General features: G+C 43.0%; 1 protein-coding gene across 1 annotated transcript; it reads right to left on the bottom strand.

Moving 5' to 3' along the window:
* Nucleotides 1-25,130: 25,130 nt before the first annotated feature.
* Ift57 (intraflagellar transport 57) lies at nt 25,131-98,878 on the bottom strand. Its single transcript, XM_004663978.2, has 11 exons — nt 98,676-98,878; nt 95,705-95,867; nt 94,319-94,437; nt 89,719-89,809; nt 83,366-83,434; nt 70,344-70,466; nt 31,408-31,479; nt 30,337-30,468; nt 28,999-29,061; nt 27,270-27,336; nt 25,131-25,805 (listed from the first exon to the last, which is right to left on the bottom strand). The coding sequence occupies exons 1-11, from the start codon at nt 98,876-98,878 to the stop codon at nt 25,627-25,629; spliced, it is 1,281 nt and encodes a 426-aa protein (XP_004664035.1). The 3' UTR covers nt 25,131-25,626.
* Between the last annotated feature and the right edge of the window lie 45,301 nt (nt 98,879-144,179).

Consider the following 144,179-nt stretch of genomic DNA (forward strand, 5'->3'; position numbering starts at 1 on the left):
CTGGATATCTGAATTCAGCTACTGCTGTTTGGGTAGCAAGCACTTTATCCGGCCAGCTTCCCTGTCTACTTCTGCAACGTCCCATTCCATGCACCTCAAATACTCCCGAAAGGCTCTGATCATTGTCTCAAACTTCTGGTTACCTTGGATTCCAGAAACAGAAGAGCGCTCAAGATCTTGCCCCAAGCAGGAGCAATCATCTCATGGAAGCCAATTTGACCTTCAAGCAATAAGAGCTTCTTTGGCGCTAGCCTGCTGAACCAAGACTGATGTAACAATTGAGCGGACTGCACTTTAACTGAGACTGTTTCGTTATCACACCTCTTGTGCCCTGCCATGATGCTTCCCGTAGTTAAACCTGAAGCTCATGTCAGTATCGTAAAGATGGAGCTGGGCATCACTGGACTACTTGATTAATGTGGCGACATTGGTTGGATCTCCTTCACGCTACCCATTTCTTTAATCGTGTAACTAACATGGGGCTTAGCCTAGTCTGTAAGGATTCCTGGTATGGGTTTATGCACTTAAGTTTCACAACACTAAATTTTAAGGTAGCTATTTTTTTTTTTTTCTGGCCCAAAACCTCACGGTGAAACATACTCTGGAGATGCCCTGGAACTTTTTCCAGTTGCACAGTGAGCCAGGAGAAAAGGGCATGACCCGCTCTCTGTCATGGCTGGGTCTTGGTTGTGTCTACTCCAGCACGTGGCCATGACAGCCAGCTGCTTCGCATTGCCTCCCTATTCACGCTGCTGCCCTGTGCGTCCACTTTCTGAGATTGCAGCCTCCTGCTTTGACATCAGCATTCAGCATTCTTTGCTTTGCTCTTGGGTTGTGTATGCTGGCACCGTTGGAAGGACCGGGGCATGGTGCTGCTATGGAGGTAAGGAGGTGGTGGTGGTTTTATTGATGGACGGGTATGTGAACATCTAACCTGAAATCCAAACTGCATTGAAGAAAGAACAGACCAGGGCAGGAGGGATGGCTTAGCAGTTCAGGTGTTTGCCTGTAAAGCCAAAGGACCCAGGTTTGATTCGCCAGGACCCATGTTAGCCAGATGCACAAGGGGGCACATGTGTCTGGAGTTCATTTGCAGTGGCTGGGGGCCCTGGTATACCCATTCTCTCTGTCTCCCTTTCTATCTCTCTTCCTTTATCTCCCTCTCTCTTTCTCTGTCAAATAAATAAATAATATAAAAAAAGAAAGAATGGATTGATTGGTTTCACATGGCAGCATGAGCTCTAGTAAAAATTATTTTCTGTATATGTTGGAATCTAGTTCCAAGCCTAGTAGTTGTCATTCTTTGAGGCTAGCCTAGAAATCTACATTTGAATGCAGCCTTAGTAATTTTGATGCACGTGGTCTCTCTATCGCAGTTAGAGAAAAACACTGGCACAGAAATAGCTTTTACTCAAAACAATGTTAACACTTATTCTCAAAACAAAACAAAATGGAAAGCCATCAAAAACAAAGCACGCTCTTCTACTCCTCTATATCCCGCTCTCGACTTCCTTGCTTGGCACCGAGTGCGCATATGTCCTCACACTGGCTGGTCCCTGTGCGTCTTCCACGAAGGTTTATTAATGGCTATCATTAGTTTTTGTTCTAGGAGGCAGTTACCTATCTTTCTTCTTGAATCCCACAAACATCTGTTGACGAACACCTGGTGTGCTCTATAACAGGTGTATGCTAGAGATAGCAATGATTAAAAAATAATCATATGATGTCAACTTGAATCACAACTTTGCAGCCTGTCACTCTTGCCAAATGGGTCAGCTGAGATGGGCACCATAAACTGGGCAGATGTCTATGAATAAGTAGGGAGGTGGCGTAATTTAAGACTGCTGGCTTTGAACTGGGCGCACTGCTACTTGCAAGCTGCAGACTTACAAGTACTGAGATTGTAAGCATGAACTTCCACTTCTGCCTTTCCAAAACCTTTACGAAGTCCATAAAAACTAGAACATGGTTTGAGCAAGGCAAGGTAGTTGTGCCAACGGTAGACACATCAAGAGGCAGAAGGACTCCAGATTGCCTGGTTCAAACCCTCCATTGTGCAGCTGAGTACATGGAAGTGGGGGCATGTTGGCACCAGGAGCTGGGCATGTGATCTCTTGTTCCATCTGGAACCCAAAGTAGACTAGAACCCAGGTGTCCCATGTAGTTCATTATTCTTTCCACTGTGACCCGAGGACATTGCCTCTAGCTCAGCGGATGCTGTGTAGCAAGAGGCAAGTAGCCTGCCTTGTTCTCTACAGTAACCTCCGCATGCAGAAGCATTAGACACACTTTGAAGCAACCAAGACTTCAGAGGTCGATCAGCTTCCACTTTCGTACTTCAGGAAACTTTCAACAATCTGTGAATGTTCTCGTTTGTCACGAATCCACGTAAAAAGACCATATCAAGAGATGTTCTAGGTTGAATATGATCCTCCCCAAATCCCTGGCCATCCAGAACTTATGATTGTGATGTTATTAGGACTGAGAACCTTTAATGGTTCAGCCAAGTTAAAATGAAGTCAGACTGGAGTGGATGGACCCAAATTCAAAGCCTGGTATCCTTTTCAGAAGGCAATATGGAGAAGAAATCCCATGGGGAGAATGCTATATGATGTAAGGACAGAGATTGATGTAATGCAATAAAAAGAATCAGCAAAGATGGCTGACAGCCAACAGCAGCTAGGATGAGGCAGGAGGATTTTTATCTGGAACCTTAATGAGCATCACCCTTCTGATGTCTTGATTTTGCACTTCTAGCTTTCAGAATCTGAAAGAATACACAATACTGTTTTCAGACTTGTGGTTCCTTGATACAGGCATCCCTAAGCAAATAATGTGAGAGGCTTGAAGCCGCATGGAAAATGGTAGAGAATTGTCATTTCAGCATCCTGAGTAACCTTTAGGTTGCCCCACCCTCAGCTGCTCAGACGGCTAAATGAGAGACTCCAAGTAAGACAAACAGGGCTGTGAGGGGGCCTTGGACACATGAGCACCCCAGCATGAGATGTCTTCCAGCCCAGGCGTCCCCAGATGACTGCAGATTCAATTGTCATCCATCATTTGGCACAGAAGGCCACCAACTGAGCCTGGGTCATCATACTGATTCTGAGAAATAACAGTTTTTGGAATGTGTGTGTGTGTGTTTGCACGTGAGCATCCCGTGGGCACGTATGTGAAGGCCAGAGCTAGTGGCCCCTCTGTCACTACTTTATTTCCTTGGAATGGAGTCTCTCACCAACCCTGCAGTTGCTGTTTTCAGTCAGAACAGGCTGACCAGTGAGGCCTAGCCACTCCCCCACCTCCACTCCCCACGGGACTGGGGTTACAGGTAGGTTGGCCGCAGCCTGGTTTTTGTATGTGCTAGGGGTTCACGCAGGCCCTTCCAGGAACCTCGTACTTGGAGAGCAAGTGCTGTTGCAGCTGAGCTATCTGCCCAGCCCCTAATAATTGTTTTTTAATGACCACATTTTCAGTTATGCCAAGCTAGACTCTGAAGTAAGGAATTCTTAAGAGATATTCTCAGGGAAAAAAAAAAACAAACAAACAATGAAGAAATGGGACGAAAGGGTGAGGAAAAGCAAGCAAGAATGTGGTGTCAAGAAACATCCAGGGGGCATCCGTTTGCCAGAGTCCTGCGGGAGCTTGGAGGCAGTATCAGTTACACGCAGCCTTACCTCCTCCAAGGTCAGGCACACTGGAGGACTCACTCACACTCTTTCGTCCTTCAGCCATTGGTTAAAGGCAACATGTCTATGACCTGAGAATATTCACGGTTAACTCTGAATGTCCTTCATCCCAGAAACACACAGCATCCTGGGCAGAGAGAAACAGCTGGTCACTCTAGGGAAAGATCCCAGGCGACATAGGCAGAGCCTAATGGTATCCTCTAAATGGATGCAGGGGTGCCTCCAACTGCAGTGACACCCACAGGAAGTGTCAGAGGTGGGTCCCTATGAGACCAGGATGCTGAAGGTCAAAAAGGAGCCTCCCTTCACAGTAACAGCTTGCCAACTATCACAGATAAAAATGGTTCCACACGATTGTGACCACTGTAGAGGGGATAAGAGTGATGGGGGAGGGGAAAAGCCTTTTGTGGCCAAGAGAGGTGTGGGTGAGGGAAAGGCGGCAGACAATACCGCCCGACACCGAGAGTCCGGGCTGGGACAGGAGATTTCACAATGGGTGTAGAGATACAGCCTCATCCTCAAAGAGGATATATAGGGAATCAGAAATCAGCAGTTAGAGGAAGGGTTGCGAACAGAAAAAGATTCACTTACTGCTAGGGTTTAATGAAAGAATTTCTGGGTTTTTAAAAAAAGTTATTTATTTATTTATGAGAGAGAAAGAGAGAGAAAGGCAGGGGAGAGAGAATGGGCATGCCAGGGCCTCCATCCACTGTAAACAAACCCCAGACACATGAACCACCTTCTGCATCTTGCTTCACGTGGGTACTGGGGAAATCAAACCTGGGACCTTAAGCTTTAAGCACCTTAACTGCTGAACCATCTCTCTAGCCCAAGTTCTAGGTGCTGAAAGATCATTTTATGAAACTTTTCTGAGAGAAAAGAATTTATGGCTAAAAGTGGAGGTGATAGATAGTTGGGGAGGTGAGACTGGCTGTTGTTTTAGAAGAGGAAGGACTAGAGCCCCAGTCATATTAATTATGAGCATAGAAATTTATTTAAACTAATTTGTGTGATTAGCATGTTGGAAATAAGGCATTTGTCCACAGGAATCTGAACTGCCAGTGAAAGGAGGCAGAGGCCATGGGGAAATTCCACTGAGGGCTGTAGGATAATGCGTGGATTCAGAACACAAATAAAAATTTGGTTTTTTAATCTCAGAACGTTAGAGGACAGAGAATTTTTAAACTAACAAGGAGATTCTTGTATGGTAAACAAACTGAAAGCTATTTTGTTTAAATTCCACAAGTAAACATATGGCAAAAGCTGTGCTTTGGGGACATAATGATAAAAATCGATAAAGATGTTTGGATAAACCAGAGAAAATAAATCTGTATAAAATTCATAAGGAAAAGCACTTGATATTTACCTCTATGTTTCAGATGTATTTTCCTTGCTTTTAATATTTAAAAAATGCAAAGTTCCAACAACGCAGGCTGCTCTCGTGTACCCGTCCACCCTTGGCCTTTCCTAGGAGAATCGCTGCTGCTGCCTCTTGTGGGTATTTCAAAGACCTTGACAAGTACGCAGGCCAAGAGTGCTTTGTGAGGACTGTGTCTGGTCTCATCGTCATGCTGGTGAACCCAGCGGAACAGCTCAGGATGTGGAGAATGTACAGTAAATGCGTATGAAGTGACTGAAATTATTCACCCGTAACAAATAATAGCATCCTATATACACACGACTGTGTGCATGCTCCTTTATATAATTACCAATATGCCCTGGGGATTATTTTGACTGCTATGCCAAGATCTTCTTTTAACTTTTTAAAAGAGCTGACTTATATTGCATTGTATGGGCATGCGACAATCTATCTGACCAATTTCTTATTAAAGAATACTAAGTTTTTGCCATTATAAACATTACTGAAATAAATCCACATGCGTGATTTTTTTGTATCTATGGGGTGAAGTCCTTAGACACGCAACACCAATTTTTAAGAAGCCACACCCTCCTACAACTATTTCAAACACCCGTGGCAGGAGTCTATCGAATGACCACTATTTAGCCAGCATGGTACATCTTATACTCTTCTTAGTGGTCAGCGGGGTTGTTGTCAGTTAACTTTGGCCCACTTTTTAAAACCTCAGAGAGATTTTGCAGAATGAGAGGCAGTGAAGTTGACACATGGGCTCTCTGGATCATGATCAGCGATGATAGTGGAATCCGATGTGAACGTGTAGCCCTTGGGTGGCCGCTGTGTGGATTTCTAAGCTGGCTGCTTGCACTGGGAGCCTTGTGTTTTAATGCCACTGTGCAATAATGCACAGCTCTGTTTTTAATATTTTTAAAGGATATTTGAGTGTGCAGGCCGCCACACAATGACTTCTTTGCCAATCACGCTTCATCTTAGCCTTTCATTTCCATCACGGCCCTAGGGCTTTGATCTTATTATTTTGGTCAGACTGACTGTAGGGATTCAGGCTAAAATGACAGCCTGCTCCTTAGTCACTTCAGTGCATCTTACAGGGAGGGCAGAGCTGAACCAGACAAGGGTGATGGTGCTATAAAAAGAAACAGGCTCAGGGTCAGCAGCCTGACGCTCCTGCTACGCTGCTGTTCATGCAGGGTTCACTTGAAATGGGAAAAGAGAGACACGCGACCACACCCCTGGATGGTGTGGTGGTGGTTAATGACAGGTGCTTCAAACAGAGGTTCAGATTTTCAGGCCTGAAGTCCTCAATAAAATTGAGGAGATAAATGTGCCAATTCAACTCATGCCCATTTCTATTATGCACTGCCTTGAAGACTGAAGCCTCTCAATCCCATACAGTACCCAGGAACTCTTGCTAGAGTACACACACATGAGCAACATTCTGCTCTATCGTCCTGTGTACCAACTCCTGGGACTATGAGAGGATTATTCATTTACTAGATGTATCTCCAATATTCCCTTGATTCTGGTGGATGTACCAGTCTCAGAAAGAGCCTGGGACTGCCAGCTAGGGGCTTGCTTCTCTCAGACTTCACCCCACCAACTGAGTGACTTGTGCAGGTCTCTTCACTGAATAATGTTTCATGCATCTCAGTGGCTCGATGAGAAAATTCATGAGAATGGATACACAGACATGCTTGGTGGAATGAGACCCATAAGAGGGTATTATTACTATTATTATTATTATTGATATATACATGGGCTATTTTTCTTCTCACTAATATTTTATTTTTGTTTGTTTATTTGAGGGAGAGAAACAGGCAGAGGGACAGAGAGAGAGAGAGAGAGAGAGAGAGAGAGAGAGAGACAGAGGGAATGAGAGAGAATAGGCATGCCAGACCCTTCAGCCACTGCAAACAAGCTCCAGATGCATAAGCCACCTTGCGCATCCTGTGGACTCAAACCTGGGTCCTTTGGCGTTGCAGGTACCTTAACTGCTAAGCTGTCTCACCAGGCCTACCTGGGATACTTTCTTAAATAGTAAAGAAAGCCATGACATAGGAAGCAAAGCCAGGCCTTCCTGTCTCCAAAGAACCATAATGTATCTCCATTTCTACTGTGTTCTATCACAACCTATCCATATGTGCTTATGGAAGATATGTATAAGATAGGCATATATAGATATAAAATTTAAGGCTATTCATATCTGAACAATAGCAGCAATAAATTCCACTGACTCACATGAAACTGATGAATGAGGGAGAGGTTTTCTTTCTTGTGAACACATGCGTAAGGATCTAACCAGCGCAAAACTCGGAGTCCTCCCAACGTGTCACACTTCCTTGACCTTTGGATGACCTTAGGAACCTGGTGCAATTTACTCCAAGAGCTCCAGAGATGTAAAGATAAAATACCCTGCTGATCTATGTTTGAAAGTGGATGGCTAAATGTGGTGTTGTGGTTACTTTTTCTGTACTGGAATAAAGCACCTTGTCCAAAGTCTATTTGGGAGGAAAGTTTTATTTTGGCATACAGTCTCGAGAGGAAGCTTCCTGATGTCAGGGGACAACAAACACATGAGCAGAGGGTGGACATCCCCTCTGCCAGAGCAGGTGGAAAACAGCAGCAAGAGAGTGAACCAATCTCTAGCAAGGGGGAGCTGGCTATAAGACTCCACAGCCCTCCCCCACCAACCCACCTCCTTTAGCAAGGGTCCCTCTCACAAAGTACCATTAGCTGGAGATGACGCATTCAGATCACAGGAGTTTATGGGGGACACTGGATTCAACCCACTCCATGGGGATTGGGATTGCTGGTGGCTATGGTAGAACTGACAGTCGAGCAGGCAATGCAGATTTTCTAGATGCTGCTTAAACACCAACTGTTCTAAGCAGGGGATTAAGAAGACGAAAGCAGGCATGGAGGTCTGAATGTAAATGTGTTTCCCTCACAGTGTGCAGCATGTTTAATTAAGCTTCCTACTTTTCCGCAGTAGGCAGAGCCCTGGTGGAGGATGAATGTCACCGGGGGCAGGTCTTGAGTCCAGCTCTACTAGGCGCACACAGGGGCAGCTCGAGCTGTAGCCACTCACACTGTGGGTTCTGGCGTTTGTCTCTCTGCTGTGAATGTATGGAAGTGAGCCAGCTCCTTCGGCCATCAGGATGGTTCCCCTGGAATCTGCAGTCCTGAAGTATACCCCTTTCTCTCATAAACTGCTTCTGTTCAGGTGTTTTTTGCAGCAATGTGAAGGTAATTGCAACAGAAAATCAGTCTGCAAAGAGGAGTTATTGCTGTGATGGATCTAACCATACGGGTTTTGGTCTTTGGAATGTGTTTGTGGGAGGAATGTGGGAGTATTTGGGACTTTGTACTGGAGAAGCTTGGCAGTGTTGAAAGCAGAGTTTTACAGGCTACTCTGGCGAGAATTTGAAATGCAGAGAGAATTGTATAATGCGAAGGTTTGATTTAGGAACTCTCAACGGGGAAGGAGAGAATGTTTTTGGAACTGCACTACTGGTGGAAAGGCTGGTTGCGTTCCCCTGCCCATCTAAGAATCTGAACCAGGTGATTTAAAAAGTAGTGGAATGATGTGCTTTGTAGAGGGTACAGAACAGAAAGAAATTAAAGTTGGAGTTTACCAGAGAAAAAATTATAGGAAGTTTGAAGCTATAGGTACCCAGATTAGTTTTAGGTTACTTTAGCTGCAATTTTTAAAAGATTACCATGATCAAGGGTGAGCCAACTGTTTTGCACTGGGACAATGAAAAAGATATATCCTGAGGGTAAAACCTACCTATTGAAGGCTCATGTTGTAGGAATGCAAATTATTTTTCAATGAGGAGGGTTTAAGGAAAAATTGTGAAGGAGTTCCCTGCTTTTCCAGGTCAAGCTTTACTCCTCCCTGGATTTATAAATGTGGTACTGGTTTTGGAATCATGAGAATGTAGACAAGAGGTAAGGAAGTGTGCATGGTACCAGAAGCTGCCAAAATGTAGCAGTGTGAAGCCCTGTATGGTGACTCAGTAAAGCCATTATTTGGTGTTAAGAAGATGAACCAATTCGAGAAGACTCTGGATGTGACAATGAGAAGCAATGTCAAAATCCCTGTGTGGAGACCCAGCAAGGCCATTGCATGGAGCTATAAAGATCACCCTTAATTGTAGTGTAGACCTCAGGATACTTTGGATACACTGAGACTATGGAATAGCTGCCAAAGGGTAGCTTCTGGCTTAGGGTAGAATTTTCCCCGGCTGTGAGCCACCCAGTTGGAAGGGCAGAATTAGAACCCCATAGACTTAATCTCTGGTTATAGATATTAGATTTGGGACTTCAGGTGTTTAATGTTTACCTGCTAGTTACTGATTTTGCATTGGTCTAGTCTCTCTTTTATGCTTTATGTTTTGCAATGGGAGTGTGTTCTTTGTGCTATTGTATGTTGGAAGTATGTAACTTGTGTTTTGATTTTACAGCACTCACAGTAAAGAGACAGTCTTGAATTGCATTAGAGTTGATAAAGACTATGTGGACCTTTAAGTTAGATTAAGTGCAATTTGCATTGTGAGGTGATCATGAGTCAATGGGGGCCAGAGGAAGAATGTTGTGATTTGGATGCAAATGGATGATCCCCATGGCCTGAGCTATGTTTGATGAAGGGTAAGCTTCCTGCTCAGTCTTCACTGGTGGAGCGCTGCTGGAGGAGGTGCATCAGGGGGGGTAGATCTTGAGTCAGCCTACCAGGTATACAGAGAGCAAGCTTGAGCTCTGGCCATTCGTGTTTGCTGGCTTTTGCATCTCTGCAATGGAAATATGGAAGTGAGCCAGTTATTCTGCCATGACGAAGCTTCCTTTGGTTGTTGTAAGCATGAAATAAACATCTTCCTTCCACAGGCTGCTTAAGATGTGCGTTTGTCCCCACAGTGAGAACGTGACCGCCATACCAGGTCAGGAAAGCTTTTGTATGTTCCAGTCTTGTTACGTTGAGTGTTCAGAATTTCAAGTTTTTCGTTTCATGAAGAGTGTAGGAGGAAGTGGAAGGATAGGGTACATTGGAGAGTGCTTTTCTGCTTGCTCTGATTGTCAAGGGCAGTAACACAGGTTTTATTTGGATACCTTCTGACTGAAGTCTGTGGCATGCATTTTAATGGGAAATTCTCCCTTTTTGAATATTGGTGTATATATAAATGCCTACACAACCACAGTCAGTCATATATGTTGAGCCAGAGTGGTCTCCTTGGAGCTCTCTGGGACCTTCCATGGTGGAGAGAGGAAGGGGCTGTGGAGCTGTGATGACATCCAAGTACTGGAGAACTGCTAATTGTAACTGCTTCTTCCTCTCCTGGAGCTCCGGGTGGTCGCTACGGAGGAGGAAGAATGGCTTCGGAGCCAGGCAGAACACTGTCCTTTACCTAGGGACTACCACTTAGGGAAAGTTGCTTTGGAACTGTTTCTGGTGCTCCATTTGATTTGTTAAATATCTTGGGTGTCCTTGCCTTATGGGAGTTAATATGTGATCTCTGAGGGCCGTGTGAGCTTCTAAGATAAACTGTGTGTGCCATATTATAGGAAAGGTGGCTCCACGAAGTGGAACTAATGGCCATCCCTATCATCATGCACGCCAGCTACTTCTAGTAAGGTGGAAAGGTAACAGGCCCATGATTACCACCTTTGCACTTGTAGAACAGCAGAGCTGAACCGTAATAGCTAAACAACAGATCTCTTACAAGGTGCCTCTGAGGAACCGGTTTGTTCCGGAATTGGAAGGATAAGTAGTACTAAATGATTCATTGTCTTGATTCTTCCACTCCCTGAAATTTCCCAAATGCTAAGCGACGGGAAGGAAAGTGTGTCCAGTGTACAGACTACAAGCATGAATTTAGAGAAGGCGACTGATTACCTCAATTTTCTCACCCACAATGGGACAGAGTCAAAGAATGCCTTTCCAACACACTGCAAAGATGGATTTGGAGAGCAAAGGCTTGATTCTTTTCTTTTCTCTCACTGTCTGTAGAAATCACTCACACACAGGTCAATCAAACCTGATTGTTTTGATGATAAGATCAAAGGACTAATAAGCCCAGGTGTGCAACCCCAGGGAAGGAGAGGGTACGCTGCAGAGAGGAGGTAAATGTGAACATAGGTGCAGCCCCTAACAGATGCAGCCTACGCACAGGACTCCCCTGACTCCTTGCAGCTTCCCTTTAAGGGAGGTGGTGCATCCTTAAGTTTACAGTAAAGGGAAGGGTTTTATTTTGGAAGCCTTGTACCAGTTAGAAATCAAAACTGAAAATCATGTGATACACAGGAAAGGAGGGAAGGAGGGAATGAAGATAGTGGAAGCTACATTCTCTTCACGTGCCTTTAACTTCTCACTTTTCTTCCTCTGGTCAGTCTTTTAGGTTAGGAAATTGTAGCCCTTGGCCCTTTACTCTACCTATGTTTGAACAAATTTTCTCCAGACTTGAGTTTAGCATCAGGGTCGATGAGTGCTGTCATCAGCCTCAAGTTATAGAATCTGGTCAAAATGGCTGCCACCCTCAGCTGGGCACCCGTGCATGTGACTGGGCTTAACTGCTTATGGTCAACTAGCGCGATTGACCAGTAACTCCGAGCACATCAAGAACCTCAGCGCTATGAGAACAAAACAACATCTGCTTAAACCAAGAGCCCAGGAGGCACTTCGGGACCAGCCTCATCATCAAGAAATCTTGTGGGCACTGCACACTGTATCACAGATTTTCCGGATGCCCTTCAAAACGGAGGGATGCTAACTAATGTCCCTACTTAATTCCAGTTTTCCTGCCAGTGCCATGACTGGGAAGGTCATAAATTTCTTTCATTATTTACCATCTGACATTATCTTAAGTTCAGTAGTTAGCCAATACTGTTCTGAACCTTGGTTTGCCCCCTGGCTGAAACTCTAGAACTTCAGCTTCCTGGTTCTGAAACGGTCAGGACATCCTGGGACAGATTTCTACTTTGCTTTGTTGTTCTCATGGAAGTTTGGTCTATCTATTTTTTCACATTCCATTTTAATTTCTGGCCAAGTTACCTCACCATCTCTCAGGCTGACTGGCCTCCTGTATTCTCCCATTCACCTTTCCCTGAGCTCTTACTGTTCCTCTCACTAAGTGATTTTGGTCAAACATTTTTTTACACTGTTGTGATAAATTAATACATTTATAAAGGTCCTCAAAAATAGCAGCTACTTATTAAAATGTAATTATAACAAATACATTTTTACATTAGAACCCAGTTGACTTCTGATTGCCCTCATATACCATGCATCAGACATGATGGATTAATATCCATGAATCTCTGAATTAGTTTCTATGGGTCTCTGTGTTAATTGGAAATAATAGTTCCCTTAATCACAATAAAATAAGATACTGTAGATGTGTTAGTCAGCTTTTAATGTTGGTAACAAAGTATCTGAGAAAAGCAACTTAGAAAGAAGGAAGATTAATTTTGGCTCAGTTTTAGAGGTTCAGTGCACGGTTGTCTGTGCCCATTCCTTTGGATCTGAAATGAGGCTGAATGTTATAGCAGAGAGGGAGTTAAAGACAAAAGCTACCTGATGGCACCAGACAGAAAGGAGGGGTGTAGAGGGAAGAACAAGGAGGGGAAGGGAGAGAGAAAAGGAGAGGAGAGGATTTGAATTCCAAAAGTGAGTGGTGAACATAGCCTTCAGAGGTGCGCCTCCTGCTGGGGTCCAGCCCTGGCTTGAAGGAGGGTCCCCGAAGAGAGGTGTGAAAGGGAGTGGTGAAATAATGACTCAAGTCAAGTTCTGGTGCAAGCTGACAGGCTGATGCCGAAGGCAGCTGAGTATCTCCATCTCTCTTCTTTTGTTTCTCTTTTCTTTCTTTTTCTATTTTTTGTCTTTTTCTCTGTTCTCTGTTTTTCCCTGCTTCTCTGCTGCCACAGCTCTTAGCCTCAGTCTTTTATTTTCTGATCATGTCCTGCAACAACAAACTTCAAGAAGGGTAGTTTCACAGAATTCATAGAAACTTTTTGCTATTTCTTTACATCAAACAACCCCATAATTATTCACCTCAAGTAAAGTCGTCAGGCCCCTATAATGCTTAACTGTTTTCACACTTTCCCCATGTATGTGCGCTCAAGCACTTGTGATTTCCTGAACTTCTACTTTCAATTACTATATTAAAGGTGAGAGGCAAAGCATCCACAAATGGGGCTTCCCATCATTAATCACTGATCCAGTAGATCCATTTATCCTTCAATCATTTATTTTGAATTTTCCTTTTCATGTCCCTCCAACACTTAGACTTTGGTCACCCCAATTGAACTCTTTCTGACTTCAGTTGTTTTTCAGTAAGGATTCTTGGTAAAGAGTCAATTGCAATTGCCACCATTTAGAAAAATTACTCATAGAACAATTTTTGCATTGTTCCAGGAGGTTCATTGTTTCCTCCTAAGTGTACTGTACTCCATGCCTGACTTTCTTTAAGGCTTTAAGGAAAACAATGGTCTCTGACCCATTTTCTTGTTTTTCCGATTCTATGCCAGAGCTTCTCTCAGATACATTGACCAACACTTCACTAACAACAATTTTTACTGGAAAAGTAAACTTACAGATTGAGACACCAAGTGAAAGACAGAGAAAGACAAACATTATACAGAAAACCACATATTTCTGTAGCGTAGAGAGCCAAAGATGTTTTTATAGAGGGGCCACACTGGACGTCAAGGAAGAGACAGCTGGGCTGGAGCCGTGTCATGCAGCTCTTCAGCGCTCGATTCCTCGTGATCCTGAAGTGGCATGCTTGCCCTCCAACTAGGCCCCACTCCGGGAGGTTTTACTGCCCCCCAGGAAAGCCAAAGCTGGGACCAAGCTTTTAGCATACGACATCTGCTGGGTCACTTTGGATGCGATTCACAATAGTCACATACGCAGCACGGTGACTGGTACACGTGGTGACAGTGTCCGTCGTTATTCTCCAAGGACCTTTTCCCTTGTCGCCTCCTTTTCCTGCGTCTTCCCTTCTTTTCCAATTGGAGAAGTTGTAGAAGATTGGGTTCAACATGTTTCCTCAGCTATGCGTCACTGCATATAGCTGTGTTTTATCATCTCATGTGACAAGCCAGCCTGCCTTGCTCTCCTCACCGAGAAGGACTGTGTCCCCACCAAACTATAAGCCCAAATAAAACTGTTCCTTTCCTTTGTTGTTTCTGGTCAGGCAGTTATTCACAGAAATGAGAAAGTCATTGGCACACTCATCTTTCAATGGCAAACTATGCATTCTCCTGTTTTCTTAATGTTAGAATTATTTTTCTTATCTCACTTTATCTACTATGAAACGGTTTTCTAAACATTTTAATTATGCCTATGTACCTTTCCCATTGGACTGCGAGCTGTTTGAGGGGAGGGTTATGTGTTATTCATATCTGGTTCCCTTAGCATCCGAGGCTGTGCTCAAAACATACTCACTTAACTAGTGTCAGTACTAAACAGCACCGGTGTAAGCCAAGAGACTAGAAATATGGCTGCAAGTAGAACTTCCAGGTCATCACCACCTCTGCCATGCCCATGGACTGCAGAACGGTTCCCAAGGGCAGAATGAATAGATGGTTTAAATATACCCCAGTCTCTGTTGGAAAAAAAAATACCCAGTAAAGAACATAAGCAGAAGCTGACACTGAATGGCTAATGACGGCCACAAAGTACAAGAGAAACCAGATCATGTGCAAGGCAAGTAGGTCAGTAAGACTAAGAAAAATTGAATAAGCCCTTCATGGCTAGGAGTTTTAGTCAGCATGTATAAAGTGGAATACTTACTGAAATTTATGATTATGGAAAACTGGCCATTTTCACTTTCAGCATAGTTGGGTCAGGGACATTTCCTGTTATCAATAGGAAACTGCTATACAATTAAATGGATCAATGATGCAGTGAGCTAATTTTTTTGTGTGTGTGGTCAAATAATTGGACTAGCTGTTCGTTCTATGCTTTTTTTTTTTCAGTTGTACAAACATGATCTTTGACTCTATCTTGTATGAAGATGGCCAGCCTGTTTTCAGCTTATTGATTTGAGAAGCAGTAAAGGAACCTCAATAAAATGGTGCATGGCAGACACATTTGACACGCTGAGTGGCTTTATGTAGACTGTGAGTTTTAGAACAATTTATAAAACTAGCCAAGTCAATGACTTCTATAATAATCTGCCTTAAAATATGGTGGGACATGGTGTGTATTTCCTGCATTTTGTTTTGGTTTGCGAAACATTCTGTTATCAGTGGTAGGCTAATAAACTGCTCTGTTTTTTTTTAATTTTTTTTTATTTTCACAGCTCTGATTCATAGTGTTTTCCTATTTCCATAGGGTAAATACTCTCACAATGGGCTGCAAGACACACAGGATCTGAGCCCAATTCAGCATTCAGAAGTAGAGCTCTCCTGCGATACAGGCATTCGTCCCACCAAGGCAGAGACCCTGTGATCTAAGCTGCTCTTAAAGCGCCCACATCTTCTCTTAATATTAAAATGGCAATTCAGGGGCTGCAGAGATGGCTTGGCAGTTAAGATGTTTGCCTGCAAAGCCAAAGGACCCCGTTTCGATTCCCTAGGACCCATGTAAGCTAGATGCACAAGGGGGTGCATGCATCTGGAGTTCATTTGCAGTGGCTGGAACCTTGGCATGCCCATTCTCTCAAATAAATAAATAAATAAAATCTTAAAGTAGCAATTCAAATGTGATGCAGGTATTGGAAGGAACATTCAACCCATGACATTCCCTGTCCAGATGCTCACTGAATCCCTAATGCATCCTCTGTAGTAAAGCAGCAAAGCAGAAGCATTTCTGAGTGCTGTGAGTTGCGGGAAATGACTGTACTGGAGAAGATCTTAGGAACCCCACATTTTTTCTGTCAGAAGTGCAGAAGATTTGGACATGAAGTGGCATTTGATGTGGGACAGACACTCTGGTAGGTCTGAGTCCTGGGGGCCTGTCCTAATTCCAGGCAGTTAGTATCTGACTGAGTTCCTGGATATCCAGTTGATATTTGGAGAATTGGAAAATTGGTTGTTGGTGTGGAAAAATTCCATACCTTTGGCATCAGAAGTACTTTCTGATAATTTTGAGTTTTTATATTGGTGCATCTCATAATTGTATAGTGAGTTAACTATGACACTTATTAATAATCTCCCAATGTAGGGCTAGTATGAAGTTGGTCCACAGGCTACATTTTAAGAAAAAAAAATACCTTAGATTCCCCTTAAAGATCACTTCACATTTAAATCCTTTGCTTACTGTTAGCTGTGGACTTTTCTTTTAATATGGTAACTCAATAAAGTAGTTCATAGATTAGCTGTTTCAAGGTTACCTGAGTACCTTCTTATTTCTGATAGCCTACCCCATCCAAAAAATTACTAAGATGTAAAAATTGAGGAGACTTAACGCCTAGGCAATTTTACAAAATTTCCCACTTGATTTAGGTGCACAAGCAAAACTTTCCTGTAACATTGGCGCAGAGACCGCTTTGCTGGCAAGATGGCAGTGGTCAGGCATTGACTGCTACTGAGTCATAAAAAAAGGACTTATGCCCAGGGTCTTTAAGAAACTCAAGCACATCCTAAAGAGATGAGGGGGCAGGTGATGGCTGTGCATGCCGGAGACGGCAAGCATACCATTTCAGGATCACGAGGAATCGAGCGCTGAAGAGCTGCATGACACGGCTCCAGCCCAGCTGTCTCTTCCTTGACGTCCAGTGTGGCCCCTCTATAGAAACATCTTTAGCTCTCTATGCTATGGAAATCTGTGGTTTTCTGTGTAATGGTTGCCTTTTTCTGTCTTTCACTTGGTGCACCAATCTCTAAGTTTACTTTTCTAGCAAAAATTGATGTTAGTGAAGTGTTGGTCAATGTATCTGAAAGAAGCTCTGACACAGAATTGGGAAAAATAAGAAAATGGGTCAGAGACCACTGTTTTCCTTAAAGCCTTAAAGAAAGTCAGGCATGTAGTACAGCATACTTAGGAGGAAACAATGAACCTCCTGAAACAATGCAAAAATTGTTCTATGAGTACTTTTTCTAAATGGTGGCAATTGCAGCAAACTATGACTCTTTACCAAGAATCCTTACTGAAAAACAACTGAAGTCAGAAAGAGTTCAATTGGGGTGACCAAAGTCTAAGTATTGGAGAGACATTAAAAGGAAAATTCAAAATAAATGATTGAGAGATAAATGGATCTACTGGATCAATGATTAATCATGGGAACCCCCATTTGTGGTTGTTTTGTCTCTCACCTTTAATATAGTAATTGAAAATAGAAGTCCAGGAAATCACAGGTGCTTGACTGCACATACATGGGGAAAGTGTGAAAACAGTTAATCATTATAGGGGCCTGACAACTTTACTTGAGGTGAATAATTATGGGATTGTTTGATGAAAAGAAATAACAAAATGTTTCTATGAATTCTGTGAAAGTGTGCCTTTCTTGAAGTTTGTTATTACATGACATGCTCAGAAAATAAAAAACTGAGGCTAAGAGCTGTGGCAGCAGAGAAGCAGAAAAGCAGGGAGAAACAGAACAGAGAAAAAGACAAAAAAAAAGAGGAAAAAAATAAAAACAGAAAAGCAGACAGGGAGAGAGAGAGAGAGAGAGAGAGAGAGAGAGAGAGGGAGAGAGAGAGAGAGAGGGAGAGAGAGATAGAGAAACTCAGCTGCCTTCAGCATCAGCCTGTCAGCTTGCACCAGAACTTGACTTTGAGTCGTTACTGCGCCACTCCCTTTCACACCACTCTTCGGGGACCCTCCTTCAAGCCAGCGCTGGACCCCAGCATGTGGAATGCAATCTGAGGTCTGCTGAAGGGAGTCTATAGGACTTGGCATTGCCGGGACAGCCTGCAGCAAGGTGCTGGTGACCGGTCAGCAAACCCCAAGTTTGAACTTGGTAAGTCTGCATTAAAAGCACACAATTATGGAGATCTAATGGATATTATTTGGATATTTTGCTGCGAGTGTAATCTTTGCCCTTCTCTCTCCTATATCTTAATTCTAAAAGAAATCCTTATCAAGAAAAAGTGAAACTCAAACCAGTTTTACTATTTTTAACATGCCATTTTTCCTTTTTTGTTTTAGATGTACCAAACAGTTTAGGGTTTGAGATTTGGTTGTTAGATACATTAAGTTTAAGATAAGCCAACAAAGTTAACATAATCACTCTATTTGATCACAAACAGGAGCATGTGCTAGAATTGTGCTGTTTTAAATTTTAAAATAAAGCAAAAGGGTTGGAGAGATGGCTTGGTGTTTAAGGCGCTTGCCTGCAAAGCCAAAAGACCCAGGTTCAATTCCCCAGGACCCGTGTAAGCCGGATGGGCGAGGGGTCGCGTTTGCCTGGCGTTCGTCCGCAGCGGCTGGAGGCCCTGGTATGCTCATGCTCCACCTGCCTCTTTCTCTAGCCCTCCCTCCCGCTCTCTCTCTTAAGTAACCAAGTAAAATATTTTTCTTTCAGAGAAAGAAACTACTTTTCTGACGGTGCTGGGGATTCACCCTAGGGCTTTCTGTATGCTGGCCATGTGCCGCACTGCTGAACTACAGCCCGGCCTCCCGAGCCATTTTGTTTGTATAAAGCTTTAAGATTGTTTGGCCTTGCACCCTCCTTCACTACAGAATGCCCCCAGATCCTCCGAGATCATGGCATGCTTGCCAGCCTCGCACACAGGGAGTGGGAGTTGGGCTGTCAGCTGCCACCTCATCTTCTTGACAGGCCCCTGACTACAATGACGGATGGACAATGATCCCACACCACGTAGGGAGTTCATATGCTCACTGACCCAAGCTTGTATTCTCCGTATTCTGATTAAGCATTTGTGAGCGAAATTACACTCACTCTTTGGAAATTTACAATATAAACATGAAATTTATAAGGAACTAAAACAACATTTATTAATAAAATCTAATATTTCTATGACTAACTTTTGGAGGGTGGGGGAGGTGCTGACCTTGGCAAGGTAGAGAGCAATACAAAGTAAAGACAACTTACCTTAGGTGATCAAAAATTGTTCTATTTTGTCAGAGAACAAAATTATAATTTTAAGTTTTGTTTCATCTAGCCACAGAATTTCATTGTGGACGTCATACTGTTTCACAGACTAGTTAGCAGTTTGATTTCAGGAGATGAGGCAGAATGTGAGGAAGGGCACATGATCTGATCTTGAGGAATTACCAGTTAAAAAATTACAAGTTTGACCCTATTGCTGAAGACACCATATGCGGCTGACATGTAAAATGGAACGGCATGGCTACAAGCTGGAAGACAGCCAGTCCCCAGACAGTCAGTGCGTCTAGTGCCAGAAGGTGCTACATGGGCGACTGGGGGAAAATGATCAATATCTGTCCAAGCAACTCATGGTCTAACCTACTTAGCAGCAAATAACCTGTTGTGATACTCACACAAGTGCAATGGTGGTGCACAGCAATGGTGGGAAACCAACTGTTCTTTATTTGGCTAACTAATCCCTCAGTGGAATGGGACCCATAGCTGGAGCTGGGAAACAAGTCAGAACCATATCCAAACATGAGCCCACTGTCCATTATCAAGCTACCATCAATCATGGGCTACAAGAGGGCCTACACCTATTAAATTCTCTGTTAAAAAATAAGGGTTATCTCATTTGTTGGGTCCTAACGTTACTCTGCGTTGGAGAATCTGCTTCTCTTTTTCAGATAGATGTAGATCCTAAGGCGAGAGCCACCCCATCATACCTCAAAAGGGCCCTGGCTGAAACTAAGAACAATTGGTGAAACAAGAAAAGGTGCTGTTTTCCTGAAGAACCAGATACCAGCACAAGGGGGAAGAAAATCAACTCCTACCAAATCTGATTTCCAGAGACCCAGAGGCCCCCAACACCTCCTCACTGAAGCAAACCAAAAATGAACCCAACATGGCTCCGGGAAACTTTGCGGAAGAGGGGGCGGAAAGAATGTCAGAGCCACACATCGGGTCATGAAATGCAGAGACATGTATCCTACCCATGACTATGGGCTTACTCCAGAATGTATGACCCATATGCCTCAACAAGGAGGGGCCAGGGGGAGAGGGTAGGGCATGGATGATGGTACCAATGGTACCAAATTGACTGTATTTGCTGAGCACAAAACTATTTAATAAAATAATAATAATAATAATAATAATAATAATAATAATAATAATAAAAACACAAGTTTGAGATAATCACAGATTTATGTAAAAGCTGAAACAAATATCGATTTATATTTACCTTATCTCAGATTCCCCAAGATGTTAACAATTCATCATATTTTCCTTTTTTAAATAACTATTCAGCAATATTATGTCACAGTGATTGTTAAAGTTTATTAGAATCCTAGGTACTTGCAGGTATAATTGAGAAATAGCATACCAAATCATTCAAAAAAATGAGGATTTTTTTTATTATTATGTCTCAGTAACATGTTAACAGGGCACTTTATTTATTTAGTTACTGAGAGAGAGAGGGAGAGAGATAAAAAGAGAAATGTATGGGCATGTCAGGGCTTCTTGCCACTGTACATGAACTCAAGAGCTTGCAACACTTTGTGTATCTGGCTTTACATGGGTACTAGGGAACTGAACCCAGGACTTCAGACTTTTCAAGCAGGTGATTTTAATGGCTGAGCCATTTCTCAAGCCCAGGACACTGATGTTTCAACACATGCATTAGCATACACTGAAATCAAACCAGGGTAATCAGTGAACTATTCTGCTTTATCGCTCCTCCCTCTCTCTGCACATCTGAATAGACACACACACATACCTGTGGTCTTGTGTATTCCCTGAACCATTTTGCCACTGTTTAAACCCAGATTCTTATGTATGTTATTATGCACACAGATACTCTTTAACATAACCACTGCACAAATAACCCATCAAGAAATTTACAGACCTTCCTCAAATGTTTTCCTATTCTGTCAAAATATCCTTTAGAACAAAAATACCTATATTTTTCCTGCCCCGGCTCCAATCTAGGATCACTGTTGCATTGAGTTGTCACTTTTACTCACAAGCAGCTCTCGTCTCTCTCATATCTTCCTGCCCTGTGCTCAGTCTGGCTTGGCCTGGTGCCTGTGCTTACATTCAGGCTATGCATTTTCAGCAGGAACCACACCAGGGGTGCTTGTCAAAGGGTTATCTGTCAGGGTGAGTATGTTAACATTGCTCACCTAGTGAAGTGGTGTCTGCCACGTTTTTCTAAAGCCCCACACCGTGTGTGTGTGTATGTGTGTGTGTGCCACACCCATTGTGCACATGTGGAAACCAGAGGACAACCTGAGGTGTGTCCTTACCTTCTACCTTGCTTGAGGCACAGCCTGGGGATCTCGCTGGGATTACGGAAGCCAAGCACAGCCTTCTCCTTTCACCTGGGTTCTGTGGAATCAAACTCAGGCGCTGAGCTTAGTAGCGAGCGCTTTATCCACTGGGCAGTCTACCGACGCTCCGCTCGTGTTGTGCGCCGTGCGGCTCATGCTGGGTCACGTACGTGCACCGCCTCCCCTCGCCCGTCCACCTGGAGTAGTCTCAGCACTCAGTGACACTCTCCCTCCACTTAGATCCCAGGGTAACTGCCCGCGGGTGATGTGCTACACGGAGCATTTGTTTGACCTAATGGTCTCTCTGTTGTGAGGAGGGCGCTCTCACGTCTTCGCTCATCTGCTCAATCTGCATGGACTCACGGCTGCTCTGTGGGCCACACTTCATGACTACAGCAGTCAAGGGACCCCAGCCTCTGTCTGTCTGTGAGACATGCCCACCACTCTTTGAGCACTTCTTTACTTTTGGCAATGCTTTGCTTGCCACATGTAGGAATACTTGTTTGTTTGTTTGCTTTTTCTAGAACTACTGGCTGTTTTGCTTGTTTGTAAGTAAGTAGAGAGCTTAGACACAAAGATCTGAGCACTAATGGTTTACACACACTTGTGGTGTGTGTCAGTACTTCTAGGCCCTGGAACAGCCCAGACTAGGAAACGTATATGCATTGTGCATATCTATATCTGTAAATATTCCCATTTATCAAGTACACTTGTTGAACTGAAATAGGCATGAAAAAAATGAGACTATACTCCTGCTTCCAATCCCATAGGGAGAAAATAATAATTAAATAATTAAAATGTTATCCAGCAGAATGGGAGCAGGAATGAGACAAAAGAGGGCACCAACACATGATGTAGTCATGCAAAATACGTTAATAATAATGGTAACAATAATAAAAGTGTGATTAAAAATATTGTCTTGGGGTTGCAGAGATAGCTCAGCAGTTAAGGCGCTTGCCTGCAGAGACCTATGTAAAGCCAGATGCACAAAGAGGCCGCCCATGCATCTTGAGTTCATTTGCAGTGGCTGAAGGCCCTGGTATGGTCTTTCTATCTGACTCTCTTCTCTATCTCTTTCTGCTTGCAAATAAAGAAATAAAAATATTTAAAAAATATTATTTTTAAACTATGTCAGCTATACAATATAAAGCCACTGCATTTTTAAATTTTTTGGAATATTTTTATTTATTTACCTGTAAGCAGAGTGAGGAGACAGAGAGATGTCCTTCAACTGATAAACTATAAAGAAAAATGAAATTACTAAATTTGCAGGGAAATGGATCTGGAAACGATTACACTAAGTGAGGTAACCCAGGTCCAGAAAGTCAAACACCACATGTTCTCTTTCACATGTGAATCCTGGACTCAAATGTTTAGACTTATGAGTGGAGTCAGTCTTGAAAGGGGCCACAAGGGAGGGAAGGGAGGGAGGGCTTAGGAGGAGAGTCCAGCAGACATATCAGTGAGGGAGCAGAATCCTGGGGGTGGTCTAAGGGGAGAAGATGGGGGAGTATGTGTGGGGAATTAATAAAAATTTAAGACAACATGAATAGGCTATATGGAAATGTACTTCTTTATTAGCTGGCGAGATGTTTGCAAAAAGAGAGTTTGGGCAGAAGTGTCTTGTAAAGGTGGACAATGTGCCCAGAAGCCATAGATTGTCATTAGAAAAATTCCAATGCCACGGGTGGACACTTTTCTGCAAGTTGTTGGCCAGGGAGACCTCTGAAGCTCCCCAAACATGACAGGTTTTTACCAAAGCTCTTGGTTGCCAATCAGTACTAGATGGCAAGATTCTGCTGCTGAAGACTCCACATGCTCGGGCTGCAGGTCACCAAGAGATCAAGTCTGCGCCGAGCTGCAAGCCCTCTCCCCACTAACTAGTTCTCGGGGGGCTGGCAGCAGGCGTGGAACACGCGGCTTTGAGGGAGCGAAGTCACCAGCGGTTTTAATCAGCACTGGACCCAGCAAGCTTTAGGGCTAGCCAGCCAGGCAAAATGATTATCAGCTGGCACAACAGTGGACGTCTGTTTGGGGAGGAACCAATTGGTCTCTGATTGGATTTGAAGCTCACTCCATGGGAGGGAATTCATGCCTAGTACTGAAAACCTAGTCAAAAGTACGACTGAGGTGGTTATAAGCCTTAAGGGGGAAACTTCTACTGTTATGTGGCTAAAAGGGTATATTATGCCCACCAAACTCATCTGTATACACTTACATATGCTAATGCTACTCTTTTGATTAGAGAAGCTTCACTTTTCAGATGACAGCAACCTTTGGGGTGACTCAAAAATGGCTAACACGCTGAGAAGTGACAGTGGAGTGCTCAGCACTGAACTGTCTTTATCATACCCTCCAGCTGGGGCTCAGGGACCACTGCAAAGAGGCGATGGCAGGCGCAGTTTTAGGCCGGGGAGGGAGGCTGCCTGTGAGGCTGTCGACAGGTGGCTTTAATATTCAGGACCGGAGAGCGGCTGGCACTACCTACACAGGCCTGCGCAACGGGAGGGGAAACGCCGGCATCAAAATAGGAGACTAGCAGGAAAGACGTTCAAAAATGAAAAAGAAAAGTGTGGCTCAGCCAAGACAATGCCTGTACAAAGGCATTCCCAGGACCAAAGACTGTGTTTCACATTTTCCACTAGATTTCTCCTACTGGCCGTAATGGAAGACAACTTCAGTCCTTCATTCTGTTCTCCCACTGTGGACTCCCCAGCACTGACACAAATTAATTAGTACCTTACCTAGTGTTGTATTGTCTAATTCTTGGGCAGTAGTTATAAATGAGCACAGACTTTCTCCCCTCTAACCTTTAAAGTTTGAAGAAAAGAAAAAGACTGTGGCATCTGTGTTGAGATATAATGAAAGTAAATGCAAGAAAAGCTTGAAGTATTAGGAGTAAATGAGATTTTATTTTTATCTTAAACTTTTTAATCAAAATTATCATCTATGCTTATTTTTTACAAATAACATAGGCTATTTCTTGCTTATTGTGAATGTTGCTTATTTTTGCCTAGATATAAGGTTTTATTTTTTTTGAGCTAGGGTCTCTCATATCCCAACTTGGCAATAAACTCACTATGCTGCTGAGGAAGACACTGAACTTCTGATTGTGCCTCCCCTTTTAAAGTGCTGGGTTTATAGATGTGCACAACTGTACCAAGTTTATGCGTTTATGCAGGGCTGGACTAGAACCCAAGGCTTCATGTATGCTAGACAAGCATTCTACCAGCTAAGCCATACCCCCAGCCCTCTAGGCTGGTCATTAATATTGCTTACTTTGCCAATTTAGAAATCCTAGCGTAGAAAGCTTCTGAGAGTAAGTTGGCTCTGTGAAGATCACCAAGAGCAGAGCTCGGTCTTCATGTGAAGCCACAGAACAAAGAGGGGTGGCGATGCTTAGCAGTTCCTCCCTGCAGGAGCACACTCAAGATGTGGCTGAGCTAATTCATTGACAATCTTATCAAGAAAATAATAGATTTCAAATGTCAACAGGGATACTGAACTTTTTTCACTTAAAAAAGTGGTAACTGAGTTGAAGACATGGCTCAGCAGTTAAGGTGCTTGCCTGCAAAGCCGAAGGACCTGGGTTCGAGTTCCCAGTACCCATGTAAAGTGGGATGTACTAGGTGGCTCATGTGTCCGGAGTTCATTTGCAGTGGCTGGCGGCCCTGGCGACCCATTCTTTCTGTATGCCTCTTTCTCTCTCTCTATTAAGTAAATAAATAAAAATTTAAAAACACAGGGGAAAGTGGTAACTTCATGTCCTTTACTGCTGAGACAAGAGGAGTTGGGTTCCAGTGAGGAATTCTTCCAGCTACCCTTAACCCGCTGGGTACAGACGCACTTGTGGTCATGGCAGAAAGGTGAAAGGTAACAGCTCTGAGGACCGGCAAAGGGGCAGCCCTGGGTCAACCGTCAGGACTTGACAGCCGCACTGTGCACAGGAAACATGGCTCGTGCTCAGCGACACCCCAAGGATACTCAGAAGATGGAGTCACAAGGCAGGAGCCCAACAGAGGTCGTGATGAGTGAGAGCATCTCTGAGCATGGGGACTTTTATGGCTTAATTAAACATTATATCCATGGTAAAGGCTTCCTGCCATCACAATCACCGTGATACAGTGTGTGTACACAAGCAGCCCACTGAACATGCTTTACGAGGTGCATTGTGATTGGAAATCTAGCAACGTAAGTAATTTAATATGATAACACATGATCAGAAGCTTGAAAAACAGTGTGTTTTAATAAAAGCCTACTGCGGACTCGGGGGTGACGGCGGCGTGCATGTCTCTAGTCATGTTGGACTTCTCCTTCAGCTTGGACTGGAGTAGGGTGTGCTCCACAACGCCGATTCTAATATCCATCTGAATAGTTTCTTGCTTCAGTTTTGTTAAACTCTGTTTAATCTTCACCAGAGGAGCTGTAGAATAAAAATCACAAGGGATAAAATGTTCATTTGGAATATCATTTTCTTATAGAATTGCATGATATTTTCCATATTTTGTCTGATGCCAGAAATAGGGTTAAAAACAGCCAACAATTCTTTGACATTCACACTATTTTGCTATGGCATTTTGAACACCTGATATGTTTTGGATGGGAAATGAGGCAATATTTGATGTACTGAGGATGAACTTTGTAATTTTTCTAGGAAAAAAATGTTAAATAGGTATTTAAGAATGTGTTCAACATGACTTTATGGGCTAGTGTATTTTTCTGAAGGAAAAGAGTATTGAACAAGGAAAGAGGAAGGAAAGCATTACCTTTGAGAATCAAATAATAAACCCATTTACAACATACTTCTTCAGGGCTGGGGTATGAGGGGGGCAGCTATGAGTAAAGTGCTTGCCTTCTAAGCCTGAGGACCCGAGTTCAATCCCCAGTACCCATATACAGATGTCAGGCAGGAGGTGCCCATCTGGAGTCCCAGTACAGGGGAAGCAGAGGAAGGAGAGTCATGGGGCTTGCTGGTCAGCCTGTCTAGCTGGTTTGGTGAGTTCCAGGCTAATGAAAAGCTCTGTCTCAAAGAAAGGGGGATGGAATTCCTGAGGAAAATTAGAGGTTGTCATCGGCGTCCATACATGTATGAACACGTACAGTCCACATGTGCACACACATGACCATGCACTAACACATTATAAAAGGACGTGGGCTGGGGAGATGGCTCAGCAGCTAAAGATGCTTCCTGGCAAAGCCTAATGCCCCGGTTTAATGCCCACCTACAGTCAGATGCACAAAGAAGCACATGTGTCAGGAGTCTGTTTGCAGTGGCAAGAGGCCCTGGCACACCATTTCCTCTCCCTCCTTGCAGATAAATAAATTTTAAAAACCTAGCTTTTGCTCAGAGCCTCTGCATACCCCACCACGAACAGTCAGCAGCAGTCACTCCATGACCACTCCTGACAGTCCTTTGGCATGGGTGGCCACCGGCAGACTCGAGGCCTGTCCGTACGGCCCCGCCCAGTCATCTTCCAGGAAGGAGGGAAGCAAGCCCAGGCCTTTCCTTCACTGCTTGCTGCTATTGGGGATAACTGCTTCTTACACATAAATGGACAAGTGCAGTACTTTTGTAAACAGAACAAAGTACATACTTATTTCCCACTGTACCTTTGGATTAATTCAGTATAAATTTAATAAACAATCTTCTCAGTTTTTAAGAAATTTCTTTTTCAGCTGATTTATAGTGCACACAGTTTTCTTATTACCAGACATCATTTTGTACTATGTATCTCTCTTGAAACAAGTTACAAATAGCTCATTTTAAAGAGCAGACTCCATGCTGATTAATACTACGTGGCAGGGGTTTCTGGAAGAGCTGGTTCTCTTATTCCTTTTCCTTCTCGGGATGAGTGCGTACTTAGCACCACAGTCACAGGTTACTCACCACCATCGGTCATGCTGCTACCCTTCTCTTCCATTTCCTGTTTTACCTTTTCTAATTCTTCTGTGACCTTTCATTTAAAAAAAAAGTTTCCATGAGAACTGAATCTTATTAAACATTCAAAATTTTTGAGTGATGTGTTGAGAAAAATCTATGTATCTATCTATCTATCTATCTATCTATCTATCTATCCATCCATCCATCCATCCATCCATCCATCCATCCATCCATCCACCCACCCACCCACCCACCCACATAGATAGATAGATAGATATAGAGATAGAGATAGATAGATAGACCAGAAATATTCCGGACATAATACAAGTAATAAGACAGAGTATGTACATATACAATGCTTTTCATCTTCTGAAAAATACTTAAATAAATAACTTTCACATTAGCTTTCTCATGCTGTGATAGTATAGAATGAAAATCAAGTTGTTTTCAGCATGAAGCCTTCACACTGTGCAATTATCTCATAGCATTTACCATACCATTCTCTGACAGTTACTAGTTAAGATATTATTAACACCTTAAGGAATTTTGGCTTTCTAAAGGTTTTCTAGGTATTTTTCTTAATATTTTAGTTCTTAAGCTACTACACCGCCTGTTCCTCTCTAGGGCAATATGACAATGTTTATATTATATCACTATATATAAAATAATCTATTGATTACTGCAGTCTCTAAGAGGCATACAATACTCTCAGAATGTTTCCAGACCTGACTGTACTTGATGTTAAGATGCTACTACAACTGTTTTTAGTTGGCCAAATTCCAGGCTAGCAGCATAGCATAGGTAGAAAATGTAATCTTTAAAATTTTTCCTATCATCTAGTACTAAGCCATAATTACTGCTAGATACTAGGCTTTATTTTTATCATACCAGTGAGTAAAATCTTCCCAGGGAATAAAGTGCTCATCCAACTTAAGCAAATTAATTTCTTTCAGGCACCTGAAACATTACAACTGGGGATAACTACCTACTCCAAAAGAACTAATGGATCCCTGGACACCCTTCAAGTGTTAATTCACACAACATTAGTGCGCACTTCTATTGAACACTTTATTTTGCCAAGAAACACCACAGGACTAGAGTCTAAATATTTCTAATGTTGTATTTTGAGTATTCAAAAATAATTATTCCTGAAATAAACTTCTAAGAGAAGCTTAATTCTTTCCTATCTAAACAGTAAAGTTTGTGAATCTTATATTTGTTTGTAATCAAAGATGATCTTAGATTTTAGTCCCAAACTGGCTTTTGACCTTGTTACAAGCCCCACCATCAGTTATTCTGTGAAAAATGAGAATATATAGCAGCTCTTACCTTTCTTGAAAGATCATGAAAATAAATGCAATGATGTTTAAACTTCTCAGAGAGCATAGGTCATAACTTATCCCAAAGGGTAAGTTATCAATAATAATCACTAATCTTGAGGAGTAGCATTAAAATTTTCCATAGAGCTCTCAGATAGTGCTTTACTCTGGTTTATCTTAATTATTATGTCAAAGCTTAAGGAAGGTAATCAGGGTGCTAATGACATAAGCCAGTTTTGTGTTGAACTCAATATAGCACCTTAGGCATCTTATGGAAACAAGGCATGGAAAAACAAGTGATTCGCTCATTAGGGAATTTTTCCTCAAGATGGTGATTTGCAGCTGGGGAAGCAGTTATTGAAGCGGCGGCTCGGCGGGCCGCGCTGAGCGCCGCTGTGAAGAGAAGACAGGCGCACCTCGGACAGGACCCTGGTCCTCTCAGTTACTCCGCCATTTCCCCGCTGGTACCGCTCCCGTGCCTGGGGGAAAATCCGTGGCTTAGTCACACACCCCAAACATAGGGAGGTTGCTTAAACATAAGCCCTGTGTGCTAACAATTTCTGTGTATCATTTCATGACAGCCCCGCCCCCAGTTTCTGGATGCATTTATGACAGCGACATTTACTGCAGTTATTTCATGTCCCTATGAGTAGGACCACGTACACCACTACAGCATTATAACATGATGAACAGTCTTAACCCTCACGAAGCACTGCGTAACTAGCGCAGGCCGGCAGGCGGGGCTCCGTCAAAACGGTTCTCAGCCATTTCCCAACTCTTGAAGAAAGTGACTCTTGGTCAGTCTCATTTGAAAGCTATGTACATATGCAGAGAAAACTGGTTCTAAAAATATGTAAAAAATCATTCAAAGTAGAGCATTAAGCTCAGTAACTAATAAGGACTAATAAAGAATGTGACAGTGCAGTCAACTACAATGCGTTCTTGGAAACTAATCTAATAATCAATTATTCAATATTAATGTTAGAAACAGCATCTTTAATCAGAATTTTACAATAAACTATTAATGAATATATGTATGTATGAAGGAATTAATGAATACAACAGATGATATAATAAAAGGTGAAATTACTCTTTTTGGTCTTTCTGGACTTCTGAAAGTATGCAAGTTATCTCAGAATTATTTCCATTTTTCTCTTTAAGTATTCTTACTAGTCTTCTCTAACACAGGGAATAGAGAGCAAAACTCACCAAGAAAGCTGGAAGAGCCCTTCTGCTCTTTTCAAAAGTGAGTAGTGTTTTTTTTTTTCTGATTAAAATTATAAAACCTTAAAAGAATGAAAACTTTGTCTCATTTCATTAATGAAACTGTTCCTGAAACCACTTTGCTTTCATGTTCCTTGTTTTGGGGACATGAGCCATAACTGCAAGGACTATCCTTCCCTGTGATATACTACGCCTTCCCCTGGTCCTTCAGTGCGTCAACGACACCCACAGCCAAAACCGTGACGTGGCGCGAGGCTGTTGCTGACCGGAGTCACGGTCCTGGACAGCACCACACCTGTACTTAAATCACACGAACAAGTGTGTCTGACGACTTCTAAGGCATGATCACTTCTGTTATGTAAAATGGAGAAAAGTGTTGTTGCCTTCCTTGGCTTCCTGAAGTGAGCAGAGAACCAGCACACTGCTGTTTGGGTAAAACACCTCAAAATTCTTAAATGAAAAATGTCTGTCAAGCTTAGGGATTAGGGCTCTGAATTGGAATAAATCCCTAGAAGTCATTCTTAACTTACCTCACTCAACTGTGCTTGAGCTGCACGATATTCCTGAACCAAGTGCTCAAGTTGGTTGTTGATGTACTTTTCTCGACTGGCAATCTTTTCCAAAGTCCTACTAATTTCATTATGGAGCTTGTCCAAAAATCCCTGAAATCCCATAGAATTTAGTAGATTATTCACATATATTCTTCAAAAATACTAAAATGAGCTAAATATCCTTTAATACACTCCACAAATGATTGATCATGTGAAAAAGAAGATAATCTGAAATTTGAACAGCAGGCAAAATTTATGATGAAAAATATCTGTCACATCATAAAATGTTAAAAAGAAAATCCAGATGTGATTAGGCAGCACTGTGATCTAAGCACTCTGGAAGTGAAGCGAGAGAACTGCAAATGAGGCAAGCGTGTGAAAGAATGAATCCTATCTTCAAAAAAGAAGACCTAGAAGGGTTAGTAGACTTTCTTCTTCTTTCCTATATCTAGACATCAAAATTGATGTCTGTGTACTTAGTTTGATATAAACTTTAAGATAAAAGGCAGGTAAGTAAAGTATGGCATTACTCTATCACAATTCAAAATCAATTAGAACACTACAGTTAGACGGAGATCTCTACACCCAGGGCTCTGCCTAGCCGGAGACTACAAAGTCACACTCCAGAATGCTTCTTTGTGGAGGTCTCCAGAAGACCCGGTTGCTGCCCTGGTGACAAGCCGGGAGAGCAACAGTGTAGGCACTGCTAGGGAGCCGCACTTCTCATGTCTCTTGGACTTTCAAGGAAACTGCTGGAATGTTTCTAAAGTATCTATTAGATATGTGCACATTATATATGCAAAATGCATGTAGTAATTAAAGTACAAATAGACATGAGTGTACCACCATGCATGGATATGAACAGCTTTCACATGAGATAGCTTTCTTTCATTGATTTACGTATGAGGGCTGTGAAAATGTAATACAGTATGTTCATTACTAAGCTCCTGAAACACAAGGGTTATGCACTTTTTTCTTCTGTGCTTTCCCACACTAAGTATCCCAAAGAAGAGTGAATCCACATTGATTTATCCAAGGTCATTCACATACCTTTGTTTCCTTTAAAGCAGATTCAATTCCACTTTTGTGCTGGTGCATTTGGTCAACATGTATTCTCCAATCCTATTGGCATAAGAGCATAGGAACAGAGTAAAAAATACTGCATTCCCTTCTTGCTGAGTTTGTTGTAAAGTTGTATTCTTTATTTTTATTACTCCAGTTGCTACCATGCTTCAGGTGGCAGAGTGAGTCCTATGCATAACTTATCATCAAAATATACTGAAATATGTGTATGGCACTTTAGGACAAAAGATTCTAAATGAAGGTAAATTAATTTTTTGTTCACAGAGTGATATCTGATCATTTCAATACAAATTATCCCCCACATTGTTGGTGGCTAATATTCATGATTAACCATCAAATAAAAATTCTAATTATTAGAAAAGAATTTTTTGCTTAAGCAGTAAAAATTATGTTTTCCAGAAGCAACTCTCATCTTTTGACTCAAATGCCAAATATCAGAGATTAGTTTGTCTCTTGGAAATTAAAATGGAGCTTTCTTCTCCAGTAAGATGTTTGAATCTGTTACTGAAGGAAGTCTATAATGATTACTAGAACTCAGATTATTTTTATTTTTGACAATTTCATACATATATAATGCATTTTGACTATATTCATTCACACTACTCTCATTGATCCCCCTAGAGTTCATATATTTTTAAATACTGTCTACTGATACTAGATTGATTTGAAATCAGCAACAACAGTGCAATTCCCTATAAGATATCTTCAATATATTTCAGTTTGCAGTATTGAAAAAATAAAAAATCTAAACAGACTTGAGGAAGTAGAGAAATACCAAACATAAGAGAAAATATCACGGCAAATTGACGTAAATGGTGGAACCAGGATCTGTCTGCATACTTTGATGGTATCTTGCCATATTTACACTATTTTCTGGAGAATAAAACATTTTGTGAATAGTCCACCCTACCTATTTCTTAATGTTGGAACAGGCCAGTGGCTTAAGGGTATGTCACACATACCAAGTATGATATTATAACGTTTAAGCTGCAGAGGACCTCAAGAAGCACCTGGTATGACCCTAAGCATTTTTTAAAAATTTATTTATTTATTTATTTGAGAGCGACAGGCACAGAGAGAAAGACAGATAGAGGGAGAGAGAGAGAATGGGCGCGCCAGGGCTTCCAGCCTCTGCAAACGAACTCCAGACACGTACGCCCCTTGTGCATCTGGCTAACATGGGACCTGGGGAACCGAGCCTCGAACCAGGGTCCTTAGGCTTTATAGGCAAGCGCTTAACCGCTAAGCCATCTGTCCAGCCCGACCCTCAGCATTTGGTACAGAAGTCCGTCTGCAGCAGAAGTAGCACAACCAAGGTCATACATGTAGTGGTGTATTTGGGTCAGAATCCACAGAACACATAATTTGACACTAGCAATACTGATAAAGGAAAAAAACAACTTTGCAATTTTCTGTGGTTTTCTGTGTCACAAATTGAACTTATCTCTGACTATAAGGACTGGAAAGAACAAGAGAGATCATCTCCCTATCCATTTCACAATGAGCTGCTTCTACATTTCTGTTTTACAGTTGAAGGAACTGCTCGGTGCCCATGGCTCTGACCAGGCAAATCTGGCGAAGGAACAAGGCCCTCCCCACCCAGCCAGGCAAAGTTGGAAAACTGGGAGGAACAACTGGCTGGCCTTTCACAGCCGGACTCTACACAGCTATGCTTCAAATGCTTCAAAATGGAATTCCAAATTGTTTAAGCCCAAGTATCATGTTTATGATATAAAATGAACCTAACAAGAATCATTCATTTTAATTTTTTTGTTTAGTTTTTATTTACATATTTGAGATCTACAAACAGAGATAGAAAGAGGCAGAGAGAGAGAGAGAGAGAGAGAGAGAGAGAGAGAGAGAGAGAGGGAGAGAAGAGAGAGAGAGAGAGAGAGAGAGAGAGAGAGAGAGAGAGAGAGAGAAAGAGAGAGAGAATGGGCACACCAGGGCCTCCAGCTACTGCAAACGAACTCCAGACGCGTGCGCCCCCTTGTGCATCAGACTAACGTGGGTCCTTGGGAATTGAGCCTCGAACCGGGGACCTTAGGTTTCATAGGCAAGTGCTTAACTGCTAAGCCATCTCTCCAGCCCGAATCATTCACTTTTTTTTTTTTTTAAAGTACTCATCTGTCTTGGTTCCAAAATAATTTAGAGGGCTAAGTAAGCACTTATGAAAGTAAACATTTATATGCTTTTCTCTCTACCCATCAATCTGTTTGTCTTTACCTGTTTTGCTCCACGTGTATGCACTTAGAAACTCACAGACGTACACACAAATATACATGCATATCACATATATATATATTTATTACAATGGATATATTTATAATATGCTGTGGCTTCCTTTTATATCTGGTATTATATACAAATGCATACAAGTGTATGTGCAAACACTGAAAACATTTTTGAGAGAAGCAATTATGCCTGATTCATCTATGTGTAACTAGGATAATTTACACTAATAGAAAACTCCATAGAGGAGCTAGAATTTCTGTAGAATCTTGAAACATGAGTAATATCTCAAGGACACTAAAGGAGAGAGAAGGAATTGTAGCTGAAATAGTGACACAAAGAAGGAAAACACACAGGGGACATTTTGGTCTGGGCTGGCTCGAGCAGAAAACACAAAGTTCCTGGGCAGGGCTGAGTGGATGATCTTACGGAAATAAAGCTGAAGTGGCGGATTCAGGGTGAGGGTCTCAACGTGTGGATAAAAGTACCCTCTCAAATGCTTTTGGTTTTTACTTTATTTTTATTTTTTTGAAAGACAGAGAGAAAGAGAGAGAATGGGCACTCCAGGGCTTCCAGCTGCTGCAAAGGAAATCCAGATGCATGTGCCACTTATTGCATCTGGCTTTATGTGGGTACTGGGGAACTGAACTCAGGCCATCAGGTTTTGCAAGCAAGCACTTAACCACTGAGAAATCTCTCCAGCCCTGTTTTGAAACTTTAATACAGAATTTTACCTCTAGAAATTATCTTCCCTCCCATCAATTGGAAATACAGATTAATGCACAATTTTTGTTCTTATTATTAAACACCAGAAAACAAATATCTAGTAACAAAGGACAGTTTAAACTATTTTTGAATATTCATTTATTACTAAAAATAATGCCTTACTATGTCACTCTTTTTTTTTTTGTTCATATATTTAAAGAATGACTTTAATATGTTCTCAATAATTGGTACGTCCAAAGGACACTTTCCAAAGAATATAATTGCTAGGACCAAAGGTATTTACATTTTCAAAAGCTTGTTACATATGTCCATGTTTTTGTTAGCTAAATTATGTTCATTTACACTTCATCCAGCAATATTTCCTGTTAGGTCAAGACAGGCTCCCAAAAATGGATTTACGAGGATAGTAGGAAGGGGTCAGAGACAAAAGGAAGTGTGTCTTCCACATCCTCAAGGAACCACCCAGCCATTATCCCTTCCTTGCCTGACAGTGCCCCAGGTCTAGGTTTCCTGCCCCTTATCTCTCCGGAATGTCACTCTTATTTAAAGCTCAAAACTACCTTGGAGACATACAGTTATGTAAAAATACTTTTTAAAAAGGACAGAAAGTTAATGACAGTACACAGACTTGATGGTGGTGACTGTCAGAGCAGGGTGTCACAGGTAACTAACTTCAAACGTGCTGAAATGATAAAAATTCTCAAGTCGGGTAGTTGGTTTGGGATTTGAAACCATGTATGCATTGCATTTTACGTATTATATACTAATATTACCTACTGAATACAATTCATGCCTCTATAATATATACTTAACAACATATAGGTATGTAGCAAAAAAGTCTCAAAAGACTGTTTAATAACTCAGGAGGCAGAGGTAGGAGGATCACCACGAGTTCAAGGGCACCCTGAGGCTACATAGTGAATTCCAGGTCAGCCTGAGCTAGAGTGAGACCCTACCTCGAAAAACCAAAAGGGGGGGGGGGACTTCTCTCTGAAACTACAGGGGGAAAAGATTAAGTCATCAGTTAGGGATATGTAACATAAAGGGCAAACTCTCCTTTATTTTTCTTGTGTAAAATCAAATTTGAATTTCTGTATATGTGAAAAGGCATAGTGCTCAAGAAATCTTGATAGAAAAATACCAAGAGGACTTTCGCATGTGCTAAGATTTTATTTATTTATTTATTTTTAAATCTAGACATAGGAAAAGACCCATGGCAGAATGCAGGTGATTCCAGCTGCTAACAAGGTCCACTGAAACCTTCTGGTTCTCAAAATGGGCACAGGGCTCAGGGTTCCAAGGCTCTGATGTGTCTTGGGTCATTTTCTACTTTCCAAGTACAAGATCGTCACTTCTGCCCGGCCATGCGCCTGCCTTTCTCTTGCACTCTGCCTCTTACCCAGTGCTGCTGTGAGTGATTTCTAATGGAATCTTATTAAATGCTCTGTTTTGCAGTTGTATGTTAGTAAATTCAGAAGTAGAAGTACTGATCAGGACTTTTACAGGCTCTGTTTTAGACAGTGAAACCCATTTTTCCTCATTAGGCCTTTGTTTCCACTCAGAATTCACTTTTGCTGGGAATTTTCAAGGTCATTTTAATGCATAAAGAAAGAAATCCTATATCTCCATTTTACAATTTGGATAACAAATTGAGGTTGTTTGATTTTTGATTTTCACAGTCATTTATTAAATGAATAGGAAACCAAATGTCCTTTCTCTCACAGATTTTCCATCATGTCAAGCAGCCTCTTTCATTTTTGTACCCTGTCTTCCAATTCCAGTACGAAATGCAAGAGATTCTGAGAGCTCGCAATTCACTTTATACATGGAATAAAATCACTTTCTTGGTTGTTTTGCTAAAGTATAAACACTAAGAAATCTTGTTGTTTCTAATCTGCTACAGACAAACAACCTAGATAACCTTACTAGAAAAACAAAATAAATAAGTTCCAAACGAGGGTGTATAGGACTTTCCTACAAATGAAATGCATGGACTTCAGTTCTTATTTCAATACACACACACACACACACACACACACACACACACACACACACACACAGTCTAGCCAGAAGCTTTTTTTACTCCCTTGCTTTAGTGTAGCATAATTTCCATCCTGACATCATTTTAACTGTTTAGTATGTTTTAGGTGTTATGTACTAAGTACCATAATTTTCCTGATGAAATGCAGTACATTATGACTAATTTTGGTGCATGTACGTTTGTGGCTTGCACATGTTATGTGCGTATGTTTATTATATGCATGTGGGCTGATACTGGCATCTTCCCCAGTTACTACTCTTCATCTTATTTGTTGAGAAAGGACTTGCTAGCTCCAGGGCTCACAAATCTGGCTAGATGAGCTAACAGGAGGCCGCAGGGGTTCTTGAGTCTGGAGCTCCCGGCACTGGGATGAGAGGCGAGCACGCAGCACGCTCAGCACTTCGTGGTCTAGAGCCGCGGTCGGGACCCCGTGCTCGCAGGTAAGCGTGGAGCCATCCCTGCAACCCTCAAATGTCACTTTTTTAGGTAGGACCATGGTTACTGATGACCTTCATTTCCTGTGTGCTATCATCTGGATCTTAATGCTTTCTAAAGGCCCATATGCTGGGAGCTTGATTCCCAGAAGGCAGAAGTAGGAGGTGGTAGAAACTTCAAGAAGTGGAACATAGTAGACGCTCCTTGGGTCACTGGAGACAGAATCCTAAAGAGACAATGGGACCTCAGTCTCTTTTCTTCTCCCATGTACCTGCTGTGATGACGAACGTAACAGATGAGCACGCAGACACTCCTGCTAGAATTGTGTCTAAAGCAAGAACAAAGTGCGACGCGCTGCCTTGCTGCGGCTCTAAAAGCAAAGGGGCCACTGAGTCGCCCACACTGACACCGACAACCGGCCCTTCCTCTTTGTCAGTTGATTATCTCACGGTTATGTAACTAAATGAGTAAGCTAATATGATTCTTAATATTTGAAATATTTAAAAACTTAAATCATAGGGTAATTTATGGAATGTATTTAAAATGTTATTTTTGATGTATTTTTATTTATTAGAAAGAGAAAGAGAGAGAATGGCCATGCCAGGGCCTCTTATGGCTGCAAACGAACTCCAGATGCATATGCCACTTTGTGCATCTGGCTTTACTTGGGTACTAGGGAATTGAACCCAGGAGTTAGGTTTTGCAAAAAACTGCCTTTAATCACCAAAGCATCGCCAAGCCCTAAAATGTTCTTACGATCAACAACAAATATAACTAAACATAAAATATTGTCCCACATGGATCCACGATGAAATTTTAAACTTGTGAGAAGTAAATAGCAATTTTAGGAACTCTTTCAGAAACAGAAAGGAGAGAGAGAGAGCGCGCATTTGTCTATTTGATGACACACAGGTAAGATTTACCAAAACCTAGCAAAGATATCTAAAAACAAAACAGACAAATCACAGTTCAATACTTCTTGTCAAATAGGTATAAAATAGGCTAAGGACATGGCTCAGTGGTTAAGAGAGCTTGTTGCTTAAGCAAGAGGGCCTCTTGGATCAGAGTCAAGTTCAACCTCCCAGAACCCATGTAAACAAAGGTTCGGTGTGCTCACATTAAGTCTCTAAACCTAGTCTGTTTGGGGCCAGGATCAAAGAATTGCTGGGGCAAACTAACAGATGCGGCTGTAGGTTGAAGGAGACCCCCAACTCAAGGGAGTGAGTGGATGAGTGACAGGACCATGAAACCTCTTCCCCACATGTGCATGCACAATACTTCACACATACTAAACCACACACACAAAACAACCCATGGAAATCTAAACAAAACATTAGTCAATCAACAGCAGTGATAAAGAAAGAATAATTTGTCATCCAGTTCCAGTTTGCTTTTATTTCTAAATGTAAAGTTGGGTTAGCATTCAGTTTTTAAAAAGTGGTATCACACAGTGAATGCATTTCCCTTTGCACAAAAGGACAGAAACCTAAGAAGGAAAGGCTGCTCTTCGGCTCACAGGTCTGAGGAAGACTGCTGCAGTGCGGGGCATGGCTGAGACGCCGAGCTGTGCAGACCAACAGTATTAGAAAGAAAGGAGCAAAACGCACAGCATCTGCCGTCCCTTTCCCAGTCCACTTAAACCCTGGACCAAGACAGATCTTACACAGCACATTCGATAAATACGAAGTCCCAAGAGTTCTTCATTAATGCCATGGACACCTCAAATATTTGCCAGTGGAGAAACTTGTATCCTGAGAGACCCTGAGTCCAGCTGGGGCATTTCTGGGGAGCACACACTACTGTAACAACTCAGAACATGTTAGACAGTGTTGTGCCTCCTGGCACTCCTACCTGGACCCATCTTAAGCCCTTGGCACCCTTGGCTAAGTACCAGGAAGTTGCGGGACAGCTTATCTTATGCAAGCCAAATCAAAGAGGTCTTGGGAAGTACTTTGAGGTACTTAAAAGTACCTCACCCTTGGTTAAGGTGCCTTGGAAAAATGCCGCATGCTCTCTCTCTGGCTCAAACAATGCCACTAGTGTGGCCTAGAGGCCATGTGGGTCAATGATACTGATGGCTTCCAAAAACACTGCATCTCCCAGGACCAGAAGAGGGGCCACACCTTCCTTTAGCTCCTAAACACTAGCAGGAATTCCATCTTTGCTACTGAACCTATCATACCATACTGTCTGTGCTTCTTCTTCTTCTTTTTTTTTTTTTTTTTTTTTGAGGTAGGGTTTCACTCTAGCTCAGACTGAACTGAAACTAACTACAGGGTGGCCTCAAACTCACAGCAATCCTCCTACCTCTACCTCCTGAGTACTGGGATTAAAGGTGTACACCATCACACTTGGCAGGAAGAGGCCCATCCCACTGTCCTCTGGGTGGTATATGGGAAGACGGATATCCCACTGTCCCCTGGGTGGTATACAGGAGGACGGACATCCCACTGTCCCCTGGGAGGTATACAGGAGGACGGACATCCCACTGTCCCCTGAGTGGTATACAGGTATACGATACAAATGAAAATGGAAACCAAACATACCAAGAATACATAGGAAACACTGAAGAAATTAATAAGAAAAAATTGTAAAAATAAATGTGTACTACCTCTTTCTGCCTCTCTCTCTCATATAAATAAATCGAAAGAAATGCCTAGGATGGGAGAGATGGCTTAAGTGGTTAAGGCACTTGCCAGCAAAGCCACAGGGCCCAGGTTTGATTTTCCAATACCCATGTAAAGAAAGATACACAAGGTGGTGCATGCATCTTGAGTCTGTCTGCGGTGACTAGAGACCATGGCATGCCTGTCTCTGTCTTTCTCTCTCTAATAAAAAATAAAATAAAATATTGAAAATATGTCTATATGAAAAAAGAAACTTCAAGTAAGAGACTTCTAACCATGCAGCTCCAGCACCATGAAAGGCAGAAGGAGCTAAACCCAAATTTGTAGATGGAAAGAAATAATAAAGATCAAAGCAGAAACAAACTCAATAGTGATAAAAATATACACGTGACCACTTAAAGAGGTGGTTTTTGAAAAACATCAAAATTAACAAATCTCTAGGTACTGTAACAAAAAATGAGAAAAAGTACAAGGATAAAATTGGAGATAAAAATTGGGAAATTTCCCTTGATGCCACAGAAATAAAAATAATTACTAAAGAGAAGCATGAATAAGTGCTCACCAACACACAGAAGCTTCAGCACAAAATAGAGTTCTGTACACGTATAACCACCAAGCCTCAGCTATGAAGACACAGAAAATCGGAGTAGAGCGGCAGTGATTAACATTATTGAATCAATTATTTAAAGTCACCCAATGCTGGAAGGCTAAGGACTGAATGGCTTCATGGCTTAATTTTATCCAACTTCTAAAGAAGGAAAAAATGCCAATATTTTTAAAACTACCTGCTCCAAAAAGGGTCAGCAATGTCCTGATACCCAAATCAGAAAAAGACAAATCATCATCAACAACATTAATGACCAATATCCCTGATGGACATGGATTTAAAATTTCTCAAAGTTGGTAGAGCTAGGAAGATGGCTCAGAGGATAAAGTATTTGCTATCAAGGCAGAGGACCCAAGGCTGACTCCCAGGCCCCATGGAAAAAGCCAGATGCCGTGGTGGGCCTCTATAATCCCAGCATGTTGAAAGTGAGACAGGTGCCAGAGAAAGGGGCATTTCTGGAAAGTGCATATTCAGCCAGCACAGAATAGTAGAGTGAGATCCAGAGAGAAAATCTGCCTTCAATGATGTGGAAAGGCAAAAACCACACGCACACAAATGGAAAGACATGATTAAAAGGTCAAAACTACCCAAAATGATGTGTAGACTAAATGCAATATCCATCAAAATACCCAGTGGTATTTTTCACAGAAATTAAAACGAAATACTCCTAAAATTCACATGGAGGCACAGAATATTTCAAAAATAGCCAAAACAATCTTGAGCAGAAAAAGCAAAGCTGGGGGTATCACAATATTTGACCTCAAACATACCACAAAGCTAAAGTAACCAAAACAGCATGGTAAATGAAACAGAATCATGAGCCCAGAAAAAAGGACACATAGCTTCATCCAGTTGGTCTTTGACAAAAGTGCAAAATACACATACACTGGGAGAAAACAAATTCTCTTTAATAAACAGTGCTTGGAAACAGGGTATCTATATTGCAGAAGAATGAAATTTGACCCTGACTCTCAATATGTATGTGAAACACATGGCAACATGGCAATCCTTTTTTCTTTTTTAAAAATAATACCCTAGAAGTAAAAGTTAACACCAGCAAAAAATAAGCAACTGTGTAATGGTTAAATGCTTGCCTGTGAAGCCTAAGGACCCCGGTTCAAGGCTCAATTCCCCAGGACCCATGTTAGCCAGATGCGCAAGAGGACATATGCATCTGGAGCTCGTTTGCAGTGGGTGGATGCCCTGGCCTTTCTCTCTCTCTTTGCCTCTTTCTGTGTCATTCTTAATAAATATAAAAAATAAAAAATAAATTAAAAAACAAGCAACTGGGATTTACCCAAACTAGAAATTTATACAAAAAAGGAAGCAAGAGTGAATAACCTAAAGAACCAGGAAAAAAAGAAAAAAAATATGACATTATTCAACTAAATCACTTTTTATGATAATGAATTACTTTCTTAATGAAAAATACCCACAGGGTTGAAGAGTAATTATGGAATGCATCTTTCCTGAATTAAAATTAATTAATTAATTTTGAAATGGGGTGTCACTCTGTAGCTCAAGCTGGCATGGGACTTGCAGCAATCCTCCAGTCTCAACTTGAATGCAGAGATAAGAGCTGTGTCTCCATGCCCAACTGTGAACTGTTAAATGTAACATTTATTTAATTTTAATTTTTATTCATTTACTTTTTGGAAAGAGGGAGAGAAAAAGAGATAGAGAGAAAGAATGAATATGAGAATGGAGATGCCAGGGTCTTTGCCTGTTGCAAATGAACTCCGGATACATGCGCCACCTGGTGCATCTGGCTTATATGGGTCCTGGGGAATTGAATCTGGGTCCTTTGGGTTTGCTTAACCACTAAGCCATCTCTCCAGGCCAAATTTAACATTTTTGCTTCTACTGCCAGTAGTTTACTGTTTTGTAGAGTGGGCTTTGTGGTATGAAAACATGACTTTAATCTTGTTTTTAAGAGCTCAAAATGCACCTCAGGGCAGGCTGAGAGCGGGGACCGCCCCATCTGTGTGCCCCCTCCAGGGAGCCTTCGCTGGTGGCGCTCGGCGAACGTCAAAACTCTTCAATGACAATGCATCAGCAAGAAAACCTAGAGTTTAACTTCTGTGTGTTCTGAAGTGTCATGGGCTCTGTACTTTCATCCTGCAGTGTTGACACACTTTGTTGCTGGCCACTTGTTAGGTGGATCAGTCCTCAGACTGTCAGCTACGACAGGGCTCCAACACCCCCGTGGCCTCCATTCACCTCACTTTATGTCAATCACATGCTCATCACGCCACATCACACCATGTCACTCTCCTGTCACATCATCGTAAGGGTGACAAGTGTATAATGGAACTTTAAGAAAGCCCACAATTATCTTTTATCACAGTTTGCAGTCCAAATTATTTTAGTTTATTGTAGATATTACCAATATCCTACTGTGTCTACTTTTTAAATTAAACTTTGTCACAGTTGCATCGCTGTAAGAAGAAACAGTATAGGAAGGCTCAGTTCTAGCTGCAGATTGTTTTTGTCTATTGGTTACGGGGGTGTGGGAATAATTTCCACCACTGGAAGTATGTGTTTTCTCAAGGAAGGTCTTGCTTTCTAGTTACTTCTCTCGCTGTAGAGAAAAATTAAAATGTGTGTAGTGGGTTAGCAAGTTTTTATAACCACCACAGGTATCTCAAACCTGCCTATAATTGAACTGAAACTGGAGAACCATAATCTCTAAACACAATATCTTGTTAGTTATACAATTATATTTCCAACGTGTGCCCAGAAATTATTAGCTTTACTGACGACCGTTTGTTGCTAAAGAGCTTTCACTCTTGTTCTCTGTATACTCCGTTTATATGACGCATGGACTTCATCCAGGGTTTTCCGACTTCAGCAGGAGTCACAAGTCCAAAGGGGAGATGTGGCAGGACAGACATTCACAGGGCAAGTAAGGAATCAAAATGTGATCATTTGACGGGAGGCCGAGGAAGCACGGAGGAAAAGGTGGAACAGCTTCCAGAAACAACTGATCAACACTGAGATCTCAGGGCTGCAGGGATGGCTCAGCTAGAGGAATTTGTTTGCAAAATCTGAAGGCCTAGGTCTAATTTCCCAGTACCCACGTAAAGCCAGATACACAAAGTGGTGCATGCCTCTGGGGGGCCCTGGCACACCCATTCTCTTTCTCTCTCCCCTTCTCCTTCTCTCTTGCTTTCTATTAATTAATTAATTTCTATTAATTAATATTAAAAACAAAAACATTTAGATTTCATACTAATATTCAACATCCATCCTCAAATTAAAAACAAACAGACAAAAAATAGTCAAGTACATATTTAAAGACCAAGAAGCATAACTTCACGGAACCAAACAGAACAGTAGAAAAACCAGGGGAGGGTTGGGGACACTGCTCAGTGAGTGAAGTGCTGGCCGTGCAACTCTGGGTGCCCGTGCTGGGATCCCCAGAAGCTTTAGCGGGCGTCCACGTCCAGTGAGCCTGTGGAGAGAAGGAGGTGGAGACAGGAGAACTCCTGGATGTTCAGAGTTTGCCTCAAAGGACATGTGAGTGGCGGCGCACGCACCAGACTCACGTGTGAACACACACACACACACACACACACACACACACACACACACAGCTAACTAATAAACTAGTTAATTAAAACATGAGAATAAAATCTGTCCAAACACCAAGACCTTTTAAATAAAACACAGTAACAGTGAGAAATACACTAATATGGCTGATTTGAAAAATGAGCTGAGCCAATCAAAAGTACATTTTGTAGGAAGGACCATGTGACAAATGATTTCTGCTTCAATTCATCTTTTATATTAAGCAATTTAAAGGAAACATTAAATCATACTTTACAATAATGAAATATTTAGGCAGTCTAGACATTTTAATTATAATCAATATATATTAATTCACTGCTCTCAATCACAGATGTCTATTTCAGGCACATCGGCAGTGAGGCATTGGTTTCTTGCCTTTGCAGTATTAACAAAACATGCAGACTTTTATTGCCCTTAAAAATCTGACAGCACTGATACTGCTGTTTAGTTACAGCCGATGGTAATCTCCAAAGCAAAAACACCGCTTCTTCTATGTTAACACGTGATGAACAGGACCTCCACTGGGTCCAGCTGAACCACCCATCACGCGCAGGTGAGCGGGAGGCTGGCCGGGACCTGGAGTGAAGACCACGCGTGCTCACAGCTCCACGTGGAGGGTTCTTTCCGACAGCACTGATGGCTCTGCACGGGCCATATTCAGTACAGCAACATGAAGCCCAAAACACATGCAGCTGCCTTGCAAACATAACTGCAGTCCACACCTCTTTAAAATAACACAAAAGCCCCAAAGAATATCTGCTTTGTGTAGTGTCCTTTAAAGTAAGTTGCTGGAAAAGTCCAAGAGTGAGTATTCCCCTCATTCTGAGATGACACAGCAGTTAAGTAATCATGCAGGCTGTTCTAAAAATGTATGTGTGTCTAGTTAATTTAGGCAGTTTATTTTGATAGCATTCACCTCTTTTTGATTATAGCAGGTGTTTCAAGGATAAATTTGCTGAAAAAAAATTGTATTTTGTTTAAACAACAGCAGCATGTACATTTATGGCCTTGCTATATTAAAAGACATTTATTGTCTGCCAGCAATAGATACAATTGTGAACATTTGTGACAGTAATTGGAGCTATTACTCCTCAATGAGGCAACTTTCTGCCACCTGTATTTACATTTGTTAGTTATTGTAAAACCTGACTTTTTTTTGATGCCTTATTTTTCTTTAAATTATATGAATATTTTTAACTAAAGGTCTACCAGAAAAATCTCTAAAAATGTAGTTTTTCCATTATCCAAGTAACAGGCAAAATCCCATTTTAATAACTATTATATACAGGAAATGTACTCCTGCATTACAGCTCACAGAATATATTATAGCTCTTGGCTCATGGGTGCAAGAATCCTATTATATTTACAACCACAGAAAAAGTCTTAAAATGTTCTTTATTTTCAAACTATAACAATTTATAAATCCCCAGGTGAGAAATATTTAGAAAAATTAAGTTTTATTAACATCTTATACTGCATCCAAGCACAGCAATAGGAGATGGGGAAAGCAGCTTGGTCTCTCCACTGCTGTGGAAAGAGAAAACACCCTCTATTGCTTCTAGACGCCAAAGCGGCCGCCACTGCCGCTCTCTGCAGCACTTGGCTCTCAATTCAGAGAGACTCAGATCTAACACAGCAATTCCGAGGACCCTCAGGTTCATTTAAATGGAATTCCACCTCCTGATGCACGAAGCCTCCCTCCTTCCTCTAGGCTCTGGCTGTCTCAAACTGGAGAGCCCAAGGGCCCAAGACCATGGATGGCAGTGAGTCCTTAGCACAGTGACTCTTCCCAAAAGGTTTCCTGCTGTAAGTCATCAAAGGCAACACTTGCATGGTTGCTTTACATTAAAAGTAAATTCAATTGTTTTGAGTTGAAATTAAAGTTTAAGGTTCTTCTTGCAACCATACTCTGAGAAAGTCAGACACAAAAGACATAGAGGAAGATGTTAGCAAGCACGTCAGTGAGTTAAAGGTTTGGAATAATTAGAAAGACATGCTCTAACACGTTCAGAACCTTAAAAACAACCTCCAATCTCCTTATCTAAGTTCCTAGTAAGGAACCTGAGATTTACACAATTCCTAGAGAGACACTTGGAGGAAATGAAGGGCACCTACCTACCCAGCTCTCTCTTAAAACAACAAAGCAGAGGACATCTAATTATAATTTGGGAAAATCTATTTAAGTCACTAATCAAAATTCTAATTACAATACCCATAGGGCATTAAAGCATGTTAGAACATTTGTTCACTGCATTAAATGCCTAATATTAAACCATGATAATGTATAATCACTTAGAAGTACTGCACAAGTGAAGAGAAAGCCTGTGCAACTGATTTCATACCTTTTGCTATCTTATTTCTGAGGAATAAGAATAAATAGTATCGTTTACTTGGTTTCAATTGTGCTTCAAAGCTTTTAACTTGGAAAAAAAAAAACAATTCCCTTGATAAAAACTATTAGGACATTAGGACTGATGGTCTTAAGTAGCCACTTTCCTTTGAGTTGATGAAGTTGAGAGACTCAACATATAGAAAATAGACCGCACGGGGCCATTCACGAAACCGGAATTCTACCCGCACTTTGCAATTCCACTCTTCACCGCAAACCCGTCAGACCTTGTCCAGTTCAGGACTGACCTTTACGCAAAGTCCAGCAGCACCTGTCTCACCCGACCATCCATGTGGGGGCAGCTTCTGGTTCACCTGCCTGGAGACTTGAAGCCCTACCTGAGCTTGCCTGAAGCCTTCTGTTTGTTCTGCTGCAAGATCTTTTTAATCTCGCTATCTGCCTTCATGTGGGCTAACTGCAGATGCGCAATGGTGGTGCCCTGTGTGGGCTAACTGCAGATGCGCAATGGTGGTGCCCTTGTGTGGGCTAACGGCAGATGCGCAATGGTGGTGCCCTTGTGTGGGCTAACTGCAGATGCGCAATGGTGCTGCCCTTGTGTGGGCTAACTGCAGATGCACGATGGTGCTGCCCTTGTGTGGGCTAACTGCAGATGCACAATGGTGCTGCCCTTGTGTGGGCTAACTGCAGATGCACGATGGTGCTGCCCTTGTGTGGGCTAACTGCAGATGCACGATGGTGCTGCCCTTGTGTGGGCTAACTGCAGATGCACAATGGTGGTGCCCTGTGTGGGCTAACTGCAGATGCACAATGGTGCTGCCCTTGTGTGGGCTAACTGCAGATGCACAATGGTGGTGCCCTTGTGTGGGCTAACTGCAGATGCGCAATGGTGGTGCCCTTGTGTGGGCTAACTGCAGATGCGCAATGGTGCTGCCCTTGTGTGGGCTAACTGCAGATGCGCAATGGTGCTGCCCTTGTGTGGGCTAACTGCAGATGCGCAATGGTGGTGTCCTTGTGTGGGCTAACTGCAGATGCACAATGGTGGTGCCCCTGTGTGGGCTAACTGCAGATGCACAATGGTGGTGCCCTTGTGTGGGCTAACTGCAGATGCGCGATGGTGGTGCCCTTGTGTGGGCTAACTGCAGATGCGCGATGGTGCTGCCCTTGTGTGGGCTAACTGCAGATGCGCAATGGTGGTGCCCTTGTGTGGGCTAACTGCAGATGCGCGATGGTGGTGCCCTTGTGTGGGCTAACTGCAGATGCGCAATGGTGCTGCCCTTGTGTGGGCTAACTGCAGATGCGCAATGGTGGTGCCCTTGTGTGGGCTAACTGCAGATGCACAATGGTGCTGCCCTGTGTGGGCTAACTGCAGATGCACAATGGTGCTGCCCTGTGTGGGCTAACTGCAGATGCACAATGGTGGTGTCCTTGTGTGGGCTAACTGCAGATGCGCAATGGTGCTGCCCTTGTGTGGGCTAACTGCAGATGCACAATGGTGGTGCCCTTGTGTGGGCTAACTGCAGATGCACGATGGTGCTGCCCTTGTGTGGGCTAACTGCAGATGCACAATGGTGGTGCCCTTGTGTGGGCTAACTGCAGATGCACAATGGTGGTGCCCTTGTGTGGGCTAACTGCAGATGCACAATGGTGGTGTCCTTGTGTGGGCTAACTGCAGATGCACAATGGTGCTGCCCTTGTGTGGGCTAACTGCAGATGCACGATGGTGCTGCCCTTGTGTGGGCTAACTGCAGATGCACAATGGTGCTGCCCTTGTGTGGGCTAACTGCAGATGCACAATGGTGCTGCCCTTGTGTGGGCTAACTGCAGATGCACAATGGTGGTGCCCTGTGTGGGCTAACTGCAGATGCACAATGGTGGTGCCCTGTGTGGGCTAACTGCAGATGCACAATGGTGGTGTCCTTGTGTGGGCTAACTGCAGATGCACAATGGTGGTGCCCTTGTGTGGGCTAACTGCAGATGCACAATGGTGCTGCCCTTGTGTGGGCTAACTGCAGATGCGCAATGGTGGTGCCCTTGTGTGGGCTAACTGCAGATGCACAATGGTGGTGCCCTGTGTGGGCTAACTGCAGATGCACAATGGTGGTGCCCTGTGTGGGCTAACTGCAGATGCACAATGGTGGTGTCCTTGTGTGGGCTAACTGCAGATGCACAATGGTGGTGCCCTTGTGTGGGCTAACTGCAGATGCACAATGGTGGTGCCCTGTGTGGGCTAACTGCAGATGCACAATGGTGGTGCCCTGTGTGGGCTAACTGCAGATGCACAATGGTGGTGTCCTTGTGTGGGCTAACTGCAGATGCGCAATGGTGCTGCCCTTGTGTGGGCTAACTGCAGATGCACAATGGTGGTGCCCTGTGTGGGCTAACTGCAGATGCACAATGGTGGTGCCCTGTGTGGGCTAACTGCAGATGCACAATGGTGGTGTCCTTGTGTGGGCTAACTGCAGATGCACAATGGTGGTGCCCTTGTGTGGGCTAACTGCAGATGCACAATGGTGGTGCCCTTGTGTGGGCTAACTGCAGATGCACAATGGTGCTGCCCTTGTGTGGGCTAACTGCAGATGCACAATGGTGGTGCCCTGTGTGGGCTAACTGCAGATGCACAATGGTGGTGCCCTGTGTGGGCTAACTGCAGATGCACAATGGTGGTGTCCTTGTGTGGGCTAACTGCAGATGCACAATGGTGGTGCCCTGTGTGGGCTAACTGCAGATGCACAATGGTGGTGTCCTTGTGTGGGCTAACTGCAGATGCACAATGGTGGTGCCCTTGTGTGGGCTAACTGCAGATGCGCGATGGTGCTGCCCTTGTGTGGGCTAACTGCAGATGCACAATGGTGCTGCCCTTGTGTGGGCTAACTGCAGATGCACAATGGTGGTGCCCTTGTGTGGGCTAACTGCAGATGCGCGATGGTGCTGCCCTTGTGTGGGCTAACTGCAGATGCACAATGGTGCTGCCCTTGTGTGGGCTAACTGCAGATGCACAATGGTGGTGCCCTTGTGTGGGCTAACTGCAGATGCGCGATGGTGCTGCCCTTGTGTGGGCTAACTGCAGATGCACAATGGTGCTGCCCTTGTGTGGGCTAACTGCAGATGCACAATGGTGGTGCCCTTGTGTGGGCTAACTGCAGATGCACAATGGTGCTGCCCTTGTGTGGGCTAACTGCAGATGCGCAATGGTGCTGCCCTGTGTGGGCTAACTGCAGATGCACAATGGTGGTGCCCTTGTGTGGGCTAACTGCAGATGCGCAATGGTGGTGCCTTGTGTGGGCTAACTGCAGATGCGCAATGGTGCTGTCCTTGTGTGGGCTAACTGCAGATGCGCGATGGTGGTGCCTTGTGTGGGCTAACTGCAGATGCGCAATGGTGCTGTCCTTGTGTGGGCTAACTGCAGATGCACAATGGTGGTGCCCTTGTGTGGGCTAACTGCAGATGCACAATGGTGCTGCCCTTGTGTGGGCTAACTGCAGATGCACAATGGTGCTGCCCTTGTGTGGGCTAACTGCAGATGCACAATGGTGCTGCCCTTGTGTGGGCTAACTGCAGATGCACGATGGTGCTGCCCTTGTGTGGGCTAACTGCAGATGCGCGATGGTGCTGCCCTTGTGTGGGCTAACTGCAGATGCACGATGGTGCTGCCCTTGTGTGGGCTAACTGCAGATGCACGATGGTGCTGCCCTTGTGTGGGCTAACTGCAGATGCACAATGGTGCTGCCCTTGTGTGGGCTAACTGCAGATGCACGATGGTGCTGCCCTTGTGTGGGCTAACTGCAGATGCACAATGGTGGTGCCCTTGTGTGGGCTAACTGCAGATGCACGATGGTGCTGCCCTTGTGTGGGCTAACTGCAGATGCGCAATGGTGCTGCCCTGTGTGGGCTAACTGCAGATGCACAATGGTGCTGCCCTTGTGTGGGCTAACTGCAGATGCACAATGGTGGTGCCCTTGTGTGGGCTAACTGCAGATGCACGATGGTGCTGCCCTTGTGTGGGCTAACTGCAGATGCGCAATGGTGGTGTCCTTGTGTGGGCTAACTGCAGATGCACAATGGTGGTGCCCCTGTGTGGGCTAACTGCAGATGCGCGATGGTGGTGCCTTGTGTGGGCTAACTGCAGATGCACGATGGTGCTGCCCTTGTGTGGGCTAACTGAAGATGCGCAATGGTGGTGTCCTTGTGTGGGCTAACTGCAGATGCGCAATGGTGGTGCCTTGTGTGGGCTAACTGCAGATGCGCAATGGTGGTGCCTTGTGTGGGCTAACTGCAGATGCACAATGGTGGTGCCCTTGTGTGGGCTAACTGCAGATGCACGATGGTGCTGCCCTTGTGTGGGCTAACTGCAGATGCGCAATGGTGGTGTCCTTGTGTGGGCTAACTGCAGATGCGCAATGGTGGTGCCCTTGTGTGGGCTAACTGCAGATGCGCAATGGTGGTGCCCTTGTGTGGGCTAACTGCAGATGCGCAATGGTGCTGCCCTTGTGTGGGCTAACTGCAGAGGCACGATGGTGCTGCCCTTGTGTGGGCTAACTGCAGATGCACAATGGTGCTGCCCTTGTGTGGGCTAACTGCAGATGCACGATGGTGCTGCCCTTGTGTGGGCTAACTGCAGATGCACGATGGTGCTGCCCTTGTGTGGGCTAACTGCAGATGCACAATGGTGCTGCCCTTGTGTGGGCTAACTGCAGATGCACGATGGTGCTGCCCTTGTGTGGGCTAACTGCAGATGCGCAATGGTGGTGCCCTTGTGTGGGCTAACTGCAGATGCGCAATGGTGCTGCCCTTGTGTGGGCTAACTGCAGATGCGCAATGGTGCTGCCCTGTGTGGGCTAACTGCAGATGCACGATGGTGCTGCCCTTGTGTGGGCTAACTGCAGATGCACAATGGTGGTGCCCTTGTGTGGGCTAACTGCAGATGCACGATGGTGCTGCCCTTGTGTGGGCTAACTGCAGATGCGCAATGGTGCTGCCCTTGTGTGGGCTAACTGCAGATGCACAATGGTGGTGCCCTGTGTGGGCTAACTGCAGATGCACAATGGTGCTGCCCTTGTGTGGGCTAACTGCAGATGCACAATGGTGCTGCCCTTGTGTGGGCTAACTGCAGATGCACAATGGTGGTGCCCTGTGTGGGCTAACTGCAGATGCGCAATGGTGCTGCCCCTGTGTGGGCTAACTGCAGATGCGCGATGGTGGTGCCTTGTGTGGGCTAACTGCAGATGCACGATGGTGCTGCCCTTGTGTGGGCTAACTGCAGATGCGCAATGGTGCTGCCCTTGTGTGGGCTAACTGCAGATGCGCAATGGTGCTGCCCTTGTGTGGGCTAACTGCAGATGCGCAATGGTGCTGCCCTTGTGTGGGCTAACTGCAGATGCGCGATGGTGCTGCCCTTGTGTGGGCTAACTGCAGATGCGCAATGGTGCTGCCCTTGTGTGGGCTAACTGCAGATGCACAATGGTGCTGCCCTTGTGTGGGCTAACTGCAGATGCGCGATGGTGGTGCCCTTGTGTGGGCTAACTGCAGATGCACGATGGTGGTGCCCTTGTGTGGGCTAACTGCAGATGCACAATGGTGCTGCCCTTGTGTGGGCTAACTGCAGATGCACAATGGTGCTGCCCTTGTGTGGGCTAACTGCAGATGCACGATGGTGGTGCCCTTGTGTGGGCTAACTGCAGATGCACGATGGTGGTGCCCTTGTGTGGGCTAACTGCAGATGCACAATGGTGCTGCCCTTGTGTGGGCTAACTGCAGATGCACAATGGTGGTGCCTTGTGTGGGCTAACTGCAGATGCACAATGGTGCTGCCCTTGTGTGGGCTAACTGCAGATGCACAATGGTGCTGCCCTTGTGTGGGCTAACTGCAGATGCGCGATGGTGGTGCCCTTGTGTGGGCTAACTGCAGATGCGCAATGGTGCTGCCCTTGTGTGGGCTAACTGCAGATGCACGATGGTGCTGTCCTTGTGTGGGCTAACTGCAGATGCACAATGGTGGTGTCCTTGTGTGGGCTAACTGCAGATGCGCAATGGTGCTGCCCTTGTGTGGGCTAACTGCAGATGCACAATGGTGGTGCCCTTGTGTGGGCTAACTGCAGATGCACGATGGTGCTGCCCTTGTGTGGGCTAACTGCAGATGCGCAATGGTGCTGCCCTTGTGTGGGCTAACTGCAGATGCGCAATGGTGCTGCCCTTGTGTGGGCTAACTGCAGATGCACAATGGTGGTGTCCTTGTGTGGGCTAACTGCAGATGCGCAATGGTGGTGCCCTTGTGTGGGCTAACTGCAGATGCGCAATGGTGGTGCCCTTGTGTGGGCTAACTGCAGATGCACAATGGTGGTGCCCTTGTGTGGGCTAACTGCAGATGCACGATGGTGCTGCCCTTGTGTGGGCTAACTGCAGATGCGCAATGGTGGTGCCCTTGTGTGGGCTAACTGCAGATGCGCAATGGTGCTGCCCTTGTGTGGGCTAACTGCAGATGCACAATGGTGGTGTCCTTGTGTGGGCTAACTGCAGATGCGCAATGGTGGTGCCCTTGTGTGGGCTAACTGCAGATGCGCAATGGTGGTGCCCTTGTGTGGGCTAACTGCAGATGCGCAATGGTGGTGCCTTGTGTGGGCTAACTACAGATGCACAATGGTGCTGCCCTTGTGTGGGCTAACTGCAGATGCGCAATGGTGCTGCCCTTGTGTGGGCTAACTGCAGATGCACAATGGTGCTGCCCTTGTGTGGGCTAACTGCAGATGCACGATGGTGCTGCCCTTGTGTGGGCTAACTGCAGATGCACAATGGTGCTGCCCTTGTGTGGGCTAACTGCAGATGCACAATGGTGCTGCCCTTGTGTGGGCTAACTGCAGATGCACGATGGTGCTGCCCTGTGTGGGCTAACTGCAGATGCACAATGGTGGTGCCCTGTGTGGGCTAACTGCAGATGCACAATGGTGGTGCCCTGTGTGGGCTAACTGCAGATGCACAATGGTGGTGCCCTTGTGTGGGCTAACTGCAGATGCACAATGGTGGTGCCCTTGTGTGGGCTAACTGCAGATGCGCAATGGTGCTGCCCTTGTGTGGGCTAACTGCAGATGCGCAATGGTGGTGCCCTTGTGTGGGCTAACTGCAGATGCACAATGGTGCTGCCCTTGTGTGGGCTAACTGCAGATGCGCAATGGTGGTGCCCTTGTGTGGGCTAACTGCAGATGCACAATGGTGGTGCCCCTGTGTGGGCTAACTGCAGATGCGCAATGGTGGTGCCCTTGTGTGGGCTAACTGCAGATGCGCGATGGTGCTGCCCTTGTGTGGGCTAACTGCAGATGCACAATGGTGCTGCCCTTGTGTGGGCTAACTGCAGATGCACAATGGTGCTGCCCTTGTGTGGGCTAACTGCAGATGCACAATGGTGCTGCCCTTGTGTGGGCTAACTGCAGATGCACGATGGTGCTGCCCTGTGTGGGCTAACTGCAGATGCGCAATGGTGGTGCCCTTGTGTGGGCTAACTGCAGATGCACGATGGTGCTGCCCTTGTGTGGGCTAACTGCAGATGCACAATGGTGCTGCCCTTGTGTGGGCTAACTGCAGATGCACAATGGTGGTGCCCTGTGTGGGCTAACTGCAGATGCACGATGGTGCTGCCCTTGTGTGGGCTAACTGCAGATGCACGATGGTGGTGCCCCTGTGTGGGCTAACTGCAGATGCACAATGGTGGTGCCTTGTGTGGGCTAACTGCAGATGCACAATGGTGGTGTCCTTGTGTGGGCTAACTGCAGATGCACAATGGTGGTGCCCCTGTGTGGGCTAACTGCAGATGCACAATGGTGCTGCCCTTGTGTGGGCTAACTGCAGATGCGCAATGGTGGTGCCCTTGTGTGGGCTAACTGCAGATGCGCGATGGTGCTGCCCTTGTGTGGGCTAACTGCAGATGCACAATGGTGCTGCCCTTGTGTGGGCTAACTGCAGATGCACAATGGTGCTGCCCTTGTGTGGGCTAACTGCAGATGCACAATGGTGCTGCCCTTGTGTGGGCTAACTGCAGATGCACGATGGTGCTGCCCTGTGTGGGCTAACTGCAGATGCGCAATGGTGGTGCCCTTGTGTGGGCTAACTGCAGATGCACAATGGTGCTGCCCTTGTGTGGGCTAACTGCAGATGCGCGATGGTGCTGCCCTTGTGTGGGCTAACTGCAGATGCACAATGGTGCTGCCCTTGTGTGGGCTAACTGCAGATGCACAATGGTGCTGCCCTTGTGTGGGCTAACTGCAGATGCACGATGGTGCTGCCCTGTGTGGGCTAACTGCAGATGCACAATGGTGGTGCCCTGTGTGGGCTAACTGCAGATGCACAATGGTGGTGCCCTGTGTGGGCTAACTGCAGATGCACAATGGTGGTGCCCTTGTGTGGGCTAACTGCAGATGCACAATGGTGGTGCCCTTGTGTGGGCTAACTGCAGATGCACAATGGTGGTGCCCTTGTGTGGGCTAACTGCAGATGCGCGATGGTGCTGCCCTTGTGTGGGCTAACTGCAGATGTGCAATGGTGCTGCCCTTGTGTGGGCTAACTGCAGATGTGCAATGGTGCTGCCCTTGTGTGGGCTAACTGCAGATGCGCGATGGTGGTGCCTTGTGTGGGCTAACTGCAGATGCGCAATGGTGGTGCCCTTGTGTGGGCTAACTGCAGATGCGCAATGGTGCTGCCCTTGTGTGGGCTAACTGCAGATGCACAATGGTGGTGTCCTTGTGTGGGCTAACTGCAGATGCGCAATGGTGGTGCCCTTGTGTGGGCTAACTGCAGATGCGCAATGGTGGTGCCCTTGTGTGGGCTAACTGCAGATGCGCAATGGTGGTGCCTTGTGTGGGCTAACTACAGATGCACAATGGTGCTGCCCTTGTGTGGGCTAACTGCAGATGCGCAATGGTGGTGCCCTTGTGTGGGCTAACTGCAGATGCACAATGGTGGTGCCCTGTGTGGGCTAACTGCAGATGCACAATGGTGCTGCCCTTGTGTGGGCTAACTGCAGATGCGCAATGGTGGTGCCCTTGTGTGGGCTAACTGCAGATGCACAATGGTGCTGCCCTTGTGTGGGCTAACTGCAGATGCACAATGGTGGTGCCCTTGTGTGGGCTAACTGCAGATGCGCAATGGTGCTGCCCTTGTGTGGGCTAACTGCAGATGCGCAATGGTGCTGCCCTTGTGTGGGCTAACTGCAGATGCACAATGGTGCTGCCCTTGTGTGGGCTAACTGCAGATGCGCAATGGTGGTGTCCTTGTGTGGGCTAACTGCAGATGCACAATGGTGCTGCCCTTGTGTGGGCTAACTGCAGATGCACGATGGTGCTGCCCTTGTGTGGGCTAACTGCAGATGTGCAATGGTGCTGCCCTTGTGTGGGCTAACTGCAGATGCGCGATGGTGGTGCCTTGTGTGGGCTAACTGCAGATGCGCAATGGTGCTGCCCTTGTGTGGGCTAACTGCAGATGCACAATGGTGCTGCCCTTGTGTGGGCTAACTGCAGATGCACAATGGTGCTGCCGTTGTGTGGGCTAACTGCAGATGCGCAATGGTGCTGCCCTTGTGTGGGCTAACTGCAGATGCGCAATGGTGCTGCCCTTGTGTGGGCTAACTGCAGATGCGCAATGGTGGTGCCCTGTGTGGGCTAACTGCAGATGCGCAATGGTGCTGCCCTTGTGTGGGCTAACTGCAGATGCACAATGGTGGTGCCCTGTGTGGGCTAACTGCAGATGCGCAATGGTGCTGCCCTTGTGTGGGCTAACTGCAGATGCACAATGGTGGTGTCCTTGTGTGGGCTAACTGCAGATGCACAATGGTGCTGCCCTTGTGTGGGCTAACTGCAGATGCACGATGGTGCTGCCCTTGTGTGGGCTAACTGCAGATGCACGATGGTGCTGCCCTTGTGTGGGCTAACTGCAGATGCACAATGGTGGTGTCCTTGTGTGGGCTAACTGCAGATGCACGATGGTGCTGCCCTTGTGTGGGCTAACTGCAGATGCACAATGGTGGTGCCCCTGTGTGGGCTAACTGCAGATGCACAATGGTGGTGCCTTGTGTGGGCTAACTGCAGATGCGCAATGGTGGTGCCCTTGTGTGGGCTAACTGCAGATGCGCGATGGTGCTGCCCTTGTGTGGGCTAACTGCAGATGCACAATGGTGCTGCCCTTGTGTGGGCTAACTGCAGATGCACAATGGTGCTGCCCTTGTGTGGGCTAACTGCAGATGCACGATGGTGCTGCCCTGTGTGGGCTAACTGCAGATGCACAATGGTGGTGCCCTGTGTGGGCTAACTGCAGATGCACAATGGTGGTGCCCTTGTGTGGGCTAACTGCAGATGCACAATGGTGCTGCCCTTGTGTGGGCTAACTGCAGATGCGCAATGGTGGTGCCCTTGTGTGGGCTAACTGCAGATGCACAATGGTGCTGCCCTTGTGTGGGCTAACTGCAGATGCACAATGGTGGTGCCCTTGTGTGGGCTAACTGCAGATGCACAATGGTGGTGCCCTTGTGTGGGCTAACTGCAGATGCACAATGGTGCTGCCCTTGTGTGGGCTAACTGCAGATGCGCAATGGTGCTGCCCTTGTGTGGGCTAACTGCAGATGTGCAATGGTGCTGCCCTTGTGTGGGCTAACTGCAGATGCGCGATGGTGGTGCCTTGTGTGGGCTAACTGCAGATGCGCAATGGTGGTGCCCTTGTGTGGGCTAACTGCAGATGCACAATGGTGCTGCCCTGTGTGGGCTAACTGCAGATGCACGATGGTGCTGCCCTTGTGTGGGCTAACTGCAGATGCGCAATGGTGGTGCCCTTGTGTGGGCTAACTGCAGATGCGCAATGGTGCTGCCCTTGTGTGGGCTAACTGCAGATGCGCAATGGTGGTGCCCTTGTGTGGGCTAACTGCAGATGCGCAATGGTGGTGCCTTGTGTGGGCTAACTACAGATGCACAATGGTGGTGCCCTGTGTGGGCTAACTGCAGATGCACAATGGTGGTGCCCTTGTGTGGGCTAACTGCAGATGCACAATGGTGGTGCCCTGTGTGGGCTAACTGCAGATGCACAATGGTGGTGCCCTTGTGTGGGCTAACTGCAGATGCACAATGGTGCTGCCCTTGTGTGGGCTAACTGCAGATGCGCAATGGTGGTGCCCTTGTGTGGGCTAACTGCAGATGCACAATGGTGCTGCCCTTGTGTGGGCTAACTGCAGATGCGCAATGGTGCTGCCCTTGTGTGGGCTAACTGCAGATGCGCAATGGTGCTGCCCTTGTGTGGGCTAACTGCAGATGCACAATGGTGCTGCCCTTGTGTGGGCTAACTGCAGATGCGCAATGGTGGTGTCCTTGTGTGGGCTAACTGCAGATGCACAATGGTGCTGCCCTTGTGTGGGCTAACTGCAGATGCACGATGGTGCTGCCCTTGTGTGGGCTAACTGCAGATGTGCAATGGTGCTGCCCTTGTGTGGGCTAACTGCAGATGCGCGATGGTGGTGCCTTGTGTGGGCTAACTGCAGATGCGCAATGGTGCTGCCCTTGTGTGGGCTAACTGCAGATGCGCAATGGTGGTGCCTTGTGTGGGCTAACTGCAGATGCGCAATGGTGCTGCCCTTGTGTGGGCTAACTGCAGATGCGCAATGGTGGTGCCTTGTGTGGGCTAACTGCAGATGCACAATGGTGGTGCCCTTGTGTGGGCTAACTGCAGATGCACAATGGTGGTGCCCTTGTGTGGGCTAACTGCAGATGCACAATGGTGCTGCCGTTGTGTGGGCTAACTGCAGATGCGCAATGGTGCTGCCCTTGTGTGGGCTAACTGCAGATGCGCAATGGTGCTGCCCTTGTGTGGGCTAACTGCAGATGCGCAATGGTGGTGCCCTGTGTGGGCTAACTGCAGATGCGCAATGGTGCTGCCCTTGTGTGGGCTAACTGCAGATGCACAATGGTGGTGCCCTGTGTGGGCTAACTGCAGATGCGCAATGGTGCTGCCCTTGTGTGGGCTAACTGCAGATGCACAATGGTGGTGTCCTTGTGTGGGCTAACTGCAGATGCACGATGGTGCTGCCCTTGTGTGGGCTAACTGCAGATGCACAATGGTGGTGTCCTTGTGTGGGCTAACTGCAGATGCACAATGGTGCTGCCCTTGTGTGGGCTAACTGCAGATGCACAATGGTGGTGTCCTTGTGTGGGCTAACTGCAGATGCACGATGGTGCTGCCCTTGTGTGGGCTAACTGCAGATGCGCAATGGTGCTGCCCTTGTGTGGGCTAACTGCAGATGCGCAATGGTGCTGCCCTTGTGTGGGCTAACTGCAGATGCACAATGGTGGTGTCCTTGTGTGGGCTAACTGCAGATGCGCAATGGTGGTGCCTTGTGTGGGCTAACTGCAGATGCGCAATGGTGGTGCCCCTTTGCTGCAGCCAGTTCTGGAAACACAGCTTGGGCTTGTTCTCATTTGAAAAGTGCATGTATTTTGACAAAGTCATGGAGTCACCTTACTCAAGAAAACAAAATAGTGTAGAGAATTAAAAAGGAAAAGTCTAAATGCATATTCACCCTCATCTGGAAGTATGGGGCATGTAGAACTCTTGAGCAGTTCAGCTTTAACTATTGATGAAGGGCAGGAGGGAGAGATGGGCCAGACAGTTTAAGGGAACAGGGCCCCCAAAGTGAATAGTATTCTTTTTCTCTTAGCTAAAAGCAGGAAATATCCTTGAGCCAGTAAGGCAGGATCTGATTTTCCTAATTTCTTTTTTCCCGAAAGGAGTTCCCCTTCTCTAGACACCCAGTATAAGACAGAAGGTGCCTGGCCACCCGGCATGGAAACAGGACTGACCAGATCGTCCCTCCACTCAGTAAAGCCTTATTCCTGTAAGAAACCCTGATCCAGTCACCACGGAGATTGCCCACTGGAACTCCTCCCAACTTGCAAGCTTTCCGCTTCACTTTATTTCCTAAAATACCCATTTCTGGGATACCTCCTGCTGCTATACAGGAACTCTGCCTTCTTTCCTTCTATTAGCTCTATAACAAAATCCTTCTAAACCTCGCCCGCTGGGGTCCATGGATTTCATTCTTCTAAATCACAAGAACCTGGAGGCAACTGACTCAGTGAAGTTGTGTGACTGTGAGCATCTGGCACCCTAACGTGCGAGTTAAAAGCCCAGCCAGGAGCCAAGGATGGCTCCATCACTCCCAAAGAAACCCCACATTTTGATATCACCATTCCTCATCACTTGTCAGCTGATTCACTTAAAAATTTTAGAGTAATGATACTAGTATAGAATTTAAATTTCAAATCAGGTAGGAAAAGATTATCTTTCAATAATTGTAATAACATTCCTTGAAAGAAAGATTTTCCAAGCAAACTGAAAAAGCAGCTCCCCACCACAGACGAGCCCCACTGCACACGACGCCGTGAGCTGAGGCGACCTCAGTCGACCTCCACTTGCATGTGCAGTTTCCCTCTTTTCTCCCACGTTAAGCCTTTAACCTTCAACAATCACTTATTCTCCCAAAATTGTTTATTGACACAATCCACACTTTGCTTGTGCTCAGACCCATGTGGTCTTCAGGCTTGCCCGGCATCCTGACGCAGGACAGAAAGATGGGAAGAAACATCGTGGGCACACGGAGGGAAAAGGAGCCCCGAGCCCGGGTCTGGTGAAGCCTCTCAGTAGCCGGGAAGCAAGAATTCCAGCTCAACTAACATTTGCTGCAAAGGTTCCTGACATAGAAATCCTACTCCTTTCACATAGAGACTTTTATGCTTAAATGGTAATGCACCAGGCTTAAGGCCTGAATGTTTCTGACCTTGAGTCCAGCCCCACTTCTTTACCCACACGTTCTCCGGGCATCTCACACAACGCTGTCCACGCTGCCCACACTGAAGACACCCTGCCTCCCCGCACTGCTGCGCTCTCGGGCTTCCGCTCTCACTAGGTGCCATAGCGACCGTCGGAAGACAACGCTTTGAGAGCCCACTGAAGCCCATGCATATGCCTATTGTAAAGCCAGTGGCATGACTCTTGGAGAAGCCGACATGGGCCTTTTAATTTTCTAGACCCTTATGGTTAAACCTATATTAAAATATCCTTAATAAACCTCAACTCTGCTTTATACTGGTTTGCCCTGCAATCTTATCTATATCAAAGCCAAGGATCCAGTTTTACCTGATTCAGGAAACTTCACACTGCTACCTGTGACAGCAGAGCTGGTTCTGCCTGCCCATCACACTGACCGCCTAACCCCGGCTCCTGTCTAACTCTGCTCCGCCATTTCCGCACCCAGATTCTGGGCATCCTTGCTTGACTCCAACCTGCTGAGTATGGCCAGGCCAGCTCTGCCACCCAGAAATCAGCTGGGTATAGACAGCAACTTTTAAGAACTGTGAGCAGATATCATGGTTATCATTCATACGTTTCAACTATATATAGAAATGCTTATGTTGTATTTTTAAAGAGGTATAATCTTAATTACATAAATAAAACCAAAGTACAGCAAGAAAATCTTCTTACACAGTTACATGTGTTTGAGTCATGCTCATTCACAAATTGTTTCATCGGTATGCTGGCTTCTCCTGTCAAGCTGATTCCTAGAATCACATGTAGGGGACTACCCACAGTAGGTTAGCTTTGGCCATACCTAGGCGGGATTCTGTCGAGAAGCTTCGCCTCTGGGCGTGCCTGTGAAGGATGTGGGAAGACCCACCTTAGCTCTGTGCAGTGCCATTTCTACACCAGAGTTCTGAAGTAAGAAACATCGAGAGAGCTGGCTGAGCACCAGTATCCATCTCTTCCCTTCTCAGTGTGGGATGAAAGTGACTCACTGCTTCAAGCTTCTGCCTCCCCCTCCATGGACCAAAACCAGGAACTCTAAGCTGAAATAAACTCTTCTTCCCTTAATCCTAAAGGTATTTTGTCCCAGCAATGAAAAGTTAACTCATCCAAACTCCGTAAGAGGTACTGTAATAAATTCCATTTTACAGACAAAGACTCCAAGGCACAGGGTAGTTGCGTAACTTGTCACAGGATTAAAAAAAGAAAACAAACAAACTATTAAGTGGCTGGACATGGTGGTACTTATCTTTAATCCCAGAACTTAGGAGTCAGAGGTAGGAGGATCACTGTGAGTTCAAGGTCACTTTGAGATTATATAGTGAACTCCAGGTTAGTCTGGACTGAGCAAGACCCAACCTTGTGGCGGGGGGGGGGGGGAGTCCCTATTAAGTGTTACAAGCAGAGATTCATACTCAAACAACTTGGTTCAGAATCTGTGCTTTATTTATTTATTTATTTATTTGAGAGTGACAGACACAAAGAGAAAGACAGATAGAGGGAGAGAGAAAGAATGGGCGCACCAGGGCCTCCAGCCACTACAAACGAACTCCAGATGTGTGCGCCCCTTTGTGCATCTGGCTAACGTGGGACCTGGGGAACCGAGCCTCGAACTGGGGTCCTTAGGCTTCACAGGCAAGCGCTTAACTGCTAAGCCATCTCTCCAGCCCGAATCTGTGCTTTTAACCATATACATTGTCATAATCTGAACACGCAAAAGCCTGGCATGTAGCCTCAAATACCTTATCTATCATTTACAAAGGCAAGTATTTCTCTGTTTCTCTGCTCTCATCTGGAAAAGAGGCACCTGCATTTCATACAGTAGCTATAAAGGATTAAAGAAATAATACATGGGAATATTCCCAGGATCAGTGCTTGGCATATAGTAAACACTCAGTAAATGCCAGTTATTACAATTATCATATATTATGGGCACATGTACCAAGGGATAACTGAAAAGATTTACCAAAGTGATAGGCATGTGAATCTGATTATATGTCCACGTAGGGATGTAAGGTGGATGTTCCTAAATATTCATTAAATAATAGAAGCAAGGATTCAGAAACTTTGTAAACACTTCCTGAGTATTGACAGAAACACCAAATATAAGATAGCCGTGAGAGAACACACTGGTGATAACAGCAGTCACATTTATTTGCTACTAACTACATGCTAGACCTCTGTTCTCAGTGACTGACATCTCCATGAGTTTACATAGTTACCAACATCCTTGTTGCAGGTGACATGGAAGTAGAAGAAAAATGGGTTGTGTAAGGTCACAGTAAGTAACGTAAGTATCAGTCCTGGGCCCCGAGGAAGATACGTAAGATGGGCTTATCTTCTGCGGATCTTCATGACTACCACAGTGTCACTAGGCTTCTGAAGTTTGGCTTAGTAAGCCAGGAGCTGAGTGTAGATTAAGTAGGTCGATGAAGCCTGGATTCAATTCTGCAGGACACACCTTGTCCATCCTCCTCTTAAAATAGCACTTATATATTATTTTTATAATTAAAATCAATATTGCATTTAAAACGTATTGGTGTACATTCTTTCAAGAGTGACGGGCTCGCATAAGGAAGTTTTCATTTTAGCATGTCACACACTCTGACCACACTCACCCCACATCCTCCGTGCTTCCCCTTTGCCGCCTCCTGGTACTCAACCCCTTCTTTCCTTCATAAAATCTCAGAGCAGCCTTTATGACATGCACACACAGTATACACACTTCTGTATGTATGCATATGTATGTGAATGAATGTATGATTATATGTATCTGCCTATGTAAAATGTAGGATGTACAAATGAGATAAAATGTGATATAACTCACATAATAGGTTGATCTCCAAATGTATCCAATTTCCCACAAATGCATGATTTATTTCTTCTTTATGGCTGAATAAAACTCCATTGTCTGTCTGTTTCTCTAATACCTATCTATGTATGTATATATTACAGTTTCCTAACTAAACAATTTCTTTCACCTGTTAAGGGATACCTAGGCTGATTCTGTAACTTAGCTATTCTAAGTAGTGCTTCAATATAAATGGATGTGCTGACTTAGAATCTTTGGGTATATACCCAGGAGTCATTTAACTAAGTCATGTGGTAATTGCATTTTAGGTTTTGGAAGAACTTCCATACTGATTCCCATAGTAACCTGGATTAATTTATATCCCCACCAGCAGGATGTAAGCGCTCCTCTACCCTGCTGCATCCTCACTAGCATTAGTTGTTACTTATGGTACTTGTGGTGATTTGAATCAGGTCTCCCCCACAGGCTCATTAGAATGCACGGTCTCCAGCTCGTGGCAATTTGGGAGCTGAAGCTCACTGGAGGAGGTGTTAGCGGCGTTGGGCTCAGGGCTGTTTACTGCCAGCCCTTGCTGCTTTCTGCCAGCTGAAGCTCACTGGAGGAGGTGTTAGCGGCGTTGGGCTCAGGGCTGTTTACTGCCAGCCCTTGCTGCTTTCTGCCAGCTGAAGCTCACTGGAGGAGGTGTTAGTGGCGTTGGGCTCAGGGCTGTTTACTGCCAGCCCTTGCTGCTTTCTGCCAGCCGCTGTGCTCTACCAGGCTGAAATCCCCCTGAGACTGTAAGCCAAAATAAACCCTTCCATTAGCTGCTGTTGGTCTGATGACTTACCCAGCAATTTGAAGGTAACTGCAACAGAAAACTGGTACCACGGGAGTGGGGTTCTTGCTACTGCATGGCTCGTGACATTTTGGAATTGATTTATAGGAGGAAGATGGAAGGATTCTGAAACCTTGGGAGTAAGAGACACCTTGCAGTGCTAAAAGCAGAGCTTGATGGACCATGCTGGTCAGTTTGGGAGTCCTAAATGCAGAATGAACTGTGGACAGTGGGGGCTTAGCTTATGAGGGAAAGAGAACCCTCTGGAACTGAGCTATAGGCAGCTTGTGCGACATTCAGGCTGTACTCTTCCTGTGTCCTGTGAACTTGAGCAAAGTTAAATTACTGCAGCCTGATTCAGCTGCAGCTGGTTTTAGAAGTAAGAAAAATACAGAAAAGAGAGGATAATTGGATTTGCAATGCCATTTTTCTTGGCTATGGCCTGTATGCAGTGTGGAACAAGGTAGTCCTTGCATAGAGGCCATAGGGGAACCACAGTATGGGGCACTGAGGATGAATCATGCGTTGCAGTGGAGACCTCAGGACTTTGGGGAAGTCAGGACTTAGTACAGTTGCTCGCTCTGGTGGATCTGCCCAGAAAGTAAGCACCATGGTGAGAGTGCTGGAAAGTGAAGAATTTCGAAGCATTTGATCATGGGTTCCAAGTGTCAGGCAGGGGGTGGCAGGACTTGATAGTTTCTCTTGCTTGTTTTCTATCTTGCACGGGTCCAGTCTCTCCTTGCCATGTTTTCTTTGGTAGTGGAAATGTTTACTCTGTGCACTTATGTCCTAAAAGTGTTTGTGTTTTTATTTTACTGGGATCACAGTTAAGAGACTATCTCAATTGGTACCAGGATTGGTAAAGAATATGGGGACTTTTAAAGTGGGACTGAATGTATTTTGCATCATTAGATAGTTGTGAGTTCATGGAAGCCAAAGATGGAATAGTTTCCCTCATAGTTTCCTGCGCTCCAAACGCTTGGTCCCCAGTTGGTGGACATTTGGGAGATGGGGCCTTTTTGGAGGAAATGTTGCTGGGGAAGGGCTAGGGGGGTTATAGCCAACCCCCGTCCCAGCCACAGCCAGAGCTCAGTTCACTCTTGCTGTTTTCTGTCAATTCTGGTGGCAAGAAGTGATGCCCACGTTCTGTTTTACTACCCTTTCCTTGCCAAGCTGCCACTTCCCCTAATAAAGCCTTTCTTCCTGTCACTTCCTTTGGGTCAATGTTTTGTCCAGCAAGACAGAGGCAACTACAACAATACCCATTCTCACTGAAGGAAATGGAAGTTCAGTGTATTTTTAACTTGTATTTTTCTTTTAAAAAATATTTTATTTTTATTTGTTTATTTATTTGACAGAGAAAGAGGAAGAGAGAGAGAGAATGGGCGCACCAGGGCTTCTGGCCACTGTAAACGAACTCCAGACACGTGCACCCCCTTGTGCATCTGGCGAACGTGGGTCCTGGGGAATCAAACCTGGGTCCTTTGGCTTTGCAGGAAAATGTCTTAACCGCTATGTCATCCCTCCAGTCCTAACTTGTATTTTTCTGACAGTTAAGAATGTTAGACATCTTCTGTGTTGATTAGCCATTTGTACTTTATCTTTTTTTCATGTGTAGTATGTATACATGGTGTTGTGGGGGGGGTGTATATGGTGTGTGACACATGCATATGTTCAGATATGCACAGTGTAGGCGTGCAAAGGCCAGAGGAGAAATCTGGGTGTTATCTACTATATTTCTGCACTCGAGTCTCTCTCACTGAACCTGGAATTACTGTTGTATTTGTTTGTTTGTTTCTTTTGTTCAGACTAATGGACTAAGTCCCAGTGAGCCTATCTCTACCGCACAGGATGGGGTGACAGGTGAGCACGGCTCCCTGGTACACGGGGGTCGGAGATCACACTCAGGCATCTCAGGCCCTCACACTTGAGCAGAAGGTGTTCTTGGCTGCTGAGCATCGCCACAGTCCCACATCTTACAAGTCATCTTTGGAGATGTTCTCATTAACCTATTAGTTGTATTGATTGATTGTTTTGTTCTGTACTTTTTCAGAGTTCTTTACATTTTCTAGGTATTGATCCTGTGTTAGCAAAGATCTTCTCCGTCATGTAAGCTGTCTCTTCACTTGATGGTTTCCTGGGCTGTCCTGAAGCCTTTCATTTCAGATAGCCCCATCTGGTAATTAATTTTCGGTATTATTTCCTGAGCTACAGAACCCCTGAAGAGGCTCTTGCCTATGCTGTATCTGGAAGTGCTCTCTCCTAATAGTTTGAGCTTTAGGTTTTACAATCAGGTCTTGGAACTCATTTTCTACAGGCCAAGAAACAGAGGTCTGGCTTCACTCTTCTACTCAGGGAAACTGATTTTCCCAGCATGGCAGCATTTGTGGGAAGAGGCTGTCTTTTCTTCAATGTACATTTTTGGCATCTTTCTCAGAATCAGGAGGCTATAGCTGAGTAGTTTAATTTCTGTGCATCTGAATTTACTCCATCAATCTACATTTGTTCTATGACATACAATGTTGCTCCTGTTACCATGGCTCTGTATTGTTGTGAACAATGCTCACTTTGGCTATTTAGGGTCTTTTGTGCTTCCATATGAATTTCAAGATTGTTTATTCTATTTCTGTGAAGAATGTCATTGGCATTTTGATGGGGACTGCATTGCATCTGCAGACCATTTTTGGTTATACAGCCATTTTCATGTTATTAATTCTACCAATCCATGAACATGAGAGATCATTTCATCTTAGTGCTTCCTTTAATTTCTACCTTCAATCTTTTAAAGTTGTTAATTGCAGACTTTTCACTTCCTTAGTTAGGTTTAGCCCTAGGTGTTTCTGCGGGAGGGACTGTCTTTCTGCCTGGTCGCACATTTGTCACTGGCACACTGCATGCACCTGAGGGTTAAAGTGTAGCCCAGCGCTCGGCGGTCAGGCGGAGCTGGCCAGGAGCTCGTAGGGCTCCTGTCACTGTCGCCTCAGCACTAGGACTCCTAGCATGAACCACTTCTTCCGGCATTTCTGTGTGGGAACTGGGGATCAAACTCAGTTACAGACTGAGCTGCCTCCGCAGCCCCGCAGCTACCGACGTTCATACATTACTTTTGTACCCGATCCTTTGCTGAAAGTGTTTATCAAGCTCATGACAGCTCTGGTGGAGGCTTCACAGAGGGCTACGTACAGGATACCATCGTCTATGGACGGGGCAAACTGATCTCCTCCTTCCTAGGCGCTTCCCTGTTCTTTCTTCCTCTTGCTCGTTGCTCTAGCCACGGCTTCAAACACTATACTGAGGGAAAGTGGGAAAACGGATACCCCTGTGATCCTGATTTTAGTGAACGTGTTTTGAATTTTCCCTTATGTTGTATAATGTTGGCTATAGATTTGTCACATGTAGCCTTTATTAGATTGAGAGATGTTCATTTTACTCCTAGTAGCTGCAGGTTTTCATCATGCAGGGACATTAGACTCTGTTAAAAGCCTCCTCTGTAGCTATTGAGATGATCACATGACTTCCATCTTTGAGTACATGTATATGATATACTATATTTATCAATAGTATAAACAAGTATAGTATCTCTGGACCAATGCCAATTTAATCATGGTGAGGTTTTTCTTTCTTTTTTTTTCCCCATGTGTTCCTACATTCAGGTGAAAGTATTTTGTTGAGAAATTTTGCATCTGTGTCCAAAAGGGAAATAAGTCTCTATTTTTCTCTTTTTTGTTGTGTTTATATGTAGTTTTGGTTCAAGGTAATATCAGTTTTGAAAAATGAGGCTGATTGCATTCATTTTCCTTCTATAACAAAATTCCATTTTAATAAGACCAAGAAATTGTGCTATTCTCAACTAGTTCTAAGTCTAGTCTAAGTATAATACAGATGATTTGTTCTATTTTAGCTTCAAAACTGCAGGACATTTGTTTAACAGTTGTGGACACCTTTGTTGAGTCTCATACACAACATGCAAAAAGACATACACATTCATCAGAAGAGGAACTGGTAAGATAAGTAGGAAAAAAAGGGGGTGATGGGGCAAAAACTACAGAATGCAGAGCCACAGAGATGACTTCAGGTGCTGGCCATGTTTGGTCTCGGTACCCCCATCCCGAGGGACTGGCCCTGAGGTGCACTCACTTAGCTGCCTACAACTACAGCATCACCACAGAGTAGTGCAAATTACCACACCCAGGTGTTTGCACTTGGGTTCTGGAGATTCAAACGTGGGCGTGGTCGTCGGGATTCCTCAGACCCTCATGTGTTCACAAAAAGTGCGCATAAAGTCAGGTGTGGTGGCACACACCTTTAATCCCAGCACTCGAGAGACAGAGGCAGGAGGGATGGTCCTGAGTTAGAGGCCACCCTGAGACTACATAGTGAATTCCAGTCAGCCTGGGCTAGAGTGAGACTCTACCTCAAAAAAAAAACATAGTAATTAGAAGTGCACTGAACAACAGAGCCATCTCTCCAGCCCTTGGTGATACATTTAGTTACAAGATTTCAACTTTGGGCAGATATGAGTTGACCGCTGGATATACATGGTCTTTTAGAAGTAAAGGAACTGATAATATAGTCTGTTCAAATGAGTACATGAAAAAAATCATTTATCTTCAGTTGGATAGCATATTATTTGTAGTTTTAGCAACACAGTCTTCTCACTCTATTCTGTTTGCACTAATATTAAAATTAGTTTGCATTTTTTCCAAACTGGCAATAGTAACAAGTGGTGTCAGATAACAGACAAGAAAACCCAGAAGAGGGCTGGCGAGATGGCTTAGCAGTTAAGGCACTTGCCTGTGAAGCCTAAGGACCCATGTTCAACTCTCCAGGTCCCATGTAAGCCAAGCACACAAGGTGATGCAAGCTTGCAAGGTCACACATGAACACATGGTGGTAAAGCATCTGGAGTTAGATTAAGGTGGCTAGAGGCGTGGCTCACCAATTCTCTCTCTCTCATAAAACAACAACAAGGCAAGTCTGCTGGGCTTGTCTCAAAAAAAAAAAAAAAAAGACAATTTTATTGGTTTGTAATTCCTTGATTGGAAGCATGGAATAACCTGAGTGTGGTGGGTTGAATTAGATATGCCGCCATAAACTCATGAGTTCTGAAAGTCTGGCCATATGTCCTAAAAACACTGACAAAGAAGAGGTTCTTCTGGTGTTCTGGGATGCTGCTCATATCTTGGATGTATAGCTAATGTGGCATGGTGTAATCTCCTAAGATTTGTGCTGACAATGTGGAATGAGAACACAATCCCAACTTTCACCTAATTCTTCCCCAAATCAGGGGAACACTGAATCTCTACAAATACAGAATTCTGATTATAGCAGACCAAGTTGGTCTACTATAGAATTTGACCTGCACTTACTTTTGCAAAACAGTATGTGTTGGAAGTTACATTTATACCCTTTCTTTGTTATTTCTACATTGTGAAAAATTAATGACTATACTTAAAAAAAGGCCCTATTAAGTTCTAAATGAGATGTCTGATTTCAAGAGTTTACTTAGCTTGAAATAAACAAATTAAACTTGCTTCCTTCTGGGATTAAATTATTCCCAAGTACACAATTATATTAATGTTACTGTAACTAGAATCACAGTAGTGATCTTTAGTTTCATGAAGGAAATTTGTTCTGATGAAACCAAATGATTGGAAAGAACATTTTTGTGACAAAGAAATGCACTGCTTGTGTTTTTTTCAAATTATCTAGCAGATATATAGTCAGTGAAGAAATTCTTAATAATATTTGCTAAGAGCAATAGGCAAATAAAGCATTCAACTCCAATATGGTCACATCACAGCTGCTCTCGACAGTGACGGGGAAAGTGCAAGGTGAACAGTTTCATTTCCCAGAACCACATAAACCATGTACAAGGTAGCACAAGTGTCTGGAGTTTGTTTGTGATGGCTAGAGGCCCTGGCTCACCCACTCCTTCTCTCTCTCACACACACATAGTAAATAAATAAATAAATATTTCTTTTAAAAAAATGCTGGGGCTAGAAAGATGGCTTAGCAGTTAAGGTGTTTGCTGCAAAGCCTAAGGACCCATGTTCAGCTCTCCAGATCCCATGTAAGCCAGTTGCACAAAGGTGAGGCAAGTGCACTGTGGCACATGCCCGCTAGGTGGCACAAGTGTCTGGTGTTTAATTTCAGTAGCTGAGGCCCTGGCACACCAGTTCTCTCTCTCTCTCTCTCTCTCTCTCTCTCTCTCTCTCCCCTGTCTTTCTTGCATGTGCTCTCTCTAAAATTAAATTAAATTAAATTGGAGAGATGGCTTAGCAGTTAAAGCATTTGCCTGAAAAGCCAAATGACCCAGGTTCTATTCCCCAGGACCCATGTAAGCCAGATGTACAAGACGGTGCATGTATCTGGGGTTCATTTGCAGGGCTGGAGGCCCTGGAGTACCCATCCCCCCTCTCTCCTTTCACCCTTTCTCTCAAATAAAAATAAAATATTAAAAATGCTCTAACTCTACTATGTAGGTATAGTTAGAAATTACACTGAATGTATTAAGAAAACAGCCTCTACTCCAGTGAACCATGCTACATTCAAAGTCTTCAGAGATCTCTTCTTTGATTTTTGGACCACATCATTATATAATTAATTCATTCAATAAGTTATTTAATCCTTATTAAGATAAGACACAAATCTGATCTGACACGGACGCACATGCTGATAAATCCAACACTGGGGAGACTAAGGCAGGAAAATCACAAATAGGCTAAGTTACATAGTGAGACTCTAGCTCAAGAAAAATATGTAACAAAATAACATGCTAGAAACTGAATTCAACCCTTTTCCAAATTGTATAATTCTTAAACTGCCTTATAAAATTGTTTTTGAATGAAATGGATGTTCTTTTTGGTACCTTGTTGTCAGTCCTGACCATGACTTTCAGCTGTGGTAGCACACGTTCAACTTCTAGGCCCCATTCCACAGCGTCTGTTGTGGATTCCAAAATATCTTCTTGCTTGGCAGACTCGTTCACATCCTAAGAAAGGAAAGATATCACAAGACTGGGAGTTTATAAAAAGAAATGGTGAAATCTTGATGCATTTCAGCAGCACCGCATAATTTAAATCGAGGACAGTGGCGTCAAAATTATAGTGGTAGTAGAAATTCTTTACTGTCTTCCTACCTGTGTTGAAAGAAAATAATATCCCAACCTGGTAGAACAGCAAAGTAAGTATTAACAAACCAAGGCAAATATAGGATCCAACTGTCTTACAAGGGACAATGTTTTGGAAACATCATATTGAAACCATGAGGATATTACCAATAGGCATGCCCCATAGGTATGTTAACAGAAAACAGTAGAGAGATACAAATATCCATGTTTGGTCAGAAAATATTATTTTGAATTTATTATTCAGAAACACAAATCCAGGATCTGAAGATTAAAAAAGATAAAATCCCAGAAGCAAAGAGCTCATTAAAAAATTACGTGTTTATATTTACAATGGTGATTTAGTTATGTCACAGTATAGTATATAATATAGACACATTTGAAATCAAAAGAGTACACACTATTGGGTTTCTACTTGTGAGTAACTAAACAAAATCATAACGGTTGAATCAAAAAGGAAAATACCTTCCTCCCATTTTTCTTAATCTCTCACAATTTAGCATTGAATATGTATGGATCTGAAAACACTGACAAATTAATGATTTGGTGCTAAAGCCTAAAGTATTAGTTTTGGTGGCAACTTTCCTTTTAAACTACTATTATCAAACATTAATGAATCAAAAGAAAAAAATTAACACTGAATAAGAGACAGACAGACATAACAATCAAATACAATGTATAAATCTCTTATGAATTTTAATTTGAAAAAAATAACCTGTAAAATGCTTTTTTAAGATGCTCTGGGACATGTGAACATGTGAGAGTATTGGATATTAGGAAATTATTCATTTTATAGGTAGAATATTACATGGTGGGAATGTTAAGAAAAGGTCTCAAAAAAAGGACTCATGTGTTATATGTTAGAAATAAATGCTGAATGTTTACAGATGAGCTAATGTCTTAAAATACAATGGAACAAGGAAAAGGAGGGGCAAGTGTAGTTTAAGCATAACTGGGAAAGTATTAATCACTTAAAGCCAGGTAAAGGCTTCATCATCTTTTTCTAATTTTTTCGTGCTTGAAATGACTGTTTGAATTAAAAATAAAACAGAATGTAAATACACTAAAACTATAAAACCATAGGAAGATTTCATATTACATGTGAACTGATGTTGCTAAAGGACATCACTTCAATGTCAAACACTGACACCGGGCTTTGTACTTGTGTGGAGGCTTGAAGCCCTCGGTGGGCGTGGACTTGTAAGACATGGTCAGCCTCCCCAGCTCAACGCAGCAAGCGGGTCCTACAGAACCAGAGCCTTCAGGAAACACTGCTTGTTGTTTAGAAATCCAAAGACTATGTACTTCTAAACTTGTTATTTGTACATGTAAACATTATAATATGCAATCAGCATTTATTCAGTTACATTCCATTTAGAAGGCCTCCAAGCATACAAAGGTATAATTGTTAAGTAAAATGTGGAAGTTTTAAGTGAAAATAGCTCACGATTCTTTTTTAGACACTATGGTCCTCATTTAAACATTGAAACATTTAATTATTTTGAGCACTTAATAGAATGTTGTGTAGTATGTGAGTGTGTAAATCTGAATCACGGCCAGCATATGAGCTCCAGAGCTGGGGGAGGGGGGTGCAACCGTCACAAGTTAGACGCTGTGACTTCTGTGAGCGCGTGCACGGTGACAGCAATCGAGAGAGTGGGTGCCCTGTTGAAAGCGAAAGCAGAGGGGAAGGGCCTCTGTCCTGCAAACGTGCACTGACACAACCTACCCACTCCTGGAAGACCCAGTGACCTGCATATTTATTCACATATCTGGCCCCTGTTCTGGGCTGGAGGAGCTCCAAGGTTGACTGGTTCATTGTCTGTGTGAAAGGTGATGGCAGTGAAGATGTCTGCGCTGTGAGTAATGTGTGAGTATGTGAGCTCTTCCCATTTGGACTACGTGTGGGATACAAAAGCTTGCACCTGCCAGGGTTATGGGCCTCCACATCCCAATCCACAAGGCCAGGCTGACCAAGAATGTATATCCCGTCAGTAACAGGTGATTTTTAATAGAATGCTGTGATCACTGATTTAATATAGCCTGAATTATGGGGACATCATGTAGGTCTGCTGATGCCTGAATCTGTGGTTTAAACCCAAACCAGCACTCTTTCTCTAACCCTCACCCCCCCATCCGCAGCTCTTCTTCCTTTCTCACACAAGGGAAGATTCCAGAATCAAGGCAAGAAGTTTCTCCACAGCTGGACTTTCTTTAGGACTGGACATCAGATTTCAAGTTATTTCTGCAATTCTTTTAGACTCAAAGGACAATGTTCACAAGTGCAAATGTGTTGGCAGTGGTCCTGTTTGAACAAGACCCAGAACTAGAGATCAAACATTGTTTTAGAGTACCATAGTGCATAAGCCATGTATTCTAATATTGGGCTTTTTTTAAAAACACACTGCATTTTTCATTATGAATTTTGTTTTGCTCTTCTTTAACAATGATTTGGTAGTCCTTTCTCTAAATGCCCTAAGATTATTCAGTGGAGGAGCTCAAGAAGTTTCACTCATTCGGGCCATACTTAGCATATGAGCACATGGCCTCATTACTAAATGGAGAAAGGGCAACAAGAGGGTGTCAGCCTTAGTGGGACAGGGCTAACATTCAGACTCTTCATGTTTGTCTAACTACTTCATCACCTCAGTCCTCACTACAAATTTCTTAATGCCTGCTAACTGGACATGTTAAAGCAGTACAGCAAGGTTATACACACACACACACACACACACACACACACACACAGAGAGAGAGAGAGAGAGAGAGAGAGAGAGAACAAATTACTTATAAGCTCTATATACCTTATAGTCTCAGTTGTTTTGACATTTAACAAATGATATTTTAAGTAGGCCTATTGATAAAACAAAACTACACTGTTGTTTTCATATGATCAAAGTTTTACCCAACAAAGCCCTTCTCTGAAGTACCAGTAACTGAGATCAAGGCCAGCTCTTAGGAAACTGCATCTTACATTTACTGTTGTGGAGGAGACACTTAGAAGCTCAGAAGACACAAGCTATCTAGTGGTCTCACTTATAATTATTAAGTAAACCAGTAAATCATTTGCTAAGTTCCAAAAATATTCAAGAAAATAATCCAGGTTCTGTACTTGGTTTGGAAAGATAAAAGGATTTAATTCCTGCCTGAAGACAGTTCACAGCTCATTAGGAAGTATCTGAGGTCAGCTAATGGTAGTAAAATTTAGTCTCAGGTAAATGGAGAAACCAATAAGATGAGAAGTGACCCTCACTATCAAAGGAAATATTGGAGATAATAGTCCTCTAAACCACCCCGTAAAGTAACCTTGGGCTCAAATAGTGGGGAACATGATCAAAGTCAGTTCAAAGATCAAACATACAATGTTAATAGTTTTCACAGAGCTTTGTACCAAAAGGGAATCTCTTTTTCTCCCAGGCAATATTAACAAGATAGTTAAACATCTAAAGAAAGACTGTATTCCACATGTATGTACATGTATGTTCTACGTATATGTATATTCATATATGCACACACATTAGCATGGCAGCCTTATGGATAAACTAGCAACCCCCTATTCCTTTGAAGACCTCAATACATATACCTATTGAGATAAACATTAAAGTATAGTTAACTATTAACACTAAATAGTCCGGGCCAGGTGTGGTGATATTTATCTGTAATCTCAGCACGTGTGCTGTAAAACACAGCAGGAGAATCATGAGTTCAAGGCTATCCTGGGCTATTAGGTAGGTTCCAGGCTAGCTAGGGCTATGTCATAAATATTATAAGAAAAAAAGTAAAGAATAAGAACAAAAGAAAGAGAAAGGAGGAAGGGAGGGATGGAGGGAGGGAACGAGGGAAGGAGGGAGGGAGGGAAGGAAGGAAGGAAGGAAGGAAGGAAGGAAGGAAGGAAGGAAGGAAGGAAGGAAGGAAGGAAGGAACGCACGCACTTAAATAGTCCCAAGACTCAATGGAGTAAACTTATCTTGAGGGTCAAATAAAACGGTGTGTTAAGACAGTGGAACCTAGAATACCATCTCTACCATGCATGGGCTTAAGCTTTCTAAATCTAAGAGTCCCTATCTATAAAATGAGACAAGAATAGAACTTTTCTCAATGGAAAGTTTCCTGGAAGATTAAATGATATACTCACAGTCTTGCACAGGGCATAACATACAAGCCCCCAATACATTTGAGTAGTTATTGGATGCCAAGCATGATCCTAGATGATTTCACACGAGTTCAATGCTCAGCATTAACCCTACAGATCAGGATGTCACAGTTCTTTCTCAAAGTGAGGACCTTGAGGTGTGGAGCAGTGAGGTGACTTTTCCAGTGCCACAGGCAGCCTGACTGTAGAGCGTGAACGCTTAAATGCCTTCCCATGTCTCCTCTCAGCACCATGTCGTATGCATTACACTAGTTTCCCAGCTCATCATTTGACGTTTAACTTTATGGTGTTCCTCAGCCCACTGCTTTGCAATGTAAAGATGTAATTTTATGGATTCAGATTTACAGTATTTTATTTTATGCTTTGGGTTTCATGACATGCATTATCATGGATAACTTTACCCATGAGTACCACTTGTCAGTCATGTTTCAACTTTATTATTGTTATGCCTTGCTTTATAAAATTATTGGCCCATATGGAGTTTATATGGGTATAATACATGTGAGGGAAAAATCTAACCTTTTCTACAAATCAATAGCCTGTTATTTCAGCACCAATTAATTGAAAAGTTCAGCTTTCCTCACTACTCTTTATATACTAATTATTTCATGGGCCCTGAGATAGCCTGTCGTTATATTTTTGCCAGTATTACACCTCTCCCCAACAAGAGCACAATCAGTCCCATGGACTCTTCATTAAGATTTTGAAATGTTAGGATCTTCTACAATCTTGGCAAAATTGAGGAATGAAGGGATACAATGTATGCATCTGGATGCTGATATTTCAGGTTATTTTCACACATTTTCTCCAGCATTTCATGTTTTAATTTACAAAAAAAAAAAGAGAAACATTTCTCTTTTAAAACTTTTTTCAATATTGGGTAAAATGTAAGTTTAATCACCATTGAAAACCCAGCTGGTATAGGCAGGACATGCTTTAGGATTTGAATGTGAAAAGCATGTTTTAATGTAAAATAAAGTGAGACTTAAATTTAGCCTTGTAAAGATGTATGGGATGCAGAAAAAGCAGAGAAGAAACAACACTGGTATTTACAGTGATGAAAAGAGCATAAGCCAAAGCACTGAAATAGGAATGAATATAACTTATAAAACTCACAATGAGAAAGGAGAGGCTTAGAGTGGGGAATAAAGGAGATGAGAACTGCATGAGGTCTGTTGTAATAGATCTTAAAATACAAGTTAAGGAATGTAAATTTTGTTCTTAGGCCAGAGAAGAAGTAGAATCACAAGCAAAGTGAGATGTCTTCATTTATTCATCCGATAAATATTTACTGAGTCCGATGGGGAACAGTGAATAGAACAAAAATCTCCTGCACTTAGGAGTTGTGGGTCACAGGATTAAATGGAGACAGTGACAAGGAAAGAGGTCACTGCAGAGGGAGGATCTGAGCTGAACCCTATCTGGACAGAGATCATGAGATGGCAGATTTGATAAAGAGCTGGATGTTATGGTCGGTATGGTCACAAGATGTCTGAAGTCTGGGAGGGGATTACATAAACAGGAACTAAAGTTTTGCTGGAAAAAAAAAAACAAGGTTGGGCATGTGAACAGTTGTCAAACTGTGAAGGATCTTGAAAGCATGACCAAAATTATATTGTTTATAATCTACGTATATTAACTCATAGGCTACAAAAAGCCTCAACATTACTGAATAGAGAATGACCTTATAAAAAGCCAACTATTGGGCTGGAGGCATGTTTAGTGGTTAAAGCACTTGGCTGCAAAGCCAAAGGACTCAGGTTCAATTCCCCAGGACCCACGTCAGCCAGATTTGCAAGGGGGCGCACGCATACGGAGTTTGTTTGCAGTGGCTGGAGGCCCTGGTGTGCCACCCTCTCTATCGCTTTCTGTTTCAAATTATATATATATATTATATATATCGTTTTTTTTTTAAATCCAAGCATTAATAAACCAAGTTCAGGAATAGAATAACATTACTGTGGCAAAGGTCAGGGTGGGTTTGAAAGGCGAGGAGTGCCACGAGATCCAGATGGGTGGTGAAAAAGAAGCCAGCCTGGAAAGTCAGCTGCGGGACACACACGAGCCGCAGTTCAAAAGTCACACCCGCATGGTTAGGACTTGGAGCTCTCTGATGAAAATGCAGTCAGTCAGAGCCACTGAATTGGCATTTGTCAGGAGCGGGGATGTGGGGCTGAACACATGCACATCTTTTGGGTGCACATGTAATATGTTGAGTTATATAATAAGTATCTGCTTTTAGTGTTGACTCAGGAGAAGTATCTATTTATAGAATGACAGCTCTTAAATGATACCTGAAAAACAGTTACTTCTCATCAGATTTCCTTGTCAGTTCTGGAGAGAACTTTATGACAGAGAATTTAGTCTAGTGGCCTTTATTAATAATTCATGTGACAAGTTATGAAAATACAGCTATGACATCACCAGGGCTTCAGGAATTATATTGAAATGCAAGCTTCTTAATAATTTGCACCCTATGTAAGCTTCTGGCTCAGAAATACTTGTGAAAATGCAATTTGTTCTGAAGGAGTGTTTTTCAGTTTCCTACAGTAAGAATGTTGATAATGGGGCTGGGGACACATTCTTGCTGTGCAAGCCTAAGGACCAGAGTTCAGACCCCCAGCATTCCCAGGGTATGGGGTGTATAAGCCTGTGATCTCACCACTAGGGAAGCAAGACCAGGAACCCTCTGAGGGTACCACTGCTAGCTGGTTTAAGTGACTCGGTGAACTGTACGTTCAGTGCAAAACCCTGTCTCGAAAGAAAAAAAAAAAAAGGTAAAGACGGAGAAAACCCATGTTATGGCCTGGCCTCTATACACATGCATGCACGCACAAATCCACACCTGTCCACATGCGCTGTGGAGCTTCGATTCCAGGGTCCCCATAAGCCGAGGTGTTCTGAATGCCAGGTTCCCAGCTGATGGAGATTTGGGAATTAATGCCTCCTGGAGGCAGTGTACTATTGGGGGTGGGCTTATGGGTGTTATAGCCAGTGTTTAGCACACTTTCCTGTTGCTATGGTACACTTTATGCTGGCCAGGGGATGATGTCCACCCTCTGCTCATGCCATCATTTTCCCTGCCATCATGGAGCTTCCCCCTTGAGCCTGTAAGCCAAAATAAACCTCTTTTTTCTTTTTTCCCCACAAGCTGCTCTTGGTTGGGTGATTTCTACCAGCAATGGGAACCTGTCCACAACATGCACCCACACACAAACACATGTACATGCACACAAAACACACACACAATGTTAACAACTCATTCTAGCCTCTGTAAAAAGTGGAAAATGCAGTGACATAAGAAAAACATCAAGTGTGCCCTGTGTGTCAGCAGCAGCACGGACTAGCCTGTATGGCTACAGAACAAGGCCATGAAGAGCTGCGTTCCTATGCCGCACGCACGCAAGCGCAGCCAGCGAGGCTCGTTAACTTGCTACGACCATGTGGCCGAGGGCTGATGGACAGTCTGGACTGAGACCTGGAAGGGACCCTGCAAACTCCTTGTTGCCTACTCCTTGCTTTACCTGCAATGGAATCAAGAGACGGATGTGGATCGGTCTTGTTTCCGTGTGAGTGCAAACGCTACACTAAAGATCAGACAAAGCAACAACAGCTGGAGCGCCAGAGCCAACTTCCTTCTCGAGCCTAGGTTTCCTATTCACCTGCCACGGGAAAGCTGATGGGGCGGGGCAGGCTGGCAGCTTGGGAAATAAAAGCTTCCAGTCATCATGTGTTCCCTCACACTCGACCGTTTGGCATTTTAATCAACTCTCCTGTGAAATATCAGCCATAGACATCTCTCACATCACAAACAGGCAGCCCACCAGTCAAATGTTTTAAGAAAGAAGATAAAAATAAACAAATATTCTCCTCAAGCAAGAATTAGAATAATGGTAATCTATGAGGCAAGCTCTGTTGTAAAGCAGGGATTTTTTTTCCCCCTTCCTGTATTACTCAGAAATGACAGTTTGAACAGAAGGAAGGCGAAGGTCAAAGGTAAAATGAACAAAATTCAAAGTCTTTAAGGTACTAATCCGTCTTCTTTCTTGCTCTGACAGTAATACTGCACTCCTGCCTAGAGTACAGCACTTCTAAAACTGAAATTTTTATTCCAAGTCTTGACTTTTGCTTCCTTCCAGCTTTTGCTTTTTAGGCTAAAAAGTTTCTCATTCTTGGTACAATGAGAGTTTTTTCCCCCCTAAGTAATTAAAAACCAATTGTTCTTAAGCCTTTTGAGACACTTGGTTTTATGTTGTATAACTCAGGATTTGGTTTCTAAAACCTCAAATTTAGCATCTCAAGGAAGAATAGTATCTATGGCATGCTTGAAAACAGTGTTTTGAAATGAAGTGATGGGCATTTAAAAATAGAACACGGAGAGCACACAGCTCTCTCCTCTCCTCTTCGCTGGGGAAGGAGAGGGACACGTCTGCCGTAAGATGCTGCTGGAGAACTCTGTGGCTGTTCTCTGCTGGGTTCACGATGGAGCGAGTGCTGGCCTGGCCACCAGGAACGTGCAGGCAGTCTGCCCCGTCGACTCGAGTCACAGGGAAACCTCAGTGCCGCATGCTTGGCGGGAATCTTCCCTCCGTGCTCCCGAGCCCACAGCTCGGCTGCACTGGTGACCAGCGCACATCCGTCACCTCAGCACTTGTCCTCCTCAGGGTGACTACCAGGGCGCCTGCTCAACCTCAGATTTCAAGAGCACTCTTGAATGGGAGAATGGGAAAAACTGGGTGCTAGCTGCAACATGAAGGCTACATCAAAATTCAAATGATTAATGGGCAGATGAAACTATGCAAGATAATGCAATCGCTCATCCACTGTAGCTGTATTATGTCCAGCAAGATTACAACCAAGGCAAAGGAAGTTGCAGGGTCAACTCACATGCTAAGAGTGGCTTCAAATAAACTTTCCTACCTCTCAATGTGAATAAATGTTCTAAGAAGCACCCACTTCCCAAGCAAAGCCATTCTGTAATTATGAGCATCAATCATCCACGGGAAGAGCGTTCTTTTTCCAGTGCTCAAGGAATACTACTGCTACGTTATGATTTGCCTTGGAAGCCTTTAAAAGTTTAATCCATGAGCAAGCAGGCAGTCTCTCTTTACAAATTCATCAAGTAAGTAGGTGCAGGCTCCAGTGGACTGTAGTATTAAGGAGATGGGTCACTAGGTCCTGTTTTAAGGAAGGACTTTCTCCCAAGTGTTAGGAATGTGGGCCGCTGAAGTCTTCCTGCTGCCAGCCGTTCAGTGAGCGTCACCCTGCAGCAGACTTTCCCAGGACAGCTTCTCTCCAGAGACCGAGCTTCTTCAGGGCAGGGAGCAGCTCCAGCATCCCAGCCAGACTTCCCCTCAGCACTTCATTACTTTCCACCCCACTTCCTTTCATAGGTTTCTTTATAACAAATATTTTGCTGCCTAAACGTATTTCTGTATCTGCTTCCATAGACTAGGACCAGAGACATGTCTTTTAATTTGTATTTTCTCTTGACCCATTTTACCGTATCTCAGGAAAATGCTGGCATTGCCCCAGCTCCTGGAATGACGACGACACTCAGGAGCACACTGAGTCTGGAATTGAGCTTATTTGATGAAAGATAGGAATATACATGCATTGACTCTTCCCTGCATATCATATATATTACAAAGAAAAAACAATTATTATTAAAAAAATCTTTTCTCTAAGAAGAGTAAACCACAAATGCCTATAAAATTACAAAGAGAGCATACAGTCAGGCACATATGCATTCAATTTTATTGATTACCAAACACCTTCGACACTTCACGCACAGATGGAAAAGGCAGTGGACCAGCCCCTGCTGTGGAGGACTTTGTATTTGCTATTGACAGACAGTAAACAGATCAGGAATTAACAGGCAGGGCTTCATGGGAGAACAGAGTGACTACAGAGCCGCTACTGTCTAAGGCAGCAGGGAAGGAAGGCTGCACACTGCTGAGCTTGTCCCATCCCATCAACGTTACGACATCAGTCTCCCTGGTAGTGTGGATCATTCTTTAGTGTGAAAATTCATGACTTCACTTTTACTAAAATGCTATTTCTTCTGCATTGTGAGTCCACCTGCTGCATTAAACATAAAATCTTAAATCGCCGTCACTAACCTATATATCACTTCTGTCTTGGGGACAGAATAGCCTGAGCCATCAGAAGCCGGAGTCAAGCACAGCTGTCTCAGGCAGATGGCTTTCGTGGGCAGTATTACAAACCTGCCAGGGTTTGCAAACTATGAAAGGTTTTCTGTCTCATTAGTACTTCACGGTTGACCATCCACAAACACCTGGTGTTCAGACTGCTTCCTCTTGTGAGAAGGTTAAGGACACAGAGCCCGTAGTCATCTTTGTCCAAAGAATCTAACACTCACTCGGCAAAGGTCCATGAAGAAGGAAGCTCCTCCTCGTGTGGCTTAGTTATGCCCGGGTCTAGAATCGTGCCTACCCGGGACTTGCAGTGGTGAAAGAAGCAAATCAAATGCCTCTCCTCCTGCCAGCTCCCCAGCTCCTTTGTCCGGAGGGAACCCCCAGCCTTCCCGACCCCCTGTGCACCATCAGCACAAGGATCAGTAACACAGACGCAGTTGGGACTAGCTGGGGACATCTACTGCCCGTGTTGATTTTGGAGAACTCTGTCATCGTCAGCGAGTAGGACGCTTGCCAGGGAGGAAGCCAGCCACGCACGCACGCACGCACGCACGCACGCACGCACGCACGCACGCACGCACGGTCAAACTTCCGGTCAGGTAGGAGGAGCAGGCTTGCGGCCAGAAGAAACAGTCCAAGTTCAGGCAGCATAGTTATTAAAAATTAAAGTATCCTGACAGTATAATCTTTGCAAGTTTATTAACTTTGTATGTGTGAAGGCATGCGTGCACATGCACGGATACACCTGGGTCTCACTGCTGCAAATGAATGCCTGGCTGACTAGGTGAGTGGCTTGGAAGCTGAACCCAGGCCAGCAGGATTTGCAAGCAAGTGCCTTTAACTGCTGAGCCATCTCCCACTGATAAAATTTAATCATTAAAGTTAATGTGTATATTTAAAAAGACAAAATTTATATAGTATCAGAAGATCAATAAACTGAAGTACTTCAAAATAACCTGAAAACTACAAAACGATTTACAAATGTAACATACTGTTATAACTAGAGGGTTTTTAGATATAAATGTCAATAATATATATATAATATATATATGTATATATATATATATATATATATATACACACACACACACACACACACACACACACACAATATATATATGTATATACATATATATTTGTTTTCAAGTAGAGACAGAGAGAGAGAGAGAGAGAGAATGAATGGAAGCACCAGGGCCTCCAGCCACTGCAAACAAACTCGACACATGCACCACTTTGTGCCTCTGGCTTTACATGGGTCCTGAGGAATCAAACTTGGGTCATCAGGCTTTTCAGGCAAATGCCTTAATACTGAGCCATCTCTCCAGCCCCTATTCTATATAGTTTTTCACTGGACAGTAAAAGAGCCTCATTCATTTAAGAAGTAGTCATTCAATGCCTTGTGTTCTATGTGTGAGGGATATAAAAGAATAGCTCTTCTTGTTATTAAGGAAATTACAAAGTAGACATCTGAGGGGAACATACAGGAAATGCGAGCATTGCTCTCTTCCAGTATCTGGTGAGCAGTTGCCACGTGCTATACAGATACAGCTACAATGCTTCACATGTAATAATTCTTCCAATCGTAAAAATCACATGACATAGTGAATATTTTCATTTTATAGGTGAAGAGGAGGAAACATAAGAATTGTGAAAATTTTCCCAAGGTTTGAATTCTAGTATGCAGGGAACTTATGACACAACACACTTAGCAAGTAAGCCACGTTATTATATTCCATCTTAAGTTGGCCAATACATACATATTGTTAGTAACAGCCAGTGAAAACTGGCAATGCAAAAGCAGTAAACCATATAAAAACAACCATTTTGGGACAGGCCGTCATGAAGCCAAGCTTGCTTTGAGGATTCAGGCAAGAAAAAAAACGAGGGTACACTACACATGTACCTTTCTGAGGCTATGCACTTAACTGACCGTTAACACACAGAGAGAAATGCAAAATCCCTACATACACTTATCTGAAGTAGCTTGCTGGAAATGTGCTCTAATCAAATGGATTTGCTTCATCATTAAAACAGAGCAAAAATACCTGACTTAAAGCAATGTCTGACTATATATTTCATTTCTAAAACTCCAATTTAAGTATTTCCTATGAACAAGATAATTCAATCCTAGCCTATTTTAATAGAAAATAACTTGACACAGAATAATTTACATTCATCCGTAATTAAATTCGCCATCAGGTAAATGAACTGTTTTCAGTTTGCATGAGGAGCACTCGGGCTGACCTCCCACAGCACAGGGAGGGGCTGCCTCACCGGCTCCTATGGATGTTCACATTTTCCCGTAAGTTTAACACTTCACATATAGGAAAACAGCTTTCAGACCTAATTTTCAAGTGACATACAAAATAGCGTCTGACAAATGGCTTCACTCACTCAGACCCCAGCAGAAGGCACACACTGACGCTGGTCCTTTGTTTACCCATGAAACTTACCAAGAGATAGGCCTGGGCTTTTAAAATGTTGAGATCTATAAAGTTTTCTTCATCATCAGTTTCTTCTTCCTTTGAAAAATAAAAACACATGGAATTTATAATTTACTATTTCCAGTTCTCGCATACATAATATATTAAGTCTGGTATAAGGACAAACTCAGTACAGCATATTAAAAGCCAAACAAGCATGCACAAAACAGGGAGCGTTGTTATTAACAGCTCATGTGTTCTCTGAAGTTTTGATGGTGCACATTAAATAGGATCTTCTTTGCAAACACTGAAGAGAGGGAAGGGAAGAGGCCATTGCCGAAGAATCATGGATAAACATGAACAGGAAGAAAGAGCTCCACATGGGATATCTGAAGCAGCAGAAGGAGTTTATGGCAATTCTTGCCCAATGTGATTGAAACAGACAGAAATGATAGGCTGAAAGACACAAGAGAGTTTGTTTCTTGCTCCAGGGACTAAGAGATGTGCTGGGCACCCGTGTGTACAGATGACCACAACCCAGAGGCCAAGGAGGGCGTGGAGTCACCCGTGTGTGCAGATGACCACAACCCAGAGGCCAAGGAGGGCATGGGGTGTGCTCCTCTTATGACCCATGCGCATTTCCTAGAGATGGGGCCCAACCTGGAGCTGCCATCTGCCAGTGAACCTGCGATTCTTCCGCCTCTGCCCCTGACGACTGGGGCAGACAGACGCGCATGGCCACACCCAGCTTTTCACATGGCTTCTGGAAGGTGAACGTGGTGGTCGCAGGGCAAAAGGCCCTCATGCTTAAGTGGCAAGTCCTCTTAACTGCCGACCGCCCCTCCCCCACAGCCCACTGATGCATCTGCGCATCTCCTGTGTGAGATGCGGGAAGAAGCAACCCCTTCAGAGGCAGTCTCTCCAACCCAGGAAATATGCAGCAGGCGCTACCAGCATGTGCAGTGTACTTCTCCAAATATCTTTTGGTGACAAGTGACTTCGTAAGCGAAACAAATGAAACAAGAACATTCAAATCCTAAGGACACTGGTCATAATAATGTGAATAGAGCTTGGTCCTCAAGTCATGTGATCTTGGAAACCAAACAACCAACCAATCAAGCAAAAACTTAAAGTGGTAGCTGGTAAAAGCATCCACATGTAGAACTGTCCAGAGCTGCAGGTTTCAATGACCATCCTAACCTCCAGACTTCACAGACATGTAAGAGGGTGGCTCTCAGCGTTCTGAGAACAAGAGCAGCACTGTCAGTCACCCAGTATGGTGTGTGAACCTAAGTTACGACTCTACCCACATCTATCCAGACTCTGGGAGTGGAGTCACTAAGGTAAGACATGGGAGCGTATAGCGTTTAAGTCTGGGAAAGGTACCAGTAACGCATGGAACCATGCGAATACAGGCTATACAGACTCAAATGGCATTTCTTAGGGATGTAAGTAATAGAGCACAGACAGACAAACCCAGTGTGTTTACATCTTATGTCAAGCATACATGTAGGTTTTTGAGAAGTGGCCCAGTCTATTTCTGTTGGTACTACTTAACAACCTGGCATACTCATTAAAATGCCAATGACTCAATGCCCATGGGAGAAGAAATAAGTTTATGATGCTTGGACAATAACCTAATCAGCACCATGTATCTAGGTGACCAATAAATACCTGTGCGGGATTGAACACTAATAAGCGAAAATCTCTACGTGCAGGTACCAGAATTAACCATCATCCAGTATACGGTGTGCTTTCTCCCATCGTCAGGACCCACAGATCCAAGCGTCAAGGGATGCAAGGAGGACTGGCTCTACACACTACTTCCAGCTGCCACCAGCAAAATATTTCCTTCCAGTTCTTACCCTCATTTTCTGTTTGTCCAGATGTCTTAGTGCACATGGAAGAATGCTTCCACTAGCAGACATAAGGTAACTCAACAGAACTAGACATCAAGACTGTGACTTGGCCACTTTGCGCCGAGCACATTTCTGAATGAGTAGGCACAGAGGGATTACTGTGCTGGCTGGTGTGACTGATCAGCTGCCACGGGGGAAAATACAGGTCCACTCTGCCAAGGAGGCCTGGGAAGCATGTCCGGAACACAGGAGATCCTCCCGAGAAGCTGTTAGTGCTACCACACCCTCTGCTCTGACTGAAGCAAATAAGAATGACCCAGTCCAGGCAGGATTCCTGCATGCTCAGGTCCCTAAGGAATGAAGGTGTAGTTCACCTCGCCAGGTAAAGAAATGCAGTCAGCTGAGGCACTTTCTGAAGGCAAAGGGAAGACAAAATGGGTAATGAATGAAGGGAGTTGTAAATAGTTTATAACTATGTGACCAGTTATGCGTCATTCTTCTATTATGAATATATTTGTTCGAAAATGTTTTCTTTTCTCCTTTATTCCTTCATCATAAAATATTAGATATACTGATTATGCCCTAATATTTTATTGCTATTCTTTACATCATAATATTTAAGTTGCATGATATCAACAAGAGCAGGCATCACTAAGGAATTTTACGTTATCTTTCAGGATATAGATAATGAATCACCTATTTTATGCAGAAATACTATATCTTATCATGTTAGGCAGAATTATGACTTTGTTATTATCTTTGCTTGAAGGTTAACATGATTTAAAGAGATACGTATGGGCACAAAGTTGAAAATGATGATGGACAGTTCTATATATCAATGTAATTAGGCCTAGGATGCAAAGATATGTGGTTAAGTAATATCAAAGTATATGTTTGAGGGTATTTCTGGATGAAATAAATATGTGAGTCAGTAGACTGAATAACACAGATCACCCTTCCCATTGACTGGACCTGCCTGCAAAGCCAAAGGACCCAGGTTCGATTCCCCAGGATCCATGTAAGCCAGATATACAAGGTGGGTATGTGTCTGGAGTTTGCAGTGGCTAGAAGCCCTGGTGTGCCCATTCTCTCTTTCTCTCTCTCTCTCAAATAAATAAATAACAATTTTTTTTTTAAAAAGCCACTGAAATATCATGCCTACACCAGCTAAGATCTTCAGATTAGGACAGCAGAATTACACCATCAGCTTTTCTGGGTCTCCAGATTACACATGCAGAACTTGGGACTTTTCAGCTCCACCATCATTTCAACCAGGTCCTTACGAGAGCCTTTCCTCAGACAGGCCTGTGCAGTGTAGGCTAATTCCACTGCTCAGGAGAGAGAAAAACAAAGCTCATGCCTGGCTGGTCTAAACTGCCTTCAAGGTCAGCCTGAGTAACACAGCAGGAATCTGTCTCAGAATCAAAAGGGATGGGGTCGTGGCTCTCTGGAGGAACCCTTCTGGTGCACTGCTGGTTTGCTCCCCGCCCCGCAAGGTGGACGGAAAGCCTTTCTAAAGACGCGCCCGTGCTATCCTCCTACCATCGTTTCTCTTCCTTCGGACAAGCCAGACTTGGTCCGTAGAAAAAATGACTTAATTTACTAAATGTTATGGGAACCACATTTAGAAGGAATTTAAACAGGCTCAGGAAATCCTTCAAAATAAATCAAGATTCTCAATAATTGACCTCTGTAATTCAAAGAGTACAATTTCCTACTACTTCCTGGCTTAATTTGCACCTTCTTAATTCTCTTACTGTGGGTTACTAAGGATGTGATTATACAAATCAGGTGAGACTCTTCTCTTATGACCAATTTTTAAACAATTATCAGCTGTCCTATTTTAATTTAAGTACTTTAAGACTGCTTCTATTTTCTGGATGCTCAACACAGAAAATTCCCAACGACCTTCACCACCGTTGACACCACAGGACCCGTCAGCCCCCACACGGGCTTCTGGCACTGATCCAACCTTCCCCAGCAGAAAGGACGGAGTCATACAATGGTCTCAGAGGAATAGGATGCAATTAAAAAAAATAAAAATAAAGAAAGTTAAGGGTCAGGACCTATGACACAAGGGAACAGAGCTTCCGTGCAACCTCCCTGGGGCAGGCCTGCTCTTTGCTCTGACACTGCACAAGCCTTTCCTCATGGCTGGGAAGGAGGTGGAAAGACTGCTTTTACCTGCTTCTCTAACTTTATAAAGCCAAGACTATTTGTTGCTTTGAGCTTTAAACAATTCCTAGAAAAAATTAACTATTTTTTAAAAAATTACACAGCCAAAGGCTTTCAACAGGTTTTATGGTCAAATACTGAATAAAAACTTGCTCTGCACTAGGTCCTGCACAGTAAGGTGCAACAGAGATACAACAGTGAGCAAAATCAGACCTGGTTTCTGCCTTCATTCAGGTGTTTGTATTTCTCTTACGAATAAGGATCTTTTCCCTTTACCTTGACTAGTAGTGCTGTTAAGTTATGTCCTTAGGGCTAAATGTTAATGTACTAGGACCAGGTGCCTTTTGATTAACAATTAGGGAACCATTTTTCTTCCTGGGGTCTTTTTCAGTTACTATTATAACAGAACGTAATAGAAATGGCCACCCTCACATTACTGACATTACTCCTTTGCAGAACATATGAGCAACACAATATGTACTGGTATCTAATCGGCTTATGCTTTACTGCATGTGTGTTTGTGTGCTGTGTGTGCACGCGGGCATGTGCGTGCCCCGGGGAGTGTGAGGACGCAGCTCGCTGCGGTGGGTGCTTGCATCCCCCCCGCACTGACGCCCACTCTCTCATTCACGCTCATCGCTCCTTTCTCACGGCTGCGCTTGCCACGCCCGCTAGTCCACGGCCGAGCTCTTCCAGCCCGCCTCCCAGCTCACCGCAGCCGCGACCGGGGTCTGCGGTTCTGAACTCAGGCTTGCACTGCAAACATGTGAGCCGCGGACCCATCTGCCCAGCCCTGGGAGATAAACTATTTAACGGTTTATTTTTTAGCATTTAAAATTAAAATAATTTAGCAACTAGCATTTTATATAAACTAGCTTTTTAAAGCTGAAATACATAATGTATTTATTATCTATTGATTTAAAAAATCTGGGGCTGTAGAGATGGCTTAGTGGTTAAGGCACTTGCTTTGCAAAGTCCAAGGACCCAGGTTCAACCCTCCAGGGCCCACGTAAGCCAGATGCACAAGGTAGCACATATATCTGGAGTTGTTTGCAGTGGCTGGAAGTTCGGGCAAGTCATCCTCTCTCTATCTGCTTCTTTCACTTTCTCTCTCTCTCTCCAACAAATAAATTAAAATCTGATTTTTTTTTTTTCCTGTGGTAGGGTTTCACTCTAGCTCAGGCCAACCTGGAATTCACTATGTAGTCTCAGGGTGACCTTGAACTCATAGTGATCCTCCTACCTCTGCCTCCTGAGTGCTGGGATTAAAGGCGTGCGCCACCATGCCCAGCTAAAATCTGAAAGTTTTGATTAGCTTACACCAGCAAACTGCTACTAAAGGTTGTTTTGCCACCATGTCTGGTTCCAATCTCACTGTAAAACACCACAGCTACTCCTTTCTAGTTTGGGGAAGCAACACCCAGAAGCAAGCTCCTTTGTCCCCGTCTTCTGACTAGCCTGCTCTGTTAGAGACGTGACCATTCAGCATTACAGACGGGGAGGAAACTAAGCATGGAAAAGGTACAGACACAACCAATGAATTAAATAATGTAAGTCACTTACAAGCATCCTAAGGAATCCCAGTAGGGCATGAATCAGCCTAATTTAAGAATCATGAGGGGTTCTCAGAAATGACCAATAATCTTATGAAGCAAAAATATACTAATGGTAAATTCTTGAGTTTAGGGGCTTTTGTTTCGGTTTTGAGATAGGAGCTTGCTATGTACCCCCAGCTATTCTGAAACTTTTTATGCAGCATTTGCTATCTTCATATTTGAAATTCTCCTGTCTCTGCCTTTCAAGTGCCACTAGACCTAGGTCAAGATTAAGTAAAAAGGATCTGCGGAAATGGCTCAGTGGTTAAAGGATTTTGCTTGCAAAGCCTGTGTGCCTGGAGTTCAATTCCCCAGCCATCCATGGTGCGCCCCTCTCCCCACACACATGTAAATAAGTGAAAATTTTTAAAATTAAGAAAGAAATCCCTTTAGCATCCTTTAAAGTGAAAATACAAACTAAATAAAAGTGAAAATACAAACTAAATACTATTTAGTTTAGTTCCTTGTCAGTCATGTTCTATTTAAGATCACAAATAATTGTTAATAAAATATTACTTATGTAACTAGTAGTATATACTTCCTTATACAATTGTCAGTATCTCTATAAAACTGATCAGAGAACACGAACATTATTATCCTAACCTAGGATATAAAGGACTGATATTGACATTGCACTTGAATTTTTTTCTTCTCTTAAAATAAGTATGTTATAGAAAATTGAAATCAGTGGGCAATTCAGAGAGGGGAAGGAACCAAAGGTGAAAATGTCCAGTCAGTTCAGCTACACACTTACCACAAATTCTTCATCCACTTTACTTAATGTTAGTTCGACATCATCTTCTGGAACTGTTTCTTCTTCTAATTCTTCCACTGGATATAAAGGCCTAAAATAATGAGGTTGATTATCAAGAGTTAAGAAGATTTTAGTCTTCAAGAAGGTATGATGGGGGCTGGAGAGATGGCTTAGCGGTTAAACGCTTGCCTGTGAAGCCTAAGGACCCCGGTTCGAGGCTCGGTTCCCCAGGTCCCACGTTAGCCAGATGCACAAGGGGGCGCACGTGTCTGGAGTTCGTTTGCAGAGGCTGGAAGCCCTGGCGCGCCCATTCTCTCTCTCTCCCTCTATCTGTCTTTCTCTCTGTGTCTGTCGCTCTCAAATAAATAAATAAAACATTAAAAAAAAATTTAAAAAAAAAAAAGGTATGATGGGCACCAGCTATGGGGACACACTCCTTTAATCCCAGCACTCAAGAGGCTGAGGTAGGAGGATCACTGTGAGTTTGAGGCCAGCCTGAGGCAACAGAGTGAATTCCAGGCCTCCCTGTGCTAGAGTGAGACCCTACCTCATAAAACCAAAACAAAAGCACACAGGGCATACTAAGCATACTTTCCTTATAAGGTCTTGGCTTTTGCCCCTCCTCTTTAGTTATTACTAAATGTTTCATGTATTCTTTCTGAAACTTCAGTGTAGAAAAGCAAAATGTTTACCTCCAGATCTAAAGAATATACTTGAAAAATATAACACCATATACATTGTTATCCAACCCACCTTCCTGATTTTAAAATTCCACGTGTACACACACACACACATACATAAATATATATATACACATATACATATATATGTATGTATTTAACAATTCTACATAGACTCCAATACTAAAACTAAACTGGTAGTGTATGACTAAACATTGCTAAATAATACTGCACAGATCATCTTCATATGTTTATCACTAGGCAAAACTCATTTAGAATAAATTTGTGTATGTGAAATACCTGTATGGGTGCTAGAGAAATGGCTCAGCGGTTAAGATGCTTGCCTACAAAGCCAAACAACCCAGGTTTGATTCCCCACTCCCATGTAAGCCAAATCCACGAAGTGGCACATATATACACATACATGTACATGCATATACACACGTATGTGTGTGCATATACAGCCATATATGCATGCACATGGTTAGAGGCCCTGGTGCTCCCATATTCACATTCTCTCTCTACCTAGCTCTCTGCTGGCAAATAAAATATTAAAATAGAAATATCTGTATCAACAACTTTGTACACATTAGTTGTTCTAGATATTGGTAAAATTGGCCTCCAAAATGTGATCCTAACTTACATTTCAAGAAAGATTGAAGACAGTTATCACTTCCACACATTTACCAATATGACACACACACTAATAAAGCAGGAGAAAAAAAACACCACAATCTGCTGTTTAATTTCTTTGTCCTGGTAGTTGTTGAACATCTTTTTATATTTTAATTATCCATTTTTTTCAACAAAATGCCCATAGATCCTCTTTGTTCAATGACTTTTTATAAATTAAGAAATTAATGTTTTGCCTAAATGAAATAAAAAATAACAATAAAAGTTTTATTACTTACAATCCTGGCTACTTAAGACTGTTACAACTCTTTCTAGATAGATTAGGCAACTTTTTTTTATACAAGTCCTAGATTTAACACTGTAACACGTAAGGCTTTCCCTCATATGATCCCCTTATCTCTCTCTAAACTTTTAGTATTCTTACAGTTTTATTTTGCAATTCACATCTGTGACCAGTCTGAAGGTTATTATTAAATAGGTAATGAACTTGATGCTTACTTCTAAAATCTAATATGCGGTTCTAAAATTAAATGTAGTACAATCATTTTTTCATTGAGAATAATAACTTGTATTTTCCACATTAAAAATATCCAGATATGAGCCAGGTGTGGTGGTGCAGGCCTTTAATCCCAGCACTCTGGAGGCACAGGTAGGAGAATCACCATGAGTTCAAGGCCACCTGAGACTACACAATGAATTCCAGGTCAGCCTGAGTGGGAATGAGACTACCAAAAAAAAAAAAAAAAAATCCAGATATGGGGCTGGAAAGACAGCACAGCAATCAAGGCAACTGCCTGCAAAGCCTGACACCCTGGGTTTGATTTCCTAGCACCCACGCAAATCCAAATGCACACAGTGATGCATGCATCTGGTTTGTCTGCAGTGGCTTGAGGCCCTGGCATACCCATGTTGTCTGTCTCTCTTCCCTTTATCTCTCTGTGCTTGTAGATAAATAAATAAAAGTATAAAATAAATCCTGATATAGTTGGGTTTATTTTGGCCACTTATTTTGAAAATCCATGCCTAGATAAGTTAATAAAATACAAAAAGGGCATGGTGGCGCACACCTTTAATCCCAGCACTTGGGAAGCAGAGGTAGGAGGATTGCCATGAGTTCAAGGCCACCCTGAGATGACAGAGTTAATTCCAGGTCAGCCTGGACCAGAGTGAGATCCTACCTCAAAAAACCAAAAAAAATAAATAAATAAATACAAAAAAATTTAATTGAATGGAATGAAAGCATTGTGATCTAAATCAATCTTGTAGGATAAATTTCCTCATTTTCCATTAGCTAGAATTAGATAATTATTTCAAAAGTAATGGTCTTCTAAGACAAGTTTGGCAGCTTTAGGTATTTAGGTATATGTAATTTATAAATATGTTACTGTTAGGCAATGTATATATTGTATAGGTAAAATGGTCTTTAAGATTTATTACTTTTCACCTCCTCCATCTCCCGTGTGTGTGTGTTTATGTGTGTATCATATAAATTATCTAAGTCATATAGGCCAGGACTAAGATTTGCCTAGAAACACAGGAAGTACAAAACTGAATAGCAGGTGAGCTAGTCATAGCCTGGGATAAAATCATAATAGACTGGGCTATGGACTTAGTAATAGAAAGAAACACCAGGCAGGCCACATATCTCACAACTTAGCCTTCCTGGAAATCTAATAACGAAGTATTATGGATCATGTAGTCACTCTTCACATCGTACTAAGTGAAAATATTTGGGAGAAGCAAAGGAAATTGCAATGTTTTAGTTTGAAAAACAGTCAACTCATGGGGGCTGGAGAGATGGCTAAGAAGTTAAGGAATTTTCTGCAAAGCCTAATGACCCAAGTTTGATTCCTCAATATCCATGTAAAGCCAGATGCACAAAGTGGTACATGTATCTGGAATTTGTTTACAGCAGCCGGAGGCCCTGGTATGCCCATTCTCTTCTCTTCTATCTCTCTCTGCTTGCAAATAAGCAAATAAAAATATTTTGAAAAACTAGTCAACCCAATAGTAACCTATATTAAAGAAGTTTTGAAGAATACTTTATTGAGGAAGCACATTATTTACATAAGAGAATGTAATTCCTATTAATATAACTAATATATTCACAGTACATTTTATATACATATATAAATACATACATATACACACATGTGCATATATATATACATACACACACATATATACATATATATTTTTATGTATATCTATATCTGTTCAGGCATGTTTTACTTGAATACTGTCTTCCATGTTCTATCCGATCAATGATTCTGACTTTCAAGAGGTATAATTCAGATATACAATTATATTCTATGAGTTTCAGTTTCTGATTTCATTTCATCTATATGATCAGCACTTATTGACCATATGTGATAAGCCAAGTACTATGCTTATTACCATGAAGTATCTATTAAGATTTCAAGATTTACTGAAGAAAGTCAGACTGTAAATAAATGGTTTTAATACCATAACAATGGAAACAAAGCTCTTTGAGGTCAGAGAATAAGCGATGGGCTATGTCTAGTAGAAACTCAGTTGGCTTCTTTACTGTTACTCTTGCTGAGCCCTTAAGAAAGGAATAAACAAACCCATGGTATGGAAAAATAACTCAGAAGCTAAGAACACTTCCAGAACAAATATGAGGCCTGAGACCCCTGAGTTCAACTCCAGAACCCACATGAATAGCAGGTTGTGGCCCCACACATCTGTAACCTCGGTCTTATGGGAAGACAAGACCAGAAGGAAGTCAGTGAACGCTCCGTCTCATGGAAGCAAGTGGATAGCAATGGAGGGGACACCAGGCCTTCTCCTCTGGCCTCTACACACAGGATGACACATGAACACACACACATGTTCATGCCACATATAACACCTACCACACACCCAAACATGCATTTAAAAAAATCACACTTCCATTGCTATGTTAACTTCCAGTTTTTCCTTAAATATGAGGCTCCAGTTATCTCCAAAATATACTATTGTTGCGTGTATAAATAAACACAGGCACAAACAGAACTTTAAAATTTTTTTCCTAAAATGACAATGGCACACAGTCATAGTTAAACTTTAAATATCATAATGAACAAGGAAGGAACACAGTAATACATAACTTTAATTCAGAGCTGGTTTTGCAGACAGACATTCCAATTTTATCTACACTAATTTTTCTTAGTCTCTGGTGCCATTTTCAGATTAAAACACCAAGTTCTTGTTAGTTTAATGAAAAAGCCCTGCACCTCAGCACACATCATGCACACGAAGCTGATGCTGCCAGGGGTTACCGGTACCTTTTCCAGGTGAAGCCGCTACGTTTCAGTGCTTCTTCAGCTAAGCAGTCAAGAACACAGCACACGTGCTCTCCGTGACCCGACTTCAATTTTGAAGGGGGAAAATCAGCAGTCCTTCCCTGAAATGCAAAGATAAACAAGGTCTTATCCATTTCTTGTATTCCAGATGTCAAGATATTTTAGGCAAAGAACTGATGAGCACATGTATTATTTTTTGTCTTTTTCAAATAATTTAGAGTAACTATATATTACATTCTTAGAATTTCATCTCTTCTAAGTCTTTTTAATCCATGGTTACGCTTAAAAAATAAAAACTAGGGCTGGAGAGATGGCTTACCAATTAAGCACTTGCCTGTGAAGCCTAAGGATCCCAGTTTGAGGCTTGATTCCCTAGGACCCACATTAGCCAGATGCACAAGGGGCACACGCGTCTGGAGTTCATTTGCAGGGGCTGGAGGCCCTGGCACACCCATTCTCTATCTATCTGCCTCTTTCTCTCTCTGTCATTCTCAAATAAATAAATTAAATTTAAAAATAAAAACTAAAATAAAATAAACCTAAAGAGGGCTGGAGAGATAGAGAGATGGCTTAGCTGTTAAGGTTTGCCTGCACAGCCAAAGGATCCAGGTTTGGTTCCCCAGCACCCATGTAAAGCCAAATGTACAAGGTGGCACATGCATCTGGAGTTCATCTGCAGTGGCTAGAACTCCTGGCATACCCATTCTCTCTTTCTCTACCTGCATCTTTCTCTATCTGTGTCTCAAATAAGTAAATTAAATATTTTAAAAATAAAGAAAAATGAATATATTTTGTTAAAAGTACCAAAAGCATAAAAGGCCAATTATATTATAGCAGCAAAACCAATCACTAATCTTACTTTGGTAAAGCAAATCAGTAAACTACTGGCTCAGTGAAAGGTATTATCTAAACAAGCATATGAAGGAAAGTGACTCACTAGTCAAAAATTAACAATGTGTACCAAAAACATGCCTGTCTCTTGGAAGTCAGAAATTAAAGTACAACTGGTATCTTCATCCATGAAGTGAGACTCCACTTCAAAATATAGTATTTCAGCTGCTATTTCATTATTCTTCTAGGAGAAGAACTAACCTCCCATGGATTGACCTCTGAGACTTATCAAAATTAAGAAAAATATTGTTACTCTGGGCTTAAAGAGAAACTATGGTGATGTGTTCACAAGTGGCCGTGGAGTAATGGATGATTTCAAGAAGGTTTTAACTTGAAAACAAATTCAGAGTAACTGTGTGCATGCACGTGCCCGTGCCCACAGGGGAACCATCTAAAAGGCTAGCATTTTTTGCTGAATTGCCAATAATAAAATTCACAGCTTGAGAGCCTACAGAGAGGAGATTGTATCTCACTTACAAATGACCGGAGCTCAGCTAGTATGCTAGAGATTGTTGCATTGGGGTCGTCATACTCTTGAGGCTGCTCGAAGGGACGTCCCGTCTTGTTAATCAACCAGGAAGCAAGAGTGCAGAACATGTAGAACTGTTCTCCGGGGTTGGTAGGCAAGGCAAAATAGTGTCTGCTTCGGGACAGGGGAGACGTGTGAAATGACGTCAATAATCTGTGTTAAGCAAGGGAGCCAATCTAACACCTGACTTTTCCCTCAAAAAAGTTTCAAGTCAAACAATGTCAATGTTCACTCTTGGAAGGTCCCAGTAATCACAGCACTCACTATGACATTTTGAACCAGCAGGATTATGACAATTACTACAATTCAAAATATGCTACTTCAAACCCTTCATATACAGAAAGCACAGCATGTGAAACTTTTTTTCAAAATGATCAGTGAGCACCCCTGAAAATCATAATGGGAATCAGAACTGTACTTTCTCTCACCTATCAGCCATGTCCAATAGCTGTTTTCATCTTACTACATATTCAAGCCAATGAGGAAGTTCCTAACAACACTGTGGGATCGCCCAACACAGCCATTTCCCTCATGAATGAATTAAACACAATTTGTGCTCAATGGATGAAATCATAACTGATTTGAGTGGAACCCCAGTATGGGTATACTTCAAAAACTCCCTATCTATCTGGCTGTGGGGTACTGCAAGGATTAAGTCCCTCAGCCACATCCCCAGTGTAACAGACAACTGACTTCTGCCAAACTCCAGTAATACAGCTATGTTCCTATGACAATATAATTTATACAAAGACATTGTTAGAAAAGACTTTCAAATCAGCTTAATCAAAGATCTAACTTTAATTTGTTCATGTAACCGTCACTATTATGCTTGAAATTATTATGCATAGCAACTATCAGCATTGTCCTACGAACCAGTGGTCTATACTTTGTGTTTCCCAACCTTTTTCCTTTTCAGTAAAGTACAAATGTTCTTATTAAGATAACAGAAAACTTGGAAGACAAAAGAGCCCAGATTTCCTCCCAGACATATGCTTCCACTTTCAAAGAATCTACCCACACCAAACTCATGTTTTTCCTTTTTAACCGGTAAGGAATAGAGGAAGGGATCTGATGGAATACTGCAGATGTCAGGGAATGGTTCTCAAACTTTCGCAGTTATCAGAATCATGCAACGCACTCAGGTAAGCACACTGTTGGCCCCATCCTATGATTTGTAAAAAGATACGCCCAAAGAGTTTAGTTTCTAAACTTCTGGGTGATGCCAATGGCCCATTGACCATGCTGAGAACCAATGGACTAGGATATTTCCATAAAACTCCATGATTCACAGTATCTTGTTGAATCTCTGAGAAAGCAGCACAGATCTGGTATTAATAAAACCCTAAAGCCATTTTCTTTTAGTTTGACAAACATATTTGAAAAAAATGCTATCTATGCTATTACTATTAGTTAACTTTAAGTAATCATCTCAATCTTGAAATTTCTATGAGGGATCAATTTTGAACTTTTCCCTTCTAACTGTTGAATCGTGGACCAACTTGATAGTACTGACAGCTTATATAAAAGATTTCAAGTATTCAGACAAGAGAAGAGGCATAGGCTCTCAACTGTCAAGAGAAACTATGCGAGCCTACCTGTGGACATTATAAGAAATATTCCAGATGCTTATTCCCAACACAAAATAATGATTTAAATGTAGGCATTAAAATAAAGGAAAAGCAATGACACCTATCAGGCCACCATGAAGACAGGAGACACTAGGTGTCCATCAGCCTCAGCAACCGATGACCCAGCCTTTGGGATAGCAGGAACTTTTATTCCCCACCACCACAAGCACAGAACCAGAGGTTCTTCTGAGGAGCTCCCCGACTGCAAAGGCCAAAAAGGTCTCTTAAAGAAGAATCAAAAGAGTTAGTGCACAAGTTTAGAAAGGGCTCCTTCACAAGGTCCCAGGTGTCCACCACGGCTGTCACAGACACAACCTGGAAGCCAAGGAGAACAACAACTAGAGAGAGAGGCCTGACCACGGAGGCCTTCGTGCCTGGAGCCTGAGCGTGGGTACTGCCTGCACTTCTCTGCAGGCTCTTCCTGCACGTCCTACACAGTGCGCATTTCCAAAAGCTGTCCAGACTGCGGGTGCCGTGTGTGCAGAGGATCCCCAACTGTGTACGCGGTGTGTGCAGGAGGACTCCCCAACTTTCTAGGCGGTGTGTGCGGGAGGAACCCCAACTTTCTAGGCGGTGTGTGCAGGAGGAACCCCAACTTTCTAGGCGGTGTGTACAGGAGGATCCCCAACTGTGTACGCGGTGTGTGCAGGAGGAACCCCAACTGTGTACGCGGTGTGTGCAGGAGGAACCCCAACTGTGTACGCGGTGTGTGCAGGAGGATCCCCAACTGTGTACGCGGTGTGTGCAGGAGGATCCCCAACTGTGTACGCGGTGTGTGCAGGAGGAACCCCAACTGTGTACGCGGTGTGTGCAGGAGGAACCCCAACTGTGTACGCGGTGTGTGCAGGAGGATCCCCAACTGTGTACGCGGTGTGTGCAGGAGGATCCCCAACTGCGTACGCGGTGTGTGCAGGAGGATCCCCAACTGCGTACGCGGTGTGTGCAGGAGGAACCCCAACTGCGTACGCGGTGTGTGCAGGAGGATCCCCAACTGTGTACGCGGTGTGTGCAGGAGGAACCCCAACTGTGTACGTGGTGTGTGCAGGAGGATCCCCAACTGTGTACGCGGTGTGTGCAGGGGATCCCCAACTGTGTACGCGGTGTGTGCAGGAGGAACCCCAACTGTCTAGGCGGTGTGTGCAGGAGGAACCCCAACTGTGTACGCGGTGTGTGCAGAAGGATCCCCAACTGTGTACGCGGTGTGTGCAGGGGGATCCCCAACTGTGTACGCGGTGTGTGCAGGGGGATCCCCAACTTCCCCATCTCAGGTCAGGCCGCCCGGGGCACGCACCTGGACGGCGGCTTCAGGCCGCTCCTGCGCAGGAGCTCCTCCTCGTAGCCCAGCAGCTTCAGCTTCTCCACCAGGTCCTCCATCACCACGAACATGTGGAAGGCCGCGCCGGGCCCGCGCTCCAGCACCGCCTCCCCGAGGCCCTCGCCGCGAGCCCCGTCCTCCAGCGCCGACGGCGACACCACCGCGGCCGCGGCCGCCATCGTTCACGCTGCCACGGCTGCCCTACGCAGGTTCGAGTCCAGCGACCGCCCCGCCCCGCCCCGCCGCGCCGGCGCAGCAGCAGCGCCGCCACCCGTTACCAGGAGACCGCAGCCCCGCCCCCGTCTCCACGGAAACTAGACCCCGCCTTCCAAATCGTCTCCTAGAGTTCTCACCAATCAAGGCGCGCCCGTCGTGACGTCAGTTGTTTGGACACGCCCCCTGGCCCTGCCGAGGAGGCTCCGCCCACCGCGGCTTAAAGGGCTAGGCGGGTCACCCGGCCCCTGGAGCAGGACCTCGGGGCTCAAGCCGGCCGCCTCCGCAAAGCTGGAGCATCTGGCGCGAGGGTCACAGCATCTGGGCTGCGCGAGTCCACTCGTTCCTTGTTTTTATTTGGAACTTTTCGCACTGAATGTACTGACACTGGCTATCACTAGTTTCAATTTGCCTCAGATATTTCACAAAGTATTTTTTGCTTGGTTTTTATTTTATTTTACTTTAACAATCGTTTATTAGGTAATGCTGGATATAAGAGCATATTATAGGGCTTGAAGAATTGCAATGCCCCCGCCTGACACCAGTGATAGGAAAGGGGTTGGTGGCAAGGGGATGCCTCAAAAAACAGACCAAAATAAAAATAATAGGACAGGCTTAGAGAAGGATTTTTACTATGAAAACGAGAATTCTACCCTCACATCCTGCCTGTTTATCTGCTCTAAGCTTATGGGTGCTTAAATCCTGCAAAACAGACTTTCTGGGAAGGAACTTTTCAGTGTTATAGCTCCAAATGTGGTTAAACACAGTGTGGTACTACTGTACTCTGCAGTTGTTGACCTAGAAAATACAGATGCCATCCAACGTTATATTCCTAAAAACGCCAGTTCATCCAGCAATTTTCCTAACAGCTAGATTAAAAGTGCAGTACTGCCAGACACAGTGGCTCACATGTGGAATACCAGCCCTGGGGAGGCTGTGGTAGGAGGATCACCGTGAGATCCACTGCAGCCTCCTCTAGAGTGAGGCCTTACTTTAAAAAATGCTTTTATTAAAAACAAACAAACAAACAAAAAAACATGATGCCAGTTCTTTTCATAGAAGATCAACCTAAGGAAAGGCATTAGATGTGTACTTGTGTTAATAATGTGACTGCCAGGAACTTCTGCTCTCTTATTTCTCACTAAAAATACAGATTATATTTTTACACAACTAAAATTTTAAATGATTTTGTAAAATCTTTGTTTTTGTGAGAAAAGTGAGAATATATTTCATATTTTTTTTTTAGGTTCAGGTAACTTGTTTCTGACACTAATAAGAGAATCAAAGTTTTCATCAAATAAAGTGCATACAGGCCTGGAGGGATGGCTTAGCGGTTAAGGCATTTACCTGCAAAGCCAAAGGACCCAGGTTCAATTCCTCATGACCCACGTTAGCCAGATGCATAAGGGGGTGGACGTGTCTGGAGTTCGTTTGCAGTGGCTGGAAGCCCTGGCACACACATTCTCTCTCCCTCTTTCTCTGTCAAATAAATAAATAAAGTGCAGACATAAAATTACTGATTCACATAAAAAGTAACGCAAAGGAAGAACTCCTTTGGGAATTGAGACTTGCTCTTTGTTTTTATTTGATGTTTGTTTGTGTATCCCAGGCTGCCCTCAAACTCACTATGCAGCCAAGGAGACCTTGAACTTCTGATTTTCCTACCTTCTCCACCAATGTGCAAGGATTCCAGGACTGTGCCACCCTGCTCAGAGTAGTTTTTTAAATAAATTACGCTGGTTTTTTTTTGTCCCCCTCCCCAATTGCTACTTGTAATGATCAGTGGAAAAACTGAATTTGACTACCCGTCTGTCAAATTCACCTTTCCTTCTCCTACCTTCCCAGATGGCGATTCTCCTCCCACACATCCACCACCAACCACCACATTGGAGCCGCACAGTACTGCAGTACATCTGTGTAGCTTTGAGAGTATGCAGACAGATGTATTCCTTTGGGAATTAAAACAGCATGAAATAAGTCATTGATGTCTTGGAGTACTTTATTAACCAACAGGCAACCTGTGGCTTTTTAAATGATGGCAAAGGCTCCAGGAACATAGGAATGAGTTAGTTATACCCCGGGAGACAGCTGTTCATGCAAGGCATGCTTCCCCATAAGAAGTCTAACACTTTCAGAAGGTTGTGTGACACCGCAGAAATAGTCAAACGTCATTTTTTTTTTTCATCTCCAACTGACATGGTGGAAAATAAAATCTCTCCCAGAACCCAGCCATTTTCTTCCCTATATAATACTGGCTCAGATTGACTTAGACTCAGCAGAAAGAACCCGTTTTCCCCCTATAAATGTATAGGAGAAAAAAAAAAATTCCTAAAATCGGAAGTATTCCTAGTAACTTTGAGAGAAAGGGGAATGTAAGAAAAGAAAATGCAGCCGTTCACAACAGCGTGGTTTTCCACAGAGGAGAGGGATTCAGTGACATGTCATTCATTTTTTTTATAAGGCCCAGGGGATTACTTTTACTGTTTCCTTCTTTATCCATAATATTTGGTAACACCCCAGGTCTTTTCCTAAAGGGAAGGAGTTTCCTTTGTGTGAGTGTGCACACAATTCTTCTTCCAATTGTCTTAGCTGCTTGGACGCTCCAGAGTAAGTTGGTAGTGCGTTTATTTTCTGCCAGCTTGGCTCTCTAGAGAGTTAAGAGTTTGAAGAAAATGGAAGGTGGAAGATGGTGATATCTTCTCCAGAGAACTTTGAGTTTATCCCTAGCAGCCCTACATGGACCACTCTTTGTAGCTAGGCTTTTGACTGGGATTTGGGATTTTATTTCTTGCAAACCAATTGTGAGATGACTACAAGTCTGTATTTTTTTTTTTTAAGAACTTAAAGTCTTTCTGTGAATGAGCTGATCTCTCAAAACTAAATAAAATCCCAGTCAAAGCTACGTTAAGTTAAATGATTTTTCTGAAAGGTGCTTAGCAAAAGCAGGTGGTTCAAAGGAGGCAAGTTGGAGGATGGGGGCGGGCTTATGGGTGTTATAGCCAGCTTCCTCTTGCCAGTGCTTAGCACACTCTCCTGTTGCAGTTGTCCATCTGATGTTGGCCAGGAGGTGAGGTCCACCCTCTGCTGATGCCATCATTTTCCTCTGACATCATGAAGCTTCCCTTTGAGTCTGTAAGTCAAACAAAACCCTTTTTTCCCACAAAGCTGCTCTTGGTAGGGCGTTTTCTGCCAGCGATGTGAACCTGACTGTTAACACATTGCCATCAGCACTTTTGGATTACATATGCATGCACTGCTTGTGTGGATTTTGGAGGTCTGAACCCTGGTGGTCAGGCTTGCACAGCAAGTGCTTTTATCCACTGGACCATCTCCCCAGCCCTTGACTCATCGTTCTGCCTTCCACATGCCCTGTTTGATTTTGGCTCCGTGCCGTGAGTTGACCCAGCACCAGATCCTCAACTTGAAGCTGGCCAGATGCCGGTGCTGCTGGACTTCCTAGTATCCTTAACAGTGAGCCCATGCTAGGGTGACCTTCTCATTGCTGGGACAAAGCACCCGACCAAAAGCAGCCGATGGGAGGAAAGCTTTCATTTTGGCTTACAGTCTCACAGGGAATCTTCATGAAGGCAAGGGAAAGCACGGCATGAGTGGAGGCTGGACATCACCTCTGCCACAGCATTTGGAAGACAGCAGCAGGAGAAATTCTGGCAAAGGGGCAGCTGGTCATGACTCACTTAATCCCACCCCCAGAAACACACTTCATTCAGTAAGGTTTCAGCTCCCAAATTACCACCAACTGGAAGCCAAAAATTAAAAATTCCTCAGTTGGGCTAGAGAGATGGCTTAGCGGTTAAGCCACTTGCCTACAGAACCCAAGGACCCATGTTTGATCAGTCTCCAGATCCCACATTAGTCAGATGCACAAAGATGAGGCAAATGCAAGGCCTCACAGGCCCACTAGGTGGCACAAGCATCTGGAATTCTATTTCAGTGGCTGAGGCCCTGGCATGATTAACTCTCTATCTCTCTCTGTCTCACTTACTCTTGCTTTCACTCTTTCTAAAAAAAAAATAATAAATAAGAAAAAAACCCCACGAGTTTATAGAGGACATCTGATTCAAACCACCACAATCAAAATAAACTTCATCTCTTCATAAATTTCCCAGTCTCAGCTATTTTGTTACAACAACTGAGACCAACTAAGACACTTTCATTGAGGAGGCTGAGGAGGTGTCTCAGTGGGTAAAGTGCTTGCCATGCAAGCGTGAGAACCTGAGTTTGCAACTCTGCACCTGTGTAAAAGCTAGATAAAGCTAGATTTGATGGGACGAGCCTGTAAACCCAGTACTTGGGTTACAAAAGAATGCCTAGGAAATCTGAAATGGTTGGCTTCAGGTTTAGGGATACATTCTGTCTCAGATAATAAGGACAGCAATTGGGGAATTCACCTGACATCAACTTCTGCTGTGCGCACGCACACACACACACATGCATACACATGTGTTCATGCATACATGCATGTACACATATATACATCCATGCAAGAAAAGAAATAACTATTCTGTGTTATAAATTGCTTAGTCTCTCCCTTTTGGGATGCTAAAAACATAGAAAAACACTAGTTATATAAAATTTCCTTTTAACTATAGAGGTGAAAAACCTTTTCTTTCAGTCTCTTCAGTCCTGTGACCAGACCCTAGAGATCCCTCAGAATGTCTAGTGCAAGAGAAGTACACAAATTATACTTAACATTTTTCCAAGTACATGGAAACCTTCTTAGGAAAAATAAACACCTAAGGACACTACTAAGATCAAGAGCGTATGTACCCCTCATTCCTTTTTAAATATAAGAATGATAAATTGGCAGGGGAATGGCAAGACAAATGAAAAATAAGTTTACTTTTCTTTGGGAAATGATTAGGAAATATGTATTTCAAACAAATGGAAACTATAGATTTTTTAATAAGTATGTTTGTACAGATCCATCTCAGCATCAACTTCCAGAGTACAGTCATAAAAATATTTTCTTCCTGGCACAGAGAGGGTTTCACTCTCATCAGAGATTGTCTGGCCTTCTTTTAAATGGGAAGGGCAGCCAGAGAAAGTCTTCCCTGTCCCTGCTATTTCTCAAAATGATGAATATGCCATCAGAATAATCTTAGTGATGTGTTCAAAGTCCCTTCGTTCTAATAAAAAGAAAGTCAATTGACATTCTAGAAAAAATTACATTGAAATGTGAAGCATTAGCATGGTAAAAAAAAAAAAAAAAAAAAAAAAAAAAAAAAAAAGCCCTCTTAAGGTAGCTCAGAGAGTTTTCCATTTGTCATGCTCAAACTGAAGAAATTTCACTACACATAGAGAACAAACAGTAAACTGAGTAACGAACACCTAGGAGTAAACCTATGGAGAAATTGTTAAACTTCACCAGAAGCTATGGAAAATCCAAATACAGGTAGAATTCTTATGAATGAAAAAGTTTCTTTGTCCAATTCATAAACTCCACCAACTTTCAACTAAAATGCCCAAAGGGCTAGTCCTAAAATTTATTCACAGGAGTAATTTGTCAGGAAATGTGTGGAAGAAATTACAACACAACATCACAAAGGGTTGATACTACCAATTAGTGGAGAAAAATGAGCAATTCGCCAAATGCTGAGAAGATATCCATATGGAAATAATTACGATTATGATTTCTAGCACATTAATTTCAAGTGAATTAAACACACAATTGTGAAGCATGTATATTACCTTTAGAGAAAAACAAAGTATCTTTAACCTCATTAAAGCATTTCATAAAGGAAACAAATACAAAAATTTAAATGGCAAACATCAAAATTTAGGAGCCTAGGTACAAAATAAGGCTAGCTAAAACGTCAGTGAAAAAAATAAATAAGGTGTTTGTGACCATACAACATCCATGGCTTTGTCTCTAGGGCTCCAGGGCATGTTAATAGGTCATTACATGCTAGAGGATTTTAGTTGTGCTCTAAATTAGAATTTCTGGACTTGACACCATTGACATTTTAGGCTGGATAATTCTTTGCTTCGTGTAGGGGTATGAACTGTACTGTCCAACTTAAGCTTTGTTTAGCAATATCCTTGCCCAATTGATGCCAGTAGCACCCACCCTAGAAATGACAACCAAAATGTGTCTGGACATTCTCACGTGGCCTTTGGGAACATCATCTCTGAGTACCACTGCTTTCAATGCATGGGCTGATATTACATATAACTGAAAGGAATGCGTGCATAGAGACAAATGAATGCTGTGTGTGAGTGGACTATGGGAAACCAGAAGACATCATCTCGAGGACAGGGCATTTTTGTCATGTGGGAATTTGTTTTGTGATGTGTTCTAATTTTTTGAGGAACTGAATCTGTCATTGTAGATCTGTGTGAGTTCCTCGTGCTCTTGAGGTTGGCCTTTGTGTCAGGGGCTATTTTAATTGCTAAAGATACTTAAGTAATTAATGAATTAAAGCTCAAAATTGAAAACCTTACTCTTAATCATTTATTTTGGTGATCAAATCGTAATCAGTTCACAAATACAATTTTGTTATAGCCAAGCATAAGGAATAATTATGACTTAAATCTTATATAGAGTTTTTTTTAGGTGTCCATAAACTTTCTGTATGTGTTTTAATAGCATCTAACAAGCTAATTCCAGGGAGAAAGTATAAAGGGGAACGGGATAAATTTTATTAAGCATTCTTTTTCTTTTTCTTTTTTTTGGTTTTTCAAGATAGGGTTTCAGTGTAGTCCAGGCTTACCTAGAATTCACTTAATGTAGTCTCAGGGTGGCCTTGAACTCATGGCAATCCTCCTACCTCTGCGTATCAAGCATTCTAATATATAAATAGATTTCAATGTAAAACCAAAGGCTTAAATAAGTTATAATTATTGCTATGTTTTGAAAGTGTCTCCAAAAATCATGTATACTAATGTTGATCACCAGATCAGCATTGTTGGGAGGTGGAGCCAAATTGGAGGTGTTTAGATCAGGAGGGCTCCACTCTCATGGATGGATTGATGCCAGTGATAAAAGAGGGTTCTTCCTGTCATGACTCAAGTGTGCTCTGATTCTGCTACTATGGGATGATGCAGTGTATTCCACATATGGTCACTTAAGCTTGGACTTCACAACCAGCAGAACTATAAGTTTTATAAATTAATATCAGGATTCTTTTATAGAGTACACAATCCACTAAGATAATTATACATTATAAACCAAGGTTACAAAATAATCTGTTTTTTGACTAAGCCAAAATTTCATACATTATATACTTTAATATCAACTATGCACATATAATTCTTTGGCATCAGATTACCCCCTGAACTCACGTGTTTTGAATGTTTGGTCCCCACCTATGGTAACTTGGGAGGCAAAGCCTTGCAAAAAGAGGTGTGTTGTTGGGGTCAGGCTTAGGGATGTGATAGCCAGCTCCTCCTTGGCAGAGAGCGTCTCATTCTCTGCTGTTTTCCCCTCTATTATGTCGTGCTTTTTCATGCTGTCATGGAGCTTCCCCTTGAGATTATAAGCCAAAATTAAAAATAAATGAAAATATAGCTGGAGAGATATAATATAATATATAATATAGCATTAAAGCACTTATCTGCAAAGCCAAAGGACAGAGGTTCAAATCCCCAGTACCCACATAAGCCAGATGCACAAGATAGCACATGTATCTGGAGTTTGCAGTGACTGGAGGCCCTGGTGCATCCATTCTCTTCATCTCTCTTGCTCTCTCTCTTTCTCTGCTTCTCTCTCTCTCAAATAAATAAATAAAATAAAATATATTTTAAAAAGAAAAAACGAAAAAGAAACTTTCTTCCCATCAGCTGTTTTAGGTCAAGTGTTTACCCCAGCAATGAGAAGGTAACTGCCACATATACTCAATCTGGGAAGTGGTCATCATTCGCACTGATTCCCTGTCACTGTGCCAAGAGATTGCTGAACTATATGTATATGAGATTCTTACAGTAGACACAATGGGGCATTGAGCCCTAACATGCTCTTATTGTCAAACTCCGACAGGGAAGCTGTTTTATAACTTATTCCCTTGGGCTATGTCATTGTCCTTAACATATATAATACATATGCATTATATTATATGTAACATATTATTATATATTATTGTAAATATTATATATATATATATATATATATATATATATATATATATATATATGATTCACAAGCAGAGAAAGAAGAGAGACAGACAGAGAGAAGTGGCATGTCAGAGCCTGTTGCCACTGTGAACAAACTCCAGATGCATGTTCCATTTTGTGCATCTGGCTTTACATGGGTATGAGGGAATTGAACCTATATTATTAAGCTTTTCAGGCAAGTACCTTAACCACTTAGTAATCTTTCCAGTCCCTTTTTTTATTTAAAAAATGTCATTATCTTTTATACTAGTGGAATTTTTCTAACCTCACTGAGATTATAGTTGGCCGTGTCACCTCATTTTGACTGTCGTGGAAGACAAATATCATCTTTTTGTTGTTGTTGTTTGTTTGCTTTTCAAGATAGGGTTTTGCTTTAGCCCAAGCTGAATTTCACTATGTAGTCCCAGGCCTACCTTGAACTCACAGTGATCCTCCTACCTCTGCCTTCCAAGTGGTGGGATTAAAGGCATGTGCCACCATGTCTGGCATAAATATTTTCTGTATTGTAAGTTTTTGATAGACCCTGTAGCCTAATTTTCTTGAGAGAATGAGTGAACCACATGTACAGTATGGGGGAATAAATGACCCCCATGGTCCTTTCCTTGGGGTAATAAAGTATGATGCATGTAGCAGAGAGCTTCAGGTTCACTGAGATGAACTTTCAGACTAGACACAGTTATGGAAGAAGGGATTTATGGAAGCTTAGAGATCCAGGGGAAGTTCCATAATGGCCTGCCTTCACAGGAACAATCAGAGAGAGAAGAGCACAAGCCAAAAGGTCAAAAGCCACACAGCACACTACAGCACACTTCAAGAACTCCAGCTAGGCACACTTTGCATGTCTTTAGATTGAAATCTGAAACCTACCATACTTTAAGATCACCCAGTGACCTTGCCTCCAGCCAAGTAGACAGCAGATGCAAACTACAAACAAACAACTGAATATATTTGGGGGCCATCTATTCTATTCAAACCTCCACAATGCACAACCTTAGAATGCAGGTAATGGGGATTATGTAAGGAATCTAAGTAGGCAAACTGTGACACTTTCTCCCTCTCCACAAATGTGATAGACCCTCTCAAGGAGCCCTTGTCTGTCTTTGTAATCCTCACTGTGAGGACTCAATTGCCCAGAGTGGAGAGATAAAGGGAGATTTCTTCTTCCCAGCTACTACCTGTGGCCCTGGGGATTTGTGGGTGTGTTCCAGATAACTGGCAAGTCAGCCTGGGTCACAGATTTCTATCCCCTATTTCATATCCTTTGAAAGGTTCTTCTCTTATAGTGCAAATTTCGCCTTTTATCTTAGTAAAGCAATATAATCACTGCCCTCCCCTTGCTGGTATTCTAAAATTTCTTTCCTTTTGCATCCTCCCATCTTATCCCCTGGAATTAAGTAAATCCTGAGTCCCTATCATAGCTTCCATCTCTTTGTTGGAACAAAAACCCAGCCAGAAGCAGCCTATGGGAGGAAAGGATTTATTTTTGGCTTATAGTCTCAAGGGGAAACTCCATGATGTCAGGAGAAGGAATGACTTGAGCAGAGGCTGCACATCACTTCCTGGCCTCCATGAGAATGAGCAAGGGGAACCAGGCTATAACACCCACAAGCCCATCTCCAACAATAGACCCCCTTAAACAAAGGTCCAATTACCAAGTTGCCACCAGCTGGGGACCTAGTATTCCAGAACACATGAGTTAATGGGAGACACCTAGTTCAAATCACTACTTTCTGCCCCTGACTTCCATAAACTGATGACTAGACCTGATATGAAATGCAATGTATTCAGTCCAACTTTATAAATTCCCAAAGTTTTTCAATCCCAATCTCAAACATCCCCATAGTCCAAGATCTCTTAACTATTAGCCTGCAAAACCAAAATAACATGATTGCACTGAATATTTACTCTGCAAAAGATGGCATTGCAAGAATATATTAAACAAATACTTGATCTCAACAAATAGGGCAAACATCTCTAACCAGTGAAGGCTATGGAGTTCCAAGTCTGCTCCTCCAGCCAGACCGCTCACAGCTGTGAGGAAAATTTAATCTCCACCTTGAAACTCTCTTTGTCTGCTGTCCCACAGTCCTGGCATCTCAACAACATCCTTGGGCCTATGATGAAAACCAAGGTTCACCCAAGCAATGGCTCCATCAGCCCTTCACACAGGGACTCCAACAATCCTGCCTCACATTGTCCAGTGGCCATTTCCAAAAAGACAAACTGTTGCAAATCCAATGACTATTTCTTTCCTGAAATTTTAATACTTCCATAGTACCAGCTAGACAGCCAAATTTGTTAATCTACAGAGTATAAAGCTGACTTTGAAGAGCAGGACACTTGTTCAGTATTCACGCCCCCGACTTTCAAAAGAGTCAGCATTCTTTCTACTTCCCTAATGCAGAACATCTGGTCCAGTCTCAATGGTGGTGACCTTTCAAAAAACTGCAGCTCAATAGGTGCTGTCTCCAGCCTGAAACTTTCATTTCAGTCTATGCCATATCCTTCTGCTCACATCAGTCCACTTCTATGCAATGCAACCCTGCACAAGTTCTCAGAACAGAAAATGATGCAATAAGCCTCTCACATAAATGTCCTCTAGCCCAGTCTGCACAAACTCATTCTTCCCCTCAAAAGCCAAGCCTGCAGAGTCCATAGTTCTTTCAACATTTAGGTCTTTTAACTCTGACCAGAATAGTCCATCAAACTCTGCCTGCAGCACTGGAAGGCATCTCCTGAACCAAGGTTTCAGATCCTTCTCTATTCCCCTTACAAATCAATTCAAATAGGCTAAAGGTGACAGTCAGGTTTCTCAAAGTAACAAACCCTCTTCTTGGTATCAATTTTCTGTTGTAGTTACCTTCAAGTTGATGGCACAAAGTACCTGACCAAAAGCAGCTGATGAAAGGAAAGTTGTTTATTTTGGCTTACTATCTCAAGGGGGAAGCTCCCTGATGAGAGGGGAAATGTGGTGGATCTAAGGCTGGACTTCACTTCTTCCACAGTAAGTGGAAAATGGCATCAGGAGAGTGGAGGAAGTTCTGGCAAGGGGAAGCAGCTATAATGTTCATAAGCCTGATCCTCCCCTCCCCACCAATGCCCTTTCTCCAGCAAGGTTCCAGTTCTGAAATTGCCACCAACTAGTGAACACATGAGTTTATGTGGAACACCTAATTCAAACCACCATAGTTCCCAGAAAATAATTTGTTCCAAGTCCTGCATTCTCCAACATGAACCTTAGATGCATGTGGGTTGGGAAGAGGGGGATAAAGTAGATGATATTCAGATGTATATCTTAGTCTTTGGGAAACAGTGAAGGAGAAGGAAATAGGGGAAGATGAAAATTGATTCGGAAGATAATTTGAATAGTTGGGAGAAAGATGTTCCAAAACTGGGGTAAGTGGCAATGACAATGGTAAAAAAAAAAAAAAAAAAAAAAAAAAAAAAGATTAACCAATTTTAGGAATTAGAGTCAACAGAACTTATTATCTGGTATAATGAGGTATCTTCCAAAATATAGATGATACTACAAAGTTGTCCCATTTAGGAGTAAGAATGCTATCATTTTATGCCTCTTCCTCACGGTATGCTGTTAGCTTCCCCAGACACTTGTAGATGATGAGGTGACTCGTTGAGCAAGGATAGTTTTCTGGAGAAAATGTTGTTATGAACACTACCCACTACTCATAATGGCTGAATATGACCATATCAGCTGGTGACGGGGGACCTGGATAGGCAGAAGCAGATTTTATGACAATAGTTGACATTGAAATATATCTCTTTTGTATTGATGTATGCTGTGCACCAAAGTATTTATTCTTAGATTGTAAAAAAAGGAAATGATAAGACTGCTGTAGGTATAAGCCATAAATACTGTCAGACAGTAAAAATAGCATATAAATATCTGTATAACTATTCAACATTCAGCCTAATTTCTCAATATGGTTTCTATTCCATCATATGTAGAAGCAACATTTTGATTTGATGCATATTGGGTGCTAATAAGAAGGATTGATCTGATCTGTCAGAGTTGTGAAGGTTAAGTAGAAATTCATTTATTTTTCAAGAGCCAGATTAAAAAGATTCAATTACCTTACAGTCTGGGACAGCAGTTTACCTGAGGTAAAAATGAAGTTTAAGTTGGAGAGTAAACAATAAATGTCGTACTACAAACCTCTCTTAATAAGGCTCCTTACAGCCTGATGAAAACATAATTTGCTACCTCATTTGGAATTAACACCTGCATGGTATAACTGCATATCAGTGCTAAATATGCCAGATTTCCTGATTGCTTGCTGCCCAAATTGTTATTGGCATCTTGTCTTGAGGTTTTGGAACCTATTGCCCAAACATTACATGGCAATAAAATGTTGGATCCAAATACTTTATTTTTTATTCCTGGCTTTTTAGTGGAGATGAGATCTTACTTCATGCCTATACACTTGGCCATTTTCCTTTGCGCATAGCAGATTTCTGACAATGAGGGAACATTTTCTTCATTATGGAACATGGGAGGGAAAGCCCCAACTACTATATCCAATATCACTGCTTTATACCTTTCCATATCCACGGAGAGTACGTTTCTAAGATCATTGTTGTTTTTCACAATAAACACTGAAATATGGATAATGTGTTGGGTATCAAGCTTGGGCACTACAAAGACTCATGAGCAGGGCCTCTGTGTGGCAAAGTGATGCTTTATCACAAGACCAGTGTCACTGGACATGGCGTAGAGGAATAAACTGAAAGCTCTCTTGGCTTCTGTTCTTCTGCCTCTCCACAAAGGAGTTAGTGCTCTTCCTTTGCTAGGAAATGATCTCCAGTAGGAGTTCTAGGCTCGTAAAGGCCAGGAAGAATGATGGGGATACTTGTAGGAGAAGCCTCATATTTGGAGAAGGTCTTTGTCCTGAAGAGTTAGTTTGGAGCCCAAGTGTTGATGCCCTCACTTTGTGCCTGGTGTGGGGGCTGCTGCCTTCTTGCCTCTAGCTTGGATGTGCAGGGGCATGAGACATTCCTGTTTACAGATAAACTTCAGTGAGGGATCTGCCACATCCAGTCAGGTCTTTCCAGAATCTAGAAGTGACAAGTATCTGTGGCTCAGCCTTTAGGAATTCAAATGGAAGCACTCAAAAGTATATTCTAAAGAACTTACTCCAAAATAACCTGAAATAAAGAACAAAAATAAATCTCCTTTTATAACTTTAAAACAATTTGTCCTTTTAACCAGGTTTTTCATTGGCATGATCTGCATTCCAAGTATATTTCTTTGAGTGTGTACTTTTAAAACTATAATGGCAGACCTCAGAGGAATTTTCATATGTTCTGCATGAGATTTTCCCTCCCTGGTCTGCCAGGGCAAAGCAGTGTTCTCACCAAGAGTACATAGTTAATTGTGTGTGGAGTGTGTGGAGTTCAGGCAGCAGGTGAGAACTTCCACCTAGTAGCCCAGAGAATAAGGCTCGATTGTTTTACCTTCTCACCAGAGTTGTGAAACAGTAGCTAATCAGCCGGAGCTTGTTCCTTTCTTGTTAATGTGGAATGTTTACACTTACTAGGTCCACTTCTAGACTTTAAGTTTCAGACCAATTTCAATGGAGCCCATGACTTAATTTTCATTTCTTTGTTTTTGTGGCTTTCAAAGAAGATTAAACTTTTGAAGAACAGCTCACTTCTTTAGCTCTCTATTTTCCTGATGCTTTCATCCATATGAATTGTATGTGACAATACATATGGTAAATATAATACGTACAAAACATAATGGCGAGTTTACCATCCAGAGGCATGACTTATCTGAAGACTTATCTGTCTCTTATCTGAAGTCACAAGATGTCACTGATAAACTCATACTTTCTATTTTCAAAATGACAATTTATTTTAAAATGTACACTGGCCATTTCTTTTAATTTTCATACTGTTGAGTATGAAAAGCTCATATTTTACTTCTGGAAGGCAAGGACTGACTAACACACTGTGAATAACCTCAGTCTGCTCAGCGTCTTGGAGGAAAAATAATCCTTCTGAAATGAGGTAGGAGGAAGAGAGCTTTCATAAATAAAATTAGAAGTGCCTCAGAGGATCTTGCTCTTTCAAAGGCAACATCAGCTCCTTTTGTAAAATCAAAAGCAAAAAAAGGTCTTTATTCTTGCTTAAAGTACAATGATGGCTTCCTTACAGTTTTCCCTCAAGATCCAAATCTCTTGCAGTCTTTTGTCTACATTGTTCCCAAAGTAATCTTTCTAAAAATTCAAATGTGGCCATGTTACTGTCATTACATGGTGCCCTACTCAGAAATCAAACTTCTTAGCTTGCTATGCAAGCTTCCAGGGACAGATGCAAGCATTGTGGGCCCCTGAAACTTGTGCATCTGGGGTGCGGATATAATAAGAATTATAAAATTATGAATTACAATTTACCTACCAAGCCTTAGGCAGGGTCATACTGATGAACCTCCCAGAAGCATAAATTTCACTTGTCTTCTGGTGTATCTAGCTCTGTTAGGGGAATTGTTTAATTATCTCAAATGTGCTGCAGGTACCAGATCAATAAATAATGAGCAGGGTAAGTTAGCTATCAGACAAGCTGAAGTTGCTGATTGCCAAGAATCTCTAGCTAGAATCAAGAAGTAAGATAGCTGCAGGTGTGTATGACCTGAAAGTTTGGTTTTTTTTTTCCTAGCAGGAAAGAAATGTGCTGAGACTCTCCTATGTTTACATTAACAAGATATTAAGGTCCTCATTCCCAGACTACATTGATGCCAAACAGGTTCAAATTTGACCCTTCAGTTAGTAAAATAAAATTAAGTTATTAGGATCTCCACATTCAACTCAGGTAGCACCTAACTTCTTTTATTAACTCCTCACTGTCTGGTTGAAATATTCATCATCAGTGTCGTTTTTTTAATTCCTAGCAACATTTTTAAGAAATATTTATTTTATTTATTTATTTGAGAGTGACAGGCAGAGAAACAGGCAGAAAGAGAGACAATGGGCATGCCAGGGCCTCTAGCCACTGCCAATGAACTCCAGATGTGTCCACCCACTTGTGAATCTAGCTTATGTGGGTCCTGGGGAATCGAACCTTGAACTGGGGTCCTTAGACTTCACTGGCAAGCACTTAACCACTAAGCCATCTCTCCAGCCCCCTAGCAACATTTTACTGCTGGCTGGTGGAACCTGCATTTCCTGTCCTTGTCTGACTCTGTGGTTAAAGGAAACTTAGCTGACAGTACCTAAGGTTAACTTCCTCAGATCAGACAAACGGCCAGTCTGGTTTCTCCCCAGTGGAGACTGGAGAGGACTTAATGATAGGAGCTGTTGAACATACTCTAGCATCTTTCCTTTTCTCTACAATCCTCTTCTCCTTGTTCTGCTTTATTTTGGTTCTTCCTGGTGTTTTCTCTATAGCTCCCTTAAAAAGTAAAAATAAATAATGATTCCTTAAGTACTTGTCTCTAAAGTACTTACATTATCTTGGGTCTACCAAAATACAAAAGCCACAAATAGGACTAGATATGCAAGAATTTTATTAGGCTGTATGTTGGAGATAGAAAATGGAAAAGGAACTGGCAAGGATTGGGAGAGCAGCCAGATTCTGGCGCAAGATTGAAGCCAAATGAAGAGTAAGGGGAAGGAGACTTGGATGGAAGCAGAGTATCTCCCCAGCGCCACGCAATCTAATTGTCCTGTTGAGGGCTGCCAGCCTTGGGTACCATCTTGCAGGTCTACCAGATAGATATGTCTAGGCTTGGGATGCACCGTTCCAGAAACCAAAGAGGATTTCCCAGTTTTTGCTTCCTACTTCTTTGTGTGTCGTGCAAGATGCAACCATTTGTCTTTTGGTTTGGAGGGTTATTCCAGCACACTCCTAACCTCTGGGTCTTCAAAACACCACTGAAGTGCTGGGACATGAGTTCCCTAGTGGAGTGTTCTCTCACCTTCCAGAGTGCAGGACCTCAAGTCTGCTCCCATTCATTTTTGCTCCCATTCGTTTAGCATTATGGATGGAATCAATTGATGTGATATCTTTCAGATCTAGCCACTTTTGTGTTCTGTTATGACAGATCAGTTAACATAACTCTGGAGAAAACCTTAAGCAATTACTGTCAACTCATGTGAATGTAAACTGTTTCTGATCCTCTTTTCTGGATGAACTTGAATAAAATGCACTGACTAGATACATGACTACATGATGTGTCTCTGAGAACATGCTATTTTTTTTCCTATCAAGCATACTGTTGATGGCAATAGTAGGTATAATTCAGGACATTTCTGGCTTTTTTTTAAAACTTGAGCTCTGGGAATTGAACTTAGGTCCCCATGCTGGCAATGAATGCACTTTATCAACTAAGCTATTACCTCAGCCCACATTTCTTCTTTGAATTTGAGATAGTCTACAGTCATTTTCCAGATTCCAACCTGTTTTTGAACAGGTGGAATAGCACGATAGCACATTACATGGAGATGTGATAGGAAGCACCACATGGGCACTTTTAGCTTTTCCCTACAGACACACATTTTGCCACATTTCTCTATGGAACATCATGTTCTTTTGTCTTGTGTGTGGGTGGTATATACACACGTGTATATGTGTGCTGTCTTCATGTGCATGTGGGTACCTATGATTATGTCTGAACTTGCATGTGGAGGCCAGAGGATAACTTCAGGTATTATCTTCAGGACCATTGTGATTTCTTTTTTTAAAATTTTTTAAAATTTTATTTATTTATTTGCAAGCAGAAAGACAGAGAGAAAATGGGCACTCCAGGGACTCTAGCCACTGCAAACAAATTCCAGACACATGTGCCCCTGGTACATCTGGCTTACGTGGGCCCTGGGGAATCAAACCTGGGTCCTTTGGCTTTGCAGACAAATGCCTTAACAGCTAAGCCATCTCTCCAGCCCTGGTGATCTCATTTTGAGACACCCATTGGCTTTGAGCTCACCAATTCATCTAGACTGACAGGCCAGTGAGCTCCAGAGATGCTCCTGTTTCTGCCTCCCCAGAGCACCCACTATTGCTATGTGAGTGCTGAGGACTGAACTTACTTTCTTGGGCTGTTAAGGCAAGCACTTCACCCATTGAGCTCTTACAACCCAGTCCCTTGTCTTTAAAATCCTGGAGCAGTTTCAGAAGTTTCCATATGATCCCTGCTCTCCACAGTGAAAACTCTGGCTACCTGCCAGCTATACCAATTGGAATCAAGGTTGGTAGGAACTGTATGGTCCTGGCTCATGGCTTCCAGGGTGAGACACACCTCCAGGGCCCCAACGCTTTCCTTTGTCAGTGGACTACAGCTCTGAAAATCTGCCCTAGTCTGAGAACTGAGCGAGGGGTTCGAATGTTGTTGGGCAAACACTGTCGGTGTCCTCTCCTTCACTCTTGTCTAAGGTTGGGTGTAGTGCAAGCAGCATCCTTTCTCGCGCTGGTCTGTTTTATCCCTGGAGATTCCATTCCCTCTTGATCATCTCTGCAACTCCATGCAGTCAGCTTCCGCCCCCATAAGCCTTGCCAGTCACTGTGGCATTTGCAGCCTCTGAATCATGTAGGATAAATGCTGTTATCAAGCCTGTATTACTTCAAGGCACCATTATCTTCATAGACGTCGGTTTAGGTGACAGCTTCGAGTACCATCCTCTCTGGCCTGCAGAAGGAGCACCCGGGAATTTCTTGGTCTGTTCCTGTGGCCACTGCATTCCTGTTACCTTGGAGACCCATGTGCCTGCGGGGCCTTTCTGAGCAATGTAATCTTCTCGAGCATCTTCCGACCTTTTGTCATATGTCTGTCCCACATACCACTTCCCTCAGCCTCTCAATTTCGTCCTCCACTTCCTACTAGAACGCGACAGTTCTGCTTTGTGGAGAAGTGGCCAGGCTTCTGGGAATTGTTCTAGCTGTAGTTTCTCCATTCCATGCGGTCCTTACGAGGACATTGGATCCCGAGTCCAGAGAAATGACCCTCAAGTGGCTCAAATGGGTTCTTGCTTATTTATTTGTAATCCTGCATGCCTCGATCAAGCACTTCCAAATTCCAATCCTAGCGGTGAGGTATTGATAGCTTTTCCTTTGTTGCTCTTCAGCTCTGCTGCTATTAGTAGATTCCTGGATTTATACTCACGGGGTCACTTTTCAAGTGATACTTTAATTGCCTGTTTGCTTCTGCTGCAATCTTCTTTGTTCTGCTACATGCGGTGCATGGGTGTCTAAGAGGCATTCATTGAGGTGGCATTAAGTCCACTATGGGCACAAGACTAACTTACATATATTTATAAGTTAGGATAGTAAAAGTAAAGCTCCTGTGATTCAGATAGTACCACAAGAGTTAACGTTCCTTTTAGTGGAGTTAAATCCAGGTTGATAAAAAGTAGGAATTATCCAACAAAACTTATAGAGAGCTGTTTTGGGATTTTTTTAAAAAAAATTCCTTTGAGATGGTCAACATTTCGATTACAGCCTGACATATAATTCCAAGATAATAAAATCTAACCTTTCTTCCTGAAATGGCCTTTTTGATATGGGAATTTGGGAACTGAGTTCTTATCCAAAAACAATTAATTGGCCTTCAGTTGGTAGCCCCTGGTTTCTTAAGAGTGTCCTCTGTGCCTCCAAGAGCAAACACTGCAGGTGAACGTGGGAGAATGACAGCGCTTTGTGCTGACGGATGCTAACAACAATTAGCCTTTCATTACTCATAGTAGTCTTATCTCCCTCTGACAATCTTACCCAAATGTAAGTGGATATAGATGATAAATGGATTATTGGCACAGGGTTAAAATACGAAGTAAGAGAAGAAACAAAAGCAAATAAGTAAAACGAGTCTGAATACATCTTATGACTGTACTTCAAATCACCCTTCAGTTTGTTTAATCTCCATGTGATTTATCCTTGAAGAGCTAGCTAATTTGTAATATTGTTTGGAGAACTCACAGGTATCAGACTGAAGCCAGTTTTTTTTTTTTTCCAAAGTAAAATTAGTTAGGATGATAAGAAAATCCACCATTTAAAATAAATTGGCTTGGGGACTAGCTAAAACTCAGAACAGAGCTGTGTCACAGATGAAATCCTTATTGGAAATGTAGCTTTGACTTCTCAGTAGAGAGAAAAAACCTCATTTGAGTGCAAAAGCAATAGATATCAATTATTTGTAATTTTGATTTTGCCTGTGATGATTTGCATTCCTTGGAAGTTAAAGAAATTTGTACGATATTAAAAAGGAAGATACACTGAAGTTAGGGCTTGGGTCTCTCTTTCTTGATTAAAGGTCCCGCGTTCTCCATCACCTCCCCATCTTGCTTCTAGTAGTCCTAAGCAGACAGAGAATAAGCCATGTTCCACGTGCAGCCACAGTGGTAGTTTCTACTGCCTTAGCACTAATTCAACTGAAGTAAAACACTTTAAATTAATAGTGGAGAATGCAATGTATCCAGAAAAAACCTGTTGGGTAGACATATCCTTATAAGAGACCAGTGCTGAGTTATGGAGTGAGGGAAAGCAAGGAAGTTACACTGGACTTTGATGGAGTATATAAAATTTTTTAAAAATTGAGAATCCAAGTCATTCATTGATTTATCTGATTCTTCCCCCTCCTCCGCCCCCCTTTGGTTTTTCAAGGTAGGTCTCGCTCTAGCTCAGGCTGACCTGGAATTCACTATGGAATCTCAGGGTGGCCTCAATCTCACAGCGATCCTTCCACCTCTGCCTCCCAAGTGCTTGCCCAGCTGATTTATCTGATTCTTAAAATAGCCACTCACAAGATATTTTAAAAAAAGAAAACACACACAGTAGCAGACACTTATTTGCCATCAGAAGTTTCTGGTTATAAAGTTTGGGTAGGTTTTAGTTGTCCTTGTGCTGCTGTGATCAAAATGCCTGACCAAAACAATTTAGTGGAGGCATTATTTATTTTGGCTCTCAGTTTCAATGAGATTTCAATCCATCAAGGTGGAGAAACCATGCTACATGAAGTGACTTTGCTTGTGGTGGGACCTCGTGACAGACTATAAAAAAGAGAGTGAACCAGGCTGGCCTGATGACCTCCAAAGTCCTGCCTCTACCAGCAAGGCTCTCCTGATCATTCCATAGCACTCTACTACAGCATCCCCAGTAAGGGTGCAAGTCCAAAGTATGAGACTGGGGAGGACTTTTCAGGTTTAAACCTTAAATGTCCAACTGAGAAGCCTTTCAGATTCCCCAAACTAACATTTGATGGTGTCCTTATCAGTTTTAAAGCATGCAGGGCAAGTGACCCTGGTTGGCTGGACAGCTCCTGTGCTGCCTTGCGGACGCCCGTCCTCCAAACACACATGGATGCTCTGACTTACAGTGTTTGGATGGAGTTTGCATTTCTATAGATTTTAAATCTACTGATGAATGTGAAGTGCTGTTAGGAGTTATAGCATCCTCCTAGGAAAGTTATTGCGTCTATCTTGCATCTCATTGCTGTGGATAAGAAATCAAAACTACCATCTTGTTCATAAATACTTCTTGTTGGATTAACTACCCTGTCCTGCAACACTTGACAATGTGAATTTTCCTCCCTCAGCTGTCACTTGGCTCCGTCAATCTGGAGTTGTGACTTTCTATTAAGACTGCCTTACCTTACAGCAAATGCTTTCATGAAGAAGAAATCAAAACATTGGGCAGTTTTGCCTTCTGCATTTGATGACTTGTGTGTGTGTGTGTGTGTGTGTGTGTGTGTGTGTGTGTGTGTGTGTGTTTTGCATGCATTTGTATATGTTGCAGTCAGGTTTGAATTGCTGGCAGAAATCACCCTGCCAAGAGCAGCTTGTGGGAAAAAAGGGTTTATTTTGGCTTACAGAATCAAGGGGAAGCTCTATCATGGCAGGGGGAAAAGATGGCATGAGCAGAGGGTGTGTATCACCCCCTGGCCAGCATCAGGTGGACAATAGCAACAGGAGAGGGTACCAAATGTTAGCAAGGGGGAAACTGGCTGTAACACCCATAACCCAGCCCCAACAGTACACTGTCTCCATGAGGCATTAATTTCCAAATTGCCATCATCAGCGCACCTAGCATTCAGCACACCTAAGTTTATGGGGGGCCGTGAATCAAACCCCCGCAGTGTATGAGTGTCCATAGGTACACATGTGTGGGAATCAAGCCAGAGGTTGACATCAGGGGTCTTCATCGATTGCTTTCCACCCTAATTTTGGGTCGGTCTCATATCTGAGCTGTTTCGGGTTATAACCAGTTCCTTGAAACTTTCCCTGAAATGCTTTTCTAGTATGTCTGCATGTTCCTCTTTTTCCTCTCTGCTGGCTTCTGAGGGTTAGTACGAATCTACTTTAAGGACCGAACTGCCTTTCATAATGATATACTGCCTGAAATTTGAATACTCTGAATGTTTTGAAATAAACCTTAACACCTGGCACATTTTTCACAATGTGATTGACAGTCTTTTCCTTGGTTGTAATAGATTTTGAGATATTTTTATTTTTTTTCCCCAAAGTTCCTATTAGTTCTACTTCAAAAGGCACTAATTTATGGTCAGAGTAGAATTAACTCACCAGGAACATATCCTTTCCTCAATAAAAGGAACCTCTTCAAAATCCCGATTCAGCTTTTTCAGAAGGGTTTGTTAAGAAATCAAGGATTTTAGAGCATATATATTCTCATTTCCTGTGTATAAAGCATCCCTATGTCAAAGTCAAAGTTTTCTATAAATAGATTTTTTCTATTAGTTTGTACAATAGAAAAGTAATTGGACTCAGCTAGCATAGCCGGTGGTGCACAGTTAATATGTCATTGGATACATGGTGCTTGTTTAGACAACACTGGGAAAGTTGTTTTAAGATACTTAATGACTTGGAAAATGCTCATGTAATCAAGAAGAAGTTTTGGTGATTGTGAAAATCACATATCAGTCATCTAAAAATATATGCATATCAAAAATTAACCATCAAGTTAACAATCTGTATTCTGTTTGAATTTTGCATTATCTCTTCAGTTTTTGATTTTCAAATACCATATGACTACACATTGCTTTAAAAATAATGTGTTAAATCATTGTCTTGCACATGCATACATATACATGCTTACATATATTTACCTCTTATCTCCTTGGCTGTGTTTCTCTTTTCTTTTTCCCCCTCATTCTGGAAGCTCTTCAATGACCACTTATCAAATATAGTGAAAAGGACAGAGAAGCGTTGCTTGCTGAGTAACAGTTCTGACTTTCCTTCCTCCCAGCTAGCGCTTGACTACTTATCCCATGCGAGGCACAGTGCCAGGGCTTTGTAGTACATGGTGATTTATATATCAAATTATCTCAACTAATCCTTAATAGCTATCTGGGGTTGGGTTGGTAAGGGCACTGAGGTTCAGACTGTCCAAGGACTCACAGCTGATATATGGCAGATTTTAAATTGACACAAGATCCTCAAGGACAAAGCTATAATCTTTCACTGTAAGGCAAACGTGAATAATGCAGTAGCCCTTTACAAAGTTATTGGTATATACAATGCAATTCTCCACTTCCTGGCTTTTCAGCTTTTTTAAATCACTCTTCTTTTTCACCTTTTATTTTTATTTATTTTTTATTTATTTATTTGAGAGTGACAGACACAGAGAGAAAGACAGACAGAGGAAGAGAGAGAGAATGGGCGCGCCAGGGCTTCCAGCCTCTGCAAACGAACTCCAGACGCATGCACCCCCTTGTGCATCTGGCTAACGTGGGACCTGGGGAACCGAGCCTCGAACCGGGGTCCTTAGGTTTCACAGGCAAGCGGTTAACCGCTAAGCCATCTCTCCAGCCCTCACCTTTTATTTTCAGATAATTGTAAATTCACATGCAGATGTACGAATTAGAGATTCAATGGTTCTCTTGCCCTATATACCCCAGTAGTAATATCTTGCAAAACTGTGGAACATCACTCAGATGTTGACATTGATGAATCAAGATGCAGAGCATTTCCATCACCACAAAGATCCTGCATGTGGACCTTTACCAGGTTCATCCACATTCTCAACACCCCCACTTAACCTCTGGCAACTGCTGAGCTGTTCTTTATTTGTATAATGCCAGAAATGATAAGTAGAATTGTGTAGCATGCAGCCTTTTTGGGATTAGCTCTTAACATGCACCTGGTTCTTTGCAGATACATCTAAATCACTCCATGTAGCAGTTGCTGGCTCCACTTATCATTGAGAAGGATTCTATGGTTTGGAAGTGGAAGAGTTTATTTAAAGATCCACCCATGGAAACATATCTGGGTTGTTTCCAGTTTGGGGCTCTTCTTAATGAAGTTGCTATATTATTATGTGGATTTTGTATGACTCTGAGTCTAGGATAATTTCTAAGGGGTTCAGTTGCTGAATTGGATGAAAGTTGCATATTTTGTTCTAAAAGAAATGACCAAAATGTTTTTAGACACTTCTGTCATTAGTGTACTAGAAATTCAGTTTTCGTCTACATCTGTCATAATAATAAATATAATAAATAGCCATCCTGATCCTGGTGTAGTGGTGCCCTGATGTCTGATAATGTTGGTCATCCTTCCATAGGCCTATGCACTGTATATATTCTTGGAAGAAAGGTCTCTTCATGCACTTTGCCTACGGCATTCACTGTTTTATTTTTTATTGTTAATATTTGATATTCAATGCTACATTTTTACATTTCATACATTCATGCCTCCCTTAACAGTGAGGACATCAGTTGAGAAATGTGTCATTAGAAAAATTTATCATTGTGAAAATATCATATGCACATGTACACAAGCCTCCGCGGAGAGCCTGACATACAGTTCAGCAATATCTGCTTCAGCTTATTGCTCCTCTGTTACAGATCTACACGGATTACTACTCCACTGAAAACCACAGGAAACTGTAATATAATGAGATGTATTTGTGTATTTAATCACAGCAAAGTTCGAGTCTGGACTTGGGAGACAAGACAAATCAGGAAGCTGCTTGCAACAACAAGCATGAGGACCTGACTTCACTCTCTAGTACCCAGGTAAAAATGCTTCATAGGGGCTGGAGGGATGGCTTAGTGGTTAAGGTGTTTGCCTTCAAAGCCAAAGGACCCAGGTTCTATTTCCCAGGACCCACGTTAGCCAGGTGCACAAGGTGGAACAAGCGTCTGGAGTTCATCTGCAGTGGCTGGAGGCCCTGGTGCACCCATTCTCTTTCTCCTTCTTTCTCTCTGTCAAAAATAAATAAATATAAAAAATTAAAAAAAAAATGCTTGGTAGCACAGGACTGTAATCCCAGTGCTTGGGAGACAGACTTCCTGGTCAGGCAATCTAGCTTAATTGGTAAACTCTAAACAAATGAGAGACTCTATCTCAAAAAAAAAAAAAAAAAGTTTAAGATAAAAATGGTAATTGTGTACCGAGTAACAAATTAGCATTAGCATGCCATAATTACTTTATAAACTTAATTTTTAACTTTTTGACTCAATGTATCTTAAGACACACTGTTCAGTTTACAGAAGCGTTTTTCTTGATTACTTCATTCTATAAGCCTTTTCCTATTTAGGAGGTTAATTCCTGGTTTTTAAACGTGCTTTTAAAACACAAACACAAAAATGTGTTATCTTAGGCCTTCACAGGGTCAGGATTGCTAATACCACTCTTCTCTGTCCACATTTGTTCCTCTGGAAGGTCTTCTGCAGTGGTGACAGGGTCAGATGTGTCAGCTAAAATGATAGCAGGATATTCTTCTGGAAATCCTCCTAAAAGATGTATGTTGACATTTTTTCAATAAGTACAAATAGTGGACCTCACAGTGAAAAGTATAAAATAATGATAGAGTTGTTTATTATCAGTGTCAAATATTATACACAACATATAATTATGGGTGCGAAAACTTTAAATGACTTGACAGCACAGTGCGCTTATGTATTGGAACATCACTGTCAACATGAGTACCATAGTGATCTGTAACGGCTCTACAATATGATGGTGTCAGCAGGCAATGGGATTTTTTCAGATCCATTGTGATATTATGGGATCTCAGAATATATACAGCTTTGCATTGTCTGAAACATCATTCTGTTGTGTGATTGTACTTAGGTTTTCTCAGTGTGATAGGTTGAATGTGAGGTATACCCCAGAGGCTAGTGTTTAGACATTTGGTTCCCAGCTGTTTAGGAAGTCATGCAGTCTTTTTCTTTTTTCTTTAGGAGGTGTAGCCTTGCTGAAGGGAGCATGTTACTGGGGAGTGGGTTCTAAGGTGTTACAGCCATAGCTGGGCCCAATGAGCTGTTTTCTTTTTCTACTTTCTCCTCTGACAATGTGACTGACATGCTTTCCCCACCACGATGGATTCTACTTTTTGGAACTGTAAGCCAAATTAGACCATTTTACTCCCATAAACTGCTTCTGCCTGGGTCTTTTGCTCCATCAACAAGAAAGTAACAACTACAATCATTTTGGATATTTCCTGCCCCAGTGCTAAGATCAATCGATTCTCAGAGGACCCCTGGCTATTTTCAATGCAAGTGGCTTGGAACTGAGACCTGGACTGCAGGTCGTTATTACTAAGTTATTCCTGCTTCTAGATTCTAGATCTGAGTTATACCACTTCATGGAAGAGTGTTTGGACCTGAGAATATTGTCCACATGCAAGCATAAACATCTATATTAACCTAAATGTGCTCATACTGCTGCCAGCAGCTACAATCTATTCAACATGTGCCATTCGAGCATCCTCCCATTGTTGACTTGCATATTCCTAATGGCAAGGCACCTGGTCTCTGCTAACTTCCATCTATATATTCAATTATTCATTTCCAGTGTCATGTACGATGCTGTCAGAACTGCTCATCTGGTGGTAAAGAATTTTATCAACTAGGATACAGTCCTAGTTGATATACTCCCTCTTAGGTGAGCCTGTTCCATGCACTACTAATGCAATTAGACTGTATTGTCGCAGTCTGCATTCCATCCAGGGATTACTAGACATTGTAAAGGTTTCTAATTTGCATACTTTATATTTTTTGTGGTACCATGTTCGGTGGGTTTTTCCAATGTAATTCTGTGTATCTATACTTGGAATTATCATACAGAATGTGTACCTTTAAGATATATGTGCTGAGTTGGGAATGGTGGCACATGCCTTTAACCTCAGCACTTGGGAGGCAGAGGTAGGAGGATTGCTGTGAGTTCGAGGCCACCCTGAGAATTACAGGTCAGCCTGGAATAGAGTGAAACTCTACCTCTATAAACAAACAATCAAACAACAAAACAAGCAAACAAGCATATATATGTATATATATATATGTATATTCTGACTGGCTTCTACTGGGTAATATGCATTTAAAGGTTCATCCATGTTTGATAACTCATTAGCTTATTTTTAAAATCATCGATTAATATTCGTTGTATGGACACACTATGACTCATCTGTTTTGTAACTATGGATAAACCTGCTATAGACATTGACATACAAGTTTGGAGGTAAATATAAATATGCAAATCAGTTGGATAAACATCTATGAGCATGATCACCAGATTATATGGTAAACTATGTTTTGATGTGTAAGAAACTGCCACCTGTCTTTCACAATGAGCATGCACACACTTTCTTATTCCCACGTCAATGAAGGAGAGTTCCTTCTGTTTTGCCAGCCATTGGAATTGTTGGGGTTTTGTTTTTAACCACTGTAAACTGATGTTTTATTCTTATGAATCTACTGGAAGATAGGCTGGTATTTGGCAACTTGGGGAAGTTAAAGGCAAGAATACTGTTTAGCCAATCAATACCAGTCACTTGGTCTCACAGAACGAGAATTGCCTTGCAGCTAATGAATTTGCTTTGAGACCAGAGAGACCATGCTTACAAATATTCCCTTAAATTCATGTTTTCCAACCCTGTCAGGCTTAATGTTACGTTAGAGTAAATTTGATAGTTTTTTTTTTTTTTTTTGCTGGGCCAAAATGAAGATCTTCAGTAATCTAACTGGATCATATAATTTTTAAAGAGCAAGATGGTACTAATAAAGATTAGGATTCAGGTAGCTCATGCTCTCAGCAGTTTAGGCGGGTCACAGTTACTGCAAGAAAGGTAAACATCAGTTTGCCCTGACATCCTGACTAATGCATCAGTAAGGCAATTCCAGTCCAGGGGGCTGGAGTTCTAAAAACCCCTGTTCATGAAAATGTGTCTTTTGACTCACCATGACACTAGCAGACCCCAGCCTTTCCCATTATTTTTCCACTTCCTGATCTCTCAGTTTCTTGAGAATTTTGGTGGGTCCTCCTTAAACCTGCACAATCTCATTTTATTTCTTCACCAGAGACCCCCCCAAAACCACCCAGATATGTGAAAGTGTCACATCTGTCCCTCATGCCACCCACCACTCAGACTGGCTCTATAATAATCCCCACAGTGCCCGGCGCTGCCTGGCAACGGTTGTTCCCCTGCCCAGCGCTATGGGGAGGGTTTCTCAGTCTCCAGTGAATCTCTTCTATGAACTCTTCTTTGCGAGCATCTGTCCTTGAGCATCATTCCAGACAACCACGAGACAAGAAACTGGCTTGGACAGTTTTAGCAACCATTGATTAAAGCTGCTCTGACCCCGAACTTAAGCCCACTTGAGCTTAGAAAGCCCTATTTACTCTCAAAACTGGCACAATACCCCAAACCATAAAGGAAAACTTTAAATATTCAAACTAAATTGTATATTCTAATGTGTTCAGTTGGAACTCCATTAAAGACAATGGAGTGTTCAGATACAAACACATTCTTACTGAAATGTGTGAGGGGATCCAGTCATTTTGTGTGCTACAAACAAGCTGAAACTTTGGTATCTTCATCTGTTTTGGAATGCTGTAATGGAATTGCCACCACTGGGTGAATTAAACACATTTATTTCCCATAGTCCTGAAGGTTGGTTTTCACAGATTAGGGTGCTAGTGGCATGGTTGAGCTCTGAGGGATTCCTTTCACGTTAGAGAATATCAATTGCTTGCTGTGCATTCAAATGGTTGAAAGAGGACTGGAGGTGTTCAGCAGACTTGCCTTCTGGGCCGGGGTTATCAGTTGTGGTAGCTGGAATGTATGTCTCCCATAGACGCAGGTGTTCTGCTGAGCTTGTAACCTGGATCTCCAGGTGCCTGGCTGAAGGAGGTGTCACTTTTTAGGGGTAGATCCTGAGGTACAGCCCTAAGGTGTCACTGGGGGCGGGTCTGTTTTCCAGCCCAAAGGTGAGAGAGCAGTTGCAGCCCCAGGGTCCTGTTTGAGTTTGCTGCTTTGGCGTTTGCTGGCTAGTTAGTGGTGGTTTCTCTCTGCTTGGATGTATGGAAAGAGCTCTTCCTGCCACTGATCTGTAAGCTTGAGATGAGCCTCAAACCGTGCCCGCCGTGAACATTCATGCCATCAATGTGGAGCTCTCTACAACACCCGCCAAAGGCCCCATCTCCTACTATGTCACATTAAGAATTAGGATTTCAACATGAATTTTTGAAGGAGACACAGCAATTCAGTCTGCTGCAAGTGGGATAGGTGTACACTAGAAAAAAGTCCAATATCGCTTATACAATAGAAACCGGGCGCTTATTTTATCCAATGGAGGAAAATCGCCCCCGGTAGACTATTGAGAGGGCAATAATGAGGATGTACAGTTCTTGCAAATGACATCGTCGTTATATGTATGATGGTCCAAGTTCTTATATTACAATATATGGCGTGATAGAGAGTGACACAGTGTCACAATTCCTATTTTAAAGTCCCACATATGTGTGGCCTCATCTGAATCTGCACAGAAGGCCGCATTCTTCTGCAGGCTACAGGGACTGTGTAATAAATCAGAAAATAACAATAAAAGTAAGAGATGTTTAGAAAAATTGTGTGGTTAAACCAGTGGATAATGTTGGAGTAAGAGCTGAATATAAGCAACTCCAAAAATTTATTGCTATTTTCGTAGCATAAAGTTTTATTTTTTGTTCTAGAAAAATATAATGTAAGATAGTAAAAGATTGTAAAATTTAGAAAGCATATTTGTAGTAAAATGCAGTAAGAACTCCATATGTTGTGCTGATTTGATAATATTTGGCACCAAGTCACTTAAAAGGAGTCCCAATTCTATTGTACATTAGCAATCTGCCTTGTAGTTTTGCAGTAATTGCACATCTGCACTGACACATTCTTTAAAACTAATATGTACTTGGAACTGTTATGCTACATTGGGTAGGTAGAGAGCAGAAAGTAAATAAATTATCCAATGGTTTTAAAAATATTGTCTTTTCCCATTTAAGCTTCTCTCTATAATATTCTTTTCTTAAATTACACTGACATTTTTGCATAAGTATATGTAAATTTTTTTAGTATTTTATCTACTAAAGTACTGATTTATTCTTGTAGAGTGGTTGGCACTTTAGAACATAAATGCATTGTGCAAGAGAATGTTTCTTGCATGGTATTTTCCTTTGTATTTTAGAATCTATAGTGTGTCTGGCTCCTACTGACTAAATGCCTGAGCTTCCATGTCCCTGTCCCTAAGCATAATATAACACTAATGTTCCTAGGATGTGTTCTAGCCTTCTGGGATGTCCTGTAATCTGAGATACCTCACTTATTGACAATAGCTGAACACAAATCAATGTTCCTGCTCCTTTCTGAGGCGTATGGTGTGTTTCGGTCATTGAGTCTTTAGAGGTTACACTAAGAGGTTCTGTGATAATTTCCTGGTGTCAACAGAGATCATAAAAGTTTTGAAAGAAGGATGTGATAAGGTCCTTGAGGAATAAATTAGCTGTCAGCAAAGAACACATACTATCTTGTTTTGTCTTGTTGATTTATTTATAATATATATATTATATAATATATATTTATATATAATTTAGATTTATATATTATATATAATATAAATATATATATAATATATTTCTATATATTTATTATATATATTATATGTATATATAATATATATGTACACACATATGTGTGTGTGTGTATATATATACATATATGTGTGTGTGTGTGTGTGTGTTATGTATGTTAGAGTTTCTTTCACACACACATAATCTTTCTCTCCAACACAGGGACAAGAAAACTAAGAACACAAAGAAACTAGGATGCAAGTGTGCACCATAGTTTATTGATGATTCCACATTCAATCTTCATAAAAGTTCATTTAGCAGGTTTCAGTGGGAGCTTGGAAAATAGCCAAGTCATTAAAGTGCTTGCAGGAATTGAGTTTGAGCCCCAGAATGCACATTAAAAAGCCATGCTTGTAATCTCAGTGCTAAGGATGAAGAGACAGGCAGATCCCTGGGGTTCACTGGCCAGCTATAATCATCTACTTGTTGAATTCCATGCCAGGGAGAGACTCTGTCTCATAATCCAAAAAAAATAAATAAGTAAGTGGACAGGTGGAGAGTTGACACCTAAGGAATGACATGGAAACTCGTTCTCTGGCCTCTGCATGCATTTGCACTCATGGGCATGTGCACACACCACACTCATATGCACACATGCACACACACACACTAAAGTTGTATCATGCTCACATAATCCTCACTTAGTAGTAGAAAGTACTGATATTCCAGAAAATCAGTACCACTATAACTTCTCCTACCTTTGTTAGAAAATGAAATGTGCCACAAAAGGACAAAGAGAAAACTGGATGTTGGAGAGTCAGCGTGTACAAACTGCCTGTGGTCTTGAATAGGCCAGCGGGGTGAAGGATTTGAAGCATGGTTTGTGGCAAAGGGCAGGCGTGTGGGAAGTTCCAGGTCCAGGCACTACCCACTTCTGACCTTTTGTAAAAGTTACATGCGCTGTCTCACCCTGTGCCCTGTGCATAGGAGCAAAGCTTACCATGATGCAAGATTCAGATTTCTGGGGTATTTTTTTTATGAGAGAGAGAATTGGCACGCCAGGGCCTCCAGCCACGGCAACCCAACTCCACATGTGTGTGTCACCTTGTGCGCATGTGCGACCTTGCCTGCTTGTGTCTCCTTGTGCGCATGTGCGACCTTGCCTGCTTGTGTCACCTGGTGCGCATGTGCGACCTTGCCTGCTGTGTCACCTTGTGCGCATGTGCGACCTTGCCTGCTTGTGTCACCTTGTGCGCATGTGCGACCTTGCCTGCTGTGTCACCTTGTGCGCATGTGCGACCTTGCCTGCTTGTGTCTCCTTGTGCGCATGTGCGACCTTGCCTGCTGTGTCACCTGGTGCGCATGTGTGACCTTGCCTGCTTGTGTCACCTTGTGCGCATGTGCGACCTTGCCTGCTGTGTCACCTTGTGCACATGTGCGACCTTGCCTGCTTGTGTCACCTTGTGCGCATGTGCGACCTTGCCTGCTGTGTCACCTGGTGCGCATGTGCGACCTTGCCTGCTTGTGTCACCTGGTGCGCATGTGCGACCTTGCCTGCTTGTGTCACCTGGTGCGCATGTGCGACCTTGCCTGCTGTGTCACCTGGTGCGCATGTGCGACCTTGCCTGCTTGTGTCACCTGGTGCCTCCGTGGGACCTGGAGAATCAAACACGAGCCCTTCGGCTTCTCAGGCAAGTGTCTTAACTGCTAAGCCATCTCTCCAGCCCAAGACTCAGAATTTTTGACTCAATTGTAGCTAGGGCTTGACCTTCACTGAATAATTAGATTTATCTTGGTACAACAATTAAAAATTTCACTGGTTAAATGCAAGACATTCTCCTTAGTTCAGATTGAATGTCCAGGGCAAGTGAAGTGAAGTGTTCTTGGAGTTATGTCATAAAAATTCTTAAGTGCTTGATGTCTGATGTGCCACCCTGGCATGACCTGTTTGTAAATCAGTGGGCCCTGTGCTTTAACTCAGGACTCTCAGAGGCAGTGGGTTGGAACGTTCTTTGAGAAGCTCATGAAGGTCTGTTGTGAAATTTTAGGAGTTTTGCCATCCCTTAGTTAAGTGATTGATAGTTTAAAATCAGCCATGACAGGAATATTTACATTGCAAACATCAGCACATCCTGCAAACAAAGTCCATGTTTCTTCCTCACAGAAGCACCCGTTTAACGTTTTACAGCATGCCAGTGCTCAAAGGCCATAAAATTATTCCACTATGGTCATTGACATTTATTTACTTGGGCTCAAGGGAATCTTGGCTTTACTAAGTTTTCTTTCAAGATGGCTTAAAGTATTTGGCCTTATACCAAATACTGAGAAATTATTTGTTTTCTATTTATAATCCATTTTCAATTGAGGTGAGGGAGGAAACCAAGTTCATAATTTTCAGAGAGATCTCTGGTGCAGATGGTGGTGTTAATCAGTCTGTGCCTCATCATCGAGGCTTTAATGATTTCCATTCATCCTTCATTTCCATCCCCTCTACTGACTTTGATTTGATTGCCATCCTTTTTGGGTGTGTATACATACATGCTACGTATATGTAAATACACACACACACACATATACACACACACTCACATTGCAAAATATGCCCTGTTCTGAATCTTTTTATTTATAGAAATGGCTTACTTTATTCTAGTTTATTCTACTTAATACCTTTTAGAACCCAAACTAGTTTTAGGGGTCCTTAATTTGATTGTCACCAGTTATCAATTGACCTCTGGAAAGAATGTACTAGTCAACTTTCCCATCCCATTCTCACATCTTCACATTCATGCCAACCTTTAAAAGTTACCTAGCTTTCTTTTTCCAGGCTGGAGGTGCAAAATGACATCTTTTCTTAATTTACATTGATGTGATAATTAGCGAGTTTGTGGATCACTTCTTGCTAGCTATTGTTTTCTTTTCTACACATAGCTTATAGATATATATGTGCAAACTTTTTTTTTCTTACCTTGGAGTTACTTTATCTCTGTTATGTATTTTAGATACTGTGATGGTTTGAATGTAAAATGGCTCCTGTGGCCTGAGTGTTTGTGAATAAGCTTCACACTTAGTCCCCAGCTGGTGGAGTCTTTGGTAAGTGGAGCCTTGCTGGAGGAGGTGTGTCCCGGGGGTAGGGAACCTTGGGACTTTATTCCAGACCCCCTCACCACTGGTGGCTCAGCTCACTTTGCCGCTGTCTCCCTGTTGATATGTGACAGTGTATGTTTTCTCTGCTATGATGAAACCTCTCCTCAAAACTGTAAGCGGAAATGAAACTTTCCTTCCATAAGGTGCCCTGGTTGTATGTTTTGTTTCATCAACTATAAGGCAGCTGATTATATATGTGTGTGTGTATATATATATACATATATATATACACACACACACACACACACACACACACACATATATATATATATCGTCAAATTTATTTATTGCAAGTATCATAGAGAAAATAAATATAACTACCTTTCTGATCCAGCCCTTTAATTAGACCACATTTAAAAATATAAATGTAGTAATTTTGTGCCAAGAAGAAAACTGTGCTCCTTCCCTTCCCTTCTCTCCTCCTTTTTATCAGTCGAGATTGATCACATTTCAGTAACACGAATCTCCCAGGCCGCATCGCTGAGTGAGAGATGAACATGTCAACTGTGGATCAACAGAGGTTTCTCCTTGACAAAGTCACACAAGTACTGATGGACAAGCTATCATCTTAAGTACTGCTGCTTGGCAAGACAAAGAGAAGAGGGAATTTTGGAAGTGCTGGCACCAAAAATTACATGGTTGGCTTTTGGTCTTCAAGTGACAGTTTGTACCCATAGCCCTTCAGACAGGAATGGTCGTAAAGACTTAATCCAGTCTCACAGAAAGGCCAGGAAGCAAAATCCTGCTGTTTCCTAGGAAAGCAGGAGGAGGCAAATAGTCAACAAAAGGTATGAATACCTACTCCTCAGGTACTTAGTAATTCAAGTTACTATCTGCTTTCCCGCAACTGAGACATTTTTACTATTTCTTGAGAAATATCACCTATAAGTCACTTTCAGTCAGTGCATCAAAGCACTCATATCTCTGTGTGATAAGCAGGTTTCTTTACATCGGAATGATTTTTCATTATCTGGAAACTCTCAGACAACAAACAATGACTAATTGCTAGCTTCTCACATATCCAGTTTACCGTGGAAGAACAAAGAAAGGAGAAAGGACAAGGCAGTCTGTTCAGATGACAAAGGATAGAACAGGGCCCATGCAAAGCAACAATTTGAAGATCAACCTGGAAACATGGGAGGGGTCCTTAATGCTGTGCTGCTGGTGGCGGGGGCGGGGGGGGGGGCTTGTAATCAGCACTCAGTGGTACTTCCTAGAAGGGACTTGCTACTCCCATGGCTTCCCACTGTCTCCAGCTTCACCCTTGGGAGGTTTTTTCTTTTTCATTACCTTCCTACGTTACATCTAGCTTTAGAGATTAGGTCCTCCTTAACGGATGAGAGCTTTCTCAGTCTGTGCTTTGGGGCCCAGGTGTCATGTTAACTTTCAAACAGTCACCAAATTTTTGTCTAGTTTTGTGGTTCTGTGGACTATAACTACCAGTGTGACATTTCCTCTTTCCTTTCTTCTTATTCTCAGTCCTTAAAAAATGTAAAAAATTTAAAAAAAGAAAAGAAAAGGAAAAATCTTAGATTCTGAGTCATACAAATTCAGGTTGTTAACTGTATTTTGCTCTTGACCACATTGTGCTTATTTCTGCTATGTTTGCTTTCTGTTGTTGTAACAGATCTGAGATCAAGTCACAAAGAGAAATGGTTTATTTTGGTTCATTCTTTTGCGAAGTCTGGTGCATGAGTCTGTATTATTTTGGGCCGGTTGCGAGGGAACAGATCATGACAAGATCATGTGACCAAGAAACTTACTCACCTCCTGGCCAGGAAACAAATGGGGATGAGGAGAGCTCTGGGGTTTCACAGTCCTTGAAGACTCTTCATAGGCCTCATCTCTTAAAGGTTCTGCCACTTCTCAATAGAACAGTCCAAAGGTGCAATGATTTAACACATTCAAGATACAAACTATAGTGGACGAGACCCGATCCCCAGCACTATATAAACCAGGTGTGGGGGTGCACGCCTATAATCCCATCACTTACATGGTGTGGTAGAAGGATCTGAAGCTCAAGCAAGGTCAAGGTGACCTTGAGGCCAACCTGGGATACATGGGTTCAAAGCAAGACCCTAGGACCTTTGATAACGGGAAGCCAGAATGGGGAAAAGGGACAAGAAGGGGCAGAAACTCATTGTACATGATAAAATCCTTGTTGACCAATGTTGGTGCTAACAGCCCTGACCCCTAGGCTCCAGCAGCCATACAGAAGTGCCTACAAATGATACGGGTTTTCTCTTTCTCTCCATAGTTGAATGACATCATTCCTGAGATGCTCAGGGGAGAGGAGAAATCCTTTAAATAAATCTTTAGGTAGGAATGCAACCAAGTGATTTTTCACTTGGCTGGAAATAGTTATTGAACTGGATGATGTTTTTGAGTTACTGAGCAGCCGTGGGGATCTAAAACTAAGATGACATCAGTTGTAGAAAAAGAGTTCCCATTATGTCATTTATAACTTGGGTTTTACATCAGCACTTGGCTTATAGTGATGTTTGGATAACAACCAGTGACTAACAGAAGCAAAGGCCATACACTTCTCTGCCGTTGTCACTTTGAGCTGTCAAGTTTGCCTGCTGCCCATTTCATATACCTTTCAGTGTGTGGATGTGGCTTTTGTATTCCTTTCTTCTTATATATATCCAAGCCTCTGAGAGGAGATAAAGTTGTTTCAGAATTTGCAATTATTTTTAACCACCTCGAACAACGTAGATAAGTTACATTTTTAAAATATTGACTTGAGTAACTGTTAAAATTTGGATAGGGAATGTAGTCAGGTGCTAAGGAATTGGTTACCAGCCTGCGAGGCTGTTAGATGATGGAAACTTTTGGAGAGGAAGGCGCTCTCTCTCTCTCTCTCCCTCTCTCTCTCTCTCTCTCTCTCTCTCTCTCTCTCGTTTTAGGATACCATGAGGTAATATGTCCCATCTTAAGCCCCTCCCCTCCAAGATGTTGGGCCTTATCATATTTATCAAAGAACCTAAGGTAAAAGGGTCACATGGCTAAGGACTGAAACTAGAAGTCCAAAAGAAAACCCAAACTCTCCTCCCGTTAAGTTGTTTGTCCCAGGTATTTTGGCTGTATGACTAATGACTAATATAACAGCTTTTATAGGTTTGAAAATTGGGTATGTTTCAAATCATTTCTGATAATACGAAGGCACTAAATGTACTATAAAGGTTCATAGGAAAAAAGCTGTCAAGGAGGCAAGAAAAACAATCAATTGTGATTGTTGGAAATATTCAGGATAAAAATATAATTACAAAAAAACAAAACAACAAATTCCAGAAAAAAGTTTAAATTTTAGAATGGTCCCTATAGTTGCTATTAGTGAGTCTTTTATTGTTGATTTCATACATGTATGTAATACATTTACTTATTCACACCCTATTACCTTATACTGTCCACTTTGCACTCATCGTGTACCCCTTCCTTTTCCCAACAAGTCCGCCTTCTACTTTTATGTCCGTTTTGTATCGCAGAGATTGATTAGGGTCACTTGCACGGCCATGGGTGGGGGACTAGTTATTGGAGCATGGGCCATTTAGCAGTGACTATCCCACTGAAGAATACGAATCTATCCCTAGCAAACATGAACTATGAGCTATTAGGGGCTCTTGATGCAAGGATCTGTTTAGGACAAAGACATCTGGAAGTCTGAAACTCATATCTACAAAGGTTTATTTGGGTCTTTGATTACGTGATTTTTGTTTGTTTGTTTTGCTTTTTCTGAAGTAGGGTCTCACTCTAGTCCAGGCTGACCTGAAACTCACTCTGTAGTCTCAGACTGGCCTTGAACTCTCGGCGATTCTCCTACCTCTGCCTCCTCAGTGCTGGGATTAATGGCACGTGCTACCCCTCGCGGCTTATTTTCTTTTTTCTATTAAGGGGTTTTGTTTATGAACTTGAGAGAGAATGAGAATGTGAGAGAATGGGAATTTCAGGACCTCTCACCACTGTAAACAAACCCCAGATTCATGTATCTTGTTTCATGTGGAATTGGGGAACAACAGTCTTTGGCAAGCAGGCACCTTTAAAGGCGTGTGCCACCACGTGTCCAGCTGCTATTTTGGTTATTTTGATTAGAGGTTGCAACAACTTTTCCCCCCGTGGGATTCACCTCTTATAAACAGGCCTGTGAGGTTTGAGCCGTCTGTTTATGTGCCTTTGGTCCGCCCATCTCTTCTTTTGAAGGTCTTCCTCAGGCTTTTGCTTCATACTGTTTCCGTCTCCTTCAGTCACCTGTCAGAGCAGAGTTCTTGAGGCAGGTGAGTGTGTCCCAGTCACTGTAGCTGTGTTGGCCAGGGTGGCCGGGACTCCCGTGGGTTTCCTTAGCACACACCAACTCCAGGTGCAGGCAGCAGTGTGTCCCTGCATCCCCAGGGTCAGGAAAGGTCAGTGCCTGACTTGCGCTGCACTGAGCTCTGCATGCTGAAAGTCATCAAAGTAAAAGATCCACTATGCCAGGCTCAGTAGGTTGGAATTCATGGATTTCCTAGGGCCAGGAAAGAAATCCCAAAGGTAGAGGGTACTATCAAGGGAACTATGTGTATATCCCCTGTTGCAGTTAACATCTCATTGCCAGCAGAAAGTTTCTGACCAAAAGCAGTTTATGGGAGGAAAGGATTTAATTTGGCTTACAGACCTGATAGGAAGCAGGAGCTCAGGGAGAAATGTGGCATGAGTGGAGGGTGGACATCACCTCCTGGCCAACAGCAGTAGGCGAGGATGCCAAGTATTTGGCAAATGGAAGCTGGCTATAACACCTGTAAGCCCGCCCCCAGCAACACACCTGGAATTCCAGTTCTCAGATTGCCATCAGCTTGTGATCAAGCACTCAGAGCACATATGTTTATGGGGGACACCTGAATCAAATCACCATATACCCCCCCCCTTACAAAAGGTCTCGCCATCTTTTAAATGCAAGGCAGACTAGGTCCCTCACTCACATTTGTCTGGGCATTTTAGAACTGTAAAATCTCTGTTCAAAAGCTACTTCATCTAATCTCTCAATTGGATGCCCAGCAGGACTATAGTTTGAGGATGGCTTAGAGGTCTGAGCTCAGGAAGACTTGTGCCAATCATTTCTCAGGAGCAGGTATGCTGGCACCATTTCCCCCAACGGGATGGACAGGGACTCCTCAAGAACTGTACAGTAGCTGCTGAACAGTGTACCCTGGTGGCCAGGCTACTTAGCAATCAGTGCTTGCCCAACCTTGGGGCTTATTGCATAGCAAATTTCCTCCTGGAGGGAAGACATTTTGGAAAGTTAGGAATGTGTGGTCAAGGTTCAGGAAGTTGCTGAAACTTAAAAGTTTCACAAGCACCCTCCTCTAGGTTATGCAGGTAAGAAGGGCTTGAGAGCAGAGACCCTTACTGGCTGAGCGGCCTCCGAATTGTGGCCTTGAGCTCCTGGGATGCATCTCCTATGTATGACTCATCACCTATGCAGGATTTTTTTGTGTGTGATGCAATTGTCTTTGGCCTGTCCAGGCTCCTGTAAGTAACTACAATCAGCTTACTGACTGACTAAGCTAGACTTGGGTAGAATCGCTTCTTTAGTCTATGGCCAGTGCCCTATCTGTGGTGAATGGACGTCTCTTCACATGGGCCCGGAACAAGTTAGTGGGACAAGCAATGGGCGGCGTGATAGCTCTGGATCCTGAAGACACGAACTTCACTCAATTAATTGCTTGGGGTCAGTAACTGACCTTCAGATTCCCTGGAAAATGCCATTGTGAGGTCTCCAGTGGTCTTCAAACCTACTTTCCAAGAGGATTTGGGGGTAAATAAGTGAGTGAAGTTTCCAGTAAAAGGGGAACCTGTTACAAGCATGCTCACCGTGTCCCTTCTGGTACAGCCAGTGAGTTCTCCTGGGCCCTAACCTCCATCCTCTCTTAACAATGCCTTTCAGTTGGTTTGTGCTGCGATTTTGCTAATTGGCAAACTAGACCTCAGAAGACAAACTGGGGTACTTGTTCCAATGGAGACCTAAAGCTTATGAGAAACAGCTTCCTAAAAGTATGCTTCTGCATGAGGTCCAAGTCATCACTTTATGGGAATGGCTGAGCAATGGGACACATTCCTACCCTGTCTTCAAACACAGCTTTGTCCTTCATGTAGCGGGTCTTCTTGTGTCTGATCTTACGCAAATGATCCTTGAGCCTTCCCACTCTATTGGCTTTGTAGTTTGCCTCCAAGTTGTCCCTTTTTTCTTCTAAAGAACTTTGAGGCCTCTTTATAAGCTACTTACCAGGTTATATAGTGTTCACACTTGGTTTTCAACTTTCTAAATGCCCTGTTCTCTCCTTTCTCCTCTGTTGTTATATCATCAATGCCATTTTTTTGAAATCAGTTTTACTTGTCTTGTCTGAATTTAAAGTACATATTTTTTTAATTTTTTAAAATTTTATTCATTTATTTGAGAGAGTATGAGAGGGAAAGAGGCAGACACACACAGAGAGAGGGGGGCTCCAGCCACTGCAAATGAACTCCAGACACATCCGCCACCTTGTCCATCTGGCTTATGTGGGTCCTGGGGAGTTGAACCAAGGGCCTTTGGCTTTGCATACAAATGCCTTAACTACTAAGCCATCTCTCCAACCCAATATATTTTATTTGATGGAGAAAAAAACAGAGAGAATAGACACACCAGGGTCTTCAGCCCCAGCAAATGGACTCCAGATGCTGTCCATCCGCTACCTAGTGCATCTGTTTACTTGGGTCCTGTGGAATTGAACCTGTATCCTTTGGCTTTGCAAACACCTTAACTGCTAAGCCATAGCTCCTGCCCTTCTCTTACTATTTTTAAATACTTGAAGTATCCCACTGGCAATTGTATTTTTCTTCTTCTAATCAATTTGGACACAATTTTGAAGGAGCATTCAGGCTATTGAAAAGTACAAACATGGAGTAAAAATTTTCCACCCATCTCTGCAAGACTTTAGCCAAGGATTCCTCTCCACCAATCTTACCAAACTCAGCTGTCCCTGTTTTTCTCCTCCCATAATCAATAAATGCTTGTATGAAGTCCTTTTATTTATTTAGTTTTATTTATAAAACACTCCCACATTCCTTTCATTCAGCAAATGCTATTTAGTTACTTCCAGTGAGCCTGAGCGCTAGGGTAACTGTGAATAAATATGACCCTTGTCCTCAAAGAGGCCTTTTAAGCAACCTAAGGAAAGGGAAATTGTTTTGATGTGACCGAGACATGGGTCACACTCCAAAGTCCAGGTGAGTCTGGTTTCTATAGAATGAGGAGGCCAAATGTGAGAGACATCTGACCCAGCTGCAGTCTGTGCTGAGGTAGGAGAACAGGGCAGAGTGTGAGGTCTGAGAAACCTTGAGCAAAGATTAGCACAGGGACAGCAACAATAACAAAAGAAACAAATTGTCAGGGAATCTGGACCCTCTACCTCCCTAAGACTGAATAAAAGCAGACTAGAGCCACTTGCTCGGGCACAGAAGTACTTCAGAATGTCCAAGAGTAAGCAGTACTAACTATAATACCCGTTACAAGACTGAAATGCTCACCCCATTGTGGTAGCATGAGAAATACCATGACTTGCTAGAATCCAAGGCTTCTCCAGCTCCAAGACTTTACTTTGAATTATTTTTAAAAAATTCATCGTTAACAACTATTCAATAGCTTTAAAAGCTTATTGCTATGCATTCCATTATTGTAGAGGTCCAAAATTAATGAGAACAGTCTTCTTCACCCAGTGAATAATAGTGTTTTGGAACATTAAAGAAAGATTCATGGCATCGAAAAATGAGGTCTGGAGTTTTTCTATGCGGTGGCTGTCTTCAGTTCTGCTGGTGTTTCGGGTACCTTGGAGCTGCTGGCACAAAGCCCCCAAACAAAAGAAGCCATGGGAGGAAAGTTGTTTATGCTGGCTTACAGTCCTGAAGGGAAGTCCCATGACGGCAGGAGGAAAGGATGGCTCAAGCAGAGGCTGGACGTCACCTCTGCCACACTGGGTGGGGCTCCGAAGCATGAGAGGGAATCCATCTCTGACAAGCAGGAGCTGCTTGTAACAGCCCAAAGGTGGCCCCCAACAACACACTTCCAGCAAGGCTCCAATTCCCAAATTGCCACCAACTGGGGACCTAGCATTCAGAACATGACAGTTTACGGGGGACACCTAATTCAAGCCACCGCCGCTGGCAAGCCGTCTCTACTCTATCCTGCTGATCCCCCTGAGCGCTCACTCTGTGGGATGCAGGGGAGTTGTAGGGACGATGGTGGTGATCAAGCCAGCATGTTACTGAAGCAGATCGCCTTTGTTATTGCTGACTGTGACGGTGTCATTCGGAGGAGAGTTTGCATTTTGCAAAATTCAGTGGGTGGCCAACTTGGTCCCACAAGAGAGCTGTGAAGATCAACCCCATTTTCTTACCGAGGAAATGCCTCTGTTGCTGCCGTTTGGATGAACCACTCACTTTAATTAACACGGGAGAAACTGGCATGTTGGTGGGGATCTGCATGCCTGCTGTGTGGGAGGGCTTTGATAAGGAAACCACCTTTGTGTATTTGTGTTTGTCAATTCCTAGAAGTAAAGTAAGGAGCGCTCCCAACAGTTTGAAGATGTTTGTAAAGGTCCCTGGAATGAGGCGGTTCCGAAGTGTTTCATAAAAAACACTTGAATGTTTGGGAGCCTAGTTGCCTAGTTTCATTCCCAAGAGAGTGGCCCAACGTTTCAGTGCCTGCAATGAGTCACACGCCTCGCGTAGGTGACTGCTGATCTTCTGTAAAGCTCTGTGAGTTTGGCATTGTCCATGACTCACAGATAACTCGTAACTGTGGGGTACCAACTTACCTAAATCGGGGGCTTAGGGAATAGCTTGGTCCACAAAGCCCTTGTCTTGCAAGTATGAGGATCTGAGTTTGTAGAGTCGAGGAGAGGTGGCGTTATCTGTAATCCTAGCTCTGAGGAGACAGACAGGCGGATCCGTGAGGCTAACTGGTCAGCCAGCCTAGTCTATTTGGTGAGTGAGCTCTGGGATGACGAAAAGTCTTGTTTCACAGGAAATGGATGGTGTTCTGAGGAACTAGAGCTTATATTCTGACCTCCTCATACACAAATGTACACACACACGCACACACACACACACACACACACACATCAAAAATCTTGCTGAATTTCCCCTGTCTTTCTTACTACATAAACAACAACTTGAATATCATTCATCAAATATAAAGCTCTGAAAGGTCAACAGGATCCGAGCCTTTGGAACCAATGAGTCATAGTATGAACTTTCTTTAAGAAGAAAACTGGGTTTTCTTTTAGATGGGCTCAACTCATAGTTGGGACTTGAAGGGACTGGCAGCTTGAAACAGCCAAGGGATCCAAAAAGGGCATTAACATAATCAGAAAGGCTTTATCATTTATATAGGAAAGTGTAAGACAACAATCTCTCTGTTCAGCCAAACATCCCAGACGAAATGGTAGACAGCTTAGACTGCTGTCCCCACGGAGGCTGGAGGGAAGTGCTGAGCGGGCATCCTGGGAGCTTAATACTCCATGCCACATGGTAACAAGAAGCCTGACCTCTCCAGGGTGTCTACGAAGACGGTGCAAGGAGCCTGCTATCCGCAGAAATAAAAATGCCGCCTTATGCTTCCTGCTGAGCTGTGTCAGAAGAAAGCCAGCTCAGATACAATGTAAAAATAAGACCCAACGTCTCTGCAAAACTCTGTTAAAAGAATGTAAACATAAGTTATACAGTGAGATGAAATCTTCATAAGCTTCATGTGTGCCAAAGGACGAAATCTGGAATTTATGAAGTATCCTCGAGTCTCGACAGCACAAAGGCAATCCAATGAGAAAATGGGCAAAAGCTATGAACAGACAGTTCACCCAAGAGCATATCCAGATGGTAAATAAGCACATGGAAAGATGTTCAACATTAGTAGAGATTAGGAAAATGAAAATGAAAATCACAGTGAGATATCACTACGCACTCTACGGAATGACTAGCATAAAAATAATGACAATATCAAATTCTAGTAAGGAGTTACAGGAACTGGATCCCTTCTATTATTGGTGGATTATACCTGTTGCTAGTGAAAACACAAATAGTAGAATTCTGGGGAAAAAGTCTGGCAGTTTCTGAGAAAACATGAACTATCCCAGCTTTGCACACCTGGGCATTCCTGCCAGGGAGGTCGAAAATTAGGTTCATTTAGAAACCTGTAGAGATGTTTGTAACAGCTCCGCTCGTAAGTACCCCAAACTGAAGACAATCCTATGCCCTTCGATGGGTTAATGATTAAATGCACATGTATTCTGGAATACCGCCAGCAATAAAAAGTAATAGACCGTCATACATACAAGAACCTGGATATGCAGAAGGCAGTCCCTGGAAAGACACAGGAAAAAAAAAAAAAAAAAGACATCTACAAGCCAAAAGAAACCCCTCAGAAGAAATAACCTCACTAACACCTTGTTCTTGGATTTCTAACATTCAGGATTGTAAGGAAATTTGTTTGTGTTTTTTTAAGCCAACAAACTTGTGATACATTTTATGACAGCTCTGGCAAACAAATATACTAGTTATGACACTCTAGTTCTGCAAGATGTTACCTTGCTGAGAAATTGAGGAAAGGGTACATGAGACCTCTGTGTATTGTTTCTTATAACTGCATGTGACTCTTCAATTACGATATAAACTACTACATTTTACTCTTTTTTTTTTTTTTTGCATCAGGAAAACATTAAATTGACTGAAAAGTCCCGCAACTGTTAGTGATTAGGAAGGAAATGAGGTCAGAAGGCAAACTTTGCCCATAGGCTGGGAGGGAAATGGATCACATCTCAGCAACAACAACACACACACTGGCTTTTCAGCGTACGAGCGACTGAGCAACAAGGCTGAGTGAACATCGAACATGCACAGAGGTCACACCAGGGGCCTGGATCCAGGAAGGACAGATCTGTCCAGGTCAGTCTTTCTGCCCACGTTCTAGACATGTAGCTTTCTTGTCGTGTGCAGCGGCTAATCCATATGCAGGCATCCTGATATCCATGATATCTTCACAACCCAGGCCAGAGCTCTAACTCTGATTTATTTTTATTTATTTATTAGAGACAGAGAGAGGGATGGGAGAGAGAGAGAGAGAGAGAGAGAGAGAAAGGGAGAGAGAGAGAATGGATGTGCCAGGGCCTCTAGCCACTGCAAATGAACTCCAGATGCATGTGCCAACAGTGCATCTGACTTACATGGGTCCTGAGGAATCAAACCTGGGTCCTTAGGCTTCACTGGCAAGCACCTTAACTGCTAAGCCATTTCTCTAGCCCCCAGAGCTCTAACTCTGTACAGGAAGTCCCTGTTGCCATTGGAGATTGCCCCTGGCTCTATACTACTTTGCTGCTCTCCTCCATGCCTTCGATTCCTTCATTCCTTCTCTCCATCCTCTATCTGAGTGTGTTCCTCTCTGCCTTCTACAAAGCTGTGCTGCGCCTCTGACTTTCGGACAAGGCGTGACACCCACGACCAGCAAAGGGCCAGATGTAGAGTCGCCTGTATCCAAGGAATCTCCAGAGCCCTAGAGTTGTAGATGTGGACAAGCACATATTTCTTAAGGACTTTTTGATCCTGCTCCAAAGTGGGCACAGATTTATGCTTTGAAACATCTGTGTGCCAGGTAGCATCCATGTTGGCATCAACACCTCTGCCCATCTGGGAACTGACCAAGATCCATGTGTAAATACTGAGTCTGGCCCCCGGCTTGAACCTCGGTATTCTGTGTGCAGCTACTGGTGCTGCCATTTGCCTTTAATTTTTTAAAATATATTTTATTTGTTTGAGAGAGAGAGAGAGAGAGAGAGAGAGAGAGAGAGAGAGAGGGAGGGAGGGAGGGAGGGAGGGGAGAATGGGCACGCCAGGGTCTCCAGCCACTGCAATCAAACTCCAGACGCATGCGCCCCCTTATGCATCTGGCTTACATGAGTCCTGGGGAATTGAACTGGGATCCTTTGGCTTTGCAGGCACATGCCTTAAGTGCTAATCCATCTCTCTAACCCTGGCCTTCAATTTTGTTAAAATCCGATTTCTTTTTTTTTTTTTTTTTCCCCTGTGGTTTCAGGGTGCTGGGGAAAAATGGCAGATGCCATGCGTGGAATCAAGGTGGGTATTTGAATAGTCTCAAACCAAGTCCTAGAGACCTGGGGCTTGCCACACAACCCAGCCATGTCTGCCA

The sequence above is a fragment of the Jaculus jaculus genome, chromosome 4, assembly GCF_020740685.1.
Source record: "Jaculus jaculus isolate mJacJac1 chromosome 4, mJacJac1.mat.Y.cur, whole genome shotgun sequence".
Lineage (NCBI taxonomy): Eukaryota > Metazoa > Chordata > Mammalia > Rodentia > Dipodidae > Jaculus > Jaculus jaculus.

What these genes read in the sequence shown, in the direction of transcription:
- Ift57 (XM_004663978.2), bottom strand. Translation starts at nt 98,878, where the DNA reads ATGGCGGCCGCGGCCGCGGTGGTGTCGCCGTCGGCGCTGGAGGACGGG. An exon ending in GGCCTGAAGCCGCCGTCCAG is followed by an intron (nt 95,868 to 98,675) that starts GTGCGTGCCCCG and finishes GTCCCGAAGCAG; the next exon opens with ACACTATTTTGCCTTGCCTA. An exon ending in GGACCAGGGTCCTGTCCGAG is followed by an intron (nt 27,337 to 28,998) that starts GTGCGCCTGTCT and finishes TTTAAATGAAAG; the next exon opens with GTCACAGAAGAATTAGAAAA.